Source organism: Amblyomma americanum, chromosome 9 (genome assembly GCF_052857255.1).
Source record: "Amblyomma americanum isolate KBUSLIRL-KWMA chromosome 9, ASM5285725v1, whole genome shotgun sequence".
Lineage (NCBI taxonomy): Eukaryota > Metazoa > Arthropoda > Arachnida > Ixodida > Ixodidae > Amblyomma > Amblyomma americanum.
Window position 1 is genome coordinate 99,879,863 of NC_135505.1, and position 143,121 is coordinate 100,022,983.

The following is a 143,121-nucleotide window of genomic DNA, read 5'->3' on the forward strand; positions in this document are numbered from 1 at the left end:
CGCTACTGTAGGCGGCAAAATAGATCAGCAGTTGTCTCTTGTGGCTTTCTATCGGAGAAATCAGGTTCTCGATACCGTCTGCAACTCCAGCTACGCAGAACATATTGCACTGTCAGGTAAGCGAAGTTCGTCGACGAATTCAGACTCATGTTCGCATCGGAGAAAGCAATTCAGGCACTTCTTGCTGCAAGTCCAGTCTGTGGCAACTTTCCATATACAGAGCGAAACTGATGGAAACATACGTTGCCAATTTTAAATGCACTGCACAAGCTGCCGCGGTCATTAGAAATATGCAACGTTCTTAACTACACGTGCAAGTATGTCCATCCGGTCAAATCTTTAACTGGCGTGACTTTTGTATCCCTAATTGCACCTTGTGAAAGGCTGCTCTCGGCTAAACCGCTGGCATATACATGCTGTAATTTGGCGCGCGTGGTGGCATTTGGCGGTCCATTTTTTTTCATAATATACTTCAGTGCAGTACTATGCTGATTAGATCAAAATTTTAGAAATTTGCATCGTCAGCAGCTACGAAGGAGCTAAACAGCACATGAAGCAATGATTCTGATTCATCTCTCTCCCTCCTCTGGGTAAATTACGTCACCTCCCATGCTAGACAAGTCGTTTACCTAGAGTAAGCGGATTCTGATTCATCTCTCTCCCTCTGGGTAAATTACGTCACCTCCCATGCTAGACAAGTCGTTTACCTAGAGTAAGCGCAATAACGCCATCAGAACGATTGCTAGGTATGCCTCTGTTGATTTAATCGTGCAATCACACCATTCAAGCATAATATAAGAAAAAAAACAGCTAAGTGCCACCACACGCGTCAAACTACAGCATGAATATGCCAGCGGTAGAGCCGAGAGAAGCCTTATACAACGTGCAATTAGGGACATAAATATCACTTCCTTAGAAGATTTTGGCCGGGTACAATTAGGTACGTACAAGCATGCGACACAACATTATCGCAACGTATCTAGTCCTTGAAATATGAATGGCGCTATCCATTCAGAATATAGTAATATAAAAATTTAGCCTTATATTCATCACAAATGATCACGATGGTAAACAAAGAGCAGACTGAAAAAATTAAACTGGTTGGATAACCAGGCAAGATTTATTTTGTTGCATGAAATGCCAGGACACAGGCGAGGAGAGACGGGAATCCGGCCGTCCGTTCCCGCTTACCGAGGGTTACAGTCCTGAAAGCGCGAGCAGAGGCCACGCCATGAAAGCCCAATTTGCCTTTACTCCCCCAGGGTACCGTGCCGCAGTCCCCCGTGCCCTTCAAAGACATACGACGTGGCAGGGCTGAAGCGAAGACGAAAGCCGCGCCTGTAAAAAATGACACTTTTACCTCCTAAATGACAACCTGACACAGGCTGCATGCACCGGAGGTGGTGATAAAGCTCCCTCACCGTGCCCGCAGCCAAGCCGGGAGGCGCTGGTGATGCGATGGTCCTATGGTAGAGCATCCGCCTCGCTTTCGGGAGGTGCTGGATTCGATGCCCAGTGCCACCGTGTACCGACTGGGTACACGTTTCTACTGGGCACAAGATTTCCCCCGGCCTCTTCTGGGGCTAGATGCTTAGGAAAAGGGTCTTGGACGAAACTTGCGTTGACGAGATAGTGATTAATTCCGCCCTCAGCCCTAAATCCGCGTCATGCAGTGAAAGCCCACTTGTATCCCATCTCGCCTTGAGAACTATCCTTTTTATCTTTTTTTGTAAAATAATGCGGCCGGCGCTGCTGCAGCATGCCTGCTTCCCCTCACCCTCACATCATAGCCGTGCTTTGTTCGGAGCGGCAAGAGATGGTGTTCGTGCATGTTCGCATTTGAAACAAAAAATTCCGGGCACAAATGAAATTCACATAGAGAAGAATGCGTTAGCATGTGGGCACAGACTTCGTGAGTGCACCTACTCGTTGCGCAGGTAGAAAAACTACCCGTTGTGGAACCAATTTGTGGCGCCATCTGTGCGCAGCTGCGAAAACAGTGCACAAAGCCGTAGGCTGGCAGCTAAACTAGCTGGAAGAAAGGTTGTACGGCGTGTTTTACTATTCTTTGAAATCATTTGGGATACGATCGAATTTGTCCAAATAAGGTTATCGGTATGACCTAGCGTAGGCTTCAAGCCGGGCGCGCGTTGTAACTTTCGCACGCGCGTTATGCTGTCCGCGTTCTTTTGCGTTTCAGTGCACAGCACAAGCAGTTTGCAGTTTTTTTATGAAGACGAAGGCTTCCAAAGAACAGCCTAATAGGTTTGCATTTTTCGATAAAGATGAAGACATCCAAAGGACAGCAAAATAAGTTCGCAGTTTTTAATGAAGGCTTCTAAAGGACAGCGCCAGAGGTTTACAGTTTTCGATAAAGACGAAGTGTTCCAAAGGACAGCACAAGAAGTTTGCGGTTTTCGATGAAGAGAAAGGGGACAGAACAAGAGGTTTGCGGTGTTCGATAAAGAAGACTTCCAAAAGACAGCACAAGAGGTTTACAGTTTTAGATGAAGAAGAAGGCTTCTAAAAGACAGCGTTGTTGTGCTGTCCTTCTAAAGAACAGCACAACAACGCCTGTAGTTCTGCTCTTCTATCCATTCGAGCCTGCGGGCCACACAAGTAGTAAAAATGCGACGTTAACCGCAATCACAAACGTCACGTTGCTCAGGACTTCCGCTTTACGGCAGTGAGGCTCCCGTTGTAAAGTTTTTGTATTGAACACACTGGCAGAGTGGATGACAATGTCTGCAAATAAAAACAAAGACGCTTTTAACACTGTTCTGACACTGCAAAAACTACGGGTGGACGTCACGTTTGTCCTTGTCTCTCATGCAAGGATTACAGCGAGCGATAGGCACTATCGCTCCAAACCTATGGCCAAATCATGGCAGTTCAGGGGAGCTTCGAAGAGGGCACGAGCCTTGCTCAAGGAATCTGTAAAGGACGTGCTGCGCTTGGCTCCCTCAATCCTGTTTGGACCACATGAGGTCTGCAGTATTAGGTGAATAAAATGAATTCCTACTTGGGTGATTTCCGAGTGTGGGTATGTGGCATGTTTTGTTAGGCCAATAACAGCGATGAAATTCCTCGCTGCCTCTTTTTAGAAGAAGAGGAAGGTATGTGGTGTGGAACCTCAGCCCGCTTCCAATGTATCCTGCAACTGCATTCACTGACGGCCGCCGCGGTGGCTCAGTGGTTATGGCGCTCGGCTGCTGACCCGAAAGACGCGGGTTCGATCCCGGCCGCAGCGGTCGAATTTCGATGGAGGCGAAATTCTAGAGGCCCGTGGACTGTGCGATGTCAGTTCGCGTTAGAAAACCCCTGGTGGTCGAAATTTCCGTAGCCCTTTTGAATGGATCATTATCGTTCTGTTCATATTCTTCATAATCAAGCACAGCAGTAGCAGCCTACATACGACAGCGGCAAGACAAATATTCCTCCCCCTGACCTCCGACTTCCTGTCTTATCCCAGCTGCGGCTCATTATCCCCTCACACTTTCAAATCTTCTCCGTCCCTCTAACATTTTGCTGCCCCTTTGAAAAGCTCGCGATAAAAAGTGCAACTAAGCTTTTTTTCACCTCCTCGTGTGCTTTGTGAAGTTGTAGAAATTGAAAGGTTCCACATTTGTTTGTTTGTCGTGTTGGTGTGAGTAAAATTTTTGGTGTCACCAAAATTCAAGAAAAGTTGCCTTCAGCTACATGATAAATATCAACCCGTTTCATAAAAACAACACAGAACATTTCACCAGCCGAAGTACGGCTGAAAATGTTAATTTTCGTAATGTGCACGCCGTTTGCACAACACTGGTTTATACGGAACTGTGTAGTATGAAGATTTAAGCAAATACCTTGGCCTGACTTAGCCCGTTTTAAAATAGAGATAGTCGCGTCATTACGTCAAAGCCATAAAAGATTTGCCAACTAAAGAATGCAGTCACCGATGCTTCCCATGAAAAGAATCTTATCGTTGCCTAGCGAGGTGTAAAACGTTTTCGGCCGCTTTGTTCTTAACAGCGTCTTTTTTCCGGGCGACGGAGCAGGCGCCCAACAAAGCGCAGGATTAAAGAACCGAAAACCTAAGATAGCTAACGAGAGGGGAACCGAGCCATCATAAATATTGATCTACACACCGAAAAACCTTATTTTCAGTGGGTGGACTAAAATGGTTCTGTCAGGCAATTCTCTTATCTTCAACCGCGCTTCCCGTGCCCATGCTTCTCAATGGCTAGTGATACATTTTAAAGGCATAGAATAGCAACTCGCCGTACGAAGGTGCCTCGTCTAGTGAAATGGCGCTAGGTGTTGCGGTTGATGATCGAAGATTCATCCCTAGATACTTAGTAGAGTGTACCGCAGAGAGAGATACTTTATAGCACGTCCAAGGAGACCTCCCTATCACGCTTCATCTGATGGTAATATATAAACCGTTTCTCACGCCAGTCACCTTCCTTCTTGATGTTCTCGTTCGTATTTTAACATCACAAGGTATGTTGTCCGCGTATTTCTTTATCACAGCTTTTTTTCAGGTCACTCGGTCTAATCCTCTTTAGCAGCCACCTGGCTTGCCAATAAACTTTAAAGTTCGCGCTCCACATCCCGCCAGACTTCCCACATCACACCCTGCTTCTCAACAATAGGACTGATTTTTCGAAGGAAAGGCCTTATTTTACCCCCCCCCCCCCTCTCTCTCTCTCTCCATAGTGAACGCTGTGCCCAGACAAAGACAAGTCCTCTTCTCCAAACGTTGGCTAAGCAGACTGAGGCTGCTCCTTTCGACACTTGTTCAGTTTGTTTTGTGTACTCAAGAGTTTTGTCTTCCTGCCCTCTCTCTACCATGAACGCATATTAGTTGCACATATGCGTCCGCTACTGCGACCATCAAGTCCAAGTCAGGCATCCGATGAGTCAACGCTAGTCACGTCTTCCTGCATGAAAAGGATGGATTACGAGCATGCAAATTGGATAGAATGCCGCCGGATGCTGTCAGTGCGGGGAAAAGCAGTTAGAACGGGAGGGATCAGAGGGCGATAGAGAGAGGTAAAGACCGGCCTAGGTAATAAGCATATTTATCTGGATATTACTAAGGATGCAACGTTTTTTCTCAGAGCAACGCGAAAAAAAGGGTAATTAACTGAGCCAACAAGAATCGTTAGCTTAAGCACCCGAGCTCTGCCATCTTTTTTGAAGCAGGCCATGCTAGTCACTTGCGGATGCAGCCCTTCCAGCCACACAACTGCTTCTTTGTAGAAGAATTGATTTTCAGAGGGTTTTTCATACAATAAAGCTCATCAGTTCTCTCCTTTCGAAGCCACTTGGGCTCAATTTTCTTCTCTGAAGTTGCTGCGCATATATACATAATGCAGTTGTTCTTTAAACAGGCAAAGAATAAAGGACAAGATATTTGGTCACTCTCTAAAAACAATGCATTTGTACTAGAAATGGCCTGTGAAATGAAACAGTTAACAACTTCCGTGAAAGCATTCAACTATTCCAACTAATCGGCAAAAGGTGCTGCAAAGTATGCACACTTTGTTTTGTGCTCGGAAGTCACGTGACTGGAGTCTGCGAAAGAAATTTTTCACAGTGTATTTGTCAGTATATACTAATACGGGCTGCCCTGTGAACACACGTAGGATAGCGCTTTTACTTTCTTTTGCAATGTATGTTTTCTTAACAATGCATAAAAACCGCAATTCCCACTTTTTTTTATCTGCATACAGTTGAACTGTGTTTAAAATAAGTTTCTAAATTTCAAATGCAAAAATAACTATCTGTTTTAAGGATCATCAACCTTCAGCTTCCCAACAAATTGTAAAATTTTCTCTTAAATATGAATAAAGTCGACGAACATTCACGAATGCTCTGGATTCTATGTTTGGTATCTGTAACACTGAAATTCATTCAGTTGCTTGTGCGCGGTCTAATATTCAGGTAATGGCAAACTACTCGGTCAACGTCCTGTTGAAGGGCATATGCTTTGTTTTGAGAAAAACTGCAAAAAACAGGCGTGCCTCCCAGGTTCGCCACTTCCTCTCTTTTTGCTGCTTCATCGCGTTCGGAGAACAGCTGTTCTACGCTTCTTTCAGTGTACCTTGGCACGTGTCGCAGGTAGTTCCCACACATGTTGCAAGTGGAGGGAATAGCAAAAAGCAGTCGCGTGTTTCTGTTTCATCCTGTTTTCTTCGTACCCACTTTTCCCGGATACCAGGCAATGCCCTCCGCATGCGTTCAGCTTAACCTTCTTATATACGGGCGCAGTCTTGGGTTCTATAAAAAGCGCCATCGCTACTCACTGCGCTTGACTACAGTGCGCCGTGTCGACAGGAACCATGGCAACGATAGCCTGCGTCCTGGTAATGTTCGTTGCAATCCTGCGCGCTACAAACGCCGGGAGTGGTAAGCGTTCAGAAATCTGATTTTGCTTTTGTTTTACGGTGATAGCATTAAGGGCTCTGTTCAGTGGGAAACCCGGCGTCGCAGTTAGCGTTAACGTGTCCAGAAAATTTTGTATTAGTCGAGAGCGTCGTGACGTCACAAGCACAGCTGAGGAATTGAGAAGTAAATGAAATATTACATAAATTGTGAATATAAGGTCCCAAAATAATTCAACAGAGATTGCTACGTAAGAATGCAAATTAAATTAATTCTGACGAAAATAGAATTGTGATAATCAAGTTATAATTGAACACTTGAGCCTTTGGTCGCGGGTCAGAGGCTACCGCAGGCCATTGAGGAAAGTTCGTTCGATTCGGGTAAAGGTGTGCAATAGTGTCCGTGCCTGCAAAGTGATATGCAAGAACGACTACAGGTTACTGAAGGAACCCATTAACGCCTATGTGGCGGAGCGTAAGTGACTCCCGAACTCTGTTCACCTGTTATGCAAAAGCACTGCTTCTATTGAACGACTACATTTGACCGCAAACAGGTCAAAATTGCATTTACTCAGAACGTTTCTTCGCATGATTGATGAAAGGCAAGTTAGGCATGGCTTTGGGTTCACCACAGAAATATTCAGTGTTTTATTAGCAGGCATTGCGAATTCCAAGTAGGTTTTAACATTTACCTTTCTGAAGCAGGCAAAACGGTGGTTTAATAATGGTTGATAGCGCGTACGACAGCAGATTTTATTTACTATTGACTCAGTTTGTCGCACGCAATTTTTACAGGAAGTTATTTGGCTATTTACGTATCACACAAAAACTGCCTCACAAGTAAAAGCAGGTGGGATACTGCACTACCACGCATCATTACTTGAGGAAGCACTCATGAGACTTGTGCGCGAGTCAGAAGCGATGCAGACAAAAGTGACACGATGATTCGACAACTTTCTAAACCAGAAAAAGTGCGCACGACGGTCATGTGTGGAAACAAAATGACATCGGATGAAATTTACATAATTTTCATGCAACACCTACGCACAATCTTCGCATAAAAAGCAGAAGAGTGACTATTTGCCACAGGTATACCTCCAGCTTCGCTAATTGTTCTCAAAAACAGGTGAAACACTTGTTCTCGCCATGCCTATTGAGCATGAATCACCGAAGACGATGTGATGTCTCATATTTCAAAGATACCACTAGACTTTACGATTTGCTCGGCCGTGATTTATGTATTCTTCGAGTAATTACTTTTGATCAACTTTTCGAGTTATTGTTCTAATAATTACCACCTTTGCAATGAGGCATTTATTTTAGAGAAGCACGAGAAACCACGGCGCGCAACTTTTCTATGCAAGCATGCCAAACTCACTGATAGCATAATATTCTTAAAGACAAGCTATTTAAATGTTAGTAGAAGCAGTCACACTCGGACTGATGTCATACAGCATAATCTCAGTTGGAAAGCAGACAGCCTCAAAACACCGGCCGAGAACATAAGCTGTTGCTCAGAGAGAATCCTTGTTTAATTAATGTCTGCGTTTCGTTTACTAGTTTTTTCAGCTCCCTAAGATTTACTTGGGTTGTTTGTACAACCGTGGCCACTATTTGCCGCTCTCCAATCTAAGTGGCGAATATTTCGTCTCGTCGTCTCTAAGCTAATAATCATTTCGAACAAAAAAATCTGCCCCCTTTACCCCCAAACTCCGGCTTGGTTCTGTACAGTGAAACCAAGTAAACGTGCAGTGAAGCAGGGCCGTAGTACCGCACGTTCTTTTTGTTTTTCTCAGCCGAGACAATACGATTTCATCGTAGAGGAGTAAACGTGTCTGGATGCTCATCATGAAGAAGCAACCTTGAGCTATTTTCGATGACAAATTAGGTTCAAATCCTCAGTAGCAGGTTATTCAATACCTTGCTCATTTACGAGAGCATCGTCAATCTCTTGCAACTTCATCTCTGCTGCAGTGATGCCATCTTGTTTGGTGATCTGTTTACGCTAATCACCGCAAGCCATTTTCCTGTTCTTCGCTGCATGTTGGATGCCCGCATCTGTCTTTAATGACAATGATTTATTGCGCCGGGTATTGCGTGAGCCTTGTCTAGCCAAAATTTTACGTGACAGCGTGAATAGCTCGTTCTGCTAACAATCCGGCATTGCCCATAATCCAGCGTCAGTCGAAAAAAAATCCCGTTAATTTCAAATAAGGCTATCGAATTGAGGGCTAAAATTGGCGAGCAGGTTTCTCTAATGGGACATTTCAGAATATAGAAGGAGGCCCGGTTGGACGGCTACTCTCGCTGAATTTGAATCAGGGCATAAGCTTAGCTCAGCAGGTCTTTTCCGGTGCTTTCTGCCAAAATCAGAGAATCACGGCCCTTTTCTCTTCGCAGTGGAGACGATTAGGAAGTCCGAATTTTCAGGACAAGCTTTTTTCTTCTTGCAAGTTTCTCACTAGGTCCTCAAATTATTACAAACAGTTTTACAAGGAAATTCAGTGAATGAACACAGCCTGCAGAAGTGAACAAACTCAGTACAATCTCAGATACCGGTGGTTGGTGAACAAATGCTTAACATTAATTTTGGTTCACCTACATTGAGATTTTTTTTCTGGTCCCGAGGATCCCTGAAACACTGGGCTAAACGAGGAGAAAACACAACTTTTAACTCTACAATGCCGATTTCTCCTGAAATCGTTGTAAAAAAATAGTTAGAAGGAAATAAAAACAAGTTAAAAGCAGCCATTTTTTTCTTCAAATTTCATTCACGTATTGCTGCAGTAAATATTTCCTACTGAACTTGTTATTAATGAAGATACTTCTCTAAAATAACCTCAGATGTTTTCAGACAAATATTATACAGTCTGAAAACTTTGAACATCATTCAAGTACAGCCGTCTATACAAGCTTCTATACCGTCTAAGCAAGTTATAGAGTGAAATTGTTTTGCTCCAAAGCAGTTTTGGTCTAACAGTAAAGACGTTTATTCTTAATGATAACAAATCCTGCTGAAATGTCACCGAGCACGGCGGCGTAATGTGTGAATGAAAAACCTCAGTGGACTCTGAAAATGACAGCGGTCACAAAAACCTAAATGAGTTCATTTGCATGTTAATGTTCTCTAATATAAGTCTCTCGAAAACCGTTGGACGAAGTCATTCGAGCCCTTTAGGCTTTCTGACTTCTGGCAAGCATTTTATACGAAATAAACCCCGTGCATTTAAACATACCAATAATAATTGTGTACAACAGAGCTTCTGTAATCAAAATCCTATCGTATCCGGTGCTTGTACGCGGTTACTTGACAGCTTTATTTTGCAATCAGGTTGACCTGAACGTGACAAGCATCAATATGCAATCTTTTTAGCACAATTTGAACTGCATCTTGTATAACAAAAGAAAGATTACTGTTGGAGTTTCATTGGCTCAACATTATTTCGTACGCTGGTGCCCATATTATGATCATTTGTGCTTTCTTTATGTAGCTTCATGCATAACCATCAATCTGCCTGACTTTCTTACGACCAACAAGGTATGATCTTTGATGTACCTCACATATCTTCAAAAGCTTTCCCTTTTCCTATGTTTTTTTTTCCTTTTAGGCCACGCGTCAAAACAGCAGCTTACATCGCCTTTATGTGCAACTGATTTATGTGTACAAGCCAAACTACTTCATAATTCTTCGAAAGCATTATAAAAATGTAATTCTAAGCAAATTATTACTTATATCAAAATATGTAATTGGTGAAGTAAGAAGCCCTACCGAAGTGTACTGTTTAAAGAGAAATGGCATCACAAAGGAAACGCGAATATTGTTGGGCGAAGCAGGTAGATTTGTAAATGTATTCAAGATTTTAAAATTTTGAAATGTACGCTACGTGTTACTGAATCCTAAAGTTCAGACAAGCTATTCTAGACATTGAAGGTTGACGGCGGTTGTTTGCAATTTTGACGGCAACAACAGCGGTGTCGACACCAACAACAGGTATCGCTCTGATGCGAGTGGTATCTTTTAATACCAGTGTTTGCCATTGGTTTTTTTGTTCAAGAGATGCTGTAATCACGAAATATGTGTGCGAAGTGGTTTTTTCGGAAAAAAATTTTCACAGGTGCCTTCCTGCACAGGTTTTTCTGCAAGATGCTAAAACAATAATATCAAATTTGCTGCGGCATAGACAGAATTGTAATAATGAATTCGTACATGCGAAATTCCAAACAGTGAACGATGAGAGAAATCTTAGCGTTGACTGTGAGACTGTAGCAGCCATCTGAACGTGCACTTTATCTCCCCCTTCTTTTGATAACATAGTGCATGACAGTGTTAAGCCCTGTGCCTGATGCACCATTCTTTTCTACCAGACAAAGTGCTCGGATGTGACACCCACCGACATCTGTACCCCTTTCAACGTGAGTGGCCACCTTCTGCTGGCCAAATCTTCCCGTGAATCCTTCGAGTAGTTCTGCACAACTTTTCAGATCTCAGAGATGTTGCGAAAATCCGAACTTAGTGTTTTCCTTCGCTACACCAGAGATTCTTTGTAATAAAAAACTCACTCTGCAAAGAGGGTAGCCCAAAATAGGCACGTTTTCTCTGCAGAACTTTAAAGCTGTCTTTGATTCCTAAATATATTATCAGTTTAAAAGCACCATGCTTCACTGTGCATGTTACACACTGTACACCCTCTTTGACGCACAGAGAAAGTACTCTCAGCGATAATAAGTCTTTAAAACATGCTTTTTTTCTTCGTCAGATGTTTAGAGTCTCTTCTGCTCAATCGCCGAACAGCAACGCAGAAACAAAAAATTATCAACATTGCCTGTATTTCTTCTTTTCTAGAAAAACAACACCGAGAAAGTACGTGACGTGATAAACGTAAGTGCTGAGGAAGAATACATGGCTTCTGTGGCGCCATGTGGGCCTTGATTTGAAATGCAATTAGAAGCTCTCCTGATGTGCTTGTGTATATCTGCATCTCTTTTTTGTCCACATCTTCACCCGCCATTAGTGTTTTTTTTTTACTCTCTTCCTAGTTAGAAGAGACGCAAGGAAAGAAAATGCATACACCTGCGCTTTCCGACAACAAGTTTATGTATAGCTAAGGCCACAAAAAGTATTGCATGCGAAACATTACAAACCAAACCCTGCGTAAAAAAATAAGCGAAAAAAGGTCGCAACAAGAAAACAAACTACAACGCTTCCAGAATAGGTTATTTGACAAAGGCTGCGATATACGCGAGCTCTATTTTATCAGAGGGATAGAAGGATTACTCACGCAGCTATCACCACCTTTTTCTACGAACCAACGTTCCTTATAAAAAGGTGCTTATAGCTATGTGAGTGATCCTTCTATCTTTTTGGCAGAAAACGAGCTTGCGCACCTCAATACAATAGTCAAACAACCTATTCTTTGAGAATTTTTGCGTGTTTTTTGTTCTAACCTTTTGGTACAATTCTCTTTTGTACCCTAATGTTTTGTTGTACTCTACTTTTTTGAAGCGTAACGTTTATTTATGCTCTTGTATGCTATACATTTGTTGCATTCGTAATAAAAAAAAACAAGTTGTGAGAGTGCACGTGGATGTATTTTCCTTCTTTTTATCCCTGTGTGTACGAATTCTAAGAAGCCACTCCGGCTCATTTAGTTCAGCCTCCGCTATCTTCCTTGCCCCTTCTCTTGAGCAGAGTAGGAGGCAAAAAAGCATGCATCAAGTCCACCTACTTTAAACTGCTTTTTCTTCATTGAGTGCATTCTGAAGATTTAAGTAGTTACATCTTTACAACGTAGAAACGCGTGTGAAACTATGTAGGATTGTGAGTCAATATTACTTGTTATTTTCAGTGCACTACATACGACGCTGAGTACAAAGTGATCTACCTGACAGCTGTGATGGTGGACGCTGTGGCAGCCACGCTTCCTGAAGAGTTACGCAACATGAGTTGGAGTAGGTACACTACACAAAAGTTTTCACCGCTATTCCTTGGTCCGTATTGTAGTACTCCACGAAGCCTGCACTAAACTCGAGAATAAAGCACAAGTACATTTGGAACAAAGCCCAACACAATACTAAGCCTTTCATGAATGACACGCTGACAGGGTTTCTATTTAAAGGACCCTTTTTAAAGTTTTTTTAACTTTTTAACTGTTGCCTCGGAGTGAACTAGTGGTTTCAGCATCTGCTTAAAGAGTGGGAGGTTTTCAGTCTGTACCCCAGTGCCGCTCGTACCCACCGGTTTTCAGTAGAAACGAATTTTAAATCGCGCTGGTGTGGAGCATATGAATAGTAAAATTATTAGGAAAAGTGTCTTTGGCCTCCTCCTCCCTCCTTGCCGTCTCCAGCAACGGACCCGTAAGCCTCAAAAGGCGTAAATCCGCCTCGTGTGGCCAAACCCGTTACAGCCCTTTTCTTTCTGACGCAGTAATTATTGACCAGTCACATGAATTTCGAAAGATCGTGACCATGCTGCCACCTGCTGATTTTCGCATTTTTTTAGACCGCCAATATTTATATCTGAGCTCAATTGGACGCCGTTTAGTTACTATACTAGCAGATCTAGCCTTTCTAGACTGCACTCGCTTTGCTGTGAAATTTTACCGGGCTCGTTTTGACGCGAAAGCAATGAGGCGTTGAGAAGGAAACATGCACCACGCTCTACTCTCGTAAACTTTTAGATTTCAGCAAAACTGGCGGGTTATATGGGACTGTACTCACAAAAATTTAGACAACTTTTAGTCAGTGGATGCGTGGAGTACGCGTTCTTCGTGAGGCCTTCGTGCGGTGTGGAACTGCACCACAGGCGTGCACCACAGGCTAACAGTGCTTCGGCTAATTTTTTCATTCGTCATGAAAAGCAGCAAGCCTTTGGCATCAACGAAAAGAACTAGTGCTTTGCTGAAAGCTTTTTACACACAGGTATTTGTAACGACAAAAAATAACAAATATAACAAGAAAGAAGTCGTTAATGGTATTCGAAATTGAATACAGTTTGGCTTCATCTGAATAAAACAGGAAAATGAAGGGCTAAGGATACCCTTGCGGCATATTTACCTCCTGTCACGCAGTCATGGCGCTATCAGAGTGAAAACTGGAGCAGTGCCTGTTAAGACTTCAGGGTTGACGACCTATGTGACCACAGTCTAATTATTTTGTACTCCGTCTGCAGGCGAAGATTCACGCTTCCACTACCAAGCACAGGCATTATAAAATAGATTTTTTGTAAGCTAAATATTTAGCGCTTTTATTAAGGGCATCAGAAGAGACAAAAATACGAACGTCGGACAAAAGAAAAATTCAACTCTAAATGCAGGCAGTGTACACTTCTACCGGCATATCACCAGCGGACTCCGTCATCAGTATTATTGCATATTATTGCGCAAAGGAAGTGGTATTAAAACTTTTTATTGTATTTTTCTTCCTGCAACTTGTGACAAAAATATTTCGAGCATTTTATGCGTGAAAAGAACAAATTTCTTGGAAGGGATGTGTGACCAGTGTTTGATCATATGGTAAAAGCTGCAAAAATGGAACTAGCGTCTTTACATTGTTGATGTCTTTTCCCTTCTTCAGCTGAGACAGAGTTCATTGTGCGATGGTGTTCCAATGGATACTCTCTTCCGAAATATCAGTACGGTCGCACATGTGAAGAGTACCTGTCCTTGGTTAATGTCACTTGCGAAGAACCAACATCTCTCATCGTTCCCGACGTTAACGGGCTCGGAGAGGTGAGGAAAACCCCTCCTTTCTCAGTACCTTTCATTATTCACTTGCTTCAAAAGTAACGCATTGATACGCTTTCTCGTTATGCACACAACCTTAGAGGCCACCATTTGAGCATGCTCAAAATCCATGCACGCCATTAATCAGCATGTTATTGGTGCATGATTCCCTGTGAATGAAATATTCCTCTCGCCTAGGCAGACGAATATTGCGTTGTTAAGCCTGCATTTTATGTCACTTGTGGATTTCAATATTATTATTATTTACAAGAGTTAATTTTTAAGATTTCGTTAATGGAGCTGGTATAGCACGCGTTTAGACCGGTCTGTTTGAAAACGCTGACTCATACATAAGCGATTTCGACATTGTATTATTTCTGACAAAGGTGTTTATGCTTGGTACTATTGCAGCCTTTCAGGTGCATGATAACAGAAAGCTACAACCCAATACGTGATGGCCCTGAATATGCGGATTATTAATTTCTGCGGCTGCCTATAAAAATTAAAATTACAGTTTAAACACAAACATTTATGCGAATGGCTTTAAATATTGTATTAAAAGTACAATTTAAAATAAACGTACTTTGCATTCTACATTAAATACAATATTTAAATAATAATATTTGTTTTTTGGGGGGAAAGGAAATGGCGCAGTATCTGTCTCATATATCGTTGGACACCTGAACCGCGCCGTAAGGGAAGGGTAAAGGAGGGAGTGAAAGAAAGGAAGAATAGGTGCCGTAGTGGAGGGCTCTGGAATAATTTCGACCACCTGGGGATCTTTAACGTGCACTGACATCGCACAGCACACGGGCGCCTTAGCGTTTTTCCTCCATAAAAACGCAGCCGCCGCGGTCGGGTTCGAACCCGGGAACTCCGGATCAGTAGTCGAGCGCCCGAACCACTGAGCCACCGCGGCGGGTCCAATATTTAAAAGCAGTTGCAGAAAAAATCCGCATCTTCGGGCCCACTATGTATTGGGTTGTAGCTTTCTTTTATCATGCACCTGAAAGTATTCAGTAGTTCCAAGCATAGGCACCTTCGTGAGAAATCATACATTGCCGAAAGCGCTATGTATCAGCCATTTTTTTGAAGCAGGCCACTGAAAACGCGTGCCATACCCGATGCATTAACCTTTCTTACATTATATTCTTTCAAACCGTGCTATGCTTCTTCAAATAAGAATCGTGTGCGTTGACATAAATTACAAAGCGAAGAAACGCATTCAGCAAGCAGTACACATCAGCAGGCGTTCAACACTTATTAGCATATACATTGTTTGTACAATACAATTTGTAAAATATTGACTGATGCCGGGGTGTGCGTACAAGAATATTATAAGAGTGCGTTTGTCCACGTACTTTTTGCGTTAATAGCTCCGCGATGTTTTTTTTTTTGCTATTGCTTCCAAGTGTGCTGAAAAGAACACAATCCCAGACTTGTGCACCCGAGGAGACACGCTCACTGTAAGTGCTACTTACTTCGCTTTGGTTTGAGTTCCCTTTTAGTTGAAAAGGGCATTGTTTTCTGCGCAGCTTTGTAATTGTAATGAAACTTTCATATAACAAATCAGGAAAGTCATTTATCTCGGATGCCCCCATAGAAGTCGGCTTATCTAATTTCAGGGCTTTACGAGCTAAATTTTTTCCTGGAATTGGATATAACCAACCTCTCATGAATACCACTGATCAGTTTGAAAATTTTTGCGAATTGGTAGTGAGGTGCTGGAAGTGATAACAGAAGATGTCTACTCAGGGCAGGCAGTAACCAAAGATCCAGCTCACGAGAGTGAAATAACTAGAAGATTAAGAATGTGGTGAAGTGCATTTGGCAGGTTCTTTCAGATCATGAATAGCAGGTTACCAACATCCCTCAGGAGGAAAGTGTACAACACCTGTATCCTACCGGTACTCACCTACGGGGCCGAAACATGGAGGCTAACGAACAGGGTTCAGCTTAAGTTAAGGGCAATACAGCTAGCCGTGGAAAGCAAAATGATAGGTGTAACGTTAAGAGACCGGAAGCGCGCAGAGTGGGTAAAGGAACAAACGCGAGTTATTGACACCCTATTAGAAATCAAGAGGAATAAATGGGCTTGGGCAAAACACGTAATGCGAAGGCAAGATAACCGCTTGTCCTCAAGGGTAACGGAGTGAGTTCCAAGAGAAGGCAAGCGTAGCAGGGAGCGGCAGAAGGTTAGGTGGCCGGATGATATTAAGAAGTTTGCGGGGATAAGGTGGCCGCAGCTGGCACAGGACAGGGTTAATTAGAGAAATATGAGACAGGCCTTTGTCCTGCAGTGGGCGTAGTCAGGCAGGTTATGATGATGATGATGATGATAATTAAAATCTCACAGTATATTAAAAATTGGTTTCATAAAAAATTTCCCGCTGAAAATGCTTTCGTTCAGAATTTCTGGGTAAGGGTATATTCTCTGCTCATGCGCTCTAATCAGTCACTTCTCGCGTCTTATTTTTCAGTGGCAAGCATTCACTGAGCTAATAGCCCTAATAAGGGTAAGTAAACTTGGTAGGCCTGCGTCCAAAAACACGGAAGAAGACCCGTGCAGAAAACAAGTTCAGCGAAATTTATATACATTGCTTTATTGCTCTGATTTATTCTATGGACGAACCTATTCATACGACATACGGAAAACTTATTTCTTCTCTCACTTGCCGCGTTGTGGGCAGAGAAAGTGTCGTTACATTAAAAATATTCAGTTCAATGAAATGAGCAATTGTATTCAGATTTTTAATAATAGAATTGCAAAAGAAGTGATTCCGTGCTGCAAACAACATTGCATCCGCCACTGATGCAAGCAGCATTGTGATTCATGAGCTTTATGCATAGCTTAAAAGTATTCGACCGGACCTTCTGAAGTCAAGCGTTACCAACAAAAATGAACAGCTGACGTTATAGCTTCTTAATGCCCTTTTCTAAACCTTTCTTCTTCTACTTAACTTAAATTTCCTTGCCGTTTTGCCATAAAGCTTAATTCTTGTTTAAGATAGTATATTTTATATGCATCATCTTTTATTTGGGTGTCAGTAATAACGATGTTGGCTTTTTTTTGCTTCTAAAGTTTTCATGTTCATAATGGTGGCCCAAGTAACCAGACATACAGAATTGGTAGGAGGTATTCAGGTCAAAAGGTTTGATTTTTGTGCTGTTTTCGAGTACTCAAGGCGCCTCTGAAGCTCAAGCAGTAGAGAGGAAAGAGTAAAACTGTCAACTTTACCTTCCGGAGATTTCTAAATTACGGTGGGTGTTCTGTACTCGACTAAACGCACCCAAAGCAAACCCTGTTACCTGAGCGCATCAATGTAATTCTGCCTACTCATTCATATAGAAATTGTTGGAAGACATAATAACTTCAATTTCCAGTCAGGTTATTTTAACTAGAATAGACAACAGCGCCACCTTTACCGATACCGACAGGCTATAGTAAACTGCACTCTTAAGAGAAAGACCAAAAGCCTTGCCGGGCATGCGGTGCTTACTATGCCAGAAATGAGCTGAGCTTCGTAGATTGGCTTTATTACTTGGGTACACAAAACGTGAGCAAGGTTTAGAATAAATGTAGCTAAGTAGGAAGTGTTGTTGGGCTAGTTAGTTCATATCGAATAAAGCAAAATTCTTTGTTCAAATGAAAAGGTCACGAGAGATCTAAGATGGGATGTGTGCGCGTCCCATCTTCTCTCCTGTGAAATTCTCATTTCCGCAAGCAATTTCCCGGTATTCGATACAAAGGTACCGTTTGCTGCGAAATTTCTTATTTTGGTTCGCCGTATTTATAGTATTACAACAAAAGACAAAACGTGAACTGCAGACCGTTCGTATAATCTGCCTTAAACCTCTATTGCCAAACAATATTCCGCTAACCGAGTAGTCCAAAACTTTTGTTACTTAATTGTCTCTCTTCTTTTTTTTTCAGTGCGTGTATTTCGCCATTATACCACTTCTCCCGTCGGAGCAGTACTGAAGGTCATTTGCCCGATGCCCTACGACCAGAAGAATGTCGTGTCATGTGCTCTTACTGCTGTCAAATAGAACGTAATTCGAAATGACAAGAAACACATTGACTCCAGCCAGCAAACAATCTTAAAAAGTAGGAGGCAGCAAACTCACAGCAGTGTATTTAATAAAAGAGGCGAAAGCAAACCTACTTCGTTAATTTTTGTATCCGATTGTTGTTTACTAAAGATTATTTTCTCTTAGCTCTGACCGAGCTGGGGAAGTTTTCATATCTTGCTTTCACGGCTTGGTATTCAATAAGCGAAAAAATTATCAAAGGAACCGGAATCACATCCTGAAGTACCTTTACTAAGCTCCCTAACACACCAACGTGATTTTTACATCTTACAAGAGCAAGAGAAAAAAGTCAAAATTTTATTCGAATTCGATTCTAATTTTGGTCCAATTTTATAACAATCTTATTCAAATTTTGTTCAAATTTTATTCTATTATTTTGTAGGCGATGCAGTAGTAAGTTACTAGCACTAACCATTACTGTCCCCCCTCCAAGCAAGACCGGCAGGAAGTAATTCTATGCCTCCGCTGAAGAGCTTCCTTAGGAATTGCAGAGCAGAATCACTTTTAAAAATGGCAGACTGCCAACAGGCCGGAAGTAAACGCGGCAATCTATCATTCTGTATAGTTACATTGTGGTAACATGGCGCCGTAGTGCAGACTTCCGTGGCTTCGTTTCCTAAGATAGTCCTAAGATAGCCAACGCCTTCAAATGTATGTCTGAAGGTCCGTGTGAAATGCTTACCCTAAAATGCACGTAAATGCAAATTAAGAAAATACCGCGGCCTTGTAACAAGCCTACATTCACTGCGAAAATCCGTCTTTGTCACGGCTACTTTCAAGCAAATGATCAATCATTGCTACTGGACGTTACTAGCGATTTTTATCATTGAGTAGCGTCGCATTAGCAAAGACGCAAGTTAATGCAGCTACGCGTCTGGGCAAGCGCTGTGCTTGATTTTCGGCGCATGCGCCGTTCGCACGCTGCTCCCGAGCTTGTGCACGCATCCACTCTGTGGAGGACATGACCGCACTACGCAAGTGAATTTGATGGAAGTTTAACGCCATCACTTCAGCACCAAGACTTCCGGGAAATAAATGAATCAGATTGAAGCACGAGCTCAATCTTTAGAACCACTTCAAAACCCCACAAGTACAGCCTTCGTCAGAAGTTAGGAGCCAAAGTATTTTTGTCTAACCTGGTAGACTGATGTTCGTGTAGCATCAGTCGAAATCCTCCATTTAATACGTGGGACCACGGCACTTCCTTCACCGTGCGGAGATTTTGGGCTCTGGAAAAGCATAACGAGTTACAAAGCACGCTTCGGAAGTAGGCGCCTTGTGGCTCCAGCCATTTCAGTTCAAAGTGCGTGGATTTGATAGCTTCGGTACCGCCCTTCAGAGCTCTAGCTGTTAAGGTGGTTTCCCAACAAACATGTTGCAGTGTTTGTCGTCTTCGCATCTTAAAGCAACCGAGACCACGTGATCCCCTCGTGCACGTAGTGCCGAGCATGTCACACTGTCCCCAGCGCAGTGGCTCATTGGTTAGAGCGCTCGGCTACTTAGCCGCAGCACCTAAATTTGTCCTCGGGCCCGGCGACCGCGCAACGATGGAGTCGAAACCCGTGTCCTGTGCGATATCAGTCCACTTCAGAAACCCCCAGGCGGGTTTAACTATTTCACGGCCCTTTCCCCAGAGCACCCGATCTCTTCCTTTTTCTTTCACTTCCATCCTAAAGCCACCCCGGTTCAGTGCTTATGGAGCTCCGCTACTGGCCCGAAAGGCGCGGGTTCGATCCCGACCGCGGCAGTCGAATTTCGAAGGATGTAAAATTCTAGGGTCCCGTGTACTGTGCGACGTCAGTGTACGTTAAGGAACCCCGGGTGGTCGAAATTTCCGGGGCCCTTGACTACGGCGGCCCTCATAGCCTCAGTCACTTTGCGACATTAAGCTTCAATAAACCATTAAACCAAACTTCCAATTGAATCCCTTTTCTCATGGCGCAGTTGAGGTGTCCCTCGACAAATAAGAACGTTACACCGCTTTTTATTTCCTGCTAACGACTCATTTTTATCGCGCTGTCTCCGTCGTTATCAGGCGGGCCACGCGACCGTAACAACAGCCACCAAATGTCTCCAAGCGCCGCTCAGGCATACATGGTTCACGAGAGATGGGCTGGTGTCCTTCCATGACGTCAGAAATCACTACATGCTGAGCGGAAGGGTTTCCTCTCCGCCGGATAAAACATTGGTTAAGGAGCAGGAGTGTGTTTGGAGAAAACTCCAGACGGGATCTTTCCTAATTCCTTATATACTTTGCAAAATATATCCGCCGGAGGTGAAGCCGGAGTGTAAATGGTATAGACACCCCACGACATATAATCATATCCTGTGGGAATGCAAGAAAGAGCCGCCCTCTGTGGGTTTGCTGCCATAGCCTTCTCTTGAGCACTGGGAGCCTGTGTTGCCAAGCTCAGACCCGGCTGTCCAGGTCAGGTCCGTGGGAGTGTGCCGCCCAGATCACCGTCAGTCGAGGACTGATGGCCATCTAGCACCGAATCATCTACACGCGCTTTGGACGAAATAAAGTTTTCCCAGCGCCACCACCTCACTGCATGAAGCGGCATTCTGCACATCTGTGTAGTATCCGTGGTAGAAGTTATGTTAAACACACCAAAGGCTACTCCGTGCTTCGCTCGCGTTACAGGAGTGCCGGGTATGTAGTCGAGGCAGGGCGTTGCACTCTGGACGCGGTGCGCATGCGAGACCCCGCCAACAGGCAGTAGGTCGACTATTGTATGTAGGATCTCGGGATACTGACCTTGTAAACGTGCTGCGTGATTAGATTCTCAACCCTGTGCCAATGGCTTCTCACATTATTAAAGAGACTCCAAGGATCAATTAAAGTGGGCCTGCAGTAACACATTGCCGCGTCCTAACGACAAAGACACTTTTTTCAGTGAAAACGCAGCTTTTACACGCTAAAAAATAGGCAAAAAAAAAGAACAGTTGTCGCCACCATCCGCCTATTCCGCAAGTTAACTGTGGTACGCCGAAGCGCTTTTTTTATGCATTTCCCAGAAGGCGGAAACATTGCCATTCACATCAAAACAGTGATCAAGGGTCTTTTAGAGCGAAAGGCTCTACTTCTCACATGCTGAGCTTGAAGGTCGTGTGGCTCTTGGATTTGACCTCTAACGGGAGGCGCACCGCACGTGCAAAATCGCGCGTGGCAGGTGCCTCGATCTGCATCTTCACCTTCGTCGCCACAGCTGCGCACTTGGAAATCACGTACGCCGCTGCTCTAGCTGCTAATCTTCCGCTCCTACTCGCCAGTTGTAGCATGTGATGCGTCATGCGATTCGCTCTCGCTGAAACAATTTCCTCTCTCTGAAGTCTTGAAAAGGTAAAAATGAACCAAAGCTAAACCGTGTCTAACCATGCTAAAAGAGATTTCGCACTCTATATCCTGGCTCATCTGACTTGAGCCACTTCCACTTTTTTTTTCGATCTAGTCCTCAAGAGCTTGAAGCGAATGGCGGCCAGTTTTCGATGCGCTAGCACAGAAACCTTCCTCACCGATTTCGCCACCGTCTGTCTGGCTAAGCTTCGCCTAGGTGGCCCCCTTAGGTGGCAGTTGGACCACAAAAGTCACGCACTCGACGTCATCACAGCCTGCCCACCGGATTGTGAGCAAACTGCCCACCGCGGCATGGTGCAGTTTAATTATTGATTGGTCGCCAGAGATTGCTCGAGAAGAGCAACCTGGGTCTCACGATTCCCACCTCTGGCAGCATCTGCTATTGCACAGCAGTGGCGCATCTTTTAACCGCTGTACCACTGCTCCACGAGTAGCATGAAGTACTCCCAGCGATCTTTGAATGATAAGTACCGAACGAGAAATACCGCATATATGAACATTAACCTATCAACGCTGTCGCCTCAGACCTTTAAGGCGGGTCCTAAATGTACCCTCCAGTTTTAGCGCGTCAGCGCTAAGGAAAAAATTGAAAATTCATTCTGACGAACCTAAATACCGCAGTAACTATCTCCAATGTCTCGGTGGACAATCGAACCGCGCCGTAGGGATGGGATAAAGGAAGGAATGAAGGAAGAAAGGAAGAAAAAAAGTGCCGTAGTGGAGTGTATTGGAGATTGGCGCTTGGACTGAAGCTCTTGTTAATTCAAGGACAATCACATTAATTTTCTCCAGTCCTAATGGACCAGGGGTGTTAGGTCCATATTTCTTGCTATGCCAAAAAGCAATGATGCACCGAAACAAACAAATTTTCTAAATCTGTGGGTTCACAGGAAGCGGTGGCACCTTGAGTACCTTCTTGCTCCTCGTAGTTTTCATGCTCGCAAGGTGCACAACGCCCACAACCTCAAGACTGCCGATTTTGTGATTGTTCATGACGGCAATTCACCAAAACATTTTGCGGAGCGATGTTATCGCGGAGTGCATCAAGAGTAAGGGTATCATAGTGCGCACATGCCGAATTTGCCTACCGCAAGGATCGGAGCTAGTTAGGCCTGTGCAAAGCCTACGTCAACCAGAGGTTTTCACCTCGAGGCCCGGAGTGTATTGAAGATTGGCGCCTGACGCCTAGAAAAGGAAGAAGAGGAAGAAGAGGGTGAGGAGCGGTGCAGGAGTGGCTTCATGGACTCCATGTTGGCATGAGTGATTAAATCAGTTAGACGTGGCTGGCATGCTTTTCTTCTTCAATAGAGCGCTCCGGAATGATTTCGACCACCTGGTGATCTTCATCGTGCACTGACCGCACAGCACACGGGTGCCTTTTGCGTTTCGCCTCCATGGAAACGCGGCCGTGGCAGCTGGGTTCGCACCCCGGTGCTAAGGCCTCCATTCACCGATTTCACCGATCTTTGTCTGAAGCCTGCTTGAGAATGAAAATTGAGCCCCACACCGAAACGGGAGTGAAAACCGAAGGGCTAGTGCACCTAATACTCATTTGCCTTAACCTCGCTAAATCGTCTATTTTTTATTGCAAATTTGTCAGTAATAAATGCGTCTTTTGAAACCTAAAAATACCACCACACCCAGAAAGAGCATTAGGCTCGGCTTTCATGAACAGCAAAAAGAAGGAAGTTGTCATGAATGTCCCTTTAGGCACTCCATGTAACCCTACCGAAACCAACATTTAGAACTGAACCACTTATACTTGACTGCTGTAAGCACAGCAAAAGCAAACTATCGCAAAAACACAGTGTGAACAAGCTAGAGCTGGTCATAGGTATTACCACGTTTGTGACCGCCATAGAATTTTTTCATTCTCTCGAGGTGTTTGGTTATCATGCTTTTCGCAGGCGCCTCTGTATTTTCCCTCCAACGCAATGGAGCTTGAATGCATTCGCCTCTACCACACTTCTCTGTTATCAGTTGTGTTTTGTAGATATGTACACATTCCAAGTCTAATCAAAATAAGTTTGCTCATTCAAAAAACTACGACAAGTTCCGGCAGCTGGATACAAATCCAATTTTTTGCTGCGCTCAGACACGGTAGTTTTGTCAAACGCTGAGGGGTAAGAGAAATGTTCGTAACAATTCGCATCGATTACATCACCCTGCTTTTTTTCGCATTCTTCAGAGAAACCCGGGGTGGTTTTTACGCACCGCGTCATACGTCACGCTATATGTGCAGTGCCATTGTCTCTCAGGTGTACCGATAAGGTGTCGTAAAAACAAACCAGCTATAAAGAAAGTTGGATAGATAATGCCGGTTTCCTCCAGTTAAATCGACAATGATTGCATGCAGCATACTCGGATATTATTTTTTTTTACCTTCCACAGGCTGTTCATGAAAGCTTAAAACACTTCAGTGGAATAAGCCCTTGGGTTCCTGTAGTAGGCAAGAAATTTCTTTTCCATTAGATCATATGAATGTAAGCTAGACACATTACGGTCTATTATGCGAGTATATACTTTTGAAGAGAGGAATCCTTAATGGCACAGCTTACCGAGTTCAATCCCAGCCTTTGTCTTCCGCTAAGCTCCTGCTTTCATTTACCTCTATAGTTATAAATGATGCCCTTGCTTCATCCCTCACGCATTTACTCCAAAGTGCCAGAGAACTTGAACCAGCCATTCACCTCTGAACCTCTAGTGTGAACTTTTCTTTCAAAAACAAACGAATAATAGATTAACACAGCACCGGAATTCATTAGAAGTCTCTGAAAAGTCCAATATCAGGCGCTAAAGTTAATTCCTAGGAGTATGGAGATCATAAAAAATTGAAAATTTATGACAATCTCAGCATATTTTTTACATTTACGGGACGATTTCCAGAACCCTCTTGAAGATCATGCACATAGTTTCTTCAAACTTTGCGATGTGTACTACACAATCTATATTTTGGTTGATGGAGGTTTAATGCCCCAAAGCGACTCGGGCTATGAGGGACGCCATAGTGAAGGGCTCCAGAAATTTTCATCACCTGGGATTTTTTAACGTGTAGTGATATCGCACAGTACGCGGGCCTCTAGATTTTCATGTCCATCGAAAAAAGACCGCCGCGGTCAGGATCGAACACGCGTCTTTCCAGTCAGCAGCCGAGCGCCATAACCACAGAGCCACCGCGGCGACTGTACACGATCTATATATAATTGTTCTAATTCTGTTATTTAAAATATTTTTGCAACCTTTTCTTATCGGCTTTGTCTCATCGAACCCCTCTCCATTATACAGTTGTATGTCAGCGGTACTTCAACGCCAGATATGTTATGTATTTTTCTTTTATGAGCCTGTCTCTATCTTCTGCCTTTTTCGTCAGCATTCCTCTACTAGACCCTTTATGTTCTAAGTGATCGTCTTGAGCCTCAGGAAAAACATACTGAATTTAAATATTTTTCAACCAAATATTCGATCATGAATCGCTTACCGACCCCCCAAAGTTCCTACCACTGCATGCTTAGATCTTGCTGCCGAAAATTTACTAAAAGCTCTATGCGTCAGCTGTATAAGGATGGTTATTGACTGTTAACTGTCGCATGTTGGCTTCTGATATAGATGTTACGTAGCTAAAACGTCCCTCTTCCACCTGTTGACCACTCACTGTGTGATCCTGGTCCACCGGATCTTGATGCAAGATGTGGGCTCTCTAGAGATGATGCCAATATGTGGTCGTTCGAGCCAGTTGCGCGGGAAGATCGCGCGCACTTTCTTTTTCGTGCTGAAAAGTTAACGTTACCTGCTTGCAAAGTAGTACTAGTAGTCATCGTTACCATGCTGGGGACACTGGATTGTCTCGACAATGAAGACCATTCATGAGCACATAATCCAGCGAGCTCAAAGGAGCTCTCTCTGAGTACAAAATCCCGTCGTCTCTTCAGCGCTCTTTCCAATGGTGCTCTTTCCAATGGTTCTTTTTGCAGATGGCTTAAGGTATGTGCCAGAAATTGCTAACCCTTTTTTTGGCAAAACGGTGTGTTGGGTAACAGGACACAGACAAGAAGACACAAACACAGCTATTTTTTGCCAGTAATCATGCACAAACTGCTAAAGCTTCTTTCCGCATTGCTTACCCGTTAGCAGGCTTTCTTTTTAAGGCGGTAAAAGAATCTACGTAAATGGTAACGTGTTTAAAAGATTTCAGTCTCTTGTTTCTGAACTTGATCTGCAACTGCTGAATCAACACTATTTTTCGGAAGGTGATGCTTGAAGAGTTCACTTATTTGTTTTTATGAATTAACTTCGCAGACCGAAGAAATTACTGCAGACTAGGCCACGTGACTCACACCAATCCTCAATTGCTTAACTCGCCTATAGATCACTGAATCGTTTCTCGCTACATAGTAAAATTTGCCTTGGACACATGGTATATACGGGAAGCCAGAGGAAACAACGCGCGGGCTTTTCGGCTGAAGGGACCCAGGGCAGAGGTTGGTGTCTGGCTTCTGCAGGAGCCACCGACGTCGCCTCAGTGCGCGTCACTTCTCGCTTTCTGTTAACTCTTGCTTCTCTGAAGTCTCCCCCATGCGCTCGAGACAGCGAGAGTGCATCATTGAGTGTCCGTCAACAGCCGTGTGCACTTTTCATCACATGTAGGCCACTCACACAAAAACCACAAACGTTCGGTTTATCGAACACAGGACTGCTTACTCTCGGGATACTGCCCGCACACGCGCTACTCGAAAAGACTCCGAAGTCCGTGGCAACAGATATTTCACATCTTGGAGCATACGTTGTAATGTTGACAAAAAGGAAACTCAGTAATCACACTCTCATGCCAAGCAGCACAATTCAGGGCAAATATACAAAAGGCAGCATGTCGAAGCGTATGGGCCCACTTGTGCTGATCGTTCACATTACCAAGGGAATAACTGCAGCATAGTCTTGGATAGTGCGGTAAGTCTATACACAATAGTTACTTTTTGGCTGTGGAATACCTCTAGCTGTAAGTCTGCCCTACTATTTCGCCTTTGCGGACATATATGTTTGCTGGGACTGCTGCTGCGACACAGCTTAACGTATCTTTCCTGTGCTCACAAGGCGCTTCATCTTTTCCACGAAACCACTTTCTGGCTCTTTTCAGCTGAATTTTGCCCTAGAGTTGTGATGACAAAGCCCGTGGCTAATCTCGTGTTCTTCTCGTCGTAGCCTGCCCGCTCCGCTTCGGTATGATGTATGACGCAGTCGGGTACCTTTCAATCATTTCCTATCTCTGCATGCAGACTGCGGCGAAAACGAGTCAACATGGCTGATTGGCAACTGCCACGTGGTAACAAAGACGCCATTAACAATGAATGTGAGACATTTATCTTGAAAGGGTGTTGGAATTCAAGATAAGCCATTGACGCGTCAGCTCGCGGCTAAGTATATATGCGTATACAAAGCCGTGGTCATCCAACGGCTAGTCCTGAATTCGTTTCGTGCCTAACGGGGAACTGCAGTAATCTTTTGGGCTTTTTGGCCATCCACTATACCTATTGGGGAAGACAGCCACGACCGCATCATGGCGTCGAACTCGGGGCCAAAGAGAAGAAGTTTCGTTTTTTTATTCGCTGTCCTCTGCTTTTCAGTTGCAAGCGCACAAGCACAGGTAAATGAATTGTTTGTGTTTTACAGTAGCACATGTTAAACCGCCATTCTCTTGGGTTCTCGCCGCCGTCGTCGTCTTGCTAGTGCTAGTAGTCGACGTGACCGGAGGAAGGTTGCCGTGGGGAAAGTGAGAGCTGAGGAGGACGCAGCCAGAAATTGGTTTGCACAGGAACTAGCTCCATTGGTGTTTTTAAGAGGGAGAAAAGCACGGGATTAGCAAATGATTAGCCCGAAGGGTGCCTGCCACTGTTCTTAGTTTTGTTTTGGGGGAAACGAAAGGGCTCAATGACTGTCTTCCTTCTCCGAGGAGACCTCAACAGCGCAGTGAGGGAAGAGATGAGGAGGAGCTGAAAGCAGGAAGAGGTATAGAGGTGCTGTAGTCGAGGGCTCCAAAATAATTTCGGTGACCTGAGGGTCATTAACGTAGACTAACATGGCACAGAACAAAAGCGCCTTTTGCTTTTATCCTTCATCGAAACGCGGCCACCACGGCCGAGTTTGAACATGGGTCCTCCGGTTGTGCCCCGGAAATCCCCCGGAGGGTGCTTACCTTGTAAGAATACGTAATCGAAAGATGGTTACCGTGAAACGAGGTAACTACTTCGCGAGCGGGCGAGTGCTCAACACGAGGGTATTTGCCAGGGTAACCACCTGGAGGATGGCTATCGTGGAAGAAGGTGGAAGACAGGGCAACGCTTAACCGGAAGATAGCTGCAATTTGAGCCACATGGATGGGGCTTATCGTGGAAGGAGGAAGGTGTAGCGGGAGCGAACAAACGGTAACCGGAAGTGACCTAGTTGTCGTCGAAGGACGTGAAGGTGGCATACAGTGGAAGGAAAAGGGTATGGCAGGAGTGAGCGAACGCGCGACCGGGGGGTGGTTCCCTCTCGAACCATTTGGTGGTAGTTTACTGTCGATTGGGAACCAGGAACATTTCATTTCACTGGCCGCAAGAGGCTGACATGATAGATCGACTTAAGGGAGACTGCCTGAGAAGGTGAGATGCAATTCGTGGATAGCACTTCTACTCGACCCTTGCTCTGTGTTGTGGAATGGTTGCTGTGATATAAGCTGCGGCAAAAGTGGCTCTGACAACTTGCACACTGGCGCGCATATCGGGGCAGTAGGTGGGAGTACGGAGAGCGGAGGTAGTACATAAAAGTGAAGGGCAAAACGCCAGCTCCGCCTCTCTAGCGGCAAGCAGGGCGCCAGCTCATATGCTATTGATTTCTTTCCCGAAAGCCGTAATTTTATCAGTAGCGCCACTTCGTCAGAGTTCGTAAAGACGCCGATGTCATCGATAAAAACACATCGTCTTCGCATTGCCGCAGCTCTTGTGTTTTTGTCTTTTTTACTGTACCTCCACTCGTACGTGTTTGCAAACGTGTTTATTGCTCCCGATTGACTATGCCCTGAACTCAGCACAATCGCAGAGTTTTCTACGTCATAGACATCACGTAAAAGGATTGCTTCGTGCGGGTGACAAAGAGACGAAGAGAGAAAATTAAAGTTTTCAATTGAATTTTCTCACCTATGGCAGTAGAGCATCCCGGGGGAGTTCGCGAAGGGCACCATATCGACATGCCTAAGCGTACTGTTTATTCCCCAATATTATCCCATATACTATCCGATAGTATCCTATAGTATCCTATTTTTTTTTAAATTTACGCTACCTTTTTCTCATTTTCAGGTTCACTCCTGTCCGCCACCTTTAGGTCTTGAGACGCTTACTATCACGCATGACTCGGCGACGCTAGCGTGGAACAAGACAGCGTGAGTATTCTTGTCCTACAGATCAGTTAAAATGCTCACAAAAAAGAGACAAGCATCTAGTTAGGAACTGAGAAAATACTACCGCTTCTCAAACCGAAAAATTTCATGTTTTGGCCTGAAATGAAAATCTCACAAAAACAGTGATGATGTTTCCTAGCTTTGACGCCGAATGGCAATGCCGCAGTATGGACCGCCAACTGCTTATGCTGAGGCATGAAACAGCTATGCTCAACGACAGCCGCATGCAAGCACCCGAGTAAGGTGCATAGTCAGACATAAACGGCTGACGTGCATAGGGACCAGGGCTGTTCATATCTTTTGGGTTGAATTGTACTGAAGTAGGATCTTAACTCTAAGACCTGTTTAAAGAGGGGGTTACAGGAGAAGCATTGTGGTGCCGTCGTAACTGTGAGATTCGGTCGTGGACTAAAATCTTGAAATGGCCGAACTGCTAATTAGAAACAAATTGCAATAAAGCTTCGCCGAAGCGTGATACATTGCAGAGCACGAAACAATCGCCAACAGTTGAGGAACTCGTTCTTAGGGACGCGCACTTTCGGAAAAAAAATAAAAAACAAACAAGCACTAAGGAGTACTTAGCGAAAAAGTTTACCGTCCATATTTCGTTTTCATTTAGCGTGTCTTGTATCTAAAGTCTAAAAAGAGATTTTTTTACGCTCGAGAGCAACTGCCAAAAGGCAGTGTTATATGGAATTATTGTTAGGACAGCTTAATATCCGGCGGCGGCAGCACAAGGTCAGTGCATTTCTCACAATCCGAATGCGCATTACAATCACACTCATGCCGCTGCTCATCTGACCTACCAGGTGCAATCCATACGCGTGGTAAGACATTATTTGTCGATATCAGATAATATACCTCCTGGTGCGTCATGTGGTTCTGCATGCAACGGCACAATTCCAACTAATACACAAGGACGTATTGTTGGCACAAAAAAAAAATGAATCAAAGTGACGTATACCATTCTCTCGGGAAGGCAGAGCCGCTGAATATTTTTTCTCGTATACTTCGTGCAGTACGTGGTTTCAAAAAAATCTATGTTTTGGGATTCATAACAGCAATGGCCGCTTGCGATAAGACTGTGTCAGGAATTTCTAGTGCGTACTTCACGTCAAATATTTTCGAAAACGCTAACAATTAACCACTGCGGACTCAAAACGTCTGAGTTTCAGACAAGCCATGCTCAATCGCACAGTCACAAGACTATCGCGTGGCAAACTAAACACCTCAGCCTGCTGCTAACCCATCTTCAGGGTATCAGACCACTCGGCTGTCTTTTTGAATAGGCGCGCACAAGCGCCTACCTGCTAGCAACCACACTGTTTGCTCTAGCGAATCTCAGCGGCCCTGTCCGAAATGCGGGGCAAAGGGCGGAAGGCAAATTAGCGCGCCATGTTCAATATTCTAGGACAAAAATTTGGAATATTGAAAATGTGTCAATTATTCGTATAAAAATATTAAAGGTAATGGTCCATGCTTCCCATATGTAGCAAAATATTTTATTTCTTGCGCTTCCATCGCTCACATCGAGCAGTTATGACTACCATAGAAAACAAAAATACATTTCACTAACAGCGTCCCTACTTCGCCTTGTTCAATAATTAAGTCTCGTCCTGCCATCTTCTAACCTTGCTTATTATCTGGTAGGAATGTAGATTGACTGGTCCTGAATGAAGATAGGCCTGAGTCACCCCAGTACCGAAAAAAAATTGTCAACTACAATGTTTTTGTGAAAACATTCCACTTAGCCATGTAGCGGGCTTGTGAACAAGTTTGTGGTCATTTAGTTATCTTATATTTACTTTAACTTTCAGATTCTATTAAGAAATAAAATAGAACTTTTTCTTTAATATGAATATCATAGTTCTCGCAAATGTGCATGGTCGTTTCGACGCAGGTTCGAGCGCAATCCACTCCACTGCGTGTGCCTGTCCCCGGGTAGCAATGGCAAGGTGTGCTCATACGGAGACATGATTCCAGATTGCCAAGCAAATGTGAGAGGACGCGTCACAGTGCAGCCGAACCTGGATACCGACACCAGCTACACTGTGTGCGTGCAGACGCAGTGCTCAGGTGTCTCCTTCTCCAGCCCTGTCTGCCGGACATTCAGGACGTCACTGAAAGGTATGATCTGCAGCGCTCTGAAAACAATATGCAAAAATATATTTGCACACAAATTACTAGCTTCGTGAGTGTCCGCATTTATTCGGTCATTGCATTTCCGCAATGGATATGGACAAAACTGCGTTGCGTCAACGGTGCTGCCATCATCGTCATCAGCCTGACTACACCCACTGCAGGGCAAAGGCCTCTCCCATGTCTCTCCAATTAACCCTGTCTATTACCAGCTGCGCCCACCATATCCCCGCAAACATCTTAATCTCATCCGCCCACCTAACTTTCCGCCGCCCCCTGCTACACTTGCCTTCTCGTGATATTCCCTCCGTTACCCTTAAGGACCAGCGGTTATCTTGCCTTCGCATTACGTGTCCTGCCCGAACCCATTTCTTCCTCCTGATTTCAAATACGATGTCATTAACACGCGTTTGTTCCCTCGCCCACTCTGCCCGCTTCCAGTCTCTTAACGTTACACCTATCATTTCTCTTTCCATTGCTCGCTGCGTTATCTTTAACTTAAGTTGAACCCTTTTCTTTAGCCTCCACTTTTCTGCCCCGTAGGTGAGCACCGGTAAGATGCAGCCGTTGTACACTTTTCTTCTGGGGGATACTGGTAACCTGCTGTTCATGATCTGAGAGAACCTGCCCATATGCGCTCCACTCCATTCTTATCCTTCTAATTATTTCCCTGTCATGACCCGGATCAGCTGTGACTACCATCTCTAAGTATTCCTTTGATGCTTCAGCACCTCGCTGCCAATCGTGAACTGCAGTCCTCTTGCTAGATACCGCTGTGGTGCTGAAATAAGAACCATACGCTGGACCAAAAAGGTTCGTAATCTCTTAAATCGCTTCCACGTATGTTCCAGCTTGTAGCTGACAGTTTTATCAAACCATGTATATGAGACGCGCATATAAAGCAGTGTTTCATATGCAACAAATGCGACAGCGCTGTTCGAGGCGGGAACCGTTAGACCAGCGACAATACTCTTTTCCTGATTGTCCACGCTTCTCACTAATTACAACCCAAAACTCATCAAAAATTTGGATCCTAACGCATCGATCATGACCAAGTGCACTTTGTATGCGATTTGTTGGAAAATTTACTGAAATTTTATCCAAAACGAATCCTAATTTTGGCGGCTTATCAAGCGCTCGTGTTGTGTCTCTTCCTCGCTGTGCGCTGCGGAAACTCATGGCTAATCAAGCCAACATGAAGAAAATTAGGAGGACGCTTAAGCTTCGTCTCAAGAGTAGACGCGATAACACCTTCATCTCTTTTTTGCTTTTTTAATTCATTTTCTGACTCATTTTTCACCGAATACCAACCCAGAATCGCATTACCGATCACGGTAATCATTCACAGTCACAATTACCTATCACATTACCGATCACCAATAACCAGGTCATCTCAATTATTTATTATCGATCCCCAATCTCTATTTTTTTATGCTGCACGACATACTACGCCACAACATACTCATACATATACACACCATGTGTTTCACTACCATGAAGAATCATAACACTGCCATTTCGTTCCTTGCAATTTGTAACATCTAATTTGCATATTTATATTTTTTCAATTTCTTGAACATCAGTACACATCCAAAACACATGTAACTACCCCTATGCGTTCACTATGTGCCCCTCTAACACGCTTTTTTTTTAAATCAAATCAAGTTTATTTCGTATTTACAGTACATGGTTTATGGGGTATATACATCAGGAGCCAATAGCCCTTCTTGGGCTATTCGTTGTGTGCCCGCCTGGCAAGCAATTAAAGGGCCTGGTTTGGAACCCCTATGCCGGTCTTTTTATTTTTCTATATTTTTGTTTCAGACATTTTGGCACAATTCTCCACTGACGCAAGGCCATCGCCGAAGTCGGGTTTTCAACTGAACGAGCTCCTTACGCTATCACGTAGAACTCGTGTACGAAGTTGCTGATATCTGAAAGCACTTATCGGCTAAAACCACGAAAATATAAATTAGGCTCACGTTGAAAATTTTCCTCGCTGTTAAATAAAGACTAAACCATAGCCTGAACTGAAATGATAAAAATAGTGAGGTCAATTTACAACTTCCTCATTTTAGAGCAAGGAAGGCATTTTTAATGGAGAATGCCGTCCAGCAAGAATGCAAACTGTATCTAAACCAACGTAAGCTTACACTCGTAAGCGCGGTGCGAAAAGCTGCCGAATTTTCTGCGTCGTCTGTTCTGAAGCTTTCTAATATCATGCTAAAGCTATCAGGATTACAATGCAAAGAGCCAAAGTTCTCTACACGAGCGACACCCAAATGGTATGTGCCTAGGATGCGAACAAATTATGGTTCTAAAATGTTGTGGTACACTCTCCCACATCAATTAAATAAGAAGTCCGAATTAATGTACAGCTAATGCCAAATTTGTTATTTTTGTTCATCTTTGTTCATCTTTTTCTGGCAGTCCTATCATGTTGTGCACCACTTCAATTCCTTTCTGCGATGCGTCGGCCTCGTCAAGCCTTCCCAATGGCTTTTTGTCGGCGCACCCACCATCGTCATGATGTTAAATAAACATGATTCTGATTCTGATTTCTTCCAATATCTCTTCTTGTCTACCAGATCGCACTGCGCAATACAGCGTGGTTGACGCCAAGCGCCGCTCATCATCGCTTGATATCAGCTGGCGGGTGCCCAGACCGCAAAAGGGGCGACTGGCCGGGTACCGGCTTCGTTGGTGCCAGTCGTCCAAATGCGTCACAACCGAAAAGTTGCTTCAAGGACCCAGTGATCAGATCCTCAGCCCCAAGGATCTGCAGCCCTATCGCCAGTACACGTTGTACGCGAGTGCGTTCAGCGTGCATCCTTCCAGCGGGCAGAAGTTGTACGGAGACGAGACTTCGCTCATCGTGTACACTTTGGAGACCTGTGAGTTTTTCTTTCTTTCTTACTTTTAATACGAGGTGTAAGCGCGTAGTAAGGTGAGCAGAAACAGGAAGTTTAATGCACAAGACGTAGCTAACGGTGTGTCGGCCATACAGAACGCATTTTGCGTCACACTCTTTTCTTTTTCGGCAGTAGCTACGGTGAGGGCACGAGCAAACACTACGTATGTTTATGCAACGTTTTCACTTTCGGAAATATGTACTGAGCACTTAAATTCAGTAAGCCTGGCCGCAGCGGTCGAATTTCGATGGAGGCGAAATTCTAGAGGCCCGTGTACTGTGTGATGTCAGTGCACGTTAAAGAACCCAGGTGGTCGAAATTTCCGGAGCCCTTCACTACGGCGTCTCTCATAGCCTGAGTTGCTTTGGGAAGTTAAACCACCTTCAACCGCACCAAACCAAATTTATTCATGTTAAGCGTGATCACCGTCAGATTTCTTCAAGATGAATAAAAGCATACGTGGTTCCGCTTAGTAGCGCAGTCCTTGCCGTTATTAAATAATAACTGGATGATAACTCTGAAAATGCGTATCTTTGGGCGAGTGAACCAAAAAGAAGAAAGCGACCGCGGACGTATTCGTGTATAAAATGATTTATACATAAATCTTTTTCAACTACAACAGCTGAACTCAGTGGCTTACTAGAAACATATTGTCACTGTCTGTAAAATGCAAAAAAAATGTTTTATTGACCGATTTCAGTTACAAGTGCAACGGGATAACCTACGTATCGAAAATTGAGTCGAGAGCTATGTAATCCTTTTTGAACTCGGGGCATTTCTTCAGTGTTTTCATTTTTATGTTTCAAACTTTTTCAGTGCTGATAACTGAATCCCTCTTCTTGCTTCTTTTGTTTTAGATGGCGAGGAAGAATCCATTCACCTTCAAATCAAGGCCGTGAACAGTTCTACACTACTGGTCAGCTGGCCTGAACCCAGCGAGGATCCAACACATTTGGGGAACCACATTGTAACCTGGTGGAAAGCTAACAAAATCGGCAGCCGTCCCGACACCACACACAACCGGACCATACCAGCAACTTCAACAAGATTTTTTATTCACGACTTGGAACCCGACGCCACCTACCATGTCGTGCTATCGAGGGCCCGGAACGGCACGGAATCATCTCTCGTTAACATAGATGCAGACGTGTACCGCAAACCGGATGCCGTTAACGCCGAGATAAAAAGGTTCTTAAATGACTCAATGGTTTTGGTGACGTGGGACGATTCTCGCTTCGCCAACAAGGACACAGCGGCACAACTCTACGCCGTCAAAATGTGTCCCACCTGCAAGGTGAAAGGCGATACACAGACCGCCGAGTGCAAGAGTATCGCTGTCGTGGCAAGAGCGGGCAAGGCTATCTTCAAGAGCCTCAGGGACGGCTGCCAATACAAAGTTGAAGTCCGTGCCCTCGTAGAGAAGCCGGATGGTAGAACCGAGTTAGGTGAACCAGCAGTTGTTTTCTTCGCCACTTTGGCAGCTTTGCAGCAAGACGAGCCAGATCTCTACCAGAAGCCAGAAGGCCTTCGTACTGCAGTCAAGATGTTCATGAACGCTTCTATGGTAACCGTGACGTGGAATGTGCCACAGCAGTTGAATGCAAACGATTCGCCAGTGCACCAGTACGCAGTAAGGCTTTGTCCTACATGTGATGAAAAACTGGAAGAAACGGAGTCTGGGTGCTGTAGCATAGCTGCATCGGCGAGCGTGGCCAAGGCGGTTTTTCATGGTCTGAAGAACTTCTGCGAATACAGGGTGGAAGTAAGAGCCCTGGTGGAACGTGTAGGCGGGGGAATTGACGAGGGAGAACCGGCAGTAACCCTGTTCACGACTCTACCACCGAATTTACCTCAGCTCAAAGGCTCATTACACGCGGAGTTGCACGGCAGTCGCGTGACACTTTATTGGAAGACCCCTCAAGTGAGACTGGCTGAATTGGAAGTGTTCTACTCAGTGAGGCTTTTCGGGCCGCCTCCGAGTTCAGTCATTGAGGCGACCGTCAACGGATCTGGGCACACATTCATGGGTCTCGAACCACGAGCGAATTATTCCTTGGACGTCACCGTGTGCGTTTCTCGGTCAAAGAGACAGCATTGCGGGGCCAATACGACGCTAGAATTTCAAGCTCTGCCAAGCGGTAAGTTTCGTATATTGTAATTAAATCCTTAAAAGGCTTGCGAGCTTTCAGGGCCTCTCAGTGAGTTTGTAGCAGCCACAAAAACAAGTGTAATATCTGTCTGAATTCAGCTCCTTGTGTGTACATGTCCAACGTTTTCGGACAAAAACTGAAAATGCGTAAATTGTGAGATATTGTTACAGAAATATTCAAGGTAATGGTCCCTTCTTCTGATATGTAGCAAAATCTTTCTTTTAAAGAGTTTCCATCGATCACATCAAACAGTTATCTCTGCCATGGGAAACCAATAGTGAACGCTTTTTGACGACAGCAAAAACGTTAATAGAAAAATATTCAAGAATGCCGTCGCAGGATTTGCGGATATACTGATCATTATAGTAAAGTCTTACATTAAACGAAAAAACTGGGTTCATAAAAGGTTTCTTGCACAAAATACGCTTTTGTTGAAAAATGTTGGGTATGAAATTTTCGGAATCTGATTTCGGCTGAAATGGAACACAAAAATCAATGTAGATCGTGATCTCAGCTGCATCAACCGTACATTTATAAAGGCACACTATAAAACTGACCTTTAATTCAGAATTTAGTGCGCATTAAGAAATCCCAAAGAGTGCAACAAACTGCAGCCCTACGCCATGACATGCCATTTCCAAGCTCCTCGACATCCGTAAGGAAAAATATGTGACTATAATGCTTCCCCGCAAAGCCCTACGCCCCTTCTAATCGTGTTGTACGAATTCATGAATATGGGGGACCTGATTCTTAATAACTAATGTTTAAGTGGCGCAAAATTTCCGGAACTAAGTACCTTACTATAAAATAATACGTGCGGTTGAGCCAACCTGCCGCAGTTGTTCAGTAGTTACAGCGCTCGACTACTGAGCCGGAATATCTTGGTTCGAACCCGCCCGTGGCGACCGTGTTTCGATGGACGCCTAACACAAAAGGCACCAATGCGCTGTTTGATGTCACTGCACGTTAAAAATCCCAGGGGGGGGGGGGGGGGTAGTGGGGGGGGGGTTGAAATTATTCTGCAGTCCTCCACTACGAAACCTCTTTCTTCATTTCTTCGTTTACACCGACCTTCCTCCCTTTCCTTACGGTTGATGTTGAGGTATGACTGAAAAGTTACGATGCGTTTCATTTCCTGATAACCAATCTATAGCGGTTTAGCTACAGCATTCTGGTGTAACACTTCTAACAAACAGCAGTGAGTTTAGGAATCGCTAACGCCCTCTGAGAGGTGACATACTTTAGTAAAAGAAGGTCACTTCGAGTCGTGACATATATATTTTTCGGTTACCTGACACTATTTTTCATTTGCTTAACGATAATAAACCCGGAATATTCCCCCCTGCAGAAGCAAAGCGTGAATTAAGGTACGTGGTGTGGGTGAAGAGGAAACCACGGTCAAATAATCTTACGGAAATGTTCAATACTAAGGCGGAAACCTCTCCTTGCCAGCGGGGCCAACTTTGATTAGTGTACATGAAAACTGAAAATATCAATGATAAACACTGTGGAGATTGGATGATGTCTTTATAAATAACGTTCCTATATAAGAAAATAAAGTTTAATTTCGTTGACCGCAGCTGTAGTGGAGTGGTTTGAGTATCCACCGAATATACCAGATATCCGTTGTTCGACCCCAGTGCGCCTGTGCATCCACCGCTCTGGTAATGACTGCAGTCTTGCTGATCAGCTTTCTCAGAGGCGAAATGCTTCAAAACATGGGTACTGAGCCGCAGCTTAGGTGGACTAAAACACGGAATATATGGAACTGCATTTCAGCGATTACAATTCAGGCCATTAAGAAATGACCTTAGGTATATTTTACATCGCGTTGTAATATATCGTAATTTATCGTATTTTATTGTAATTTACATATTTCAACTGTGGTAGTTTATTAGCAATGCAATAGCTACTTCACTTTATGTTCCTGCTGTTATCCTGTGCTCACCGCCTCGTGCAAATTGTTATAGAGCTCTTAATGAGAAAATAAATCATAATATTGATGATTACATAAAAGTCAGTCATTTGTTCAAAAGCGCGCTGATGATGTGCTTTTGTTTTGTCAAAATTCAAAGGGGAATGCGCACGCCGCCACTTGGTGGCTCCACTGTACATATCATTTTGAATGTGGAAGTTAAGAGTTCACACCGAAACCCTTGAACTTCAACTTCTTCCTCTATATAGTCGAACTCTTAACAAAACCTGAAAAGCAAACTCTTCTTTTTCATTTTTAGGCTTATCAGGAAATGTTGGCGATCTCAATGTCAAAGCTGCTGGTCCTACAGAGCTAAAAGTTTCTTGGAGCAGCCCTATTCAAGACAACGACGTAACATGCTACCAAGTGTCCTTGTGGCGAGACGAAACAGAAGGGGCTGGTGAATCTGAATTAAGAAACTTCACTGCTCCTCGTAACGAAACCACCATGATCATAGATGGGCTGGAGGCTTACACTTCTTACACGGTGCAAGTGGTTGCTGTCTACGAAAGAAGAAACGTCAAGTGGCTCGGCTCACCGCAGAACGCATCAGCTACAACGCATCCAGAGAGACCTCCACATGTAACGAACATCTCTATCACAACGACTAACAGAACGCAGTTTTCATCAGACGTACTCATTTCCTGGACGACAATAAACGCTACTGCCAAGTCGCTTGTTCATACTAAATACTACATAATGATGTGCCTCGGTGCGGATGATGTCACTGAGAACTGCCGTAATCAAACAGTTTCAGGAGAAGATACAACTCTTCTAGTTTCTGGAGTTAAACACTACGCTGCTGTATTTGTTGCTGTACAACCTTTCTTAAAGGTTTCAGGTAGCCTGATCGAAGGTCAGATAAGTGCAGCAAGGGGAACAACCTGGACACCTCCGATACCGAGTGTGCGTGGCCTTACTGTCCAGGACATAACAGGAAACTCAGCCCGTGTTTCGTGGTCCGAGGTGAAGGAGCTGAGTGGAATTGACGGTGTCTATTATGGCGTAGTTCTCAGCATGCATTCCGAAGGAATCGATGAAGACATTGCACCTGGTGAGCGTGTCGTGCTGCCAAACGTCACTTCTCCGGAGAAGTCTCTCAATGGAACCCCTACTGCACCAGAAAAACTGATCGTGTTACATGCGACTACAAGAGTCGCTGAAACTGAGCTGCATGGGTTAAAGCCATGGAACAATTACACCGTGGTCGTGTACCCAGCTGTTGCCGGGAGTGGCTTGGTCGTCGCGGGAAATGCCAGCAGTGAAGTGTTCGAAACGCCAGCCGAGGGTAAGTTTCACATATCGGTTTCATCATGGAAATTGGACATGGCTGTTATGTGCGTTTATGAAAGCTGTTTTGTAAAGCGGTATCTCGCTTTTATTATTTTGCCTCCGGGCCATTGATCAGTCTTGCCTGTTATACTAGAGGCGGCGAATCGAACTGCTACCTTGATATCAACTCGGACATCGTTGTCAACCGGGGCATATACATATGAATACTATTCGACCGAAAATATCATCCCAGAGTTGTTTTTTTGCATTCATTTTTTTTCTCCAGCACTAATTTTCATTATATGTGGTTTATGGTATGATTGTAATATACTCCGTTGTCAGTTTACATGTCCGCGATATAAATCATAAAGGTTTAAAATAAGCAATTTACGTTCAATGGTCACCCACAGTACCACTTCTAGAATCTGCTTGCGCAGATGACAAAGACTAAACTGCTTATAAATCATCCTTCGGAATTAAAGAAAAGCTTAAACGCAAAGACAGTATGAATACAATATAACCAAAAACACTCTCGTACAAGGACTTTGAGAGTCTGCCCGCGCAGGTGACAAGGACTAAGTTTCTTATAAATCATCCTTCGGAATAAAGAAACGCTTATACGCAAAAAAAGTATGAATACAATATAACCAAACACACTCTCGTACAAGGAAGGTATCGATGAATAACGTTGGAAAGTGAGGAATGTATTAATGGTAATTGCTTAATTCAGGTCCACGATTCTTGAGCATCACTCTTATTGTGAAACAACAACGGAATATTCTAAAGCACTGTTGCGGAAACATCCAAGGTAATGGTCTATTTCTCCGATGCATAGTAAAATCTTTCCTTTATAGTTTATATCCATTGGAACCCTCGAATCGAGCAGTTAAGGCTGCCGTACAAAAACCAATGGGGAGACTTTTTAGCGGAGGCGTTAATAACAAAACTATGAGATTCTACCGACGGGAGATCTGCGGATATATTCATTGTTGTACTGATGTTCTACGATATATGAAAAAATTGGGTTCATAAACAACTTGCCATTGAAAAATGTGCTTGTCAACAATTTACAGGAATGTGATCCTGCTGAGGTAGATGATAGTTCTAGCTTACAGATGTACGAGGTATGAGTGAGTCAGAAAATACTTGAGTGTTATACGCAATAATGTAAACCATATGCATTTCATCGAGGCGTGAGGATATATATGTGGGTTTTATCTGTCTTACGGTCTTCTCGAGACATTTTAAACCGCAGAATGTGTCCCTCATGGGCCGGTCATGCAAAAAGTCGGTTCCTCGTAAAAGTGCTCGCTCCCGCTGATATCATAAATGTGGAATTGTGTTTCCTGCAAAGAAGTCGCTATCGGCACTAACTCAGATTGAATAGAAATGGGTGCAACAACGTCAAACAAAGCCAAAACAAATGCAATGTTAAGTGTCGCTCCCTGTGCACCCACTCTTACAGCGCCCGGCAAGCCCAGGAACGTGTCTGTGGTGGAGCGGCAAGGCAACCACTATCTCACCTGGCTTCCCCCGGAATCGTGGAATGGGCCCCGCTCGGGTTACGAAGTGACCATCACCTGCATGAGCGGAAACGTGAGGGCAAACAGCACCAGCGTCGCAATCAAGGCCGACAAAGTGGAGCTGAAGATTCCGCGCCTCAGCCCTGGAGTTCCTTGCTCCATGGGCATACACGCATACAACGTGTACCAAGGGGAGCCTATGGACGGAGCCAAAGTCCGAGTCAAGTTCACACCACCGAAAATGGAAGGGGCCATAGCCACCGAACGGACTCCTACTTTCTGAGTTCAGTGGTTATTGTTCCATAAATAAACAGTGTTGTATAAACAGAAGAAACGAAGGCATAGTTCAAATCTTTTTTTGCCCTTAATTATCCTATTATCCTCTGAACCGGCCACCGCGCACCACTGCACATCAAGGCGGTTCGATGACCTACCGTCGCTAAAGAAGGGGCACTCCACGGGATCGCTTCATAGGCAGCGGTCACTGCATTCCTCGTCAGGTGTTGGTCATCCTGAGGCGCCTGACGTCAATGCATCTGAACGAGCAGTGTCATAAAAGAACTGCTCCGGAAATTGAGATTGCACCGCAACTGCGTGTATTTCAAAGGCTGATGATATGATCACTAACAACCCTGTATTTGTAAAAAAAGACGTTCTCTCTCCTAATGGAGATTAGGTGCATTATTACTGGAGTAGTGCGATTGCCTGCTTTTCTGCGACATTATAGAGACGCTCGCCTTCACTGGCTATGTTGTCGCCTTCCTGACCGGCTCCACTACTGGAATTCTTCGCACAGTCGAGTGGTCTTCCTGTCTTGCGTATAACTCGAAATGTGAGCTCTTTATGTAAGAAACTTTCTAGCACTCCTGTCGTCTGGCTCTGGCTCTATTTGCTTGGCTCAAGCAGCTCTGGCTAAGACCATACTGAAGTGAAGAACTATGCAGAATCGTACACTCCAAAGTCGAATACGCCTACATAAGCTGTCTTCTAGCGCACTCACTTTTAGAGGAAGGGTATGCAGCCTAAGTTACGAAATAGATTTCGGTCACGAAAAATACGGAATGCTTACTCTTGACAGTGGAGGTATATTCGCACTACTAAGCATAGCAACTTTATGCAGTTAGCGATGAGAGGAGGTTTCTCAAGGCGGTGCCGGAGGTCTTGAGATTAGGAAATCAAGGACATTGAAACCTCGGTTGAAATCTTAGTAACCGCTAGAACCTCACGTGCTTTGAAGAGCGAATTTACATTCCGTATTTCTAGTAATGGACACGGGTAGCTAACCCTGCTCCTTAAATGTAGTGCGCTGGAGGGCAGCTTACTACCGTTAGGCTCATTTCGTGTTTAGAGTGCAGACGCCCACGGCTCCCCGCAGGCCCGGAACCTTACTGAGTGAGACTAAACTGGGTTCAATCAGCGCGCACAGCTAGAGACCTGCGTCGCAGTCCAGCACCCAAATTAGAACTGGCCGTGCTGATGAATGGTACCACAGGACCTTTGCTCTAGGAAACTATAGGGATCTCAATTAGTTGCTCTTCAGCGCGCGCATTAACCACTCGGCGCGGTGGCCTCATCAAGTGCCACTAAGCCTTCGCCCACCACGTGGCTACGAAGACGGCTTTGCTGACGCATCCACTGCTTCGGTGCCAAACCAGCACGTACGCACCAGGTGGTGAAGCAAAGTTTCGCCAATGTTCGTTTCGGTTTCGGTTCCGTGTTCACCCTTCATTCAGGCGCCAAGGTCGCCCTCAGCGCTCTGAGAACGAAAGGTAAAAGAAATTTATGCTTAAAAGATATAGGAAGCTGCGTCAAATTTACCTTTCGTAAGCAGTAATGAAATGCGACCTGACTACTGGCTCAACTAGAAACTAGAAACTAAGCCGATGGTATTTTGGGAAAAAAAAGTCCTCGTCAAAACAATTATGTCGGCTTGGATTCCAACACGCGGTCCTTTCAACCCTACCGCTGAGCCACCTTTCAGTACGGTGCTTGCTCAACGTGTAGCGTTATTAGAGTTACAGTGCGTTTGCTACAACTACGATGTGCGACTTCAGTGCTGGCTTCGAGCTTCAGGTCTTATAAGCAGAAAACTAGCAGTGCTAAGGCACGACGAGGCCATAATTTTTGCGGGGTCTTTCCCAAACGTAACCAGGGTGCACTTATTGTTTCTTGTGTCCTTTGCAGACCAAACCTCAACCACAGGAAGATAACAGAAACGCTAGCTCACGTCGCACAAGCTATCCTCAAAGCCGGCGAGGGTTGAAACAGCGTCACCAGTCAGCACTCACCCCGCCTTTTCTACGTTCAAGACAGCCAGGTTGTTTTCAGAGCGATAGCTTTAAGCCTACCGTTGTGGTTGCCGTGAGCGAAAAATCCAGATTGGTCAAAAGGGTGGCTGCGTCATACTTGAAGCGGCCGATTTGATAAGTGACAATATCATTAAAAGAACTTGTGATTAGAATGTCGCAGCATCACTGAAGTGTCCTTACATTTAAGTATATGAAATAAATTAATGGCGCTGGAGAGAAAATTGGGCTAATTAGTATGGAGTCGAACGTCTGATCCTTAGGTTGTGAACCTGACACGCTATATATAGGCTAATAATAATAATAATAATTGGTTTTTGGGGAAAGGAAATGGCGCAGTATCTGTCTCATATATCGTTGGACACCTGAACCGCGCCGTAAGGGAAGGGATAAAGGAATAGGCTACGTAGGCACGTTTTACAGAGCTTGGTTAAAAATCGAAGCTTTTTTATGTATGTTATGTGGTCTTTCACATATATGGAAACAGCAACCGCGTTTGTGTAGACAAGAGAAGCCGCTACTGGGATCCATTAAGGCTATCGCGTCATACACTAAAGGCAGAGTTTGTGTCTTCCAAGTTTTAATACGAAAGCATTTTGGTTGTCGTCATCCAAAAAAACAATTCCGGTTTCTCCGTAACGAAATGCTTTGATTGGTCGAGAGGTTCGTGGCGACCTCAGCAGCATAAAATTTGAAAATCTGAAGACTAGAATGCTCGAGTACCTTACATTGGATTATCATATGGGAGTATACTAATTCGACTCACATATCCACCTCAATCCACCTACTAGTCCTAGCTGATCCACCATAGTTCCTCCTAATTTCTGAAAAATTAACCTTAATTCATGAACTAATTCACCTTAATCCGTCTTCTGGGGTGGGCCTACATGCGAAATTCTGGAGGTGCTTTTGAAATACTGATCCGGAGTTCCCGGGTTCGAACCCGACCGCGGCGGCTGCGTTTTTATGGAGGAAAAACGCTAAGGCGCCCGTGTGCTGTACGATGTCAGTGCACGTTAAAGATCCCCAGGTGGTCGAAATTATTCCGGAGCCCTCCACTACAGCACCTCTCTCTTCCTTTCTTCTTTCACTCCCTCCTTTACCCTTCCCTTACGGCGCGGTTCAGGTGTCCAACGATATATGAGACAGATACTGCGCCATTTCCTTTCCCCCCAAAACCAATTATTATTATTATTATTTTGAAATTTTGATGGAAAGACTAAGTGCAAATGCTGTCGCATTTTCTTTAAGAATGTGGTTAAGAAGGCCCGCTGGTTTTGTCAAATAAAGTGCGCACATAAATACTCTGGACCGTGCGGCTTGGTGCTGTTCTTCGAGAGAGCGCGATCGGTGCATTTCACGCGTCTAGAAATGCTTGTTTAGAACTTTGTTTCGTAAAATTCGGCAGAATAATGCACCGTGACAATCAGTTGCAAAGCTGTCGTGCCTGCCGGCCTAGGAGCTATCCTGATAAGGTATCGTCAGAAGTGTCCCATTAGATATGTCACCTTTTCTTTGGGTTTTTCTAGCAGCAAGTGCATGACGGATTTCGAAAGTTGTTCCTAGAATTCGGCAGTATAAAGCACCCTGACAATCAGTTGCATAGCTGTTGTGCCTCCCGGCATTAGAGCTATCCTGATAAGTAGTCGCCAAAAGTGTCCAATTAGATAAGCCACCTTTGGATTTCTCAAGCATCAAGTGGATGCTGGGTTTCGAAAGTTGTTCCTAGAATTCGGCAAGATAAAGCACCCTGACAATCAGTTGCAAAGCTGTACGGCATCCCACCCCAGTATGCCCTGATAAGGTGTGGCCAAGAGTGTCCCATTATATAAGCCACTTCTTTCTTTTGGTTTATCTAGCAGAAAGTTGATGCCGGCTTTCCAAACGTTGTGTCACGAATCAATCGAAAAGATCAGAATGGTGTTTCGATCCTCTCGGAACAGCGACCATCCCACTAAGCACCAATGGAAATGACGTGTCATGCGCGGGGGGGGGGGGGGGGGGAGTCAAGTGACGAAGCAATACATGTTTGCACTCGCTTGTGTATCGTGGATATTTTTGTTCGCGAAACTACGCCCTTAAAGACGAAAGAAGCTTTTCAACTGCGCTACAACCAGAACACCATTTTCAAGACACCATGCGACTGTCATTATGCTGCAGAAAACGAAGTAGTGGACGCGTGTGGCAACAAGAAAGGCGCTTTGTTTGCCGAGAAAATCGGCCGAGCAAAATTCTGTGACGATGGCGAATGAATATTCAACTGAACGCATGATAAGTATTCATATTACCGCTGCAGTTTTTATCGCAGTTTTTTGTCCGCCTGGGTTCAGAATATTTTTGTTTTGTGTGTGTTAGCGCTGAAATTTTGTGCTGTTTCCGTGCAAGCGATGAGAGATTATATTTCAACAATTAGAGCCTGAAACTTGTGCGTTGTCGATTCTCTCTTCAGCGACAATCGCCGGAGTTAGGTGGCTGCGGTAGAAACCTCTTCATAGATGATCACAATTACTTTTGGCTCTGCCCCAGCTCCAGCCAAACACTTAGCTGTTTTCTTTAATTCATTGCTTCGCCTAATTGGACTGTTTTCTTTCCTTGTAGGCGAAAACTTGCCAATCATTTTTATTCCTAACACAGCAATTATTGTGAATTCCTGCATCCAATTTTCTTCATGCTTGAAGCTTGGCGAAAATTTCAGCTCTAAAGGCACATTCACACATGGCAGTCACGGACGTCATGTGATCGATTAGGTCGCGGGATTCACTTGCCCTGTACGAAAGAGGTTTGTCAGAGTATCAGGACGCGCTTGACTTATTTCTTCTGTTTGGTTGCTGTGTTTTGCGCTTTTTTTCCGGAGCATCTCCAACTTTCCTCGGCAGAATTTTTGAATACTAGAAGATGTACTGGTACCAAATTATTAAAGGCAATAGTTCATTTTTTCGATATGTAGCAAAATTTGTCTTTTATAGTGTTTCCATTGGTCGCATCGAGCAGTTAAGACTGCCATTGAAACCCTATGATGAACACTTTTGCCCATAGCAATAACGTTAATATAATAAAATTCAAGCCTGCCAACGGGAGATCTGCAGGTATATTTATTATTATAGTGAAATCTTGCAATACATAAAAAAATTACACTCATAACCTCTTTCCCGTTAAAAAATCCTTTTGACCAGAATGGTTGGGTATGATATGGACAATAGGTGGAAAAAGTCTCTGGACCACGTGTTCCGCGAACGAAGCCTACAGCCCTACTAAGTCATGAGCTCTACTAAGCGTGCTGCTGGAGACAACACTTGTGGAGGTGGAAGTGAAAGTTTTGTCCTTTTACCGCCACAAGTATGGCCGCCAGCCGGCAGTTAATAATTTGTTCAGAACGTTAAAGAGACAGACAGTAGATCAGAGCAATGCGTCATCCCGTCAGTGACGAAAGAGGAAGTAAAGAACGCCTTAGGATCAATGCAAATGGAAAAATCAGCTGGGGAGGATCAGGTAACAGCTGATCTGTTGAAGGATGGAGGAAAGATTGTGCTAGAAAAACTGGCCACCCTGCATACACAATGTCTTATGACCTCTAGCGTACCAGAAGCTAGTAAGTAGGCTAGCATTGTCTTAATTCATAACAATAGAGACGCTGAGGAGGTGAAAATTACAGACCGATCACCTAAATGTACGTTGCCTACAAGGTATTTACTAAGGTAACCGCTAATAGACTCAGGGCGACCTTAGATTTCAATCAACCAAATCGTCAGACAGGCTTTTGTAAAGCATTTTCCACAATAGATCAGATTCACACAATCATTTTGGTGATAGAGAAATTCGCAGAATATAGCCATCCCCTATATATAGCCTTAATTGATTACGCGAAAGCGTCTTATTCAATGGAAACCACAGCAGTCATGCAGGCATTGCGCAATCAAGATATAGAGGAGCCTTATGTGAAAATACTGCAAGATATCTATAGCAACTGCACAGCTACCATAATTCTCTATAAATGGTTCATGATTTACGGGGGTTTAACGTCCCAAAGCGACTCAGGCTATGAGGAACGCCGTAGTGAAGGGCTTCGGAAATTTTGACCACCTGGGGTTCTTTAACGTGCACTGACATCGCACAGTACACAGGCCTCTAGAATTTCGCCTCCATCGAAATTCGACCGCCGCGGCCGGGATCGAACCCGCGTCTTTCGGGCCAGCAGCCGAGCGCCGTAACCACTCAGCCACCGCGGCGGCCAATTCTCTATAAAGTCAGCAATAAAATTCTAAAAGGAGAGCGTGAGGCAGGGAGACAGGATCTAGCCAATGCTATTCACTGCCTGTTTAGAGGGGGCATTCCGAGAGTTGGATTTGGATCAGTTGGTGATAAGAGTTAAGAGAGAATACCTGAATAATCTGTGATTTGCTGATGACATTGCCTTGTTGAGTAACTAAGGAGAAAGATTCCAAAGCTTGATCAATGAGTTTGACTGACTGAGCTGAACGGTAGGTGTAAAAATTAACATGCAGAAAACCAAAGTAATGTTCAAGAGTCTAGCAAGGAAACCGCAGTTCACAATTGGTAGCGAGGCGCTGGAAGTGGGAAAGGAATATGTCTACTTCGGGCACGTAATGAAAGCTGATCCGGATGATGAAATGGATATAACTTGCAGAATAAGAATGGGGTGGAGCGCATATGGCAGGTTCTCTCAAATCATAAATGGCAACTTACCGATATTCCTCAAGAGAAAAGTATAGAACACTTTTATCTTACCGGTACTTACCTATGGGGCAGAAACGTGGAGTCTAACGAAAAGGGTTCAGCTTAAGTTAAGGACAACGCCGGAATCTATGGAAAGAAAAATGATAGGTGCAACGTTCAGATACCGGAAGCGGGCGGAGGAGGTGAGGGAACAAACGCGGGTTAATGACACTCTAGGCGAAATCAAGAGGAAGAAATGGGCTTGGGCAGGGCATGTAACGCGGAAGCAAGATAACTGATGGTCCTTAAGGGTGTCGGAGTGGATTCCAAGAGGAGGCAAGCGTTGCAGGGGGCGGCAGAAAGTTAGGTGGGCGGATGAGATTAAGAAGTTTGCAAGCAAATGATGGATGCAGCTGGAAAAGGACAGGGTTAGTTGGAGATACATGGAAGAGGCCTTTGCCCTGCAGTAGGCGTAGTCAGGCTGCTGGTTATGATGATGATGATGTTAATTATTTTAATTTCCTTGATTATTTGAACTGAAAATCGACTAACAAAAAGCAGACAACTTGCGTGTAGCAAGAAACTAAGGAATCTATGCCAGGAATGACAAATATTTAGAAGACCGTTGTTTCATTATTGATATTATAAGCCAATGTTTACTTTGCAGCAGTCGCCGAGCAATTGAGAAGTTCTTGAGCTGTACTTTGTAAGCAACAATCCACCCATGAGCTCTCTCATATTATCGGAGCACCTCTTCCTAGATAATGCAGCTACTTCAACCAACAGGCCAGGTGAGCGCTAGTATGCGACCTCCGAACCATGAGCCGGGGTTCGATTTCATTTTTTTTATCTTTCCGCACTGCCGCTGCAGTGGCTCCCAGATTATTTTGCTCGGCTGCTGACCGGAAAGACAAGGGTTCGATCTAGGCTGTGGCGGTCGCCTTTCGATAGAGGCGGCATGCTAGAGACCGCGTAATCTGCGATGTCAGAGAACGGTAAAGAACCTCAAGAGGTTGAAATGTTGTGAAGTCCTCCACTACGGCGAACCTCATAGCTTCAGTCGCTTTCTGAAGTTAAATGCTTTAATCCTTCTCTAGGCACTGCTCAAGTGCTCTATATCATTTTCAAGCCGAGAGTGGTCATTTATTTCCAATTCACTCTGCGGCTGGATCACCGATATCTCAAGCTTGCGACGTAACAGAAGTAGTTAAGGAGTTACAGACAAGTAATTTAGTTAAGCGCGTACAACCAACATTCTTAAGATATTACTCGTAAAACCGATAGGGTTCAGTATTGATATAGTAATTATATGCCTGATTTTTATATCTTTTATTTTACAGCATCACTGTCGGGTTTTAGGATAAAATTCTTTATCCGCAGCCTAATTAAATGGTCTCACATTTTGGCGTTGCACGCATGCGAAAGAAAAATATTGGTCTGGAGTAAGCCTGAAAAAAAAAAGAACTAAAAACACATTTCATATGCAATAAATCCTTTAAAAAAATAATGCTGCGTACCTTCAAGTATCAGTGACGCTAACGTTTCTAATATCAGAAATAAACTGTAACAATTACTGTGCCTCTGTCATCTTAAGTCGAAATATACAGGCTGCGAAGTGCAGGTAACTCGGAATCTTGCAAATAAAATTATATGAGATGTAAACCGATAATAATCTATGAGAGATTAGCGCAACCCCCTAAGCCAGCCTGCGAACCCTGTTGCCAACCAACCAGCGCTAACCCCATCCCAAGGCGTTCTCCTCGAGGCCGTGTTTTACCAGCCTGAACTTCACTGAGTTCCAACACCGACGCGTGATAATTTAGCAGCACACCTTGAAGTAGGGGAATACAATCCTGAAGCCCGGTTCTCTTTCCAAGCCAAGGGCGGTAAGGAAAACAAAAGATGGGCCATGCGAGGAGTGCGCTCTCGAAGCCAGTGTGGCACGCTCCATTTTGCCGTCTGTGGTTCATGAGCATTCAGTGTGCGATTCATTTTGTCCCCATCGTCACCTTTCTCTCCCGGACATCACGAAGAATCAGCAGCAAACATCATTCGGATCTTTTGGCTAGAAATTAAATGCGCATAGTTAGAAACACCTTCATATAACGGAAAATGAATGGTAATTTTTTAATGCCGGATTATAGCAAACGATAGTGGCGACGAGCGGAAAGCTGGTACGACGCAGTTTATTTAACACGTCTTAGTGTTCACCCACGCACAGCCTAGGAAAACGCCGGCAGGTACTCCATATCCTTATCTTTTCTGCTTCATTTCAATGATCGCAATTTCCACCGCGGTACACTTGCTCACGCTGAAAGAGACAGTCACGGCGCCTTGTGTTTAAACAAAAACCCCACCCACGCTTCCACAGGTCAAAACACATGCACAGCTACCATATGCAAGAAGAACGTCAGGCTTACTCATGACAGATGAAGCTTCGCTAAGGGAGTTAGTGGTGTATTTGTGAGAGCCAAGAAGGCGGCGCCTCGCAAGCCGGCACAAAGAAGAGCAGCATATTTGTTAACATCAGCCTAATATTCGTAGCAAAACGGTCACACTTCGCTACTTGCACGTTCTGCGGGTCCACATATATTTGCTGGCAGTAGATAGATAAAGAGGAGGTGGGAAAGGCAGGGATGTTAACCAGAAAGGGGTTCCGGTTGGCTACCCTGCACTGGGGAAGAGGAATTGGGGGACTAAAAGGAGGAAGAGAGGAGGGAAAAAAGGCATAACACACACACACGCACAACGCTGCGTAGTGTTGCAGAAAATGAATGGGAGTTCGTAACTCTACAAAATGCTACTGCAGTAAAGATAAAAGAATAAAACTGACAGAAAATTGGGGTAGTCGGTAATGCGAGATTTGAGCGCAGCTCTTACATGCGCCATCTGCCACCGCTGGAAGGCGACGTGTTACGGTGCTAGACACCCTCCGGGACATTTCTGTAGCAGGCACCTTCCAGGTGGCGTTTCGCTTTGCTACTTGGACAACCCGGCGGGGTCAGTGACTACGCCGACGGCTACGAAGGCGGAAGCCAGGAACGGCAGCCTGAGAGCTGCGCTCTAAAACTAATTAGCAGCTGTACATCACTCGTAGCAGAATTAGTGGGAATCCCCGCGCCTGCGCCAGATGCTGATCTGGTGTTGCGATCCGATGCCTGCACCCAACATTATGTTGTATGGCTTTATCTGTTACGTGCACGTTTTTCCGAAAACAATATTTTATCTCTCTGAACATATCTTATTTTTATTTCTTGTTTTGCACCAATCGATAATAACAAAAGGCAAAAGGTCGAAAACTTACTTTTTCTAATGCTCTTTATTAGTGCCTATGGTTGGAAAAACCGTTAAATTTTCCGCTGGACAAATTACGACACGGACGTTATACCTATGTATTATGTAGCAGCGGGAAACTACCGGACAGGACAGGAGACTGTCGTGCTTATGCCTACGACAGCGGTGAGAGATAAAATTATCGCCATTAGAGATTTTTTCGCCTGTAAAAGATGACAGCAAGAAACAGTTGCCAAGAACAGCTTAGCTGAATCTAGGACGTTTCTGCGCTTTTATTTATTTGACGACGCATTTCGGTCTTTTCTCACACGTTAGAAAGTCATACACACCAACGCCCGTTCTCTAGGTGACCCTCTAACACGCTTGAACCAACGATCCTTCTTGGCATATGAGTTGCGTGGCCTCCTGGCACGCAGAGCACCTGGGTTTGAAAACCCATGCCGGCTATTTCATTATTCTATACTCTGATTTCAGGAACTCTGGAATTTTACCCGAATGACGCAAGACGACGGATTTTCAGAACGAGCTTCTTTGCGCTATCGCGTTAAAGTTGAAACATTCCCCTATACTTCATGGTTTCAGTGGCTCTTGATTTCCTTTGTATGTAACCCCTTTAAGTGTGATGAGCTGAAGTCTGGCACATACGGCTCCCTTGTGCGAACTGTGAGAAATAGCGATTTATTTGGAGGATTTGAAATGCCAGGTGTATGTGACAACTGGCGTTAGGGTTTGGGCGGCCCACGCTGGCGCCGACTGGCCCGTGTTAAGACGCCGGCCGCCCAAAGAACACACGACGAAGTTCATCGCTTCGCCGTAGGAATGTTTTCAACATTAATCTTCTTAGCTTCAGCCGTAGACCTCATCGCCATGTTAACAAATATAATGTTCTGACTTCAATAGATTGCAATGCTCTCCAGATATCCTTCATGCCACCGGCCCTGCCATCAGGCGCATCATAACAATCAGACGCAATTCCTGCATCTAGCCACATGGTGATGCAAGCTTGAAGGCACCCTTTCTTTGTCGAGAGTGTTTTATTGCACCTGCATTTCACGGTTGCTAATTGAGGTTTCTCGGCACCAGTTCCAAAGAAAATACTTCAAAAAATGAGTGCATTGTCGATCTCATATTAAATTTCAAAAAGCGACGCAAATGTCTTTGTTTGATATCTTGAAGATCAGCGAATTCCAATCCAGCGATAAACTTTATTAATCAATAATTTTTCTCGACCACCTTCAACGATCATTTAACTCAAAATTCTATTACACACCTTTATGGTAGTGGGGGGGCACATTTATTACGCTGGACGACGGGAACCAATGCAGCGAGGCCTATCCAGCTAAGGAACGAAGCGTTCGAGCGGCTTGCCGACCTGGAGAGCTCTCTGGCGTTCGATACTCGCGCTCGACAGAGCTAAGCGTTCCAAGCACGCGCTCGCCAGGGCGGTAGGCGCGGTGATTATCTCTACAGGGGCCTCTCCCTAGAGAGGACGGTGACGTCAAAACATAAAAGAGCACTAGAACGCGAGGGGAAAGGGCGCACAAGAGAGTTATGTACATACAACGTGGTGTTCCTGGTGAATTCTGGAGAGCAAAAGCGTCCGGGAAGTAGTCAGTGTCGAAGATCCGGATGGGGCAGCCGGTAGCACAGTCAGGTCTCGGCGGGCGGCCAAGGCAGAAGTGTGGTGGTCGTGCAATTGCCATGGAGTAGTAGGGCTCGATCAGAGAAGCCTGGTGTGAGAAAATGCAAAGGCGAACGATAAACCGGACGCACACAAAGCGTCAAGCTCAGCGGTGGCACTGGAAAAACCACTACTTGATGGCGAAGGGTGTGGGTGGCAGACGAGGTTTGCAAAATCGCTGTAGATGTGTAGTCCGGCATGAGAGGCCACGGCGAAATGGGCGAGACTCAGCGGGACAGAGGGGTCTGGGAGGACGGGAGACGCAGTCCAAGTGTCTGTACTTGCAACAGACTGGAGGGCGGGAAACAGCGTTACTGCGGTCTCTGGAGGCGCGTTGGGTTCTTAGAGCCGCGGATGAATTGGCTCATATAAAGACGCAGGAGTAGGAGATAAGCGAGACAGCTCTGATGTCGTGGCAGAGGTGTCTATGAGGAAGGAGGGTGAGGGTAGACCCGGCCGCAAAGACACTTTGAGGGTAGTGTCCACAGGGGACCCTGCAGGTGCATGAACACAGGAAGCCACAACGAGGGTGATCGTGACAGGGAGTGGCAGTGCGGAACCAGCGCCTGCAGGGGGGCACAGGATCTCAGCTGGCAAGGTGCCTCAAGAGATCATGGCAGCAGGTGGGGAAAGGTCGATGGTTGCCGGAGGTCCGTCGGCGGATGGTGTGCTTGTGGCAATTGGGCCACTCGGGGCAGTTGAAGAAAGTTCAGCGTTGTGAGTGCTGGAGGCAGAAGCCGCATAAGGGTCGACGGGGGCTTTGGAGGGCGGTACATAGTACTAACGAAGGACCGCCTCTCGCAACTGGTCGCACGGGTGATCGCCTAATGTTGCCTTGCAAAGCCGGTCCAGGCATTCTTGTGGCAGGGTCGCCTTTAAGAGAGCGTAGCTTTGGCCTTGGTAGGACACGTTGTAGATGAAGCAACGAGCCTCGACTTGCGCAAGCCAAGAGATGCAGTGCTCCGGACGGAACGATGGAAGAACAACGTCCGCGTCCGCTGTAGTTGTCGATGCGTCGGCATCGTGATGTGGAGGTGTCCGGATACAGTCATTACCGGAAAAGCCTTGAGATGGCGAGCACAGATGCTGTTCCGGGCAAGGCGGCCCTGAAGGCACGACGTAAAATAACAGAGGCGAGCGGAACGCCTGCGTGTCGCCGTAAAAGCGAAGAACGGCACCTTTGAGAGCGTGGTTTGAGAGCTAAGCGTTCCAAGCTTGTGCTCGCCAGCGTGGGGGGCACGGTGCAACGATGATGATCGCTACAGCAGAAATCATTTCTGGTCTCCAATTTGAGACCTCATGCTCAGCAAACTAAAATACGTAGGCGTACGCATTTAGTACATGCTAAACCAATTGCATGTGACTATTGAGATTTTCCTTTAAACTAATAATCAAAGATAACTTGCTTAGCTAATGAGGTTTCGCACCATTTTTAAGCAGAATATCTTGACAATGGGAAAATTTTGACGTGTTTCAAAAACAGTAGAACTACTCCAAAGAGTTCGTATTTGGTACCTCCGTCGGGTCAGATATTATCATTACCTAAATTCGTATTATTTATTAGCAAGTCACATTACTTCACCAGTTTATATCCGACGGCGTAGTAAGAATGACAGTGCAACATTCGAGGTCCTCACGTAGTGTACCGCCAGTAACCTTCCAAACTGCACCGTACTATGCGAGTCAGAGGCTTGGTGACAGCATGTTTATTGTCGTTGTTCTTGTTTTCCTGTGTTCGAGTCTGACATACCCACGGCAGAGGAGTTAATGCAGACCCAAAGAATTAGCGGAACACTGGCGGTCAGTTAGGTCTAATGGCAACGTGGTTAGAAGGCTGCGGAGAGCTTGCTTGCTCCTGCTTGCTTCTTCTCTCCTTCTTCTGTCAGGCTTCTTCTGAAGGCTGGACAGCTTGCTTCTGTCGCCCTCTTCCTACTCCTCCTTTGCATTCCTCTGCCTCTTCCTCGCTGGGTAGCTAGAGGCACGTTTCTGGCTTACACTGATTATCAATTTGTATGCCTTCGTTTCTCTATGACAGATTGGAACTAATTTTGTTCGCCAGCGGGCAGATTCAGCGGCCGCGTAGCTAGAGTAAATTCGACTGCAAAGTTTTAGAGCGAAGCCATTTCACTTGGTCTGACCGACTCACTGTGTGTGCTTGTGCGTGTGTGTGCGTGTGCGTGTGCGTGTGCGTGTGCGTGTGCGTGTGCGTGTGCGTGTGCGCGCGCGCGTGCGCGTGCGTGTGCGTGGGCGTGCGCGTGCGCGTGTGCGTGCGTGCGCGTGTGCGTGCGTGCGTGTGCGTGTGCGTGCGTGCGTGTGTGTGTGTGTGTGTGTGTGTGTGTGTGTGTGTGTGTGTGTGTGTGTGTGTGTGTGTGTGTGTGTGTGTGTGTGTGTGTGTGTGTGTGTGTGTGTGTGTGTGTGTGTGTGTGTGTGTGTGTGTGTGTGTGTGTGTGTGTGTGTGTGTGTGTGTGTGTGTGTGTGTGTGTGTGTGTGTGTGTGTGTGTGTGTGTGTGTGTGTGTGTGTGTGTGTGTGTGTGTGTGTGTGTGTGTGTGTGTGTGTGTGTGTGTGTGTGTGTGTGTGTGTGTGTGTGTGTGTGTGTGTGTGTGTGTGTGTGTGTGTGTGTGTGTGTGTGTGTGTGTGTGTGCAACACATCCTCGCGCTGTACATTGCACATCCGCGTCTAGTATCGTCGCCAGACGTGTCGACGACCCAGCAAACCAAAGTCATCAGCCAGCCATGGGCTAAGCATATGGTTCACGTCTTCTCGGTTTAACAACGTGAAAACCCCATCCTTTTTCGTTTGTTCTTTTATTTGGGACGCTTTTCGCTGCTTATCATGCGTAGCGGGTTCCGTGTTTAAGACCCTTACTCATGTGGGCGCATGATCGTGGGACACCCAGTCGCCCCGACAACTGTGTGTGTATATGTGCCACCTGAAACAGAGTACGGCCGGTGGACATGTTTGCATATGGAGGGGTCTGCTGATACCAATTCCCGCGAGCGTGTTGTTGTTCACTGATAACCTAGAGTAAAAGCATCTGTCCGCCTTCGAGAGCGTTTCCCCATCCACGGTTTTCAACGTCTGTGGCAATGCCTTTGTGAGGACATCGTACGAGTAGCCCAACTGGATGGCAAAGTCTTTGAGGTATAGAAATACTCTAGAAAGGAATCTGAGCGCACAGCGTTTGATCATGAAGACTGAGGAGAGCTACAAGATGTCATGAATGTCGGCTTTTGCTTTTACTGTGCGGTACTTTGTCAGGAACGAACTGCTCTTCATATGTGAAGAAACAAGTACGAGGGAAGGGGGGGTCGCAAGGTGATGCGTTATAGATATAGTGGCCCATGCTTCTCAGTAGAGGAGAGGACAACTTCTCAGTCCTCTTTCCCGCGTCAGTCTTAAGGTCAGTTACAAAAGATTAGGAAATGTTAGGAAAAGATTAGGAAATGGTTACAACGTATGTTGTAACCAAAAACTACCCTAATCTTACGACCAGTCGGAGTGCCAAGGCCGAAGATCAGGGGCGTTCTTTGCGTGCCAGAGGTGGCCGGCGTTGGTTAAACAAACCTGTAACTGTAATATATCTTCGTTCTTGATATCTATGCTATCATTTTCGCCTCTTCCCACAGTAATACCGCCAGAAAATGATCGCTTTCAACCCAGCGCGCGGTTCCCGTGGCAACCACCCTCCGCTTGCATATTAAGCTTTCACCTACCCTTCCACGGTAGCCACCTTGCGGATAATTCCCGTGGTAACACTCCTCCAGTTACGCCGTCCTATTCTGTGGCCATACGCTCCTCCAATGGTAACCGTCCTGCTTCTTCCAGGGTAACTTCCCTCCGGGTGGTTCCAGTGGGAACGTACCAACCGGTTATGTCGGCGATGACAACGGCACACAACTACTACTACTACTACTACTACTACTACTACTACTACTACTACTACTACTACTACTACTACTAAAGGTCCTACAATCACCACTACAACCATTACTACTATTGCTACTATGATGACGACAGAAAACCAAACACCAACCGGTTAACAGCTGCCACTGTAAAACTCACCGGACAATAGTGTGATCGGTAGTTCATGCATTATTACAGTGCAGCTTTTGCCGGTGGTTTCTTCGATTGTATGCACAAGTCTCGGTATTTTCACGCTAATAGAACTAATAAAGAAATATTATACATACATTGCACTTAACTTGTAGTTCATTTTTTTCTCATCCTTTTAATATGGCTTCAACAATATCTTCTTATTCAGTAACGTTTTTGAGAATGACGAACACGGCCTTCTCGTCTTCGGAATCCACGCTTATTATTCTAACGGTAGCACCATTTTTGTTTTTTGGCTGCAGCTGGAGAGAAACTCACAACTACGTGCCTCCTTGGCACTGACTGCTAAATGCATTGCTAATGCTGTTTAATGATTGCGCAGCAAATGAGAAAGTGCTAAAAATTCATGCAACCAAAGCCTCTGGACGAAAATCCATAACTTTACGCCTTATGTGACTTCTATATGCAGGAAGACCTGTATCTGAGACTTGAGCTGCAGTATGAACCACACAAGTGGTCGCTATACATCATGACTTTAGTGAAAATACATGCATTAACTTGAGTGTAAACATCCTGAAAAACGCGCAGATGTAAAGTAAAAAAAATGCACTTACGTCACATGCGATCGCTGTTTCAGCTTTAGATATCTTCAGATACCTTAGATATCATTAGATAAAGGCGCCTAAGTTATATATTTCAATTTACGAATAGAAAGCCTTTTTGAAAGCACTGCTTTCGTTATCACCAACCTTGGTTTGTGCTATCGTGACGAAGTAATTAGTTAAGCGATGACTCAACATAACTACCAACAATACTAAATCGCTATCATGCACAACAAAGTAAAGTTTAACTGCTAACCCACAAACGTGTTTCCGAACTACTCATATAAAGATTGTTTTCCACGTCCACTACAAGAAGTATTAGTGTATTTCCTCCATTTTATTACCTTGTTCCCACATTTCTGAAGATGCATATGTCTTCTTGCCAGTTTAACTTTCTTATCACAAGTAATCAAACTACTTTTTGTATTCGTGTATAAATGTATCGTACGTATCTGCGGATGGGTGCCTGGAGTGCAGTAAAGCCTCAATGAAGCTGCCTTTTCTTCAGACGCACTCCATGCTCTATTTTATATGCGAAAATAAAATCTGAGTGATTGATTGATTGATTTGTCCTTGTTTTGCGGGCAGCTTGAAAGCAGTACCTAAATTAATTAAGTGACTTCAGCCTTATTGTACATATTCTCTTAGTTCTGGAATACAGCCTGAACCAATATTAATAGCTGCTAATTATTAATACCCACCAATGTTATTACACCGCTGCAGTCCTACTGAGCTTCTACCTACAGAGCACATTGCTAGGCCAGCCGCTAGGATCCCGTATACTGGCAGTCACACGGTACCCCTGCGCGGAGAGGTGCACAAGATGCTGCCTTCCGGCCGAAATCCCTCACCCTGGCCGCATTCACACTGGCAGCCGGGAGTCGAAAGGAACCTCATGGTTTTGATACAAACTACAGGCCAAAAAAGGGGGACACAGCTAAAGTGTCGCCGCGGACACCCTTCAAAACCCGAGCTGCGAACTTAAGGCGCGAAAAAAAACGGTGCTCAGGCCGCGCTTAAAAAACAACAAAAAAAAAACATTGCGGAGAGAGGGCAATTTGTCGCAGCCGAGCAAACGGTTTCCGTCGACACCGCTGGACCACAAGCGGAAGCTGCGTCACCAGGATGCCTCTGGAATGCGTGACGTGTGCTCAGTCCCCTAGCTTAGTGAGGGCTTCCATCACTCGTGTAAATACCGCTTAAATGAGCGGCTGGAATGGCCCGACCGTGCAGGGTCATGAATGACGCATGGGCGGATCCTTTATATTATCTTGAAGTTTTGTATTTTACACCACTTTATCATCTGATCATATCGCTAGTTATCAGGCAATAACTTCTCTATTTTATGCTGCTGCAGTGAAGATAACGCCTGTGTAGATGTGGCACACAGTCATTTGTCAAAGTCGCGTTGAAGGCGTACACATGCATAAAACTGGCCTACGTGCAGTGAATGAAACATTAGTGCAGCCTTGCATAGAACTGCGCCCGCTTCAAGCTAAAGCGTCTGCCGACACCAGCTGCCACGTACTCCTCATTTCAAGCGAAAATCATATTTGAAAGTTTCCGTGTTTTGTCAACGTCCTGCCACCGCCTCAAGCGTTCACGTTCAGCTTAGCCAAGAGGACTTATAACGTGAGGCGCTGAATGCAGTGTGTGTTCTCTTCGTAGCCACTCTGTGCAAGAAGGTGAAGCCCAACAGCAAACAGAAGCGCTCTGGGGTGATTTCTGTGCACACATGGATAAGTTATAAATACTCAGGTAAGTTCCATGGGCCAGCATGAATTAGTTGTTTTTTTTTCAAGACTCTCGCTGCAGGTACGTTCTTGGCTAAACATTGGCAGGTGTGCATTTGATGAAAGGTAAATGTATCGAAGGATAATTTCAATCGGAAATTGCCTGGCTCAATCAAATTTCCCGTGGTCGTCCACCCTTGCTAATGTTTTGAATATCATTCTTTACAAAAAAATGCAAGAACTTGTGTACCTCCATCGCTTTTATACTGAACCTCCGTCACTAGGTAACAAACTCAACGTGCTGTATTCAAATTTTAACAGCATCCTTGATGGTGGTGTGCATGCAGCATTTTCATAACCAAATTTCTCTGCAATAGTGAGAGCGCGATGAAAATCAAGAAAGAAATATCTTTGTCATTTCTCACTGCAAATTTCACTGCCGGCGCTCGAAGCGCTTAATATTTCACTTTCTCTTTTCTACGATCTACAGAACCATTACAATTTCTCCCTCCATTATCTGTCGGTATTCCAAGCATTCTTGTCACAAATGCAACGACATCACAATTATTCGCTTCTGTGTGGGTTCCCGTTCGTAAAGACCGCATTCCAACGATACCATTACTGCAGATATTGTTGTTGTTTAACCCTCAATAAGAGATTTGTTCTCGCTCTTGGGCTATGGCTGGCCACGTTAGTGTATATTTCGGCAGAACTGACTGCAAGAGGAAATTCTTTCACTTCAACAACTTCAACCACAGACGAGTAAGGTAGTGTTTAAAATAATCACTGGTGCTCTATAGGCGCGCTAAGAGGTCTTTATTCCAGTCTGTAGAGTGTACAAGTTATAACAGGTTTTCGGTTTCCCGCCAATACCTTCTTCCCGTTTTCAATTCCAGAACTTTGTGGGCAGGTAATCTCTGAGCATAATGTGTGAGAATACTGGAGTCTTCATGCTCTGTCTGGTGATAATATTTACTGAAATTCTTCAAATCATTCTGTTCACACCACAGTTGCTAATCTTCTGCATAGTACTACCAGCACAACAGACGATAGCGAAGAAAGCTTAGAAAACACACATCCTCAGCAGCAGCCGCCTGACTATGCCCGCTGCAGGACAAATTCCTCCCCCATATATCTCCAATTATTCCTGCGCGACCAGTATATCCACGCGAACTTAATCTCATCCGCGTACCTAACTTTCTGCCGACCCTGTTATGCTTGCACACTTAGTGTGCAATCGACACTCGCCAAGCTGCCGGATTTTTTTTTTTAGTGCAGATTTTTTGAGCATTAATCGGTCGTCAGCATTCCTACTGTTGTCGGCAAAAATCTGGTTAAACCACCGAACGCAACTACGAGCCGGGCATTGTGTTAACGTGTTCTTAGTCTCTTATTATTTTACCGATTCAGCGACGTCATTGTCCAACAAATATTTTCCCACGTTTGACAGCGTCTTCTCATACAGTGAGCCGAAAACACATTTTGGGTATCGGCTTCCTTACTTTACACAGCAGTGATCTGAGAGGAAGTCTGGCTTCTATAGATCATTTCTGTAATCCCAGGGATGCTGGTGTGCGATGTTGTTTGTTACTGTTGAGGCTTGTTTGGTGCAGAAGTGTTTTTCTTTAGCTCTGATTTATTTTTATGGCTCTTCTTCGTTTTCTACGGCGCTTTTAAGCTTGTTTTGTTATTTTTACCGGACTTTGCATTTGTATGGAATTTGAAAGTTGACATTTCTATTTCTGTGACTTATGAGCCTGCCCTGTTAAGACATTTTTAAGATATTTGTTCTCATCTCTCCTTGTACCTAATTACTAATCGCAAAATTTCTCTTTACCTTTTATCACCTTCTTTTGGATGGTTGCTTCATGCTTGCTTTCTTTTGTTCCTATTATCGAGTAAACTGATGGACATAGGAGTGTGTTCAAAACAATGCGGGACTTCATACGATCTACCTGGTGGTTTGTCAACCGATCTTTATACCAGCTGCATGGCGAGGTCAATTATTTTTTCGCGCGGGGTCGTGGCTTGCTAATAAGTAGTCTGTTCCTGTTTGAAATGTGATGATAGCAGCGACTCTCAGTGTCCACCGCGGGGTTTTCAAAAAATATAACCGACACCTGGTTAATTTTAGCGGCGTGAGATGTGTTGCCACTTCAAGCGCGTAAGTCTGCTATTCCTGTACACGACTTAAAACTCGTTGCTTTTCACATAACTGACGCGCAATGTCGCAGTGAATCCATGCCTGGAGAAAAGTGCACTCAATGACATACATTATAAACGCCACTGAATCAAAGAATTCACTACTGTGACATCAAGTAATGTTTGAAATTATGAAGTGCTATTTAGTTATCTAATAAGACTAACAGTGGGATGGACGAGAGTCAATGCAGGGAACGTGCGCGAGCCGGGCAGCTTGTATTCAGCATATATAACGTATAAGACACCTCTGTACACTGGCTTACGCTGATGAATTGACGTCTTCTTGTTACAGATCACATACAGCTACCAAAGAAACGGCAGCAGGATGATAACCAACATTTAAGCCTATTCAACCGCTCCCGCATAAAAAGTGTCTCCTAGTCGGCCAACTATTGAAAGTGTGTTGAAGACTTCGTTGCCGGTCATACCTCCGCACATCTAACCAGACTACAGTGCAGCCGCTGTTCCGGCAGAGATGACAGCGTCATCAGACGAAAGCTTCATAGTGGACGCGAAAGCCGATGAGTGTGAGTCTTGCGAAGTCGACACAACTATGGCGACTTGTTCAGCACAGATGACTTCTTTGGAATCAAACGTCGGACTACAGTTACAGCCCAGAGACAGTCACCGGTTAATCCTCTACGCTGAGAAGCAGCTGAAAGAAAAGTGGAATGAACTAGAAAATGCATCGACTGATTTAGGGAAGACCGTAAAAAAGTACAAGGAGCATGAAACGATTTCAGGATCTATTAAAACAAACTGGAAAGATCAATTGGAGAAAACAGCACTTAGATTCAACGGACATTTCAACAATGGGAACGTGGAAAATACGTGGACATTACAGAGTCCTAGCTCTCCCAGTGAATCCGTCACTGATGTGCGGACAGAAACGGTACAAGTGGTTGAAGAATGTGAAGACGGAGCTCAATCGAATAAGCAGCTACGGCTGCAAGTCGAGAAGAACAAGTTACTTACCAGAGAGCTTCTCCGCCTACAGCGCAATTTTTCAGATGAGCCACTCATAGATGAAGAGTGCGGAAACGCCCGGCAGGAACCACTAAGTCCCAAGGAAAAGAATTCAGTGCAAGCTGCCACCGCGGTCGTGGATGACACCGACGACAGACACCAAAAGAGCGAGCGTGCAAACATGCCGACGGAAAGCGTTGCAAAGAAACGACCAGAAATTCAACCCTCGGACGGCTGGTTCTTGAAAAAATACAGCATGCTGAAAGAAACGGCCTTATCCAATGGCTGGGCTACCTACGTGATGGGAAATCTAAGACTTCGAGGACATTCTCTCACTGTAGGAGTCTACCTGAAGAAAAGAGGCTTCTTACTGAGCATGCATATGCACATTGAAATGCAAATCGATCATGAGTCCACCTCGTGGCCACTGAAGGAAGGTATTAGACTTCTCCTGCTTCATCCCAAAAAAGGAGATTATTGCACGATTGAAGCAAAAGGAGAAGGAAGCCTGATGCTGTGCCAGTCAACGCCGGAAGCCCCAAACGACACATCTAAATATATATCGAAGAAATATTTTTCTCTGAGGGATATAGAAGACGGCGGGTACGTCAGGAACGACACAATCAAGTTCGTTGTTGAGGTCATCTGAAGAGGCGAACAGGCATCTGAAGACGTTGTTTGCAGTGAGCGTCGTGTGCGCGTTTCAGACAGGCCCACGAGTGCATCGTGGTCATCTTAAGGCTAATGAACCTCGCTTTTTCTCGTCATCACTGTGACGCACAATTCATTTCGAACCATGACTGACAATCTGCAATCTTTCTTTGCAACGCCTGGATGTCAGGCAAGCTAAATTTCTGTTCGCGAAGAAGCGTGAAAGCAGCGAAATATAAATATTTCACACTGCTTTGCCTGTCACTATTGTTCAAGCTCTAAAAGGTTTGCAGAATAAGATTGTGCGCACTCAAAAAAAGCTTCAGTTTAAGAAGGGCGCAGCAATTATTGCCTCTATTACGGTCCGAAAAGAATTATCCCAATATGTGCTTCGAACTGTCTGACTTCCGAAGGCTTTATTAATGAATATTTCTTATCCAGTAAACAGCCCTTTGTGTGCACTAACTTTATTTTGGGCCTGGCAATGCTCTTAGATTACAGGGCCTGCTCTTCCAAGGCGTAGATGACGCGTGCTGTTGACGGCGTCCACTCACGGCTTACCCTTGGACTGCGCTGTTATCTTCAAAGCGAAAGATATGATCAGTGAGTTCTGCAGAGGGTGGCACAAAGTTAGGTGGCCGGATGAGATAATGAAGTTTACAGCGATCAGGTGGTGCAGCTCTAAAAGGACATAAATTGAGTAGAGAGATATGAGAGAGGCCTTTGTCCTGCAGTGAGATTGGTCAGGATAGGGATAATGATGATCCGGAATTAATTCGGAATTCTCCACTATGGGGTCTCTCATAACCTGGGTCGCTCCGGGACGTTAAAACCCATGTACGAAACCATACCATCCCATTCGACTTAATGGCCATATCGTATCACTTATTTTGACATGGTTGTGACGATGCTTGGACAAAAGAAGCAGGTTGGCGTAGCAAATAAACATAACCGTTATTAAAGAGGCGACCTTGTGCCAACATTTAATACAACTATGCTGCTACGATAATGTCAAGTGCATAGAGTGATTGGCGATAATGACAATGCCAGCCAATCTCGACCGCAATTAGTTTAATGACAACCTTGCAATTTCCGTATAAGACGCATGAAAGATTGTCATTGATTTCAAAGGTGGTAGAAGCACCAGCGGCTCGTCACGGCTTTTCCACAGCGGTCCGCTCAATTCTCGCATAGAAAAAGCAATAAAGCTGCGTGATGCAGGGTATCTACAGAAGCATTGTGTGTAATAGAAAAAAAAACTACTGAACAGCTCTTCACGGCAGTATTTATCACCGCGCATGACATTGCACGTGTTGTTTTCCGCAATTAAAGTGCGCACGACAGGAAATTCGTTTTTTCAAAGTTTCTTACAGTTTAGGTAAATTCAGCGGCTTGCAAGATGATGCTGCGCAATTGAGCAATGTGTGCAATTGGGGAATTGGACAGCTTTACATTTTGAAGCGAACAGCTTCACAACGCTAGTCAACACCGCGCTTCGCGCGAGCCGGTGTATGTCGGAGCACGAGTGACGTCACGCACGGCGCAGGTGGCCGCCGCCGACTCCATCGCCTGACCTTTCGCCGCTGCCGCGCGTGACGTGTCGCGCAGCACAGGTGGCCACTGCCGCGCGCTATGCGTCATCTTTCTCTCTCTCTCGCTCCCTAGTCACTACTGCGCATGCGCCACTAGTAGCACCGAGCCACAGGTGTTCCGCCGCTGCGCAGCGCCTTTCCTCAAAATCCAACTTTCAATTTTCTCTTTCCTCTTTCCCTCCCTCCTTTATCCCTTCCTTTACGGCGCGGTTCGGGATTCCACCGAGATATGTGAGACGGTTACTGTGCCATTTCCTTTCCTCAAAAACCAAACAAAACAAGTTAGCCGACAGCGTTCAAAGAGTTCATTGGCGTTGACAACTTTGCAAAGACCGTTCATTTTCACGAAAGGAAAGGCGCACAACCGGCTCCGTGGGTCCATGGAGACCTCAATCTCGCTTTCGCTTTGTATATTCTGGATTAGCTGGGCTAATCCACATTAATTTTTTCGAAAGATTATAAAGAAATTATTTGTCTTGGTTTGTATCATTGGCAGGTTGCACGTTGAGCCAACGGTGTGATTGTAGATAGCGACTAAGGATGTGTACGTGCCGCCAGTGATGGCCCAAGGAAGGTCACGAGCGGAGTACTTTACTTCATTTAGAGTGGAGTCCTCGATTTCCTGTATTCGACGACGGTAAAAGGTAGCGATCGGAAGCTCGGGGAGAATAACGGTAAGCGATTATAAAATGGCATTTTCGCAAAGTTGGAGCCAGGATCTAAAAAGAGGTGCTCAGATATGTTGTAGTTCAGTTCGGAAAACACAATGTCAGTCCAATACTTTGTGGCAGCCGTTTCGGTTGAGAACGTAGCATCATATTGATTTCAAGTTCGAATTGAAATTCCCACGTTATAGGAGCACTGATGAGAGGTAGACGCCTCGACAAAAGGGTCATTTACATAGTGGTTAACTATTATGTCGACTAATACTGACCCCGTACCCAGCAATCTTGGTCAAAAGCATTTTTCAGCCGGAAAGACTTAATGAACACAATTTTTTATACATAATATAAGATTTCCCTATAACAATTATTAAATCCGCATATCTCGATCCCGTCCACCGGCTTGCAATTTATTGTCATTAACGTTTTTGCTACAGTCCAAAACGTTCCGCATTGGTTCTTTATGGAACTATGCGCTGCTGGATGCGAGCATTGAAAAAAACTGTAAGAAAAAGATTTCGCTACGCTTTCGAAAAAAAGACCATTATCTTAAATAATTTCTTAACAGTGACTTACATAATCTAATATTCAAATTTGTGTGCAAGAACGCTGTTCATATATCAGAAAAAAACCCACGGCAGATTTAGTCAATCTTAAACCTCGGCTTTTTTTTTAAACAAATACCAACAGAAGCATAAGAGAGTTTTCTAAGAGATTTTTAAATATCAAAGATAAGGCTTCAAACAAAAAATGTCCTTAACGAAACATGAACCGGAATATCAGAATATCAGCGGGCTCCACGGGAATTAGATGATAAGCCTTCATTAATTCAATTTTATAGAATATCGTGCACCCAGCTAGATTTGATGTGAAGCCCTGTATGTGAGGAAATGAATAGCGGTCTGGTAAAGTGTGAGCATTAAAAGCGCGGTAATCTCCACATGGTCTCCAGTCGCCCGGATCTTTCTTTGGCACCAAGTAATGTGGCGATGCCCAGTTGCTGGAGGAAGGGCGTACTATGACGAGTTCCAGCATGTGTTGAAACTCACGGCGAGTGATAGCGAGACGCTCTCCCGACAGGCGGCGAGGGCGAGCAAACACCGGAGGCCCCGAAGTCACGATGTGGTGGGTGATCGAGTGCTTCACCGGTGACGATCTGGTATGTGGCTTTGTGAGGTTGGGAAAAGCAGCCAGAACTTCTGCATACGGCGAAACAGGGACGAGAGCGCGAAGCCCCGTCGCCGCAGTGGTGGAGAGTACGCCGTTGACGAAGAGGTGCGTGCTGAAGTCTATGAGGCGATTAGCTTGCGTGTCGACGGCTAGGTTCAAGAAACTGAGGAAGTCCGCGCCGAGAACAGCTTGCGAGACGTTAGCGATAAGGAAGATCCAGCAAAACGTGCGTTGCAAAGCGAGGTTAAACGTCAGATACCGTTGGCCGTACTTGCGAATCGGGGAGTTGTTGATCGCTTGAAGCGGGGACGTCTGGTTGTTGCGACCGCTATCTACCCAAGAGGCAGCTATGACGCTGGCCTGTGCTCCCGCGTCGACCAGGAATCGAGCGCCAGTGATCTTCTCCGAAGCATAAAACAGGCGGCATGCCCGTCCACCCGCACCAGCAGACAGCCGAGGGCAAGGTGTCTGGCGGCGTGTCAGATGATTGGGGTTCTGAGGAACGCGAAGTTGCCAGGTAGCTGCAGGGTGACCGGAAATTCGGTGAAGAATGGCGTGAGAAGGGCGCGAGGACATTGAGCCGCCTTTCAAGAACATCAAGTCGACCTTCGATGCTGACAAGCTAGGAGTCTGCGGTAGTAGTTGGAGGCTGAGTGGTCACAGAACTGATGTTGGGTTGCCGAGAGTAGTCCGAAATGCGGTCAGCGAGTTCAGCGAGCTTGTCTAATGAAACTTCACCCGCAGCTGCGAGGATGGGGACCATGTGTCTGGGAAGAAGCTGAAGAAACAATTCACGCAGTAGGGTGTCGGTGTCATACTGAGCAGTGGAGTCTCCAAGGAGCTTGCGCATGCGACGGAGGAGCTGCGAAGGGCAGCTGTCACCAAGCTCTGCAGCGCTGAGGAGCTGCTGGAGTTTTCTGGGCTCGGACGCTGACTTGCGGTCAATGATAGCCGCCTTCAACGTGTCGAAGGGTCGAGCCGAGTACGGCGAGCTGATGACGTCCACTAAGTCCTCAGCGACGTCAGGAGGCAGGGACGACACGAGGTGGAGGAACTTGGTCTCCTGGCTGGTGACGTCGCAGCTGGAAATGGGCCTCAACCTGCAGGAGCCAGGCGCGGGGGCTGTTGTGCCAAAATGGTGGCAGGCTGACTGGCTGGAACGCGGCCAGCAAAGCACCGAGAGGCTGAGCGTTCTGGGGCGGGTCGCCACCGAGAAGAAGGGCGGAAGAGCCAGCGGAATCCATGTAGGAGGACGGGGTTTCGTGGTCGAAACCGGGTCAACAAATCTGTCGAAGCTAAGGCGAGGAAAAACCAGCTCCGACAGCGTGGAGGTTCAACTGTTTTTTTTTATTCCACTGCTCGCTCTGCGGCGGCATAGCCCAACTTCCTCTTTCTTGTCGGGCGCCGCGTGCACTGGCCAGCGAGCCGAGCGCGGCGCGAGGGGCACTACAAGTATAAGCACAGCTGAAAACATTCTTTCAAAAAGAAAGACCACAAAAGTCTGCATCATCATCATTATCATCAGCCTGACTACGTCCACTGAAGGGCAAAAGCCTTTCCCATGTCTCTTCAATTAACACTGTACTTTGCCAACTGTGGCTTTCGTATCCTCGCAAACTTCCTAATCTCATCCGCCCACTTCCTGCCGCCCCCTGCTATGCTTGCCTTCTCTTGGTATCTATTTTGTTAGCCTTAATGACCATCGCTTATCTTGCCTTCGCATTGCATGCCTCGCCCAAGCCCAGTTCTTCGTCTTGAATTTAACTAGGAAGTTTGTTATTAAATCGTGTTCGTTTTCAGACCCACTCTGCCCTCATCCTGTTTCTTAGCACTACAGCTAATATTCTTCTTTCCATAGCTCGCTATGTTGCCCTCAAGTTATGCTAAACGCTTTCGTTAGCCTTCACGTTTCTGCCCTATAGGTTAGTACCAGAAAGATTCAGCCTGCCTACAAAAGAATGCGGAATTCAGCGCTTTGCTAAATATTTTTTAAGGAATTTGCCTTTCCTTGACGAAAAGAAAAGTCACTTGGCGAAAACATGCTTTATGAAATGCGTGCTTTGTATGTACATGGCAGTTTTCCTATCAGCACTCGTCTTAAATACGACGTTACTGGGGCAGGGCGCACTAGGTTGAGATCCACAATGACTTAAAATTTACTACCATTGCGCGAAACATTCTTTCGGCAATTCGTACACATATAGAAAACAACAGCGCCGTTTCGAGTTCCCGAACTGTCGCTGAAATCAGAGCCACCGATTTTCCTCGTATGCTTGCGATCAACATTAAAGATATCGAGCGACGTTTCGTAAGAATTGTTCAGGACCCTACCTGAGTAGTCGAGTATATCATCCTTGCCAACATTCGTCACTTTAGAGCCCATGGCTCACCTATAGTTTGTACGCATTTCTTAAACACGATTTGTGCTTATTTTAGCAAAATGGCGCGAACAAATATCGCACGAATTCTGCACTCACCAAAAGAAACACAAAACATGTTTGCAGTAGCAAACCTCTCGTTTGTTTATATCTACCCTACGTCAACCGCCTCGTTTGCATTTCTTTTTCCTGGTCATCTAGCCCATGCTTTATACTAACTGGCATTATCTGAATCTGCCGCATTATAAAGGCAGCGATGCAAAACTCTTTAGTTCATACCAGGGAGATTACCTATCCGCTCCAGGATAAACTCAGCACTTAAAGAATCCGAGCGCGATTCGGGCTGTCAATTACTCCGACAAAAAGATCGCTGCAATTCAGGGACGTTCGACAGATTGTCTCCTTGGCGACGCTCGATATCGGCAGTGTAAATATATCGAAACCGTGCAAGCCAGAGCAGCAGTCTAGCGGAACTCGTCGGCCAAGCGCCGGCGCCCGTAAATTCAATGGCTCAGGGCACGGGTCGCTACACCCTAATTGGCTTCGGCGAGGACTTAGACTTGAGACCGCTGTTCTTCGTGGAGGACATTCAGGAAGCAAGAATCTGCAGTGTCTGCGGTGTTGTGCCAAAGAAGAATGCATTCTTGCCCTGTCGCCACGTGCTATGCGAGGCGTGCTACGAGCAGTGCGTGCAGATCAGTGACCACTGTGTGCTGGACGGAGAAGCATGCCCTACGCCAGAATTGCACTGGAGGGAGTTCTCTTTGGAGAGTCTTATGAAGAGACGGGTAAGTTTTAGGACATAACATGCGGCACTTTTACACACCTACATACCCGCTGACAGTGAATTCCAATTGTGTCATTGCTATGCGAAAGTTCTCGTAAATTTTGTAAACACTACCTGGTAACGATACTCCCAGATATTCTGCCGCCTTCTGGAAGAAGGATGCGACAACAGCAGGGTATCGCAACGACAATGACAATGACAGATACTCATAGAACCTAGTTGAAGTGGTCGCACTTGATACGCTCATTGTGCCACAACTCTTAAGCCCACATAGGACTTTTAGCTAAGGCATAGGTGAGCTCTCTATATGGTTAATAATAACACTTCCTCATGCAAGCCTAAACTACGATCACAAGTCCGTCAAAGTAAGGCTGGTCTTGATAGCGTTATTTTCGCCACCGAATGAACCGTACAGTCTTCACGCATGAAACACCACGGCGGTGATAGTGAGATCTACTTCCAGAAAATCCTCATCGACGATTATTGCGCAAACCAAAACAGAAAGCGTTTGTCCTTAAAAGAACGCTTGATGCACGCGTGGGGACAAGAACGTGTAATGTTTTAAATTTTTATAACGAGACGTTTTTCAGCACGTTATCCCGTTTACATAGCAGAACACTATCTTCTGCGCGGATGAAAATTTTATGATCACGGAAGCGCCTGTTGCCTCGATCTGTAAGCAATGAAGAGCGCTGTTTCTTTGCAGTTCTTTTGTAGTGAACACTTCTAAACTTACTTCCAGCACCTCTGGTGCTACGGCGCTTTAGGACGGCAGAACTTTTCGGCTTGTTTCAGGTCGGTCTCTGCAGCTGATTTTCAGCTCAGTGCTCAATTTAACGCGACGATAACACCTTATTTTCCCTCCCGCAGGAGTACAGAAATGCGAGCTTTTGCAAAGAATTAAGGGCATGAATTAGTTATTTAGTGTCTACCGCGTGTAATTTGTAATGCAACTTGCGCAATGAAGGCAGTACAAACTAGTGCAAAGTTTAAGCCCTCAACTGTCAAAACATTGTTGAGTGTCTTTTATAGCTGTCCGTCTAGTGTAGAAGAAATTTTAAATGACGAACTTAAAGATATTTTACGCACTTGCTATGTAGAATAATCTGATGCCGTCGGTACACGATAGAGGGCCATGGAGGCTGTTCTCATCCCGACACTGAGCTAGCTCCGGCTCATAGCGCTAGAGCACGGACCTCGCGGCACACTACTGAATGGTCGCGTGGGTATTTTCATATTTCTCTGGCTACATTTTTGAAGCTATAAAATCGAAGGAAATCGCAAACACCAAAATGAAAAAAACAAGGATTTACAAGATTTCTGGAGCCCGTCTCAATTTGGCGCAGTGATTTTGCCATAACTGCCATACATAAGAACGTAATCATTTCAACTAAACTAAACAATCACCTAAAAGGCATCAAAAAATGCACTAACTTCCTTAAAATGGTAGGGAAAATGTGATTCAGCTTGCCAACTCGTATTTGTCCAATTTGTTCGCCAACAATCTAACATGCAAGCGATATGTGACATGCGCTCGAAATAATCTAACCGGTTCAAGGAATGCTGCTCAAGAAATAAAATAACGATTCACTTAAACGGCGTGAAGAATACCCTAAAAGCTTGAGCGGCCTTCAATGTGGAAACAATCGCGCGCAACCGCGATCAATCGAGATAAGCCTGATGGCATAGCAAAAAAAAATGATAAAGTCGAGTGGCTGATGAGCGTGTGGCGTCACTGAGTGGCACCACCATCGCTCCAAAGAAGCGCTCTCCAGGCAATCTCGCCAGACGCCTCCTGAACGCCGATCTGGAATGATGCCGCCTAAAAGCTATTTGTTGTCCTTAATCAAAACCTTCAGCACACATCAGCGACACAAGCAGCAGCATGTTGTAAACTAGGAAGCGCAAAATACCGGACGAGCGCTGGTGAACCTGTTTTTTGTGTCCCTTACTCTGTCCGTCGTCCGGTATTTTGCGCTTCCTAGTTTACAACATGCATCACCAACTAGCCCGGCAGCTTGCTCTCCTGAAGCAGCAGCGCCACGCTAAAGGCTTTCGCCTCACCGCACTTTAGGTCAACAAAGTGCTCCCCTGAATTTTTTTGGTCTCTTGTGAGTACTTTTCAGCTATGAAACTTAAAGTGCCATTGACTATCGGCTCAGTGAAATTCAGTTTATAGCACTCACACCATGTTTAAATAGCTTTTTTTATGAAACCTGCACTTTCACGGGACGGAACTGAAGTAGGGACAACACGACGCTAAAGACGAATGTATATTGTGCTACATTTGGATGGGATAGAGTGCCCAAGGGGAAAAATACGAAGGATGTAGTGTCTGCGGCAGAGCAACCACAGGGAGATGCAAGCGTTGCATGGCTTCAAGAAAGCCACACTTGCGATGGGCTGTGTAACGCCGATGAAGGAAGTGCTTGTCGGCTTGGCTGTACTTATCGGAGATGAACACACACCGTGTCTTCTGAGAGGCGATAACGTCCCGTGGCAGAAGTGAGACTTTGCACAACGGTTCCCGAGGAAGCCGATTCCTCTGTGAGGAGATAACGGTCACGGACGAAAGTTTCCAGAGGCGCAGAACATGAGGCCTAGCAACCCGAGCTAGTATTAAAGGATTGCTCACACTCGATATGGTGCTTCAAATTAGGACATCAATATAATATCCTCCAGACTTTCAATGTGCACGTTTTGTAATGTGCACATGTTTGTGAGATTGAGCTAGATGAGAAAGCGAACGGATCTCTTTGTACATTACAATAATGTAAATAACTCCTGTTGCTCGCTGCTCGAATAGCGACGCATACGCGGGCAAATGTGCTGCGTGGGATATCAAGAGGGGCAAAAGGTATATAAAAATGCAGAACATTAAGCCATTAATACACTATTTTCTTTGCAGGTGCGCTGCTGGAACCATCAGAACGGCTGTGACGTTGTCACGGATGCTTCAAGCATTTTGAAGCACTTCCACACAAACTGCGCTTACCACGCAGCACGCTGTCAAAGGTGCAGAGCGAGAGTCCTTCACAGGGATATCATTGCACATATCGAGTCAAACTGTGGCGCATTTGCTCTACCGACACCATCAGGCGTGTCCCCTAAGGAATTGATCAAGCTGGATATCGAGGCCGTTAAAAGCGAACTTTTTGCCGTCAAGACAGCCTTGAACAATATTACCGCAGAAACAGCGTCCTTAAGAGAAAATGTGATACACACCTCTGCGCTGCATGGGGACAGTCAACGGTCTGTGTGCTCAGTAAGCGCACAGTGCAAAGCGATAGGGAATATGCTTGAAAAAATAGAGGCGTTGACAGCATGCCTTAAGAAGAACAGTGAAAATCAAGAAGATAATCCGCAGCCACTAAAAACGAACTGGGAAGATAATCTGCGGAAAACCACACTTGTTATCCGAGAGCATTTAATCGAGATAAAAGAGGATGATGAGCGGAGAGCACGTTTCACAGCTACTGTCGCCAAAGGGTTTGAGGACTTGCGTATACAGCTGCATGACCTTAGAAGAGAGCGGCAGGCTATCAAGACAAGGCCTAATGAACAACCAAAGCAAGAAGACATTGAGGAGAGGCAGCATAAAAAGGTATTTCCTTGTCCGCGAGACGACTACGAAGATGTGAAAACTGCTGAAATTAAGCACGAGGAGAATGTTAAGCTGAACTCTTCAAATGAGGGCAACCAGATCTCAACACAGTGCGCCGCCGAAGTTGAAAGTTTGAGCAGGGTAACGCAAGAACAGGCTGAAAAAGAACAAGCTCAAACCTCAACACTTCAAAACTGTGTGCCAACGGGTTATTGCGCGCACACGTGGTATTTGAAAAAGTACTCGGCGTTGAAGTCCGTCGCGATGGCTCGTGGATGGGCTCTGCACAAAGCAGAGTATGTAAGCATCGCAGGACATTCGTTTACTCCCGGAGCATTCATCAGGAAAAGGGGCTACTTAGTAAGTCTACACTTGTTCATTGATTTGGAAGGCAGCTCCGACTTCAAACCTCCCCTCATGGCCATTCGAGCGAGGGATCAGTCTTCGCATAATTCACCCTAAACGTGATGAAGATTTCATGATTGTGGCAAGAGGTGGACACGAAAGTAAAACGATGCTTCCATCGTAGTCAGAAACATTTAACGGCGCATGCAGTTATATCTCCTATGCGTCTTTTACGCTGAGAGACGTTGAGGTTGGCGGATTCATTCAGCGCGACCAGCTAAAGCTTGTTGTAGAGGTTGTTTAGCAACGTATGAATGAACTTCCCAAAAACGTTCTTTCCTCCTGAATGTCTTCGTGCTATAGATGGGAGAAGTCTCCAAGCTGTCGCAGCTCTAACGCGTCATACACTCTTCTGTAGCGGAGAAAGCAGCGTCATTCTTTCAGGACAAGACATCTCATCGTTGAATGTGTCGTCTCTGCAGACTGTCTTTTTTTTGCATGCAAAGAGAATGCTATAAAGAGGACACGAAAGAAGGACACAACACACAAAGCTATCACCTCATTGCCTTATTTCTCCAGCTGCGAAGACACATAGAAAATGAAGACAATTAGAACAGTATATACGGCACAAGAACACAATAATCACTGGCCGCATCGCACAGCAGGCCACAAAGCAAAATAGGCTATTTGTTTTGCATGATGGCTGAAAGATGATGTGCTTCGTTACTCTTTATTTACTGTTCTTTCATCAGCGCTTCGAAAAGTTTCTCGAGAGTGCTCACAAGAGCAGGTGTATGAAGAACGTAAGGCCAAGCCTTGAATTTTGCGGTTGGATTTCAGCAGATTGTCTTTGGAGTCTTCATATGTTTCTCTTAAAGAAAGGGGCGGTCAAAATGCTCACTGTTTGAAGCGCTGGTGTCTGGTGAGGTTTTCATGGTGCAAAGTTCACTGACACTAAAGAGAACACGTATGATGTCAGTGTTGCGCCTGTCCTTGTGTTTCTCTCGTGTGCGTGGTATGCCTAACCTTTTGCGCACATCGATCATCTGCAGTATTATCACATACCAACTAGGCCCAACAGACGTGTTACTGAAATCTGTTCTCAGTTCGCTGTAATACCTTCTGAGAGCGAATAATTTAATTTTATCTTTTTTTAGTCAATTAGCTTTTGTTGTTTCATCAAAGATCTCTTTAGAGCATTTTCAGTTAAATTGCCTATTTTGCCCTGCAATTTTCGTCGTAATTGTTCTCACATTTTCACTTTGTAATAATAGTTCAGATATGTCTCGTTCACTGCCCAGTTTTCTTTGCATACAATGAGAACTCTGTTCCGTCTATGTTGCGGAATTTTTGTACTTTTCTTACATGTTGTACTCACAAAATGTCCATGCATAAATGCCATTCATGTCATGTGAGTTAAGAGGTGTTCTACGGTGAAAGAGCTCAGTGCAGTTTTCGCCACGTAACCTTCCTGGCAATTTATGCTTAAATAAAATGCTGCAAAAATGAAATGACATCCGAGATCTTTCATGAGCGATTTGAATAACGGCGGTTGAAACTGCGCTTTTTTGAGATTTGAAACTTTGAAATTCTACGTTATGACCTTGTGGCTGTCACCTCCGCTTTTCCGGAGGCAACTTCATTTCGACGCATATATGATTTATCTTTTTCATACCCTAGAATTTGCTGCCACCTGCAAGCAATACCTGTGACGTAGATTTCAGCTTCAGGGCCGCTACGCTGTTCGTCGAAGAATTTTGTATTAGAAGCGGCCTCTCCGGCTGATTCTGAAAGACACGCCATTACCTGAGTCCTTGAAGTTTAAATAATTTAAACAAGTGTGGCCTGAAAACACCGCACTATATGGTTTTAATTCTCACGTTTGTGTTCTTTTGGTTAGCACTCCGCCTGCACGCAGCTCCAAGACATTGGTAGGAACGCGGAAAAGTATGGCCAGTAATAAAGAACCCATTTCGGAGTTTTAATGCAGATTATGGCTCGCTGACACAGCCTAGCACACCGAGAAAGAGTACCTGCCATCCTCCAGAGCATGGGATGACAAAACAATGTGATGAAAAATGTGCGCCAGCAGTACTAGTTCTATAACACTCCAGCTTTTTTAATAGTAGACAGTTTTAGCTGTGCTTACGCAACGGCTTAGCGTACGCAAGGAGTTTGCGGGGACGCTAGTGCGCATGCGCAGAACGCAAGCGCAAGCCCTGCGTCTTACGTACGTACGCTAGCCAGCGGACTTAGCGTTGCGGCGCTAGCGTGGCTTGCGTACGCTAACTTTGACAAGATGGCGGCGCCCTGCTTGCCCGCTTCGGAATAAATATGTCGCCGCTGGATTCTCCAACGCAATAGCTCGCTGAAATGGTAGCGGTTCGCTTTTATCGCTTTTATTTTGCCTACTTTTGCCCACACAAAGCGGTATAAGCGATAACTAGCCCCTGTTTTTCAGATAATTTGGTGATCTTCAAGCTCCTAGGCCTAACTATATGCAGTGTGTTCTCCTCGTAGCAACGACACCTGGCGAAGCAGTTTTCTAGCTTTTAGCCAGTTCATACATTTTCTTCGGTTTGCATAGTTTTTCTTCTTGGAACAAAAAAACGCTCACAATTCACTCACACTAGTTATCAGTAATCACGGATGAAATTTTCTTCAACCGAGCGTTGATGTGCTTTGACGTCTTATCACTAGATGGCGCTACGTGCGCCTGAAGGACGCTACGGCTAGGTCAGCTAAAACTATACTTCGGAGCGGACAGTGTACCACACGCAGCGCCGTAGCGCTTTGCGTACGCACAGCTAAAACTGTCTAATATCTAGGAAGCGCCGACTGCCCCGCGAAGCGACGCAGGAGCGAACCAGACCGGAAAGAAGGCAAGAGTTAGCGCATGGTCCGATACACTGCACAGCAGTAAGGGCACGCGTGGTCTACAAGGCGGTTTCGCTTGGTGCGAACAACCCCCGTCGTCCATCGCCACTGCTCAGCGAACTCCAAGCCCCACGACCCCTTGATTTAATTTCACCCGGCTGTCCCATACAGCGAGAAGCCTTACCTTAAAATAAACACGTAGTTGCGATTAATAACTCTGTTAATAACTAGAGTTTCAGTTGTTACCAATAAAAATTAACGCTCGCGCAAATGTTCATGCGCGCTATCACATGACGACCCGAGGTGCTCCGATAACCCGTAGTCTTCCACCACGGCATGCCATGTAGCTCATGCGTCGCTTCAAGACGTTTACTGTTATAAATTTTATATTTTTTTAATTTTATATGCTCACGCTATGCTCCGTAACTCATGAAACCTAGCGAGAGCACGCGCGAACTTTTTTTTCTTAAACTGTCTTCTTTCACCCATTCCTTATTCCTCCTTTTTCGGTATACAATAAAGGTGGACACCCACGGTGAGACTGCTCCCGTGCTTTTCGTTTCAACAAGCGCACAGAGCGTCCGAGTGGCGTTTAGAAATATTTCGCAGCGCCTTACAGCCATGCGTCCTACCCATCGGGAATGATGGTCCGTGGGTGTCCATTGGGAGGTGGGTGGATACCTTATCTGCCTTTTGAATCCCCGCTGCCCCCGCGTGTCCCGGTACCCATACGATTCTGTGTTGGGCCTTTATTGCGTTTTCTCACATGTTCTTTATGTCTCTATAGACCGCTTCGAGGAGTGCCTTAAAACGAACCCAGGATGACATCTGATATGCTGGCGCATTAACAACGTAAAGACCCTCGGGACAGTGCACGAAAACGCAGCCGAGGTGGAGCTCTGTACAAGAGACGGGGCACATATGCAAGCAGCCAGATAAAGAAACGCGGGGTGGAAACGGAGCAAGAACGCCTAAACACGCTGCTTGTAAATGTAAATGAGCTGTGGAGGAATTGGTGTTTCCCCGTTGTGGTGGCTCAGTGATTAGGGCGCTCGGCTACTGAGCCGGAGTACCAGGGCTCGAACCGGGCCACGGCGGCCACGTTTCCACGGGGGCGAAACGGAAAAGGCGCCCGCGTGCTGTGCTATGTCTGTGCACGTTAATGATCCCCAGGTGGTCGAAGTTTTTGTTGTTGTTGCCCTCAAACAACGCTGGCACATACCCACTGCGGGGGAGTGGCCAAGACACAGGCGGTTAATTGCTGGATACAGGAACTTTTTGACGGCAAAAAAGTGTAGTAGTATGTAGGCTGATAGATTGGAAGACGCAAGGACAAGGGCCCTGTTAACTAGGAGATCGAAGACGGGACAATGGCTTAATGTGCATAAGAGTATACAATAGTATACATAATGGTATGTCTCTGTTTCGTACTGATGGAGAGCCAGAAAAATAAATTAGAATGGGAGTCGTTGCGTTTCTTGAATAAATTTTTGCACAGCAGAACGCACACTTCTGTCTCATCGTCGGAGCATAGAAGCGCCAATTGAAACAACCGCATAGGACACACGCAAACCCAGTTGATGAAATGGAATTTGCAAAAGACGCTTCCTCAAATGAGAGAAGCGGCAACAGAACAGCAGGAAGTGATCTAATGCTTCCGGTTCGGCACAAATAGGGCACAGAGGGGAAATCGCCAGGCCAGATCTGTGAAGGTAGAAATTTAGAAGGGGAACCCGGCAACGCAAACGCGTGAAGGAGACCTCTAGAAGTTATACCGCAGCCTTCTATTATGGCACTTCTTTTCTTTAGAGCTTCTCCTATTGCTCACAAACCCAGGAGTGGAAAGTGGCCTTACGCGTGACAGACTATGCAGTCCTTATTCTTACACCAGCCTTCCTAAGTTCCATATATCATCTTCGGCGTTTGTTTATATATCATCTTCGGCGTTTGTTTAAATGAAACCCTACTATCTCTGGCCCCTGTATAGTGATTTTTACGGCTCACTGGAAACGCTTGTTTATTATTTAGGCCACTGTGGTAGCTTTGGAAGTTGAATTCTTTGTTTGGAAATGACAAACAATTTGTAATTCGCTTCCTCTGGCAAATGCAATCTTGTTTTCTGGTGACCAGCCATTGTTGCTTGGGACTGGGAGATGTTTAAGCTAGATATACAAGCTTTAGCTTTCGATATTAGCTCTTTTAGGCCCTTTAACTGGAATCACCTGAAAAGGACACTTCATAAGAACTTCAAATACCATGAATTGAAACCTAAAACACCTGTATCATATTTGGATGAAGATGCTAACATGAAGTGTGAATTACTACATAATGGTACAGAGCAATAGCGGAGTGCCAGAGTTCGATCTCGTTCCAAGCGCATTTTGTAAGGTGAGCGTCCGACATGGCAGCTCTTATTCTACAAACACCACCACGCCGCTGCTAACTTATACTGGAGATGTTGTCGAATGCGCCTTAGTGACCATCACGAGCAAGGCAATCTACGTGTTTAAGAACGCTTACATGACTCATTCATTTGTGCTCCTCGTATGTATATAATTCTCACTGTATAATGTTTTTCGTGGATATACATGTAATGATCTCTTCATGACAAGACTGTTCTTGTATCAGGTGCCGAAACATAAATCAAGATACAGGACTAGCAATTGATCAACTATCTCTCTCGAAAATGCCTGGTCATGTTGGCATTTCATGCGAAATTTACAAAACTTTTAAATATATTCTCGTTCCTGTCCTGCTGGAGATCTTCGGCAGGAGTTTGGATGCAGGGGACCTTCCGCAGGCATTTGTTAAAAACCACATTCTTAATCGCAATGTGCGGTCACGAAGAAAAGAGTGCGCTCTGTGGAATGCTACAGGCCCATCATTTTGGCGAATGTGGGCACCGAAATTTTTGCTAAAGATTTATTAAATATTCGACAACACGAGATATCAGTTCTCATTTGCCCTCGCTAAACGTGTGGTCTCAGAGGCCGCCCTATTCGGAGTAATATACACATGACCGGCGAAATTTTTCAATCTTGCTTTTGACATCATCAGCAGCTTGCTTTCTCGCAAATTGTTTCGAAACCATTTATCGTGTACGCCCTTCATTTCGTGTTATTCATTTGAAGTGCTATAATTTTGTAAATCAGGTTCCTAACGGAATGCAACTTAGTTGCAAATTTTTCACTCACTGAGCTTATTAACGGCCGTCTCTCCAAGCCCATGCCTAAGTGGTCGCCCGTGAAGCCTGTCCTATGTCACCCTTACGATTTGCAATTATCTACAGCCTCTTCGTTTGCATGTTCTCCCTAAAAGTAATATCCAAGCTTTCTGCCTTGGGCGTTCAACTCGAGTGCTGATGATCGAGTTTTTTGCATTGATGAGTACAACTTTAACACACCTACAGGCAAGATAGAGGAGTTTGGTTTGGTTTAAGTTTAACGTCTTCAAGCGACTCAGGCTATGAGGGATGCTATAGTGGAGGGCTCCGGATAATTTCGACCACCTGTGGTTGTTTAAGTGCACTGTCATCACGCAGTAAATAGAGGAGTTTGGCACCGTGAAACGCTCACACAAATTCCTATGAAGATTGGGTAAAAAAGATAAAACATGACACAATAAGGTAAATATTTGTAACTGAAGGCTTCTTTTTACGACAATTAACTGCCAACTTTAAACGGTAGAAAGCAAAGAAGAATATTTTCATGATTACAATGAATTTGCTTTGTGTTTTCACAAGTACCTTCGAAACACCCAGCTACACCAAAGACAGAGAAGCTGCTACAACGCAGAGTAACGCGCCAGTCGTCCAGGTGCACCGTCGTGCGTCCCAGACATTTGGCGGAATAGCAGAGTTACGGCCACTACGCCCCAGCAGCCTCCAATTCGTAGAAATGGTAAAGCTGTCACCGAGTAAAGTAGGGATCATTGTTAAGTCTTTTGACAGCAATACCTAAACGTCTATAAAATACAGAACGTTGAACAACGCCGCCAATATACCTTTTTTTCGTTCGCAAGATATTGTACGAATATGGCACAAGTAGCGAATACCTTGGAAAAAATTTGAATCGTATACGATTGATTTACTACAACTTGATTCGTTCTCGACTTCTTGCTGCACTTCTTTTATTCGATATGGCAGAAAAACGACACTATTAGACTTCTGAAAATACTATTCGCGTACCTTTAAATGAGATATGTCACATATACTCCACAGAATGTTTACAGCAGAAAAAATATATGACGCATCAAAGCTGAGCTTTGTTGCACTTTGTTTTTTTACAGCATTAGCAGAACTTTTCATCTTCTAGGCCAATAGTGGCAGGGTTTAAGAACCGCGTACTTCTCAGAGTTCCTTGCGGAGATAAGATTTCAGTTTACACATAAATGTTCATACCAGATAAGGTTCAGAAAGAGCCATACATAATTTAAGAACAATGCTTAAGTGATCGGCTTGTCTGAAGTATTTAAGGCAATATCGCATAGCTACGAAGCCAGGTGGTCGAAAGGTATCGCGAAAAGAAACAGATGAACAAAACAGCAAAAATAATGGAAAAACATATCGGGCGCACACACATGCGTTTCGCTCCGCAAACTCATGACACATCGCTATATCATTCATAAGGTAGCGTAACGTTCTCGCATTGATTCTGTTCGCCCGCTATCGTGTCAGGCGGGCAGTGGTACGCGGCGGCAAAGTCAGCGTTGCCCCTGAGTGGCTCGTTCACCAAAAGCGTAGCGTCGTATGTGCCGCTGCAGCTGTAATATGCGAAGCGCGCGTAGAAGAACTGTGCCTCGGACATCCAGTGGAGACTCCAGGCGGGCCGCATTTTGTACCAGCTTGGTTTTGCAGCCGCAGGTACGACGCCTTCTGTGGGCTCAGTATGAGATGACACGACCACGGCGGCGACGCGTAGACCAATCTTCAACGCCTCCACTTGAAGCGCGCGTTCGGGGTCCATTGTGGGTGTTGAGCGCGCCTCGCATTTCCTGCACCCAATTAACCGCAGCCAAACATTTTGATATGAAAGTCTACCTACCCTATTTCCGCGAAGAAGAATGGGTATGACATGGTTTACGACAAAGCGTACTGGCGCTAAAAGACAAAGACAGCACACACAAGACAGGGTTGGAGCCAGCTTCCAACTAAGTTGTGTGTGTTGACTCCGTCTTTTAGGGCCAGTACGCTTTTGTGTAAAGCATGTCATGCTACAACCAACTAGCTCAAATGAAAGTCTTGCAAGAATTGGTACATCGACATATAATACAACACTGAATTCTTTTTAGCAGTGCATTTTGTTTCGCCACGAACTCGCAGCTTCGCCGTGCTCGCATTCCCACCGTGGTCGCACCGCACCACGTGACCAACCACGTGACTGTTCACGTGACCAACCGCATGACGAACCACGTGACAATAACTAGGCAGACAGCCAGACTGACCAGAACTTGCAATCAAGATTAACCAAGTCTAACTAAGCAATGCCTTAGCTTTCGTTACGTATGTCCTGGCATAGCCGATCTAAGCCACTGCGAATTTTTTTGCACATTCTTTCTATTAACTGATCCCGTGTTTAGTTTATCATAGCCGAGCTTCCTGCTTACAACGCTACGTGTTTCACAGGTAAGTTCTCAGCAATAAAGAATGATTCCAAACAGGCTTTATTAAAGTCAAAACAATGTGTTTAAGTATTTCCTTGCTAGACGGATTACACCCTGGATTCTTTATTTCTTTACTTATTCATTGAACTCTGAAGGCAGAGGGCATTCAAGAGAGGAGTGGTTACATATAACAAAATAAACAAACTAATGCGATGACAGTGACAAAATAAAACAGCTTCATCATCCTGTTATAAAACGTTAGTGTGGTTCGAACATGCTGAGGTCGACAATTTACACAGGAAGGTTCCATTCACGTGACCCACGAGGCTAGAAAGACTGAAATGTAGATATGATGTTAAATGTTTCTATTCAAGCTTTGTGGTGATTAACGTGGGGAGACACGAATTATGGAGAAGTAATGAGGGCACCGCACCGCATGGCATGATTGCACAGCTTAAGAAAAAGGCTCAGACTACTTGTCTTCGGGAGGATGCTTAGAGTGGTGAAGAAAGGTTAGCTTTAAAAGAGTTAACTCCTAGGCTAGCTGGTTACCAGCCAGTTTAAAAAAATTTTTGCGCCTAGACTACACTAAAGAAGACAACATGGGCGCTTACTCACAACTGTCGTTTTTTCTGTTTAAACTGTGTCAGTGACAGCAGTTTTTCTTCATGAGGCTGATAATAAATTCTTTTCGCGCGTACCCTGATAACGCTTGTCTTTGTATTTTCTTGTTGCCATGTACGCGTGCGCATGAGCACAATTTTTGGGAGGGAGGGCTATATGTAGACCGCTTTCACCTCTTTAAACAGTTGTAAGCACCCCTGTTTTCCTCCTATAATAAAACTACACATAATAGTGTAGTTTTGTCACTAAAATCCTGGTATAAAGGTTAGCTTTCATGCATGTTTCATGGTACGGTGAAAGGTGGACAAGATAAAACGAACAGTGTTATTCTAGACCAGCTCCAGTGTTTAGATCTTCATGCTGAGGATGTCATAGCCATTGGCAGGAGCGTATTCAAGTTTAGAAGGTATTAGTTTTGTGTAAAGTGACAATTTCAAGGTACTTGGAGCTTTCGAAAAGTTAAGGCGCACTTAGCCCAATACGCAGTTACCACACTTAGTAATCTTACTCAGTATGGCGAGTCTAACTTACCCCGACAATGATGTAGAGACCCTTGTATTCAAATTTAGTGACTGCGTCTAAGGAAATGTTATGTCTGTACTACACAAGCGGAGTGTTACCGCGTCTTGATACTCGCATAATTTTACAGTTATTAGCACTGAGTTCCATAATCCATTCATTACACCAAGGAGAGATGCTAGAGATATCAAGTTGAACGTTAGCATCCTCGAGTGATTTCATTTCACGAAAAACAACGCATTCGTAAGCAAACTGATAAGTATGTTAGAGGACACAGTGAAAAGAAAGTCATATGTAAAAAAAGACATAAAAAAGTTAAAGCGGGGTGGTTCACCCAGCTCCGGGAAACCATTGGCGAATGCAGCTCGCCAGGCCTGACCTATCAGCTGGTGCTGAAAAGGACGCTCTGTGTGAGCCAGCTTCACCTCACACTGCTCACGGCTGAGTTCCTGTAAACTGGACGCTTTACGTTGTTCGGGGTAGTTCGAAACCATCTCTCTCCGCAGGCTGGGCATGCTTTGTTGGGTATTGCGCGCGCCAAATCTTGTGTCGCGCTAAGTTTGGTAGCGTACAGGCTTGCCTATTTTCTCTATATAGTAGCTTCCTGACGAGTGAGGTCTTTGTGGGGGCTGAGTATTTCCCGCGACTAAGTCGGTGGTAGCTTATGATTTCGCCATATGATAGCGCAGACCAAGGTTCCGAGGTGGACGGGGACGGGGCCCGGAATGAATGACCTCGAGTTATCCTGTCAGCCACCTCATTGCCCTCTATACCTTTGTGAGCTCGGATCCACAGAATACTGTCAGGGGTGTGTGTACCGGGAGTATGATTCCTCATGGTGTGGGCGGCCGCTTAACTGCTCAAGAACGCCGCCTGTGCCTCCGCTGTACAGACATCAGAATCATTCAGCGGCTGGGACGCCACCCTCACACAGGAAACGTTCACACAACACGGACCAGGCTACCCTTGGCACCCGCGGATTATCACATCCTCCCAATTCCAACCAATATGTACCCCCATACACCACGGTGCACGACGAAAGGCCCAAGCCAAGCAAATACAACATAAGGTCATACGCCGCAAAGCAAACATTCTTTACACTGACGCCAGCCCCTACCAAGGCCGGGCGGCTGCGGTAGCAATCGTCACAACCAACCTCGGGGAGGAGATAATCAGCGCCACGGTTCCAAGCCGAAACTGCATAACGGACGCTGAGGAAGACGGAATCGCGCTTGCCATCAAGCACGCTCACACCACCGAGCAAATAATGACTACAATCATGAGCGACTCGCAGCAAGCCTGCAAGGCGTACCGAAATGTGAACGCGAAAGCATCCTTTCACCTAATGCCTGTGCACTATAAGCTTTAGGTATAAAAGCCTTTGACCTAAAGCCGTTTGCCACAAGGCCTTTGATGGATTTTAGCTGGAAGGCATTTACCCTCAAGGGCTTCAGCCTAAAGGACTTTACCATAATGATTTCACCCTAAATGCCTTTGACCTAAAAGCTTCGACGTCGAAGACCGTAACTCTGAAGGCATTTACATTGAAGGCCTTAACCATAAAGACCAATGCCCTAAAGCCCTCCACAATAAAGGCGTTCAACCTAACGGCTTTTATATTTAGCGGAAGCAGTGGTTCAGTGGTTATGGTGCTCGGCTGCTGACTTGAAAGACGCGGGTTCAATCCAGGCTGCGGAGATAGTATTTCGATTAGATTCGCAGTTAGTTCGTCCAGAATATGCGCATAGCGTTGTATTTTTTGCGTGATTTATGGCCATTCCGGTGACTACCTGCTGTCGTGTGACGAGGAAAGCGATTAGGAAGACATGGCAGCTGAAGTTAACTCGTGAACTTGCCAGCAGGTCACACCAAGTTGCATGTCTGCTGTAGGTGCAGTAACTGCAACAAAGTAACTTCATTAACCCTGATATCAGCGCACGAAACGCACTTGCGCATCTTCTTCGGTAAGCCGTTGCGTTTTCGACTTCCTCCATGGTAGACTCCGCGAATAAGTAATTAAAGATTAGTGGACAACTGAAATCTTCTGGCTTATACCATTTTACTATGGAGGTTGCATATGTCTTCTTCCTGCCTGCTCACTTCAATGGAGCTAGTGAATTAGGTTATTGTGACATAATGGCGCCCGTGGCCTCCCTGAAAATATTGATGCACCAATAAGGCTTTTTACAGATGGCTGCATAATTAATAACCCTATCCAAACCCAAAGCGACCAGGTAAAACTAAACTGAAATTTGCAAAAACTAAATAAACGGTGAGATGAATGGCAAATGGTTCTAAACCCGAAGACACTCTTAATGACGACAACTAAAAATAAAGTACATTGAATTTTCCCTGTAGCATAGAAAATGAAGTAATCAAAAAGACAGTGCAGCATAAGTACTTAGGTCCCATATTTACCCCCGATCTTCGTTGGAACACTCACATAGATTGTGTGCTCGAAAGCTCGAAAGGAACTCTGGAGCATTATGCGAAACTTACACCATGCTACGCCTGAAATAAAATGTCTAGGATATAAAACATTGATCAGACCTATTAATTTTGTCAGGCTGAAATCATACTTACTGGCTAAGAAATTTCTCTCAGCGGGCAGCGCAATTACCCCGTTACCATTATGTAAAAATAATATTTCAAAGCAGGAGTGCAAGCAATAATAATAATTTTATTTACCAAGGAACCGAATTTATCGTGAAATTGGAGCAGGTTTTATTTCTCTGGCTTAAATGGTTCAATGATGCTCTCCAGGAGAAGTAAAAAATTATCAAAATTTTCAAAAAACGCCTGCATGATTTAAAGCTTTTTTTACGGAAACTTTGTAGGCATGTGGTATGTTTGAACTTCGTGTAAGCGGCATAAAAAAATTCAGTCTGTCTGCTTATTCGTACGGAGCTTTACTGACAAGAAAAAGAAATTGAGTCCTGTGTCTCCGTAATCTCCCCCTTAACTGGACCATGCACGCTTACTTTTAGTCCCGTGTATTTTTTTTTACTCCACGGTATATTTGGCATCAAAACACATTTTCGCAACGTTGCATCCCCCTACTACTGATAAATCATTTAAAATTAAATTTATTCATGATGCTCTTTCGGTTCCTGTTTCATCACCCGAACGATGAGTTTGATGACGGATGGGTGGGTCAATGACCGGTGTGACAGGATCAAGTGAGGCCTGAAGAAAAATAAAATTATGACCGAAAATGCGGCGTTTGTTGCCCTTCCAGCTGACAGGGTCAATTGAGGCCTGAAGAAAAACTGATGTACGACCGCAAACGCGGCGTTTTTCTCTTCCGGCCAGCTGACAGGGTCAAGTGAGATCCGAAGAAAAACAGAAGTACGACCGCAAATGCGGCGTTTCTTCCCTTCCAGCTGACAGGGTCAAGTGAGGCCTGAAGAAAAACAGAAGTACGACCGCAAATGAGGCGTTTTTTCCCTTCCAGCTTACAGCGTCAAGTGAACCTTGAAGAAAAACAAAAGGAAGGCCGCAACTGCGGCATTGGTTTCTCTTACAGCTTACAGGGTGAAGAGAGGCCTGAAGTATATCAGAAGTACGACCGCAAACGCGGCATTTGTTTCCCTTCCAGCTGACAGGGTCAAGTGAGGCCTGAAGAAAAACAGAAGTACGACCGCAAATGCGGCGTTTTTTTCCCTTCCAGCTTACAGCGTCAAGTGAACCTTGAAGAAAAACAAAAGGAAGGCCGCAACTGCGGCATTGGTTTCTCTTACAGCTTACAGGGTGAAGAGAGGCCTGAAGTATATCAGAAGTACGACCGCAAACGCGGCATTTGTTTCCCTTCCAGCTGACAGGGTCAAGTGAGGCCTGAAGAAAAACAGAAGTACGACCGCAAATGAGGCGTTTTTTCCCTTCCAGCTTACAGCGTCAAGTGAACCTTGAAGAAAAACAAAAGGAAGGCCGCAACTGCGGCATTGGTTTCTCTTACAGCTTACAGGGTGAAGAGAGGCCTGAAGTATATCAGAAGTACGACCGCAAACGCGGCATTTGTTTCCCTTCCAGCTGACAGGGTCAAGTGAGGCCTGAAGAAAAACAGAAGTACGACCGCAAATGCGGCGTTTTTTCCCTTCCAGCTTACAGCGTCAAGTGAACCTTGAAGAAAAACAAAAGGAAGGCCGCAACTGCGGCATTGGTTTCTCTTACAGCTTACAGGGTGAAGAGAGGCCTGAAGTATATCAGAAGTACGACCGCAAACGCGGCATTTGTTTCCCTTCCAGCTGACAGGGTCAAGTGAGGTCTGAAGAAAAACAGAAGTACGACCCCAAAGCGGCGTTTGTTTCACTTGCAGCTGACAGGGTCAAGTAAGGTCTGAAGAAACACAAAAGTACGACCGCAAAAGCGGCGTTTGTTGCCCTTCTAGATGACAGGGTCAAATGAGGCCTGAAGAAAAACAGAAGTACGACCGAAAACGCCGCGTTAGTTGTCCTTCCAGCTCTTGAAACAGGCTGGTTCTAGCGTTGTAGTGAATTAAAACTATGTACAGACCATTATATTGTTTTTTTTTACCTAATGTGACGTAAACATTGCTTACGCTCGAATCCATCTTTCGGTTTGATGAACCGAAAGAGCACCAAGAAAAATTAAATTATTACGTATTTAGCGGTTGTAGGCGAATACCACGTGATCGACCATGTGCCCAAATGTCTAGCGTAACATTTTAAACAAGACAGCCAACCTAAATTAGGTGACTATTGTGCTTTAGGTATCAATTTTTTAAAAGGTTGGAGGCGCAAGATGGTGACGGCAGTCCGGATACAACTGGGGCCTTTGTCTCTGCGTAGTGGCAGGTTTACAAAGCCACGTTAGCCGCGATTATTTCATTATTCTGCCTGCTCAACAAAATATGCAGACAAGAACACTACGCTAATGCAATACTAAAGAGCCGCCGTAATCACAGAGATGGAGAGCGATAATTAAAGCGCGACCATGATAGCAGAGAAACAACTTTAGCATTAACTTTCGGACGAAACTACTCAGCGGTACCATCAACTGCTTTAAGAAGGTTTAATTGCATAAACCGGCCACGTTGTTTATAAAAATTGGCTGTGGTTTAGCTCTGGTTAAACCTGGAGTGACGCGAGAGCTACCTCTGGCCGAGCGGAACTCGCTGAGTCGAATTTGCAGTCAGTCTTTCTCCGCTCCGTTTCGCTGGGCGTTCCTTCTTCATCTTCGTCCCTGGACGTGGATTCACTCTCTCCCCCTCTCCACTCCCCCCCCCCCCACTCGACACGGCACATGCGCACAGCTGTTGCAGCTCGGTTTCGCCGCAGCAGCTGCTCCGCACCACGTGACCAACCACGTGACCAAAGCCACGGCGCCTCCGCAGAGCGCACGGGGTGCCACGCTGAAGGCTTGAAGAGCTGGCGTAGTGTAGCTCTCGCTACAAAAAAGCGACGCGAACTGAAAGTATTTTATAAGGCTTCATTGTACAAACACAAAAATTTATGCATTACATGGCATGAGAACGTCGAAGGCAGTTGTGTGCAAGAATTTTCGTGCCTTAGGTACAAAAAATGAAGTCAACATTAGTCATTTTATGCTCCCAGCCTGCTACAGCCTACAAGTGGCCTAAAATGAGCCTGCCAAAATATTTCCCATTTGCGGCTGTCAAAAATTTACGAGACAGTTTGGAAACTAAAGCGTTGAGAGGCGAAAGCCGCTTCCAGAAAGTTAAACTGCTGACACAGCGCGGCGAGGGGGCATCTTCACACACCGTCTGCCCAAGGGCGACTGCTGACTTTTTTTTTCATAGCGCGACGCGTGGCCATAGACGGTTTTTGCCTTTTTTTTATCCGACACTCAATCACACACACCGCAGCACTTGTCAATCAATGCCAGATTTCCAGAAAGTTCCACTGCTTGTCAAACGTCACACCGTTACCGTGGCTATATCGATACCCAAATTATACGTTTAGGGTCTTTTAAGTGTTAATTAAGCTTAATTACACATTTTTCCATCGAATTTGATACAAATTCGACGTTTTTCCGACCATTCCGTGAAAATTTTCACAATGCAGTGACGACTTCTGGTGTATGTGACGTCACACCGTTTCCGTGGCTATATCGATACACAAATTATATATCTTTCGGTGATGTTAAGTGTCAATTACGCTAAATTGCACATTTTTCCATCTAATTTGACACAAATCCGACGTTTTTCAGACCAATCTGGGACAATTTTCACTATGCCGTGACGACTTCCGGTGGATGTGACGTCACGCCGTTCCCGTGGCTATATCGATATCCGCGCTATTTCGACGCAATTTCGACATTTTGGACTATAATCAATTACTCTACAGTCATAAAACTTGGCTTCAAAGTTCATTTTTTCCTCCTCTGTCTGAAACAACCATTCTTTTTCTGTTATCTTTTTTAGTTCCCGTGTTAAACGTGTGACACCCTCTGCGAATGGACGGACGACAGTATGAGCCATTAAAGGCTTTCACCTTAAAATCTCGAACGGCGCGCTGTAGCTACTGTGCGCTGGGCAGCGGGTACAGCTCACAGCAGACTAAGATCCAAACCAAAAATGCTTGCATCACGATAGGTAGCGTTACTTCGTGAGCGCTTGTTTTTTAACCTAATTCACATCAGAGTAATATACATTACCTGAACTGTCTCAGCGCCACCTTTGTTTCTCGAGACCAGCCCGCCCATTTCAGCATGTTGATCCACATCAAGGCTGCCATACGACTCGCAATCACTGCGGCGTCGGCGAGCAGTGGATCGAGGGTGCCCGAACTCAGCCAGCCGTAGCCCAATGAGGACACGTACAGGGCGGTCTTGCTGAAAAAGTACAGGCGGTTGCTGGCTCTGTTCTCATTGTCGTCTCGAATCCAGGGCACACCTCGTCGCGCTTTTTCCTTTTTAGCGTCGAACTCGAAGCTCAGCGCCAAGAACAGGTTTCGAGCGAAGCCCTGCATTGACATCTGAGGCACGACCTGCTCCTGGAATACCAAGTCTCCGGGGAGCATCAGAGTAAAGTTGCTGACCATCGTCTGGAAGCGCTCCGTGTCATTCGCCATCAGCCGCAGGAATGGGGCGTATTCCACGAATCTTCTTCGCGTCTCCTCGAAGATCTTGTGCAGCTGCTGGTCTCTCGCCGGACTCGCGAGGGCCGCCACATAAGTGACGCGCCATAGCTGGCCGCTCTGGAACACGTGGTCGTTGCAGACTTGCTTGCTGCGCATTGTTGGCGAATTCAACGTGTTGCCCTTTTGTATGTAGCTCATGGCTTCCAGAGCGACAATAAGCAGCATGTAGCACAAGGACAATGGCTGGTCGTTCATCAGGAGACGTATGTCCGCAGATAGAGAAGCCTTGGAGATCGTCCGAAATTCTTTAACGTTGTCAATGTCAATAAGAAACTCTATAAATATGTCCTTCAGCTGCGACGTTTCCAGACCGCCAAAGATGTCTCGTATTTCTTCTAAAGACAAGGAACCAGGTTTATTAACGTCAGGTGGAAATTTTCTTTGCCATGCGGACATGTCCTTCCCGGTGTAGTTAGTCCGAAAATGTGCATTCAGGGTGGAGAGAGCAGCGGTGTAGCAGGAATCGTCGCAAAATGCTCTGTAGTGGGTGGTCCGGAGTAGCCTTCTTTTTAACATGATCCCTCTTGTTTTCGCGGTCGGGTTGATTACCGCGAAGCTAAACCGGAGATGATATCGCCTGTCCACCGTGAGGGCAAAACGGAGCAAATCTGCGCCAGTCATTCGGCTGGAGGTGTTTGCGATTTCCAGCACGGTCGTCATGACATCTCTGGCTCGTCGATCTTGATGCCAAATCTCATTGAGGCATGATGTGTAGAGGGCGTGAAGTGCTGCCGCCGCCGGGCTGCCGTAGTTTTGTGTTCCTTTGATGATGTTGGCGACGACATCCTCCTACGAAATTGCACAACCGATAGAGGACCAAGTAAGTAAAGGCGCATAATGAAGTTCATTCATGTCGGTCTTTCCCCTCGCACAACAGAACATTGACACTCATGCCGTTGAATCTTGGGGTACAATGAAATTAAAAAGCCGAAGGGCTCATGATAACGAGAAAAGCACAGCCCGTCTTTTCGGACTGTTTTGTCCAGGTTCGATGTCCAAGCGGCGATAAGCTAAGGAAAAGCCGGCGCGGAGAGTGTTTTAAATAACAACATATATCCAGTGTAACACAGCATGCAGCGTCTACAATATTTCGCGGTACTAAACGCGCCACCCGAAGTTCTATTCGCGGATTTTGAATGGATTGCATAGTTTATCTTCACCGTGCACAAATTTTGTCCGGAAGCGCAAGGGCTGAAGTTCAAGCAGAATCCGGGGAAGTCCCATGAGGCAGCACAGGGAACAGAGGACAAGTGCTTCTAAGCTTCAAAGGTTCTGAAAGCTACCGATGCAGAGCAAGTCACACCACATGGCGAGACAGGAAACCCAGTGGGATTTCAATTTTGACAAGGGTCGCGCTTATTCCTCTGGCAATTATAAAGTTAGCGCCAATCAGACTTAGACTACACCAAAACTGCTCAAAAAAACAACTGTTCCGTCGCGCAATTGAATGGAGGCGCATTCACCTTCTTCTAAATTGAATAGGCATCCAGACAGCGTACGCAATGGCCGTTATGTGTTGATGTATGACAGTAATCCTGTGCCATATGCTCTGCAGAGGGCGCACAGAATGAAGTGATGTACAGTGCACAGGTTCAAACGCCTAAGCATGCCAAGACTACAGACGAACGTCGTCAAACGTGAGGCCATTGCAAATCTTCAACGTTTCTCGGCCTCCACCCCCCCCCCCCCCCCCGGATTAATATCAGCGGCCGATGGAGGCCCCCATCAGCCTAAACTTGTTGTTTGGATTCGGGTAAGCACAGAAAAATGTAATTCTAAGCATAGTTGCTGAAACCTGTAGACAATATGTTGCTTCCTGTTCACTGCTTAAAAAATCTCCTAGAGATCCCGCCCATACTTGGGCGACAAAGGTGAAATTAATCTCGTAAAAATGCACATACAAGAACTTTCGCTAGCCCGGTTTGTCGCAGCCAAAAAAAAAAGCTTGAACTCTCAGTTCTGCATCCAATATAATATAAGATGCGCTTTAGCAGACCTCTAAGCATGGCGCAGAGTTTTTCTTAGAACCACAGGTTTCTCCTGGTCCCGATGTAATTCATCAGGCTGTTTGACTTGTGTTCAAGAAAAGCAGCAATATTTACCCTTCAACTGAAAACGAAACAAAAGTTTTCGTGTTCTAGCACCGCCAAGAGCGATAACATAAGCTTTCGCGTTTTGAGCCTGATGAACAGGAGCACTCTGGTAGGATGGAGACGACTTCTTTGCCAATGTAGGTCAAAAAGAATAGCTTTTGTTTTCTTTTGAAAGTTTTCCTTCTAGATGTACGATCTCTTTATGGCTTTTCAAGCGTGACAATAGAGTAAATCTTTTCGTTCGTCAATTTAAGTGCGGTTGCTAAATTCATCATAGTTTCCCCTTGCCACTAACAAGGATTCCTAAGAGCCCTCTTGAAGTGGGCGGTAGCGCTTCCAAATTACACTAAAACCCTTAACAAGGTCGTAAGACCGGGACATCTCCTGCCAAGTATTGCGAACTGTATAAAAGTAAGGTATGTAACCTCCTAATGAGCATGCAAGAATAATTTTATTTGGTATTGCATACCTTAAGTGCCCAAAAGTTTACTTCCCTTTAGTCTCTAGGCTCTCTAATACACGGACGTCCACAGTGACGTTATCCCTGAAGCGATTCCAAAGGCATGAAAAAGGAGTCAAAACATACGCAGTAATATATTTAAATTGCCCAATACCACAGGCGCGTTCTTTACAATGCGGTTGTCGCGTTGCGTTGCGTTGCGTGCATGTTCCCAAAAAGATACGCCAGCAGAAAACTCTCAAGAAAAGAGATGGATACTGTCTTTCTCCGACCTGTTTCTCCCCTCCGAATGTTCTTGGCTGGCGTACGTTCGAGGGAAGCTATAGGAGTCTACCCGATGTTCACCGGGACGCAATCGTCTGTTCAACGCATGCGCGAATATATGAGAATATTTGCGAGAACAAGTAAGAACGCATTGTGCAGGCACCAGCACGTCGCTCCTATGGCGCAGTATATGAGCTTTGAGTTATTGACCGCATAAGACAATGGTGTGAATCAGCCTTTTACTTTACGTTTTATTATCCTCTTTTCTCACGAAGCACAAACTGCACGTATGTTATATATCATTTACTTGGGGGAAGGGGGGGGAGGGAGGTCAACTCTGCTAAATTGCTTTCTGTGATGCTTTTCAGTGAAATTCGGCTTTCTAAGTGTTTTCATTCGCATTTTTCAACTCTCCCCTTAACCCATTCAGACCCAATGATTCCGATCGGGACCGTCAAATTTAGACGCCACGAGTCTTCAGTTGACCAAGAAAGTCCTACTGTTTTTGCAGCAGTTCCGACGTTTAGAACTTAATCAACACATGTAGGTGGCCTTTCACCTCACCGACATACGCTAGTAAGTAGGAAGAGAATATAGAAACTGTACAATTTGATGTTGTCATCGGCTGGCGACAATTTTTTCTTTGTTCCATTTAGTATAAAGAAAACTTTTCGTTTTTCTATAATCATATGAATGGCTACAAGTAAGCCTTACGTTAAACTTTCTCCAAAACACATTTACAAGCCTCAAAATATTTCTCAAATAATAATGATACCAAATGTAGTCACTGAAACTTGGAGGCCCCATCAAAGAATAATCAGCGCAGTCGTATTTGAGTCGCCTGTGAAAGCTTCTGTCGCGCAAAGTTCGATTCTTGCGCAGTCTATATAAAACAATAAACATTCTCTCCTCTAAAAAAAGAATGTGTACATTCAGCGCAAGCACATTTCATGTGAAAAAGAAGAAGCTTCAAGAGCTGCCCATCACACGTGTGCAGTTGTCATTCATACAATTATGAAGAAAGAGAAATCATCGCACGAACCTAAACACTAAGCACAACAAGAAAGCACTGAAGCTCTATGTACTATTGCCGCTGACAGCAAATTGACAACTGCAGGACACAACAGAAGCGAGTGGTAGTGCAACTACGCCGTAGGTTGAAAGCCACTCGTGCTTTCAAAGAGAAATCATGGGAAAGTTCGTTTTTTGAACGCAGCATGACACTGCTGTTGCCCCGCCGCGGTGGCTCAGTGGTTAGAGCGCTCGACTACTGATCCGGAGTTCCCGGGTTCGAACCCGACCGCGGCGGCTGCGTTTTTATGGAGGAAAAACGCTAAGGCGCCCGTGTGCTGTGCGATGTCAGTGCACGTTAAAGATCCCCAGGTGGTCGAAATTATTCCAGAGCCCTCCACTACGGCACCTATCATTCCTTTCTTCTTTCACTCCCTCCTATATCCCTTCCCTTACAGCGCGGTTCAGGTGTCCAAAGATATATGAGACAGATACTGCGCCATTTCCTTTCCCCAAAAAAACAAATTATTATTATTATTATTATGACACTGCTGAACAATGCAGGATTCAAGAATACGAGCACCCTGCAAGCAGCACCTTCAGGTAATGAATATGTTCAAAAGTTTATGCAGCGACTCACTCTGCAAATTTGGTATTCAAAATTTTTACAAAATGCAAAAAGACGCCGTGAGCTCCATACTTTAAATCTGGATACGGAGATTGCAGCCGTCCTACTTCTTACCCGCCATCTCTCAAATAAACCAGTGCTTTTCTTAAAATCAAGAATTCCGCTTGCGTAGGACAGCACACTAAACTTACCACAATTGAAAAATAACATCACATGTACAAGCTGTGCGTCATATCATTATCGCATATGATTGATAAAAACTGTGGCACAAAAGCTACACTTCAGCAATGACAAACGCAGTTCTAAATCAGTTTATATTAAATTTTCAAATAAATCACCCAACTAAGCCAATTGTGCCCATTAAGTCCAACAGATTTCATTTGGAATCATGCAAGAAAACTGATAAAGACACGACGGAAGCTTAATTCTCTTGCCTTGTTGAATTATCCTCCTTCTACAGATGCTGGCCTCAGGATGTCAGCTGTTAACACACAATTACCTGCACTCAAATTGTTTAAAATTCTCCTCGGGACGTGTGTTACCTCCTTGAATCCACTCAGATGAATTGAGCGAAATTCCCTCATTAAAACACGTTCAGATAAGCCTGTAGACGAGGCCAACAAATGCTAGGTTAAAACAATGCCGACATTAAGACTACCGGGATGTCAGCGAGAAAACTCACCAGCATGTCGTTGGCCACGTCTTGCTGGACGAAGCCGTGGTTGATGGCGTTCTTGCAGATGTACGCGAAGAAGTCGCTGCAGGGCTGCTTGGTCTTGTCGATGACGGCGAACAGCCTGCCTGCCTCGTTGGAGCAGCAGAAGCGAGTACCAGTGCCGTTCTTCTCATCACGCTTGGCCGCCCCTTTAATGGCGAACAAGAACAGCGCGGCGGTGGTCGCTGCCAAAAAAGCTCCACAGAAGCAGCCAAGGCAGGTGCCGGCTGAGAGTTGCCCTTTGCTCCGCCAAGGTGAACTCTGGGACGCTGGGCGACCGTTGCCAAGGGGCGAAAGCAGGTATTCTTCCATCAGCTGAGGTTGTATCGTGTCTGTCTTTCACTTCTGGAAAATTCCCTCGAGGAGCGCGTGCGATTGCGTGTAGTTAGCGCCACCTTGTGCTAGGAATGGCCGGTACAAAGCTCGTGCTCCCACTGAAACTGCCCTATCTTGCCATGAGTTGCAGGAAGGCTTGTGAAGATGGCGCCTATTACCGTCATCTCTAGTATGAATAAAAGCACGTACATTCTTCTTCATAGTGTCCGAGGTGGTAGGGCTGTTTGAGGAGCGTCCTCACCTATAATTGGAGCCGTGTGCGTCGACGAAGGTGCACCATGTCAAAATCGAAAATTCCCGGCCTTAACCAACAGCCGAAAGGAACATAATGGCCAAGAAGCGACAGCTTTGGATCCTGTGTCATCTGTGGTCAAGGAAGACGTCGATAGTTTAGAGCCCGCTGCAACCCTCGTATACATGTTTGGCTGCAAATAACCAGTAAATGAGACATACATCTATGGGCGTATACATACTAAATGTAAAGATATTGTATACAGGTGCTTCTTTATTGTTAAATGGAGCGTGAAATCATCCACACCGGGCCAAGGCAGAAGTGGAGGGCAGAAGGCTCCTCCACAGCTTGGGCCCCTCAGGGGTACTACAAGAGTGATTTCAATAGAAGTTTGTTCCTCCTCTACCTCCAGAGGTAGGAGCCGAGGCAGTGACTATGTAGGAATCCTTCGTGGGGTCGCAGCATCAGCACGACTTTCGGAGCTCATGAAGCCACGCGTGATCCACTCGGTGCGAGCTGGCTGCGGGATGCGTGCTGGCTGACGACGGATGTTTTGGAAAATTTCTCGAATGTGACTACGTGATTCTGGTGTTATTTCTTAGTGGAACAAAAATGGTGCGTAATTAGAAAGCCTACTTTGCTGGTTTTGGTGCCCTTTAAGTTTGGAGACGGGCATTGTGACCGATAGGCTCGTTCCACAGTGCCCTTTCAGATGCCCCTTCATCCTGCTAGTTTGGCCTAGGCAATCAGCGTGCCGAATCTGTAGCGCGAGGTTTTACTAACCGGGTACTGAAAGAAGACCCACCAGCCCCGAAGCCGGTCCCACACGAGTACTGTGAGATCCTTTGCCACCACAAGCTAAATCGAATAATCTACCCCACCACTTAGGATGACGCAGGAAAAAGGCATAGCATGGAGGCAGCTACAGACAAGTACACACCCACATCTCAGCCTCTTACACCACATACACCCCCATAATACCCAAACACATGCCCGCTATACGGGCGACACCACTCACTGTGTCCCGCTAGTAGAGCCCGAAAATTCCAAAACCACAACCTGAGCAGTAGGAGGCCGTGCTGTCGAGATCAAACCTAGAGGACCAAAGACAGCTGATTCACGGACATAGTAAAAAGCTGAGGCCGTAGGAGCACTAGAATAAAGGAGCCTTCCCGTTCGGAAGCGTAAGCTTCTTTATTGAAAGATTCTCGTTATCACAATCATCCCCTCGAAACACATCTGTAAAGCGCTGCAAGATCGCTGAAAGACATGCCTCGAAATTCAGACCACAAAACATGAAGAACGTTAAGAAGACGCTGCAGTTTCGACATACATGACATGTTTTAAGAGGAAGAAGATATACGCGGGTCACCCAGGACGCATAGAACCGCCGGGAGGCCTTCTTCTTACGGGTTAAATATGAAGAAGACTACTTAAAATACGCTGTGCGTGAGGCTACCAACGAGGATTCGTAGCGCGAGTGCCTTTTTGCCAGTGCTCGAGTTGTCTACATGGGAAAAGCAGAATGGTCTGTTAACAACGGCCTGGTTTAATCCTTTTCAGGGCTGTGGTACGGTATACTTGTTTCTGCTCTATATTGCTTCTGTAAACGGTTCTCAGTGTTTCAGGTTCATGTGCGTCTTTATTTACTTACGAAATGAGCGTAAGTTTCCTTCCTGAGAATGGGAGCTGCGAGCATTTCATTTTGAACGTCGCGGAGAAGGCCACCTGGTTCCAGGTATCATGCAAGGGTGCTCCTTTCTAAGCTTAAGCCATGGGGTCTAACTGGAAATGCAAAGAACTGATTTTCTCTATTTTCCTTTATTTTCTCGGAAATGTGTGGACGCGCAGAATTGAAAAATCCTGTGCTTGTGTCTTTTCTGTATCCGGACTCCAATACGAAAGGATACTGTGAGTCTGATAATACGTGCATTTATTTAAGTGTGCCACAGCTGGCCGAGACTGCAGTCAGGCCTATCTGCTGAAAAAACTGGGCTGAATAAAAGTAAGCACGGAGAAAGGTAACCACATAAACATGAAAAATTGGTGCCTTAGTGAATTTTTAGCGGATATGACTACGTCCAGGTGATCTCAGGCACCTTTGTTCAAAATGACACCTTTGTCTTGTTGCCATAATAGAATCCAAGGTATATGCTCTTGTGGACAGAATAACCCGCGATAAACACGTTGTTTCGTTATTTTTGCATTATTGTCATCCACTCAAACGTCTTCTCTGGAGTGTATATGTGGTTCTTGAACACAACGCTGGGGGTTGCAACCACCATCGTGCTCTATTCATGTCCAAGGCAGGCTGCCACGTTACCATTGCACTATTCCGCTTGGAGAGAGGTGTGTTTTATCCTTTCACTCCTGCAGAAACTGAAAAGAAAGGGCTTATTTTTTCTTGAATTCACTAATTTCGTCTACGCACGGAAATTGTACCCCACTTCACAAGGCCACCTGGCAGCAACAGTACCCGGGAAAAGCCAACTTAGTTACTTAAACTGCACAGCCTTGAGCTTCTTCCACAATGGACACCATTCTTCCTTACCGCCCTGATGCTTCCGAATTTACAACTCGTTCTCAAGCCGCAACTTATGCCAAAGAATGGTGACAGCTTACCCGGTCCTTCACTTCTCACGCCCAGCAGCAGCAGCAGAAAAGCACCCGTGAACCCCCTGCACTTCCTCCCGCTTACCTTCCTGACTCTTTGGGCTGGCTCTGGGTACCCTCCTCAGGCCCAGGTCTTTCCTCCAAACTTGTTAGCAAGTACCAGGGACCCTACCGTACTCTTCAGCAGACACCCCCCGTCAATTACCTCATTGAACCCCTCACGCAATCCCCTGATCATCGTCGCCGAAGAACCGCCATTGTCCGCACGACCCCCCTCAAACCATACTAGGGCCCTGCCGTTGTCACATCGCCCTAGGCCGCCAGTATGGCGCCCTTTCGCCCGGGGGGAACTGTAAGACTGGACACGGGCTTTGGAATCTTCAGAGGATGGCGCTCAACGAAAAAGACGACGAGAAGCGCTGAACGCTCCGAAGCTCGAGCGCCGAACGCTCGGTCCCTCGTGCGTGCTCTGGACTGAACGCTGCCTCTAGTCTGTGCCTGGACTGTACGGCTGGTCGTTCGCGACGCTGTGCTTTTGAAGACGTTTCTTATTACAAGTGGTTGTACGCAAGGCATTATCGGCCGATTTGGCCAGCCGTATTCGGCTGAATAATCAAGGACGCCTCGAAGGTGTGCATCGAGAGATACCAGCTTGCTCAAAGAGCTGAGAGAAGCACGAATTATTGAAGTACTTTGTACAGCTGAGGAGAACGCTCGAAGTTTGTGTCCAAAGGATACAAGGCAACTAAATACTGTTGTGGGCTGAAAGAGAAACTGACGGCCTTAGATCGCATTATGAAAGCCTCAGATATCCTCAGCTATATGACTACCTCACTTCCTTCGCGCTTTCAAGGGTGTATAGAACCAATTACGTTCAGTGTATTTCTTAAATTTTTCTTTCTTTATACGGACTTCATTTTAGTCCCGTATTGTTAATTTAAAAAATTGCCGCCGGAAATACGCAGAGTCGTTTTGTGCATTGCCTGTATTTTCGTTTCCAATTTGTAGCGTTTTCTTCCCTTCCTGCGAACACGATAAAGACATTAATGAATCTAGAGAGCACAAAACCAACCAGCGGTTTTTTTTCAAGGTTTCTGTCTCCATCGCGATTCAATGACCTGAAACGTTTTGGATCATTTTTTTCTCGCCTGCTTTCCAGCGTTAAACATGTGTTTTGAAGCAAATACAAAAAAGCTGATGCTCCTCCTCCGAAGCAGAAGCAGCTCGCTAAAGCACCCAAAATTTTCTTTTGTTCGTGTCATTTAATTTTGGATTTTTTTTCTTGTAAAACAGCACGAACTACGACGGACAGGGACAAGGAGGACACGGGACGAGCGCAGTCGTGACAATGGACAGAGCTCGCCCCGTGTCCTTTTTGTTCTTGTCCGTCGCAGTACGGTTTCACAAGAATTCATCTGTATCACTCGCCCAAATGAACGTTCTACTTCAATTGTTTTTTTTATTCTTTTCAAAAACATTCTTTTCAGTGCATGACCTACTTAAAACCTACCGGTGCTGCACTTTCGGGTGCGTTTCGTCTGCCATTATTTAGCCACATCATTCCAAGAAGTTGGGATGTTTCACTTTACCAGATTCCCAGATTCCTCAGTTTTTGTTTATGAGCCGCTTCACATAAGCCTAGATTACTTCTTCGCCTGTCTGGATCTGCACCAAACCCTGGCCAATCCCCCACCGTGGGTATGTGCCATCGCTTCTGAGGCAACAACAACCATCGCCATGAAAAACCACTACGGCAAGTAGCCTTGCTTCATGGAGGAAAGCTTGCGCCGTGTGACTGCCTTGTGTTTGGCGGTGAAGGACGGACGCTGTGTTGTACTGGTGTCGCAGCGCTTCGCAGCCCGGAAAGTACGCAGGCCTCTGCTGCGGTGGCTTGATTTTCAGAGCTCGTATCTAAGCTTGGTTTGCTTGCTCCGGACCAGGTTTGTCTTCTCTCTCGGTCCCATTTAGGCCCCTCTTACCTTTCCCTCTCCAGGGTAGCCAACCGGAACATGTTTCTGTTCAACCACCCCGCCTTTCCTCTATTTTTTTCTGTCTCTCTCTCTCTCTCACTTGTTTACTTATATATTTAGGCCACCTAAGTATACTGCTCACAAGCAACGTATGCCGAACCCCTAGTGTGCGCATGCGCCATTTACTGTAAGCTCCATAACAACAACAATAAGCCATCCGGACCATCATGGTTAGCGATTATATTGCAGATGCAAATTTAAACTCTCCTGAAATTCAACACGGTGCCGTAGTGGAGGGCTGCGGAATAATTTTGACCCCCTGGGGATCTTTAACGTGCGATGTCAGTTCACATTAAACATCCCCAGGTGGTCGAAATAATTCCGGAGCCCTCCATTACAGCACCTCTTTCTTCCTTTCTTCTTTCACTCCCTCCTTTATCCCTTCCCTTACGGCGCGATTAAGGTGTCCGCCGAGATGTGAGACAGATACTGTGCATTTCCTTTCCCCAAACACCAATTTTCAATGCTGTCTCACGGCGACCAGAGCAAATACTCGACGCCTGAAAGGCCGAGGTCTTGCATCCACCCGAGGAGCTGGATTATAAGCGCTACTGTGCTCTGGCCGTCGTCCAGAACTGTATGCTGGTACTTCGCCATCACTTTGTGCATCATGGCCTTCCCTCCCTCCCCCCCTACCCCCCCCCCCCACACACACGCGCGCGCATTCCATCCCACTTACAGCAGACCACTTCGACCACTGGCTCAAGGACCACCTTTCAGAATATCTGCGTTCGAACGGAGAAATACGTAATCCCTCCGGAGACAGATCGACCCCTCTTCAGATGTCAGATACGTACACACACCGTTCATCCTACGACACAACGGCGGTACCATGCCTCGTCAGGCGAAAACAGTGAGGAAGGAGTCACCACTCCGATAGCTTCGGGTCATGGCTACCAGTAGGATCTGATGCAAGGCCGACGGTTCCTGCACGTTGCGCCTGCTTCAAGACTCATCACTGGATTGGCCACTCTTGATTGACCAGAGTCGCATAACAGACCCATTAGCCCTAATATCGACAGAATATTACTCGACAACACTCGCTGACAACAGCGCACGCCGCATAGTGACGTCAAATACGTGCTCAAAGCCAATAGCAGACTCATAATACAATGTCTTTCGACATGTGGTTTTGCATGTACCGAGGGCAACAGCAGGAGAATGCAAGTAGACAGGCCATGTGTGCTAACTACAGAATCACAACTGTAATCTTCCTTTACTCTCGTGCCTACAATGGCAACAATTGTTCTCAGCAGCCGCATCGCTTGTATGGTACGAAAGCTTATATTTAAATCAATAATTTGCTTTGTAGTCGCGGACATTGTTCCTTGTCTTAGCGTAATTCCGTTTTTATAGGTTCTGCACGGACATTTTTGCAGTCATCAGATTGATGAACCGAAACCAAGGCGAAATCCTGCGAGCTTTTTAAACCTCCTAACGCTAGCGACCCCAACATTATCGGCTTAATACATGCACTGGGGGCCACTATGCACATGTGAGGTCGCGCACAATGCATCCTTGAATCCATAAAAGCGGTTTCTCTCCGCACTTAACTGCATTGTTATGCATCTAGATTTTACCCAATCATTGTTTTTGGCCAGAGCCTTTCGCCGAGAAATGAACGATTTTTTTTTATTTCTGCCACCCGGGAAAAACACCTCAACGACTACGTACCTCCGTTGGAAACACTCACTCTCTGGCACATCTTCAAATATTACGGATTCAGACGAAGTACACTACCACCACCGCACCCCTCACTCCAGAGAGCTGACGCCACCGCCTGGGGCCAGCTCCATACAAACTTCTTCCGAAACATCTACCCCGAGCACATTTTCCCCTCGCGCGGCCCGCCATCCAACAGCGTGCCACCAACTATCTACCACTCGACGTGGTAGTGCACGAAATCCCACGGCATTCAACATTGCCCCACCCAGCTCCCTTCTCATAGCAACCTGCTCTACCGATCTCTAGCCTACAACATCAGCAGCGGCTTATCACGCTCGCCTGCGGGGTACTAGAATCCAATGGAGTCCTGGACTGAGGACTTGCCCACGATGACCGAGGTCCAGCTGCCCTTCTTTTGAAAGAAAATTTTTATCCCCAGCATATAGGGGGTGCCGGACTCGGGAAGATGATTGTAAGATGGTGCCCAGAATCAGGAAACGCGCTGTGTGTGAAATAAAAGGTTTGGTTTGTTTTAGGGGGTTTAACGTCCCAAAGCGACTCAGGCTATGAGGGACGCCGTAGTGAAGGGCTCCGGAATTTTCGACCACCTGGGGTTCTTTAGCGTGCACTGACATCGCACAGTACACGGGCCTTTAGAATTTCGCCTCCATCGAATGAAATAAAAGGTGAATGCGTTTTGAGCTCAGTCCACAAGCGCTTTGCTTTCCGAGATCCGCAGGTAGAGGTAAAAGTACGTAGGCGCGAAGTTTCAGCACTAGGTGTCACAACATCTGTCGCCGAAATGTGCGTTAGAGCTGGTCCCTCTTGAGTTCTTTGTTAGACTACTTTTATAGTCGTCAACGATTTGTTCTGCTTGCAGGGTGTGTTTGCAGGAAGCGAGCAAATTGTTTTATTCATGGAATTCACAGTCTCCTAAAACATCAACGTAACAATGCTCGTACAAATAACATACGATTGTCTAAACACATAAAAACCAAAATGAATATATGTGCTCTGGCGCCAGTCATGCGCCAGGAAAACAAAACAACAAAATGGCGCCATCATATTGAAAAAGAAAACGTGTTACATAACAATGTCAATAAAAAGTCTTGGCGTAGTCTACTATAAAAGTTTTCAAAAAAAAATGTGCTCGGTGAGCACAGAAATGGAGTTGCACTTTGTAAATCATTTTTACTAAATTACTAATGGACTGCTGAATTACACATTTTCATTGTGCGCCTCTGATACCATGCTCGAAACATCAAGGGGTCATTTTTCTTCCCCTCTCGTCAGCACTTAAGGGAAGTGAGAAAAATCAAGTCAAGCTGCACCACGCCTTTTTGCTGGGGCATGCTGCGATATGTTGAGACATGCTGGGACATGCTGGGCCAGAATTCTCTTTAGATGTAGGCACCGCGGCGGAACAGGTTCAGGGACTTGATGTTCAACTCTTGATGTGCGCTGATTGCTAACGGACAGCTTGGCAAGGCAGCCAAAGTGCATTCTGTTGGGAGGTCGTCGTCGTGGAGAGACTTGTGGAACCAGCGCTCTGGGGCGATCATTGCTGTCCCTCCTCCCTGCTTGGTATATCAACGGTTCTATAACGGCGCCGGCTTATTCAGGTGATGTGACGGCAGTGCAGCTGAAAAAGAAAAGATGCTCATGGAAATGCTCAATCCCAAAGAGAGAGACTGCCGAAAGAGGGCCGCTCAACCAGAATGAAAAAAACTAGCAGCGCAGGGAATACAGATTCAAAGAACGCTATGGACACAATGCCAGCCTTGTTCCCCCTATTTATGAAAGTGTTGCCAGTTGTACACTTTCATAACAAATGATTATCTATTCTGAACGAATGTTGTCCAACTTCGAGGACGTTTCAACAAACTTAAATTAAAATCGCCAGTCGTTTACCGCTGCGGTAGTATTAATCACAGGCACATGTGGGCCGATGCGGCACACTGATGCTTGTCGGAGGGTATAGAAAACCAGGGTTCGGTTAGGCGTGAGCCAGGCACGATCGTGGACCATGCACGTGTAGGATTGATTGGCGCGCATGGTGTATATCCATATAAAGGGAGGTAGAGTGTGATGAGCGGTGTGGGAGCGCGGTGTTGACGGCGCTTCAGTAGTCCGGTTCTGTAAGCCCTCATGGTGTGTGGTAGTGAGGCACACGCGTTTTAACGCGATAGCGTTAACGAGCTCGTGTCGCAGAAAATCCGGCGTCGGTGTCGACCACCTGGGGATCTTTAACGTGCACTGACATCGCACAGCACACGGGAGGATAAACGCTAAGGCGCCCGTGTGCTGTGCGATGTCAGTGCACGTTAAAGATCCCCAGGTGGTCGAAATTATTCCGGAGCCCTCCACTACAGACCTATTTGTTCCTCTCTTCTTTCACTCCCTCCTTTATCCCTTCCCTTACGGCGCGGTTCAGGTGTCCAACGATATATGAGACAGATACTGCGCCATTTCCTTTCCACCAAAAACCAATTATTATTGTCGGCGCCGTTGAAGGCGAGAGACAAATCCACAAAAAATCCTGACAAGCAACCTAGGCGGCAGGTTGGCCACCAAGGTCACGTCCCCTTGTGGCAGCATCACAACCTTCCCACCGGATTGTGAGCGAAATGACATCCATAGCAGGTGGCAGTTAAATAATGATTGTCGTGCGATGTTACTCGGGAATAGCAACCTGGGTAGCCCAAACCCCACAGGCGGCAGCACCTGCCATCACAGGGCAGTAGCGCATCGCTAACCCTCTGCACAACTGCGGCAGCAGTGGTATCAGGACTCCCAGGACCTACGAATGTCGAGCATAGAATGAGCAATTCTGCATACATGAGCATTAACTTACTAAACTTACGCGTCGTATCCTTAAAGGGAAGCTGAAGCACTTTTCGAAAAAAATGAGCTCTCTACGTCATTTTATAGTTTTTAGACCACTGAAACAGAATATCTCATTCAAAAAGAGCGGAAATAAACGCAAAAGGCTGTTTTTTAGAAGAAAACGCGCCCCCTCGCCTCAGGGCGCCGAGCGAAAGCCGCTCTTGCCCGCAATTGGTCGGGACCGTCGTGACGTCATCCACGGGGATTTCCGGCCGGCACCGACGGCGTTGCTGCGTAGCGCGTTGCTTCAGCTGGCTTTTAAGGACTACGTCTTGGAAATTACGGATAATTCAAGCGGTGTTGAACAGTTTGGACTTTCACCATGCATGTTCCAGCCATCAGCACCTTCAGAAAACGGCGGAACCAACGACGCCGCGGAGTGCGCCGGCAGCGAAAGTCAAGTCGCGACATCTTCACGTGTTGGAAATCTCGACTGGATGGATGGGTGGATGACAGCTTTTATTTCCACCGGAAATGGAGACACGTTACTACTCACCGACCCCGGCACGCAGGCCGGGAGGGCGGGGGCCGAAGCCTCCGTGGCTAAAGGCTAATACCCCTGTCACACGGGCACTTTCGATTCTCATTGAGCTCGATCTGCATCGAGATTTTCGAGCACGCTCGAAACATCCGGTGCTACACGGGCATTTTCAATGCTCATTGAGAAGTTTCCCTCATGTGTGTTAGGTGGCGCCAAATGTTCCGCCGACAGCCATAACATGGCGATGTCCGGCAACACTGGGCAGTCGGGGGCAGCGGCAGCCAAATCCGTAGCCAAATCGGTACATTGCGTATCTGCGCCAGGTTTTTGTGGCGCACCTCTGCTGCTGTGCGATGCAACCCGAGGGCCCGCAACGCCTCCGCGATTTCTGCATAGACTGCGGCGTTTCTCTTCTGGCGCCGCAAATTATTTAGGCGGTCCTGCCAGCAGTCGATGAGAGCGGCTGTCTCGCGCTCGCTCCAGTTTCCGCGCCGACGAGCAGGAGGACGCCATCTTTGTTTACACTGACGGCGAAGCTTGGAGCGTGGTGTAGAGATTATTTTCAAATGTTTGCATATAAGCAGGCATAGTACCTGAAAAATGTTCTGTATTACATTTTAATCAATTACAACGACAACAATTGTGGTTTGGTTTTGTTAACTTGTGTTTATTTTTATAGCTTCATGAGAGCGAGAGTGTTTTCGATTGTGCTTGGAACCTCAAGTACTCTTGAGGAATCGGCATCGAGTCAAGCAGGATCGAACTCGATTGCGCTTGAAAGTGGCCGTGTGACAACCGTCGATCTGCATTGAGTTCGATGAGCATTGACTCAATGAGGATCGAAAGTGCCCGTGTGACAGAGGTATATAACAAAGAGACTTTATCTCTTCGCGGCATCAGCCGCCAGGAGGATTGGCTTGTTTCTCCCGAGCGGTTTCTTCGCTGCGCAGCGAGGCTTCCCAGCTTTCTTTGCTATCAATATCTGCGTCTACTCTGGGGTAGTCGGCGCATTCCCATATTCTTTGCTTCCGGGTAACCGTGGAACCGCCGGACTGTCGGAATATGGACTAGCGCGCGCAAGCCTATTCCGAAGTCGTTGAGAACTACAGACTAAACAGGAAACTGGCGCCACCACCTAATAAGGAGCTAATAGAGAAGCGACCGCATGGCGGCGCCTGCAAGCCAGAAATTTCATTAACCCAGTATGGGCCTTTCACGTCCTACCAGGGTAACACGAAAACCAAATCTCGACTGATACGTACGTGATACGTGATACGTTTTTTTTTTATGGAGGAAAAACGCTAGAGCGCCCGTGTGCTGTGCGATGTCAGGGCACGTTAAAGATCCCCAGGTGGTCGAAATTATTCCGGAGCCCTCCACTACGGCACCTCTCTCTTCCTTTCTTCTTTCACACCCTCCTTTACCCTTCCCTTACGGCGCGTTTCAGGTGTCCAACGATATATGAGACAGATACTGCGCCATTTCCTTTCCCCCAAAAACCAATTAATATTAATATGATACGTATGTTTTGCGTAGGTGCACGCGCGTGCATATCTCTTGTGTAGGTACATGTGCAAGTGGCAATAAAAGAAGAAAAAATCGCGACGAAAGGTTGTTGTGTACCGCTGCTGCATAAAAGCCTGGCCACCAACTTCTTGTAACGCCTGTAAACATGATCTAAACCAGATCACCGGCACGCTTACACGAGTCGCGCGAGGTAAAGCATTTGTTTGTTCATTTATTTATAGTTACTTGCTTAATTACCCCCGAAGGCCTTTTAGAACTACAAAAGAATGCAAAACTGCATGATTTGGAGTGGGTGCACTGCTGTACTACAGCGCGAAGAGACAAGGCGGCCGGGAGGAAGCTCCCGTGTGCACTTTCCTTCTGTCGCATGTTCGGGCTACTGTTCAACCATGAAACTTTTGCACATACCCCCGTGGGTTGTTTTGTTTTTCATGCTGAACACGCTTTTGAAAATAATTATGGCTGCGTTTCGGAGCTCGCAGTGCTGCTCATCAAAACTAGTGTGCTGCGAGATATAGTTGCTGCTGTTGCGTATCGAGATAACGAGCAGAATTACTTGTGGCCGATAAATGCGTATTGCTGATCGACCACTTGCCGTTCTGAATCAAGGACAAACTTGTATGAATTCTGGCGCCATTGTCGATCTGCAGCCATGACCAAGCGCTCATGAATGCAAATGTTTGCTTTGTTCAAGTATACTAGGCTTATATAAACGCTTTTTTGTTCCGTTAGCTTGGTGCGGCTGCATGTGCTACGCGCTGATGGAAGATTAAGAGAATTGCTTGTGCTGCCATGAGGTGCAAGCAATCAGGACAAAGCAAAAAGGCACACAGTGCGTAACGAGCTAAAAAAAATAAGACTGTGTGCCTCAGTAAAGCATTGCTGGAAGTGGCTTTAGCTCAGCATGGATGTGAACCCGCTGGAAAAGGCAAACAGTTTACAAACAGGTAACGAAGTAATATAACGAAAAGAGAAATATTGCTGCACATATTTTGTGCAGGCAGTTTCGGCATGCTGCGTACCACAAGGTTGTCTGGTTAACGTATAAGAGGCTGTGGGAGAACACCGACGGATTCTACCACGCTGTGTGCTGAGCGCTGTTCCAAAGAAGTATCATGCCAAAACTGGTTAATACACAGGCTCCAAGCATTACACGGAACGCCGGAACTAGAGAAAGTAAACGGCGATGGCAGAAGATTACGTTGATCTGTCGTTCGCCAATGCGCGGGCCGCAGCGAAGCAAGCGCAGCCGGACGGCCGGCCGACTCTCCGTGAATGGCGTCACTTCCGCCAGTTCTCCCTCTCTGCCGTCCCCCCACCCGGCGCTTCCGGAAACGACGAGGGCGTGCCGGCGGCGGGCTTTTAAGAAGCGATTGCAGCTCTGTTTGCGGATAGAATTGGGAAAAAATTTACACACATGATTTTCAAGGTCCTTTCTTCCCAACCACAGCGTTTCATGCGATTTGAAAACTGTTTCAGCTTCCCTTTAAGGCAGAGCTGAAGTGTCCCCTCCATTTTTTTCTGGTGCACCTGCACATTCTCTTGACGTCACTTGTGACGTCGGCTATGCTGCGACCAGTCAGCACGCCACAACTACTGTCGCTCTCCCTCTCTCTCCTCAGACTACCTTTTCCAGCGAATACAAAGCGTAGCAGGACACGTAGCCTTAAGCAGCTATGGCTTTGAAGGCGAAAAATGGCCACGCTTTTCGCTCTTTCTCAATTCACAGCTTCTATGAGTGCAACAATTCTGAACGGCTGCGCGGGTGACATCACAGCAAGCAACAGACTCAACACTTGCACTCAACACGCTCAGAAACGCCATCTGAATTGTTCACGTGGGCCTTTTTCTACGTGCCCTCTGATGAAGTAACATGTTTTCAGCGTCACATGAACATAGGAGCCTTCTTTTACGATGCACTACAACACAGGCGCCGCTTTCCTGGAGATAGCAGCAAAAAGCCACTGTTCTGAAAAATCTAGCCACATGTCTTCCTAATTGCGATGAATTCCCTTCCCCTAGAACACATCAAGTGTCACTGCTTATCTACATAATGTCACTAACGTCGTGAGGGCTGGGTTCCTTGTAACCTAAAAGTTGGACCCGCGTACTCTCAGGGTAAGATGAATGACTACCCTGGTCTAATTGACGAAATTATTAACGCAATGATCAAGCAAAGCATAACTGCCACTGCACTGAACAAATAAAAATACACGCAGTATCCGATAAATAATTAGACGGGTGGGATGCAGAGGAGTAGTTTAACTTGCATCATGGTCTGGGTTAGGGCCACAGATTCAAAATCAGTAGCCGAAGTTTGCCTATCCGGTGCAGTTGCCGCGCTAGGGCAGGCACATTTAAATACATGTATTAAGCTCTTTGTCGTTTTGCTGTTAAGTTTGGTCGTTTAAAGGGGAGAATCTTTGACGCGAATGCAGAGAATATCGCTGCAAACTCTAGCCCTGTAAAAGCATGCGACTCCCCAGCGCCACCGCTGGACTTTTGCGGCTTAGCAATAACCAGCGCTGATTGCGATAACTTCGAATCTGAGCATAGCTATCAGCACCACAGGTAACGGCGAATACGCCCTCTGCGTCTGCTATCCAGATGCGCACTTTGCCATCCGGAGCTAGTAACATTACTTGTGCCATGCGTAATGGTGTCATGCGTAAAGGTGCTCATTTTGGACTGCCAGAATTATTGCTTATCAGGAAGACGGATGACCTTGCAAAGCACATCGGTAAATGACGTGGCGGTGGAGCCAAGATAACGGGATGCTCGGCGCTGACAAGGATTTAAGCCTGCGCTTGTCGCGGAAGCGTGTCGCGGGGTTCGTGTGCTTTGCGGGCAAAAAGCGTTTTGCGGCGGCTGGATAAATTGCGGTGACGTGAGCCCGAACCTGGCTGGCGCGGGACTTGCGTTTCGCTCTCGCGCGTGATACGTGGCAGTTTGCCTTGTTGCACTTGTAGACTTCATTCTTGATTGACCGTTTAATAATAATAATAATAATTGGTTTAAATGAAAAGCATTTCGCTTCATTTGCTACGCGCAGTCTCTCCATGTTTATAGGAGGTACTCAGGGAGCAAGCACCGTATACAAGATCCCTGTTCCTACATCCTAAATTCACATGCCACTGGAAACCGCCGCGGTGGCTCAGTGGTTGTAGTGCCGGGGCTGCTGCCCCGAAGTACGCCGGTTCGATCCAGGCCGCGGCCGTCGCACTTAGATTTAGGCGAAATCCTAGAGACCCGAGTACTGTGCGATCTCAGTACACATTAAAGAACTCCAGGTGGTCGAAATTATCCAGAGCCTTCCACTACGACGTCCCACATAGCCTGAGTCGCTTTGGGACGTTAAACCCCGTAAACCGTAAACCAAACATTCCATTGGGACCTTCATTTCGATTTTGTCTGAAGTAAACAAATTGTTGCGCGTCCAATATCTGCGATTTAAGGGTCGACAAAGATAGCGATCTCGCTGACAAAAAAGCTAAAGCGTGTAATAAACGTGTAACCCGCCTGTGACGAACAAGAGCCAACCGTACCAGCAAAGCAAGACTACGCGTCCTGGTACCCAAGACGCTTAGGTGAGGTAAAAGGTGCGCAATGTATGAAAAGGAGCTATGAAAGTGAAGACCTTGTGGAGATAGTGGTCACTATAAGAAAGTATGTATAGCCTACAGCAAGCAAATACAACCTATTCGATCCACGCGTTAAGTGTCATGGTTCGGTCTAACGCTAATGCTAAGTTGTATGATGATAAAAACAAGCAGCCAAAATACGGAAAAAACCATGTATACAACCAACAATTCGCACGCTGCACACCACACTCGGTCTGTAATCTGCCACGAATAAAAAGCCGCACTAATGCCTTGATTTTAATGAGGATTGAAAAGCTTTTCCGTGCGGTTAGGGTATGCCTAGAGCTGTGCATAACGAAAAAAAAAAGGGGGAATAAGAGATAGCATACTCTTCCTGGAAGGTTTATCTGGTATCTTTGGCGGTATAAAAATGCTGTAGTAATAAAGTTATTACCGGATGCTGCGCTGAAATATGTTAGATGCACTGCCCGCAATTAGTTGATTAATTGTTATTCCAGCATGACAGACCACTGCCCCTAGCCAGTCGCTGCATCTAGTATTTGGCAGTGGCGTCAGGATTTCCTCGAAGACAGTTGTGGCTAAGCCTCGTTGCAATATAGGACCGCAGCATTTCAATGCTACTATCCAGCCGCCTCAACTTTGCTCAAGACAGTTTTTGAAATTTCTATTTCTGTTTCTCCACGTTTCCAGTGCTCAATCTATTAGAATGACCGTGTTCAGTCACGTTAAACTGCAGGTATGAATGTGAATGCTAGGGTGTGAATGAATAGCTGAAATGTAAGAAACACCAGAACGAGAGCTACTTCGACACGCATTGCCTAAATAATCACGTGAAAAACGGCGATACTTGCGGCCCTTCAAGACCGGTGGTTGTGCCATTCGGTTGGCACGAAGACTTCATGTTAAGCTGTCATACCAATTAGAGAAGTAGCTTTTAGAGTCGAAAAATGCATGTATTTCGTAAGTTGCATCTCCGTTGAGTTCATTCTTATGTTACAGTTGCAGCGCGCTTCAGATCCGCGAAGTGTGAAAGATGAAAATGCAAGACGCACTCATAGTTCTAGAAGACAAGATGTCAGCGGCATTTCCGCAGCACTACAAGTGTGCTCGAGCATGGGCAGTAAAATGTCGCTGACAGGATTCGAACTATCGCCGTACTGATGGTGCAGTACTACGCGATAACATACTACTAGCTTCGCTGGAGCAAGACCTCAGTGTCCGGCGTCTGTGTCACATGCTGCCGGGGTGTGAATTAAACCAATAGAATTGGCCTCGAGCGCGATTCGAACCCGTGGCGGGGCGAACAGTTCAGCTTGGCTAGCCGCTGCATTACATCAGTATTCCTAAGCCGTAGCCTACAATGCTTTGAATGTCTATGCTAAGCTTTGACTACGCTTTGAATGTCGTCATCTTAATCAACTTTCATCCTTTTTCAAACGAAAAGGCAGCCGCCGCAGTGACTCAGTGGTTATGGCGCCCCGCTGCGGACCCTAAAGACGCGGGTTCGACCCCCACCGCTGCAGTCGTATTTCGATGGGGCCGAAATGCTAGCGGCCTGCCTGCTGTGCGATGTCAGTGCACGTTAAAGAACCCTAGGAGGTCGAAATTATCAGGAGCCCTCCTATACGGCGTCCCTCATAGCCTGAGTCGCTTCGCGACGTTAAACACCATAAACGAAACCAAACGCCAGTTGCAAAAAAAAGTCGCAGCGACGCTTTATCTGACGTGAAAGGAGCGGAAAAGCGGGAGATTTCGTCCAGCTCAGCAGGGTCGCATCCAACACAGAAAGTTCGAGCCACTGAGCGCGTGCTTGCACATTCTGATGCTTCAGCTACGTTTATCATTCCTATATATTTTTATGGCGCACATTGCCTCTTGGCATTGGAGCAGCACATTCGTCACTTGCGAAAATTTTGTGTCCTTTTAAGCAAGCAATGATTAGGCAAAAGAAATGCGCCAGCAAGGCTAAGCATTGTCCGAGGCATCGCAGTGCACCAGCGAAGACATATTCACGAAGGGCTTTCCTTAGGGCCACGCTTCAGAACCCTCTACATCTAAGTAAACATGCCTTGACAGCGGCTTAACTTGCATCGCTCAACTTCTAAACACAGTTTATTAAAGGAGCGATCCCCTTATCGGGCCTCCTTTAGAGCGTGTATCAAATTCTGTGAACGCAGGAGCGGCGATTCCTTCCAGCTACCACACCTCGCCCCTTAGCCTGAACGCGTGTATTAGCGCACAACCACCGACTGGGCGTGAATAATGCGGACAATAAAGACATCATCATTACTATCATTATTATCATTATTGTGACATTCTCCGTGAGGGGTTCTTAAGAGCGGCTCGGGTTCTCTCGGTCAATTTTCGAATACGCCTTACTGGGGAGCTTTTACCGAGGCCTCTCTCGGGGCGTCCTTTTCCTGAGGTAGGCACTACGTTACCTTCATGCTCCCTCACCACGCTCCTTAACCAGTACGCAAGCTTCACTGCACAACTTCCTCTGCACTTGCGCATAACGAGGTTCCGGTAGGAGCGTGACGCAGAGTTCACAATCGCAGAGAGAACATTCGCTGCTGCCGCTGCATTGTAAACGAGACGTTACCAGACGAACTACGTTTCACTGATAAACCATAAGGAAATAATTACTCATTTTCATCCACCGAAGCGCAGGCGTGCGGCGATAAAATAAAGTTATGCAGCTAACTCAGAAACTTCGCCATTAGAGAGAAATTCGTCCTGCTCCGGGGTTCGAACCCGGGACCACCACTACGCCGGTGCAGTCGCCTGCCAACTGAGCTAACCGAGACGGCAAGCTTATGGTAGCGCGAGAGTGAATTGATCAATACCTCTAAATGGGAACAGTATTGGTACGTGGGGCTGCGCTTGGGTGGATGTCAATGAGTAGTTACTCCCTTATTACAAACTTACTCCACCTTGGGGGCTTCCCCTAAACATTTGACCAACGCTGCCAAACCATCTAATGCATTCAAACAATACCCGGCCGTGTACAATACGTAAAACAAGAGCACATAGGCGCGTGCACCTCAAACAAAATGGAAGGTTATAGATCTTTAGTTATCTTCTTCAATTTAGAGAAATACATTTCCGTTATTAGGGGCACATTCTCGACACCAGAGCGTACAAGCGGCTCCTCGTCGCTCTAAACGTCTCCTCACCGAAGAACAACCAAGGACAATTCGACAATTAAGTGGCTCCCTTTAGCGCTTACTTGCAAGGAAGCATGAAAGGCACATCATTTGAGGTAAGGAGCCGTGTAAACTAAGGAGCGCTCTGAAATATTGCCCTTATGCCTCACGCCACTCGAGAGCCTCAGTAATTGCATTCAATCATCGACACCAAACGATAAGTGCGCAACATTCCCTCGAACTGAAACTAAACTGAAAGAAACCCACGAAACGAAATGTATTAACGGAGCGATGTATTTGGACCTGGGAAACGCTGACCACCCAGAGAAGCAATATTTATCACGAGAAAAAAAATGTAAGTCGATTTGGTTAATTGGGCCAAATGCGGATCTGTGCGCTAGCATGACCTCAATTGTCGGTTGGAGCTACGACCTACTACGTGGTACCAGGCTTCCACCTAATCATCCCAACGTCTTCCGCTTAGCTACCATGAAAGCATCATTCAAATCATGTTCTTCTAACCGCTACTGCTCATTCCGCTTAGTTCGGTGAGCTGGGGGGCGGTGCCACCTGATTAGCACCCCAGGTTCTCGCCTCGTTACCACCTGCTGCACCTTGGCAAATAAGCCATCCGTTGGGCAGGTGAGCAGTGGCGCAAGGCAGTTTCTATGGGAGGTGTTGCCATCGGTGGGACTTGGGTTGGGTTGCGACTCAGGTTGTTTTCCCGAGCAACCTGAGTCGCACGATTGAACGGGATGCCGCCTGACGGGGTGGGCAGGTTGAACACCACCCGGTGGGCAGGTGAGCAACCTCCCGCAAAACCGGCTTCAGACAAACAGACAGACAGACAAAGACACAACGCCTAAATGCGGGGAATAGACGCTATAAGTGCTAGCGCAATGAAAGTGCTTACCGCCGTTTAGGCCAGCTTCGCCAGCGGGTGACTGGTCTTTGTGGGGCGGCGCTGCACGTAAGACGGCGCCTTACTTCTGGGATAGGATTTCAAAGCCAGGAAGCTGGGATAAATATGTGCGGCCGGAGTTGAACGCGCCATTCAGGCTTTCCTGACTCTCGCTTAGGAGGGCGAAGCCACCGCTGTATAGCGCCGCTGTCAGTGCGACCGTAAAGCGACGCTCAATGCTGCCTCCGTCAACTCGCACCGCCAGCAACGGCAGTCCGGACCAAAGGGCGATGCACACCACCTTGTGTTCGAATGGCCCCGCCTCTTCGTCCTCGGTGAGTATGCACGCGTAGAACACGCCGTGCACACTGTTCCAAGCCATTGACATGCGACTGTTTGGAACGCGCAGTGCGGCTGCGACTTCCCGGAACACTGATGGACAGTCGAAGCACAGGTATGCCGCCTGATACATACGATACACCTTCCACGGGCCTAGTTTGTCGAGTGGCATCAGCCAAAGGTAAAGTTGGGCCATAGGAATCAGGCGCTCTTCTATCGAAAGGCCTGCCAGAAGGGAATCGCATACGTCTTTCCAAGCCGCAGGTGAGCCCACCATGCTTACGCTTAGCATTTGCTGCTCGCGTGGGTTCAAACGGCTGAGATGGCCACCTAGTGTCTCGATGTCGTAGGCTGTCATGACGGCAGAACGGATAATAACGTTCGATGGCAGTGGCTCTGCAGCTCTGTTCCTTCAGCGCAGCTGCATACAAAGGCACCAGAAAGTGGGCCTAAAAGTTCACTACACTGGTCGCAGAAAATGAAGCGCGCAAGCTAAATGTAAACTTCAAGCTGCACCGGCGAAAGACGTTTCCACGCTCGAGCATCTTTCTGGCTCTTTATCATGTTTTGGCGCGGGGGGGGGGGGGGGGGGGCACCTTGAAATGGGAGTCAATGACTGGCATTAAATGCTAAGTAGCATGCTGGCCATGACAAAAGAACCACCAAGAAGCTTTGCATATATCTCAGTAGAAACCATCCGCATTTGAAGCACTAAACAAAGATATGAAAGAAAAAATCATCTGTCAATTTTATTCTTTACCACGGAACATTAAAGTAGACGCAGGAAGCACGCGACGTACGGTGTGTGTGGATTTGGCTTATCAAGCAGGTAGCGTTTCCCTTCTACGCCACCGAACAGATACGATGAATTCTGAGCATAGCTTCGATGCAAAACGTTGAACTAATAGCCTTATCTCTCTCTTCCCTTTTTTTGCGTTTTTGCAGTACTGTGGGTGTGCGCACGACACCAAAATGTAATCTAGCCCAGTAGCCATCATTTACTAATATCGTCGCTATCCAATCGCCTGCGGTTGGAATGCCGAGCGCAACGACTCCACGCATACACAGGGGCGATCTTTTTTTCTTGGGGGGGGGGGGGGGGGGGGGGACATGCTCCGCTTTAAGGGCATGACGCGATAGCGTGATAGCGTTAGTGGGTTAATGCCCACACATGCGGAATTGGTCATTCTAGACTTTACATTCATAGATCCTTGGGACTCCCCATACAACTACTGGAGCAGTGACGCAGCGGTTAAGCGAGGCGCTACTGTTCTGCGATGGCAGGTGCTGCCACCGGCGGTGCTTTTGAGACCCAGACTGCTTTTTCCGATCAACCTCACGCGACTAATCAATAATTTAACTGCCAACTGTCACACCATGGCAGTTGGGATGACGCCACAAGGTCATGGGGCCTAGGTGGCCAACCTAGGTTGATCTTCGAATAATTTTTCCTGCACAATGCCGACGCTGCCGGATTTTCTGCAGAGCGTTAAAATGCGAACAGTGAGGCGCCTACATCCTCCGCTTTTAACGCGATAGCGTTAGGGAGCTGGTATCGCAGAAAATCCGCCGTCGTCGACCGTGAGCGGAAACTGCCCGAAAAATCCCCAGAGAACCAACCTAGCGTGTATGTAAGTGGGCCATCTAGGTCACGTGAGCCTGTGGCATCATCACAACCTGTTCATCGGATTGTGAACAAACAGCCGCCGTGGGTAGTGGCAGTTAATCATTGGTCGCGAGAGGCTGCTGAGAAGAGCAACCTGTATCGCACAAGTCCCACTGGTGGCAGCACCTGCCGTCGCAGGGCAGTGTCGCATCGCTTCACCGTTGCACCACTGCGCCAGGAGTGATAGGAGGACTCCCAGGGATCTATGAATGTTAGGCAGAGAATACCCACTTCTGCATACATTGGCATTAACACATTGGCTACTGCTTCACGACCTTAAGGCGGAGTTCAGGTGTCAGCTCCAATTTTTTTCAACTTATTTGCATGGTGCTCGCGCCTCAATGGTAACAAAAAGGCGATAGCGCGGCCAATGATACGATCATGGACGACCCTGGCGAGGTTTCATAAGTGAAGTAAGTAGGCGCTGCGCTGCTGTCATTTCCTTTTATCGTGATTGTACTGCAGTTTCTGTGAGATCAACATAGTTTTACCGCAGTATACGTTGGTGTTATCTATTACCCATGCTGCTGCTGCGGTTAGCATTCCGCATAATGTGACGAAGATTGTTTTTATGGTTATCTGAGGTTTGAGGTCCCAAAACGACTCAGGCTATCAGGGACGCCGTAATGAAGGGCTCCGAGCTACCTTAATTTCGACCACCTGTGGTTGTCGTAAGTGCACTGGCATCACACAGTTCACAGACTTCTAACATTTCGCCTCCATTGAAATGGTTTATGGTTTATGGGGGTTTAACGTCCCAAAGCGACTCAGGCTATGAGAGACGCCGTAGTGAAGGGCTCCGGAAATTTCGACCACCTGGGGTTCTTTAACGTGCACCGACATCGCACAGTACACGGGCCTCTAGAATTTCGCCTCCATCGAAATTCGACCATCCATAGAAATGCGACCGCCGCAGCTGAGATCAAGCCGGTGTTCTTCGGGCCAGCAGCCTAGCACCGCGATGAAAACTAATAATCGCGCAGATTTTTCTTTCGGTCATATTCTGGTTTGATGCCCGTCTTGTGACCCCGTTCGTCAAAAGATGTTAAATGAAAATTATAAAGAATTAATAAGAAATAGGACATAGTAACTAACGCGTAACAGCAAGTACTGGGAGAAAAAAAGACACCACAAACAGCATTTTTTTATTTTAATCATAGACATCAGCCGATTGTACTCTCGGAATAACACACATCGTTTCCAATATGCCGCCAAGTGCCCTGATCCAGACAGGGCCTCGACAGCCAACCTGTGCGTCATTATCCGAGCATTGATACAACAGCCGGTTTGGCCAATGTAGCATTTTTCGCACAGAAATGGGATTGCACAGACCTTGCACATAAATGGGATTGCACAAACTTCAAACTTCAATATTGGTAATGCAAGGTATGCCCGGCCAAATTTTAACAGTGTCGCGCGACCAACGGCCGGCTGGCTTGTCAGCGCCTTATGTGCAGAGCGGCGAAAGAAGCGAGAATAATCATATCTGAAACACATTCGTTTATTCTTGCTTGTTTCACTGCTCTGTGCTGTGATAAGATTTTTTGGCCATTCGCAGAATCTGAGAATTTTGGGTCTCAAAACAATGAACTTATGTGGACGCCGATGGTTGCATTCGAAAAGTTTAAGTTAGCAGTTGTCCAAAAATGCTGCAAAAACTGTGTATGAAAATGGTTGTTCTTTCTTTCGTACGAGAAATAAAAGGGGTAAGAGAAGCTGTTTTTTTTTTCAGCCAAAAATGAAAATTACGGAGGGGCAGCTCCCGCAGGCGCATGAGGTGTCTAGCAGACAACTCTTACACAAGAGGGCGCTGGCCCATTCGAAAGGTAAGAGTCACTAGAAAAAATTTCAAAGCTTTTACATCCACACATACGAAGATTGGACGATGTGCAGTGGTGAAGCCAAACACAAGCACAGTACCCTGCTGGACTTCGCTTCGGAGTCCGACATCCTAGCCCTCATCTAAACCCCTCACTTCCATCTTTAGACTTAGGTCACCTTTGTCCTCCAAGAACATTGATGAATTAATGAATGCTCAGTCTCGAGTGTCTCGCTGTGCCCATAAGGTGGCACAAAATTTAGGTTCATTTGCAGTGCATGGTCAGCTTAATTCGAAGAATAATTCAAAATAAAAACAAGCCGACGACACAAGTTTTCTATAATATACTACTTTTTTATACTCTTTTCACTTTCGTACTCTAACTAGCTACTTTTGCTTTTTCCGCTTCAAGCTCTTGAAAGCATTTAGGCGCGGTAGTATTCCAGGAACGGCAGAAGCGGCATGATGCTGAAGTAAATGCACTGAAAAAAAAAGGATTATTAGTACAAGGCTCATCTATTCGTATTCGTGAATCGGTGCATCCAGTGCATTTTGTTTTAGAACAGTGATTTCGCATAACTTGCACGTGAACCAACGCTTGCGCTACGTTTTCCTGGAAGTTGAGCTCGGGCAGAAAAATGCATTTATGTAACTTAACGGACAGTATGTCGAGCTTGCCAGGCAAGAACAAGCACATTCCATTTTTAGATGTTGCTCACATTGTAGGGTGCCAGGGATGCTGGATGTCGCATATAACGTCCGTTGTTATACTTTGTGTTTTATTGAAAAGCAGCGCAAGATTCTCTCAGTTGAGAACTTTTCTCTGCGGATACTAGAGCACACCACTGTCTCAGCGTATAAAAAATATATATTTCTCTCTTCCAATCTCCGACACACTGTGACGCCTACAAAGAATGGAATGATAGAGGAGTAGTAGTGCTACGCAACCCCTGGCAACGACAACAGCGTTTGTGATTTTTTTTCTGAAATGCAACTTCCATACCACCAAGAAAAAGGTAGTTAATATAAATAATTTCCTTCTATGCCACTTTGAACTGTTCGATGCGTTCGATAGAAACTCCTTGAAAGAAAGATATTGCTACATATCAGAAGAATGGACCATTGCCTTTAATATTTCCGTAACAGTATCTTACAATTTTCTAATATTTACAAATTATGATCGAGAATGCTGGACATGATTTACCTCACATTGCGTAAAATACCTTAATAGTTTATTGTGATAAGGTGGTGTCATCTTCATGTCGCGAGTGCAGAAGGCTAATTTCGCGTTAATAAATCTGTTCATAGCAGTGAAATAATCTGAAATTATCACAATATACTGAAAAGGACGTTTTCCATAAAAGAAGCAATTAAAACTTGAAGGTTCCCCCCTTTATAATAGCAACAAATGTATTTGCTTTGCAGCATAACATGAATAGTAACAGTGCTACTTACCCTCAGTAGATTAACCAAGTCAGAGAAGGCTTTCCACTGCAAAATAGTGCGTGCCGTTTATGAATAGCGGTCACGATTAGCATAGATTCAGTGGATGACTACGTGCAGTTCGTTTATTAGTGCAGTCATCGGCGTATCCTAACTCTTCATTGCGAGCAAAACGTTTTTGTACAATACTTACCTTGCTGACTAGAGCAGCTTTTTTCCTATTAATAAGTTAGCGTTAGAAGGGTCAACGAAAATCGTAATGACGAGCACCGTCTGTCCATATACCCAGTGGCCGGTGTCCCACCAGCCATAGCGGCAGATGCCAACGAATTTTCGTATGTTAAACTCGGATATAACAAACTTCATTTCTTACCTATTATATGAAGAACTTTTGTGTCTGGACCTCAGAGCTAATGTACTTCGTGCGTTGATCTCGGATCTAACAAACCTAAGTGTACCACCTCGGATATAACAAACGTTTGTCTTGTAAAGTGTTCAAATGATTCACCGAGGATCGCCAAAGGGTTTTTAGTAGCGATAGCTACATTACGGGTAGCATTTCGAGCCTTCAGCGTGGCGGCGCCGCCACCGCTAACGGCGCCGCCACGCTGTCACGTGGTTGGACACTTGGTGCGGAGCAGCTGCCGGTGGCGCGGCGCCGTGACTGGTCCATGCTTCCTCACGTGGTTGGTCACATGACCAGCCACGTGACTGGTCACGTGATGCGGAGCAGCTGCTGCTGCTGGCGGCGCGTTGGCGAAACCGAGCTGCAACAGCTGTGCGTATGCGCCGTGTCAAGTGGGATGAAGAAGGAACGCCCAGCGAAACGGAGCGGCAAAAGACTGACTTTGCAATTCAACTGAACAAGTTCCACTCGGCCAGCTGTGGCTATCGCATCGCTCCAGGTTTAACCAGAGCTAAACCACTGCCTTTTTTTTGAAATATTCACTCCAACCATCGCCTGCAGAAATGCTTTGCAACCTACTCGCCATGGGTCACTGATATCCATACTTTGTCCTTCGATATATCTGGAGATAACTTTTTTAACCTGTTCAGGTAGAGAAGATGAGATTGCTGCTTTTTACAGCGGCAGCTGTTAAGCATCCATTCCTGGGTTTCGCGTCGATGTATTTGCAGTGCTTGGTGTAACTGGAGGGTGAGTTTCCATGGGGGCCACTCGGAGGTCAATTACAGTGGACTGAGGAGGGTCTGACGTGAGCGGAGGAAGGCTTAACTGGTAAGTGGCTACCACCAGAATCAAACCGAGGGTGGCTACCATGGAAGGAGGAGGGTGTGGTGACAGCGGAATATTGTCGCACTGTCAACATGCGGCAGCTACTGCGAAACGCGCCGCCCGAGTAAAAGGTCATTGATGCTGCCGTGCGCCTAGATGGCATACTGGGGAGGAGAGGTAGTCAAAATGCATGTATTGGTGGAAGATTAAAAACACTCGGCAGTACTATACAGATATGAAGCCGCTTTCGTAATTACTAACTCGGTATACTGTGAAATATTATTACATTGACAGTTGTCGCTTAATCTCGAGTTACACAGTGGTAACCATCGTGTCACTTTTTTTCTTAATTTTTAGCTTACCTTTATGACGAAACAGTCCCAAGGGGACCCCTTGATATTTCGATGGGTGCTATTTAATTCTCACAAAATAACCACAAGTGAAGCATATTTAGTCAAAAAATAAAAAAATGGCGGTGGTTTAGCTCTGGTTAAACCTGGAGTGACGCGATAGCTACAGCTGCCTGAGTGGAACTTGGTCACGTGACCAACCACGTGATCAGCCACAGCGCCGCGCCGCCGGCAGCTGCTCCGCACCACGTGACCAACCACGCTGAATGGCTGCGCCGCCACGCTGAAGGCTCGAAATGCTACCGTAATGTAGCTATCGCTACAAAAACTCCTAGGTCATATTGTGGACCAGCGCAAAACGGACAACGGACCTAGGAAAGAGAAGACGACACGGGGGTCTTCTTTTTCTTAGGTCCGTTGTCCGTTTTGCGCTGGTCCACAATATGAATTACTTCCAACTTGCCCAACACGACGTACTGTCGTGTTGGGCACTCCTAGGTGACGGCACTTTATACCGCTGCGTCGCAATAGATTCTGTTCATTTCATATCAAAAGGATTTAATTCTTCTGACAGGCATCTTGCTCTAATATTGAAGCACAACTGATGGCGGCTTCCATGCAACGGGGTAAAGGCAAATATATGTTTTTCCCATAATCAAATTTTTTTAAGCAACGCTAAATATTGTGCGAAGACGAAGCTAGCAGTGGCACGGGACGGAGCGCTCGCGCTAGGCCAGCGGCCATTAAATCATGTCATTGCCATTAGTCAGCCCGTCTTATTCTTGGGCGGGTCGTCACTTAACAATATTTATCGAAGCCATATTAAACAACTAAATTCTACATTTAGATGGTTCAATGGAGGCACACTGTTCAAGTGATAGTGGCTTTGACTTTTGCAGAGATCAAGATTATTCATTTCGACGCATATGTTATGAGTATTTGCATTTTCCATATAGAAACCCACTCTTGACTGCTTTTTAGCAGCCGACTGCGACACGTATAAAAATGAAAACTTATTACAAGAGATAAAACAAATGTGTTGAATATTATGCTTCTAGAAGTGCGCAGACGACAATAAATGTCTGTACTCACTGTGAAAGGTTGTCCTTCCGTACACAGCTGCTCTATTTCATGGTTTTGGGCGCACTTGAAAACAAGAAAATCACACACGCATTCAGGTCATGCTCAGGTCAACGCTGGTTACACGATAAAATTTTGTACAATGCAATAAAAAGTGAAGCTTTCTGAAGCTTGTGTTCGTTAACAAGCTATTTAGTCAGATAAGAAATGTTGAGCCTGTGCTGGCACGTTCTAACCGCCACCTCGTCGGTGATATTGATAATGCGCATCCGCGCCGATGTTCACTAGTCAGGGTGAAAGCGCGTCAATCTTGCATGGTTTGCTAGTTGAGCACCAGAAAAACGCAAGTGTAACATTCATCATCCGAAGTATGCGAAAATAGGGAGACAATTAAGCTCCGCCTTAAGGGTATGACGCGATAGCTTTAAAGTCTCCTTTCACTTCAGCGGCCTCGGATTCTTTTCATATCACTTCGGACATATGAGCACGTTGCGGCGCAGTCCCTAGCTTTACTAGCACAGGCCATTACTAATAGGCCTGCGTATAGGGTGCCTCGATGTAGCGCTGGCATCGAGGCACCCTACGCAAGCCTATTCACTGGGACTTCCGGTGACTTTTCACAGGCCTATAGGGTGCCTCGACACTCTATTCCATTGAACCTGCTTACGCAGTTATATGCAAGTCAATAACTACAAAGAGAAAGCCAACTGAACAAAGTTTCGGATGCGATAACAACCACATGTCGTCATTTGCTAGTTTCTATGCCGGGTTGAAACAATGATTTTATTTTATTTTCACAGTGAGTCTGCAAAAAAAGTTCACAGGACAGCTAATTACCTATTGTGCTGGCAATGCAATAGCAAGAAACTGTTGGCGCCTTGACCGGAAGTGAGATCACTTCCAGTCCGGTGACGCTATTTCCCTCCAGCCAACAGGAAACACCTGTCCTGGGGACGGCCTTTCACTCCATTTATTGGGTGTATTTTATTACCGACGGAACATTTTTGTCCCTATGAGGTTTTTTCGCTGCCGAAGTTAAAAACAGGACTTGCTTTTCTACACTTACTTGCCCCAGGTCTTTGATGTCGGGAACGTTAAAGGTAACGGGTTTCCCGCAAGTGGCCTGGACCATGCCCAGGTAGTCCTCGCACGTCAGGTTGTAGAGGAATGTTGGCAGAGGGTTTCCCGTGGAGCACCATCGCACGATGAAATCGGTCCTAGCTGCAAGAAATCATCGTTTCTAGGAAAACTGCCGTGACACTCGTTTTTATCGCAGCTTTGATCTTTACTTCCTGCGCTCATCTTTAATGCGCTTTATGTTGGAGGTCTAACTTCCGTAGCCTTCATTCCACTCGTTATTTTTTTTTCTTTCAGCAGCTTGAGTAGCTTGATTCGCAAGTTTTTCGCATGGTGAGATTTGGAGTGCTTATCGAGTATTTTGTACTTTTAACAGCTCCCAAATTAAAACAACATTGTCGACGTTCCAAATGCTACTTTTGCCTGTTATCTGCGTTCTTTTCTGCCCTTGAAATTGAAGGTATGAAGAAATTACATAAGGGTGAAGCCCATTTTTATATAATGACGTTATTGTGACACTCTCTCGTGGAATACTTGACGAAGTACTTATAAGTAAAACAATTGACTCTGCCAGTCAGCTTTGCCCTTCGCTGAACCTCTCAACATGGTTTTTCGCCAAATGCCGCCGCGGTGGCTCAGTGGTTATGGTGCTCGGCTGCTGACCCGAAAGACGCGGGTTCGATCCCGGCCGCGGCGGTTGAATTTCTATGGAGGCGAAATTCTAGATGTCCATGTACTGTGCGATGTCAGTGCGCGTTAAAGAACACCAGGTGGTCAAAATTTCCGGAGTCCTCCTTTACGGCGTCTCTCATAGCCTGAGTCGCTTTGGGACGTTAAACCCCCATAAACCATAAACCGTTTTCCGCCAAATGAATTACACTCAAGAAGTAAAGATTCCTCCGTAAAAAATTCCTGCATGGTGTACATACACAAACTCTGGTTGCGCTCCTCTTCTGGAAGTGTAGATGCCACGGCATCGTTTAACAGATACGTCAGCGCTAGTACCTTGTACTCTGTGTCGAAGTTCGTGCACTGAAAAAGGGAATGATTGAGGAAAAATATTTAATTTACTCAGCTCGTGCATGTTCGAATTGAACGTTCTCAGCCTGAGATAAGGTTAGGTTATTGGCGTGCAAAGATGCAATTTTCGTTATATAAGCATAGAAAATTCTATGCCTTTTTTTCAAAGAACTCACATTTATCAGCTCACGCACACTCTCTATGTCATTCTCCTGGAAAGACAGGACGCGTATGCGACCAAAATTAAACAAATTTTCAATACATAGGTGCTCACTCCGGCCTCTTGCGGGGTTAGTTATGAAGAGAAATTGTCATAATTAGCGATAAAGAAACATGATCACTTACATTGAAAGGTGTGCAGATATCGATGGACTGGTTCTCGTAACATTGTGTCTGGCAGAAAAACGCAATTCGTCATGTGGGAGAGTATATTTGCACTCTGTATATCGGAAATGCCAATGTTCCAAAAAACAGAACAGGCAAAAGAAGACAATAGTAGCTATATTTTTCACGCTTATTTTAGCAAGCATATGTTAATTTTTTTTTGAAAACATTGATTCATAGCGCGGCGTTTAAAATGTTCAGTACTATATAGGTTATTATTCTATGCTCAATAATAAAAAACCAATGAAAGACGAAATGCCAGACCCCTAACTCAAGTATTGGTACATTTCTTGCCAAGTATTGAGGAGTTTCAAGCTTTTGCGTAGATTAAATGCGTAAATGGACATACCGCATTTGTCGTAAGAAAATCAGGCGTAGTGATGGTAAGGCAAGGAGCTGCAAGAAAAGGAACCGCATGCATATATTGTAATGCCGTAGGAGTGTCTAGGAAATACGTGCGGAATCTGTTCCAGGCAGTATCAACCCATTTATATCGACAACAACGCAAGCACAAGGAATACCCAGCATTCGACCTCCAAAAAGGCTCCAATGGGCAGTGAAGCTCCCTTAGACGTCCTGTGGATGTTTAGGACATCTATGGGACGTCCAAAGGAGCTTCACTGCCCATTGGGTCGGTTCAGAGAAGTGGGGAGCTGGGTCATTTGGTATGCATGGGCGCACACAATACAGCCAACCGGAAGGGACGCAAGCGCACAGGAAGAAAGACAGCACGACACTGGAAGATAAGAGTGGAAATCTGGAACCAGCGCTGTGCTGTACTTTCATTGTTTGCTTCCCTTGCTTGCTGAATTTGTTGTGTTATCAAGCTCTCGCTTTGCTTAAGGTCATGGGAGTTTCAGTAAAACTTGGTGCTGGGCTAGTTGGTTACTCATTCTTTGAAATGAAATTGAAGTTAGCGCTCGTAGGAAGACGACAGAAGGAGGATGACATAACAAAGAAGAACGCTTTGTTGTGTCGAAAGAAAAAATGGCACTACGAAGAAGAGCTCTTTCTTGTCCTCTGTCTCTCTGATGGTCTTCCTAATAGCGCTAACTTCAAATTCATGGAAGTTGCCACTGTGCGTGGAATGCCAAACGAGGTTATTGCTGAGAAGCCTGTAGACATGTCCTGATATGAGACGAAACTGAACTTCTATAAACAATCCTGTTAAAGAACTATATATGCATATTTAAATTGCTCGTTTTCTTCTTTGAAATGATGCGTTATATAGTCATTAAAATACATGGCTTACCACGCGGTATTCGGCTGCAACTACTAAATAATTTATCACTGAATTTCTTCAAGTGCTTTTTGTGTTTCGGTTTCATAAAAAAAAAAGACGGCTGAGACGTGCAGTTGATGTTTAGGTCACGTGAGCCACAAAAAAAAAAAATCTAAGATACAGTCGCTGATACCTAGTTTTAATTCACTACAACACTTAAGCTAGCCTGCATCAAGAGAGGGAATGACAAGAAACGACCTATAAGCAGTTATATTGCTGTTTTTTTTTTCATGCTTCACGTGCCCCAAACACTAACTTCACGTCACACCATCGTTCAGCTGATGAAAACGAAACCGAAACAACATTAAGAAGAAATGAATTATAATTTAGCGGTCGGTGTGTGAATACCACGGGGTGATCGTGTATATATACAAACGTCTAGCGCATCATTTGAATGAAGAAAGCACCCAAGCAAAAATTTGGTATCTCTGCTCCATTAAGAAGAGCAAGAAGCCTTTTGTTTATTAGGGGAATGGAGGGAGAGCTCAGTTGCCTCAGTACCATGGCGGTTATTCTTATACATGTACTTGCCTTATCGCATGACTTGCGGATATATAGGCAAGTGTGACTTCTATCTATATTGCAATCTCAAGAAGAAACAATAAAAATCATGTTGTTACAACGTGAAAAGTTGGCGCTTTTCTTGCACTATTCAAGTCTTATGTCCACTTAATAATATTAATTGGTTTTTCGGGGAAAGGAAATGGCGCAGTATCTGTCTCATATATCGTTGGACACCTGAACCGCGCCGTAAGGGAAGGGATAAGAGAGGGAGTGAAAGAAGAAAGGAAGAATTAGGTACCGTAGTGGAGGGCTCCGGAATAATTTCGACCACCTGGGGATCTTTTACGTGCACTGCACACGGGCGCCTTAGCGTTTTTCCTCCATAAAAACGCAGCCGCCGCGGTCGGGTTCGAACCCGGGAACTCCGGATCAGTAGTCGAGCGCCCTAACCACTGAGCCACCGCGGCGGATTTATGTCCACTTCGATAGTAGAGATTTTGGATAACTTACCACCGAAAGCAGTTGCCGCGCGCAGGAAAGCGGCAAACACTAACACAATGGACGTCTTGCTTCTCATGTTTCCTTGTCGACAAAGATTACTGCTCACAGGGTCTCTTAAATGCTAGCTACAATGCTTTTATACGACTCTGGCTTCCAGTGGTAGCACATGTACAGCTACAACGTCCGACAGAAATAGAAGCTTGTTAAGCACACACGTGGTCCTTGAGTTCACTGCGAAAGTAGCAGGTGCAATGTAACCGGATGAAAATTAGAGCCAATAAACTGTTTTGTCGGCGTCGGTTTATTGTTTTTTTAAAATATATTCACGATGCTGAGATGAGGCTGCGCCACGTGGCAGGATATCGCGTAAAAATATCCGCGGACTAACTGCAGCCGTCGGCTCACCCTCGTGCGTCAGTGAGCAAAAATCACGCACGTGCCCACTTCGCCGAATCGCTCTTTGAAGTGCGCTTGCCACTCCCAGTGGCAACTCCGCAATTCAAATCACTGCTGAAAACGCGTATGACTCTACCCGTGCCTTACATGAAAACGCATAACTCGAGAAAAACAAAAGAAAGATAAACAGTACGTCTGGCGCAGTATTTTGTAAATTGCATGGAGCGCTTTTAGGAAGACCATAGAGAGTGAATATATAGAGAGGACGACGCATAGGTTGGAATTCTTTGGCATTTATTGTCCCAAAGCAACTCATATGTTATGAAGGATCCCAGACGACGCAATACATTCTCAGCACGACTGCAGGATTAATTTCGCGGACAATGCGTTGTCCTGAGGAGGTCCTCTATTGATGCTGAGCAAGTCCTCACGTCCTGTTGTCCGGCCTCAGTATGTCCTCAGGACATCCTCAGATTTCCTCTGGAGGACCTTCTCGGTCTGTTTTCAGGATGTTAGATGACGATCATGCTCAGGGAATGTAGGTCTATATGCTTAATTATTGCAGGCAGTGCACTCAGGAGCTGTGAAACACCTTTGGTTTTGCTTCTTTTGTCTTTTCTAGCAAACAGATTTGGAAAAAATTTCGCCATGCTCAAAAATTGACCGGTTCGTTCACCGCATTTGTTGGTACCCACAGGTTGTTCATGCAATCCTTTCACGTACATCGGCGACTATAACTCCCAGGAGTTGAATTTTGCCGCCTCAGTGGAAAAGCTATTCATAAGAGTGGCCCAAAAATCTAAACAGTTCAACCCGATCAGAAGCATGGAGTACAGAAGACCAGATTTAAAAACCAAAGTATCATAAAATATCTCCTCAAGGCACACAATTTTTTCTGCCACAATGGTTTCCTACATTACATCGCTGTTGTACGCCAGTATCTTTTAATAAATCTGCACCTTTTAAATAACGAAAGTTGAGTGCGAGGCATAAAGCTGGTTTCATCTTAGTTCAATGCCACAATATTGTCCTGCGACAGGACGTCTGTAGGACATCTGAAGAACTTTCGTCCTTGAGTCGTCGTCCCCCAAAGTACAAACTGAGCATATATCCATGAAGACATTTCGCCGTGATGCACTCAAAAATACTCAGACTGTCCTGTTCAGGATGAGGATGTTTTGACCGTTTGAGGACTCAGGACATCTGCATGGAGTTGTCTGGGATGCCGTAGTGGAGGGTTCCGGATAATTTCGACTACCTGGGCTTTTTTACCGTGCACTGACATCGCACAGTACCGCAGGCATCTATACTCCATTTCATATATCAGGTGCAACGCTGTCAAAGCTAGCGCACTTGTTTGTGCTTCCTGCATCAGCGCCCAAAAAGTAGTGCATTCCTTGTGGTGAGCGAAACATAGTGAATCCTTTCTCTGCAGGCTTACCACATGACACATTTGTCATGAGCTTCATCAGATGGACTCTTACTGCTGACGTCACATTGTACCTTTCTCATGCTTTAGACCACTCGGCCACAGAACAAGCGCGGAGTAACACGCTTCCCTTTATTTTCCCGTCCAGACTACTACCGTACCTTTCACAGCGTTGCACCTGATGTATGTAACGGAGTATAGCATTTCGCCTCCAAAGAAATGCGACCCGCCGCGGCCTGAACAGAACTCGCGTTTTTCGGGTCATCATGTCCAGCACCATAACTACTGAACCACCGCGGCGGGCGGTACGATATGTTATCTGAAAAATAAACAGCGTAATGCGTGCGTATTCGAGGGCTCCTGCGAAATAAACGTTTGTTCAGAAATACTGCAGGCTCGTTTAAATTTGTTTTTCATAACAAATATCGGTCTGTTTCAATATTTAACTTGTAGATTGCATGAATGCCATGACGGCCTTTGTCAGACTTTCCAGGCTAACATTTTACTCTTCAGATAATGTACAGCCTTTGTCAAAAGAAGAGAGCTCAAGAGGTTTGGTTCTAAGGAGCGCAGTGGAGCTCTTGCAAACCCTCTAAGTCCTATAGCTCTCAGAGGGGTGAGAACAGGAGTTCCTTTCATCTTCAAGGGGTTTTTTAGGATAACGATCCCCATAGCATGGCTCAGAAGCCAACCTTTTTATTGGGCTCTAAACTTATGACGAAGGACTGTACTTACGAAGTGTACACATACAATAGTTGGTGCACACTCTGAACGCAGCAAGAAATTAAGTACTGGCGCCACCATCACCGGTCGGTTTTACAAGTAAAATATACTTCAGTCGACATCAATTTTTGGGCACGAATCCCAGAACCAGTTGCAGCATCATTTGGTTGAGCGAATGTCAGTGGAGGGCTCCGGAATAATTTCGACCCGGGGATCGTGCCCCGACATCGCACAGCACACGGGCACCGTGACGCATGGAAGCAGCAAAGTCATATGCATGGGAACATAGTGATTGGGACTCTGCACTGTGAGCACGAGGCCAGAGCCATAAACGTGCAGCGGGTGGAACCGAGGGAGAAAGCGCTCTGAATGCCGGCCTCAAATGCACTGCGTGACAAGATGTCCGGCAGATTATATCAGATGTCCATGCCGCCGACTGTATGGCAATGTGATGTAGGCGATAGCATTCAGCACCACACGTTATGCCGAAACTGCCGCTGAAATCCGCTTTACAGGTGGTGACTGTCCTGAAAGTTATACAGCACAGCTGCTAATGACGCCTTCGTCGAATGAGCAGCTAACGTTGAACATGGTTATGTAACCAGATCATGCTGCCACTCGCAGATCTTAAGAGTGGCGCTTGCTCCAGCACCTCTTGATGCAATCCAGCAATCACAGTGGCAAACAATGTACCCACTCTTCCCCACCTGCCACTTCCCCTTCTCTCATCTACCCTCCCCGTTTCATTTGAAAGTGGAGAGGGGGATGTATCTAATGCTAAAGCACACACACGAACAATACTTAACATCAACAGCAAAAATAGCTGTGTGATGTTTAAAGATCCCCAGCGACTTCCACTGCAGCACCTTTTGTTTCTTTCTTGTTTGGGTGTCAACCGAAATATGTGAGACAGTTACTTTCCACCAATTACTTTCCTCAAAAACCAATATTCATTTTTCCCACAACAGCTGGGATGCAACAAAGCTTACTGAGCAACAAAGCTTACTGAGTATCGTAATCCGCCTTTTTTACAAGGCTACTCTGCTCATGCGGGCCTCTTCTCCCCCAGCTCCACTGGTTGAAAAATGAAATTGCAAGCTCCTACTGCGCATGCGCAGTTCATGTTAGTGACAGGCGTATGCGACAGATGGTGACAGCCGTCAAGCACATACTTGCCACTTCGCAGGCACCGCTGGCTCCTTGTGGAACCAGATCGCGCCTGCGTCTCCCTCGCACGTTTGTTTTAAGCCAGTAGCAAACGAATTTTCGCCACTCGCCAGAGGGCGCCAAATTTTGTAAAAAAAAGGGATTATAAAGCGTTTCCCTTGGCGTTAAGCAAATACTCCCTTGCTATGCTGCGGCACAAGAACTGTACGCTCAGCATTTTACTCTTCACAGCCTCTCTATAGGCGAGACTAAAATATCGGGAGTTTAGGCACTAACTGCTCCCGCTATAATACTGGGCTCTAAATGGCGCGCATACATCAAACCACGGGTAGCAGCTACAGCACAACATTGGAGCGTCAGGTGGTAGGGGCAGGCCTGATTCGCATTGACGATAAATTTTATGCCAGACCGCCACTTCATCGACTTCTGCAGAAGTTTTTAAGAGCGTTAGTTTTTACTACTTATGTTTGTAAAGGATGCGTGTCTGCAATGGTCAAACTGACCAAAACAGTTACCACGTGACCATACTGTATCACATAGCAACAGCGGGTACATAGCACCCGCACTGATATCTTTACTTTTGATCTGTTATATATGCGTCAGTATAGCAGCTACTGAAGTGGGACCCCCCTGGAACTACCATTTGCCTAAAATTTGCGTGTCACCCATTTTTTGGAGAATCTTCGAAGTGGTGTTTAATCACTTTGCATGTTCCCGAGGATAAAATTAATCAGATGAAGCCCAAAATAAGTGTTGAATTTGCACAGACGACCTTTCTGTCCCCAAACCGTGCATTCTGAGGACCTTCAGAATTACGACTTAACAGGTTGTCGCAGGGGGTTCTGGATAGTGTCAAACGACTCGTTGAGTTGTGATGTGCACGTTTATAAAATTTATTAACTGATACAATGAGGAGATATACTGGATATGGCAAAGGTGGCTATCAATCGTAAAAGTAGTAGTGCAAAATCCATAAGGTAGATGGCGCTGCTTGTGTCTTAGAAGGGATGTTTCCAGAAACATTTGCGGATGTTTGGATTTGGTCTTCTCCACGTTTGCTGAGCACAACAATGTAAACACCTGAAGCTCCTGTAGTCAATGCTCTTAAGTCGAACACTGACAAGTGCTGGCGGAGAATTTTTTTGGCTCCGGGTCACATGTCAAGTGGGCAAATGCCCTGCTTGAGGCATCCACTGGATCATATTCATACATTCAAGAGACATCTCACACCTCATCTCTGAAGACAAGATAACCTATGGTCCTTAAGGGTAACAGACTAGATTCCAAGGGAAGGCAAGCGTCGCAGGAGGCAACGGAAACTTAGGTGGGTGGAGGAGATTAAGAAGTTTGCGGAGACAGGGTGGCTGCAGCTGGCACAGGACTGGGTTAATTTGAGAGATATGAGAGAGGCCTTTGTCCTGCAGTGGACACAGTCAGGCAGATGATTATGATGATGTAGTTTGGCCACTGAATAGACACCCCAAAAAAGACTAGAAGCCAGAAAAGAGAACTGAGGCGCTTGGAGAAAGTTTTATATAATTAGCTGTACATTCAAACAATGCTCGCATCAAAGAGCTTGACGTGTCACACAGTACAAGTGGAGACCACCGATATTGGTACTGCTCTTCAACAATCCTGGTTACAGCATCGGGAGATCAAACGTATACCACGCGGTACCAGTGTTACCACCGGTACGGCACACCCCATCAGCTACTGAAAGCATGCACATGATGAGAGGAACCAATCCTCATGGCACACAAAAGAGCCATGAGGCAATAAGCTGAACAAACAATGAGGTAACAAATAGTCTCAATGTTTGATTCCACAAAAACCAACAAAGTGGAGCTAACCTTCCAACATTACACACGGTGCTACAACATGCAAAATAATATTAAGTTTGAATCAAGGAATCTTCACACCAGTGGCTTTGACTACGAACGAAAATCAAGCAAAAAGGCCTAGTTTTCTTGTCACTCGATGGTCTACCTAAACCTCACAGGGCTGCTTGCTTCTCTCTTCGTATTGCTAGTTTTTATGTTGTTTCGGCAACAAGAGCCCAGTGTAGCTTGGGCAATTGTTGATATAGTTCTGCAATCGTTAACTCATGTTATGTGCCCCTTCCGTATCGTAGCTCTCAAAATGACCCTGCAAATGTGGCAGGTTCTCCTCTCGTAAAAGAAAGCTGCAGCTTACTTGCACTGGGTCACTATACGTCCTTGCTGCAAAATAAGCCAGTGGGATGGCACGTTTATAAGACATGCAGTAAGAGCTTCTTTTGGCCCCTTTAGCTTTGCTCACATGCATGTAAAAGCATTGTCAGACTAACCTCGATAACAACTAATTTAACACAGAACAACTTAACTAATTTAAAATAAGACTACCTTACATAAACAACTAAACGAAAACCACACATTTCACAGCATAGGCAACGCAAACACAATGAAAAAAGTGATTCTACTAGAAATGCTGCTACCTGAAAACCAGAACGCAAATGATCTTATGATACAGAGAGATTCGACGTATAACAATCCTAAGTGAACGGCCAATGGTGCTGCACGCTGCTACATCGGAAATACCAAACTGCACATCAATAACCAAATTCAAAGTGTCAGCACTCATACAGTGGCAACACTCTAAGCTGTTAAGTGTGACAGCACAATTTCATCTTAGTGTAGAATTGTGACCTCTCTGAGAAACCTTTGAAAAGAGTGACTGCGCATTTGCGTGCAGCAGAATGGCACAAAATAAATGCAATCTTAGTTCTTGAGTCGACTCCAACTTGATACAGCACTGCCTGCATGGTAGTATGTATTAGCGTCTATTCTATGTAGTGTGTATGCCATTATTTCTTTTCACTAATGGCTGCCAGAAACAGACGCTTACATACAGACAAAAGAACAACAGCCGACAGCCCTACAAGGCAACAATGGTCTGAACGCTGCCACGGGCAACCCAAATACAATGTGCTCCCCGAGAGGTTTGCTCTGAAGACTGCCACTAACAAGCATGCTCTTTGGCCTTTACTACCCAGGCCCACAGGGCCAAAACAGCAACTCCCTGCTCTGTGGTAACAGCAGCTCCAAAGAAACAAGGCTTGCTATAATCTGACCAGCTGCTTGAACCACTTCAGTTCGTGCCAGGGCACCCGCATGAACCTTCCCCGAGAACATGGCACTTGAAACAACATCCGAGCGGCGAGAGCAGCAACAACCGTTGAGTGCACAGTCCAGCCCAAAGTTCTCTCGCTTTTGTCACGCACACTCTCGCCCCAGGCATTGAGAAAAAGATGATCGTGGCACAGCCAACGCATTTGCTCGGTTCTTGCGCTCGAAGCGAGGAAGCTGATGCACACGGAAGCCACCCAATAAATTCTTCGCCTTGACACATGCCAATGCTGCTTCTACGTTGCTGCTGCTGCTGGCTGCTCTGGCACACTTGAGAAGAAACGGTTGAAGTCAATCCTGCGCACAACACATCGGAACTGAATTGGCAAAGGGCCTTTCGTGAGGGACTTACAAATAGACAAGCCAGGTTTCGTGTACATTTAGCCTTGTACATACAGCAAACACAAGATGCAACAAGGAAAAAGTTCAGCCCTCGAGAGCAACACATAAATTTTATGAACCGTTTCAGCCACTGAGGCATTCATAGCATATAGCAGTCAGAAAAGAAGCAAACACCTTTTGCACTAGTCCCATCTTTACGGTGCTAATTTCTATCACAAGGCAAATAGTCTATCTAAGACAAATTTTAAGGCACCATGAAAATTTGTTCATCCAAACAAAAGTGCCCCCCTCTCTTACCCCAAGAAAAAAAATGAACAGGCTAGGTGAGCCCATATATATGTTACATTAGAACAGTGACAAAATAAACTTTGAGAAAAAGGGTAATTGCAAATTGACTATCTACTGCACTACACGTGAAGTCGGCTGAAGAACGAGAGCATAAAACAAACTCGCGTTATCATACATGAAAACAGCATTGTTCTGGGTTTCTTTTTCAACTGCCTCTTTCTGTTCCACCGCAACCAATATCTGTTCGTTTTTCTTTATTTTTGCTTTCCCTCTGGCCACAAGTGCAATGAAGTACTCTACGAGCAAATGCACCAGGTGCCTATTCATCTGCCAGAGGCAACGTGCACACGGCGCTGACACCTGGCCATTTCTGAGCTGTGATACTACGCGTTGCGATGCCATGTCAGTTGAAAATTCGGCCAGACTTCCAGAGGCAGCGCATTGCTTCTGAAGCAGGTGCGGTGCCGAAATCTCGTATGGATAGACCTCAGTGCCGAGTGCAGGTAGGTGCGAAGGTGCCCTGCTTGTTCCACACCAGCGAGGAAGCAATGCTGCCTAAGAAAGCGCACTACCACAAGACAGCTTTCTAGCACTTCTGCGCAAAGGTGTCATCTTGTATAGGTGTTTTTTCACAGAGTTGCTGTGGTTTGCATGCGAAAGTTCATCTTAACCGAAGCAGATGCGAAACAGTCTTAAGTGAATTAGTAGTTATGTTGAGTCCAACAGGGGACCAGCCAACAGTCTTAAGTGGATTAGTAGTTGCTCTGAGTCCAATAGGAACCAGCCAAATGGCCTTAATTTATTCATCTTATCCGAGAAGTCACCTGAACGATAGTTTACCGTTTTAACATATTTTCTTTTTGATGCATACCGGGGAGCTACCATCTAAAACAATCGCTGCTGCGCCCTTCTGTGCGAGCTTGCAAGTGGCCATCAAAGTTTGAAGGAACCACCGACTTACTGGCGCAGCAGCTCAGCGAGGTTAGCCTCCCGGCCCTGGTGGATCGCCAGGCGCCCTTCCACCAGCTTCTTGCGCAGCATGCTCAGGAGGGTGTCGAACGACCGCTGGCAGTGGTTCACTCGCTCGTCGAATTTTCCGCTGTCAGCGTCATCCTAAGAAAAAGAAAAAAAAATGGCAATAGCTTAACTTAACTAACCCTGGAATTCAGCGAAAAGCAAGCACACTTCCTAAGCGTCTGAGGCTCGTCCATGGCAGCTCCGCTACATGCTCGCGACAGCCGTTCTATAGATACCCACACGACCACGAGGCTATGATGTGGTATCACACGGTCTTATGACACCCCCATCGGATGTCAGCGTGTGGCACCACATCACCGCATCGGACGTTCTTAAGGTCAAAGGTCAACCCAAAGGTCACCCAATGTCAAAGGTCAGAGGTCAACTAATGATCATGGGTCAAGGCCAGGTGTCTAGGGTTCGACACAATAACTGTACCACTTATGGTCAAACACGGCTAACGTGGTTGGGCTGAAAGTTATTCTCCGGCCTATATGAAGACTGCTTTACCTAGCGTAGTGAAGCTTTTCTCTTCAAAAACCACACACAAGCACAATGTCCACTTGCTCAGAATAAATTCAAGGCATGACAAGCTTCGCATCAGGGGTTATTTTTTTTAGCCTTGGAGGGATCACGAGCAACTTTCAAAAGGCACTGGGGATTCGATCCCAATACTTCGGTCTGAGTAGAGCAGACCAGCAGGTGAACACCATAGGCACAAAGCCACCACAGAAGGTGAAACAACTAGAGAAGAATTCGCAGGTTTTTCAGCTTTTTGGTGCTGGGTCCACTCGAATCACATGGCCATTACAAATGACCCAAATCTTGCCCAATCCAAAGATCATGTGGATACCAATATCAACATTCAGTCCACTGATGAAGGACTTTTCAGCTACGATGCAGTACAGTCTTTCACAGGAAGTAGCTCTCTGCTCCGTAATAAGAACGCACTACTAAATTACCGTAAAAACCGGAATATAGGTCGAACTTTTTTTCAAAAAACAATGGTGAAAAGTCGACCCCCGTGTTATATACCGGTCATTGGCGGAAAAACTATGAAAGTCTTGCAACAATGGGCAGCTGAAGTCAACAGCCTCCATCACCATCGCCATCAGCAGCAGTGCTGCCATTTTGCACTTCCGTAGGTGGAAAGCGGAAGCCGACGGCAATTTACCGTCGCCTTCAAGAAAACGCGATTGAGTACAGGGAAGCTCAGGGAAACCTGGCAGCACAGCGCGAATTTGGAGTATCCGAAAAGACCATTCAGTACTAGCGGAGGCACAAGCTGTGTATTACAACTTGCAGCAACCAGAAGAAAACATAGTTTCGTGGGTGGACCGCAGTGCATCCAGAATTGGAAGGAAAGGTTGCGCTGCATGCAAGATCGCTGCCTGTGAGTGCCGAATGCATCCATGTGAAAGCGGTAGAGATCGCGCGTGCCTCTAGACTCACGAGGGTGCAATTCAATGGCTCGCCATCCTGGGTGCGGTGATTCATGAAGAGGAAGGGCTTTGCTCTACGGCGCCGTACTTGCATGTGCCAGAAACAAACAACCGGGTCGATGGGTGCGCGATAATGTTAAAAAATTTGGCAGGTATACATATGAGCAGCATTTAAATGAAAATAAATACTGTCACCATTGTGCAACCTGTCGAGTCGCATTTGTTTCAAGATAACGGTGTCTTTCGGTACCTTTTCCATTGAAAAAGATTTTTTTCATTTTTAGAATTGCTTAGTTAGGGGGTCGACCTATATTCTGGTCCGACCTATAGTTTGGTTTTTACGGTACTATAGGCCAATTTCAATTTACAGCCAGAGTTCCTTTAAATGTGACAAACTTGTTAAAATATTGTCCCCAAGTGTGATCTGCAAATGGGTGCAGATGGCTGAATAAACTCTTCAGCAACTGGAATGGCAAATGGGCGTTGAGGACCATCTGTCCAGCAAAATGATGCTCAAGTAAGGCTGTTGACTGCACACAAATAACCTCCACCCCCCCCCCCCCCCCCCCCTCCCCCTTCTCGTGCTTAAATGTCACAGCAAAGAGCTCAAAGTGAAGGCTAACAAGACGCACTGACCAGAACTACGGAGGCGAACTGTAGGCACTGCTGGAGTGTCTCGTGAATGAGTCTGAACACCGGGTAGTTGGTCAGCAGGCACAGGTTGACGAAAGAGTCTGTGAGCTGTGTGTGGAGCTCCAGGACCTCATCGATGGTCTGCACCTGCAAAAGCAGAGGTGGAAACAGAGGCATTGTCAGACAGGCTTTTCAAACATACCATACACCAGTTTACAGCCTGAAAGCAGAACAAAACAGCAATGTTTGCAATACCAAGAGAGCATCCCTCAAAGTGAACAAGACACTGGAGCTGTGGCCCATTAGCACTGGTTAGAGCAAAAGGTAATCAAGCTTTCGAAACATTGAAACAGGTGTAAGTCTAGACCAGGCTGTGTAGCCTCTCTAACTAATGAACATACTAGAGGAGAGTCCCTCCATGGCGATCAGTAGCTGGAATTTGTACTGAACTGACACAGAACTGTGCCCAGAGAAACTACACATGAGGACAACCTTTAGGCACAGCATCAAAGCTGTGAACCGTGACTGGTGTGTGCTGCTACAATGATATTGAAGCTCACTTTTGCGTCCTCAATATGCATGCTACCAGCCACCTGCTAGTAGCCTGTCACAGACTGCCCCAAATGGCACGATGCACGAAATGCACGCACCTTCTGCATGCGCTCTTGGAAGGCGTGCCAGCTGGGGTCGATGACCTCGGCGGTGACAAAATACTGCAGGCTCTTGACAAAGTGCAACATGCACTGCCGCAGCCCAAACGCCGCAACCGGATAAGCGGCCGACCGCAACTTGGCTCCCTTGTCGTGCACCCAGACCCTTCGGTGAGAAAGGAAAAAACAGATGAAGATAGATTTTTAATGCCTAAGGGCACCTGTCGCTAAAGAGCTCCAAGGCACAAGGTATTTTAGTCTACTAAAGGTGGGTTTGAAGACCCGACTCCTAAGCATATTTAAGCCCCGATTAGCCGAGCCAAGAACCAGGCCAGAGGAAAGCTTGTACCCACTGTATTACCGCTGGGTACCCATCGGCACTGGGGATCAAAACTCGCAAGTCCCGCATGCAACAGACACTAGCACATTTGGCGACACACCTGGATTTGACCCATAATGAAATTCAGCACTCCAACCGCCCTTCTCTCAAAAGAAACTCGACAACAAATTCAGGAGAAGCACTGCCTCAAACGGGACATTCAAAGGCAGCAGAATCTTCGTAAGCTTGTACTAACGATCGATAAGCACTCGACACACATTCTCCTTAGCGACCAGGCAAGAACAAAGGCCACTCATAGTAGCCCAATACTCATTACAAACGGTCAAAAACAATTCTGTCTGTTTAATCTTTTCTAACTACGTACAATGCAATCCCTTGCATAACCACAACAAAATCTAGTCAACCTACCATCTTCTGCACCTCGACACAAAACGACTGGTCTCGGTGTGTTTGACAGTTTATTTTACTGTGGTTCCCTGTGTGAGGGACTAATTTTACGTCCCCGAAATAGCATATCATCATGAGCAGATATGCTTTCAAGGTTGGGATTCCCTGACGCAGAACAGATTCTTTTTTGCAGCCATTTTTACCATAAACTTCCAATGAGTAGAGCCACCTTTTCACAAACACAGATTTCAGGGATTTGCAAGGAATATCGCTTTAAAGAACACCATGCCTTGTTGAATGAGTAGGTACCTAGCTGTGTTTCATGTTACTGTTTAATGCCCTTGAAATAATGCTGATTTTGAACTGCGCTGTAATTACTCAGAAAGGTGAGGGTGAGGGCTAGTGGGTAGTCAACATGAGGATCCATAGCGCACACAATTGAGGGGACACAACACGAGCGCTAAACTTCCACTGAATGAACTTTATTTGGCACTGACAGCCTTATAAATATCACGTAAGGCACAGGTATAACTTACTAACAATGATTATCTTGTCCAAGTCATGATGTGTCAAGGGAAGAGATCAACAAAGAACAATAAAAACCACCAATCAGTGAGCAAGTTTCACGCTATCGCCCACTCCTTGAATCTAAGAAAGCTATGTCTTTCCTTGATAATAACAGCGAAGGATCACTGATACAATTTTCCAATCCCCCTTTTCCCATCGCTACAGCTTCAATTATTTCCCTTGTAATTGAAGTAATGCCTTATATTCACAGGATTTCCCACGGCCTCAAAAAGATTGCAGAGAAAATTGGTGTTAAAATTTGCAAGTCAGCCCCAGAAATATTATCCCGCATGTGTGAGAACACATGTCCAGACAAGCAGGATAGGAAGGCTTGCTCTGTACGTCATCAGAACCCCTTTGTAACTTGCACCGATAACGTTATATATAAGTTGCCGCTTTCATGTGGCAAGTTGTATATAGGGCAGACAGGCCGGTGCCTGAATAAGCGACTCAGCGAGCACCACAGAAATGTTAGAGATCAGAGGCCAGGTAATTTGGCTCGTCACTGCCGTTGTCACAAGTGCACACCTAACTTCGAGGTGTGTTCACTATTAGGAAAAAATAGCGATCAGAAAACAAGGGAAATAATTGAAGCTGCAGCAATGGAAAAAGAGGGATTGGAAAATTGTATCAGTGATCCTTCACTGTTATTATCAAGGAAAGACATTGCTTTCTTAGATTCAAGGAGTGGGCGATAGCGTGAGACTTGCTCACTGATTGGTGGTTTTTATTGTTCTTTGTTGATCTCTTCCCTTGACACATCATGACTTTGACAAGATAATCATTGTTAGTAAGTTATACCTGTACCTTACATGATCTTATAAGGCTATCAGCACCAAATAAAGTCCATTCAGTGGAAGTTTAGCGCTCGTGTTGTGTCCCCTCAGTTGTGTGCGCTATAGTTCCTCATGTAATTACTCCCCTCTCTTATGCCAATGGGCCGATGGCCACGACTGGATTTGATCAGTGACAAAATGCACCACTCCAAGTACCTTCTCTCAAGAGAGTGTCAACAAAAAGTTTAGCGAGATCAGTGTCCATAACAAATCACTCAAACACCCCAGACTCTTCGTGGATGTGTGTATGTAGTCAATAAGCGATCACAGAGTAAAAGCTACCATGCTCAACATGCACCTATCGAAAGTAAAAAAAAAAGGGGGAACACTTAAGCTCTGCCTTGAAGGGTACGACGCGATAGCGTTAATGGGTCCCATCAGCAACTCTTTTTGCCAACGCAGACATGGACACTGCTTCCGTGCTATGTGAAAGACCACGTGACATATATGCGTAATGTAGGTACAGTAATCCCTCGCTATAACGAAATCGCTTTACCTGAAATAATGCTTTATTCGAAATTTCTACAGGTCCTGACCCAAACGCATGCATTTTAAGCCGCATTACTCGAAGCGCATTACTCGAAGAGCTTGACCCGCTTAGAGTGAAATGACGACCCTTTTGCACATGTAGTGTCAAATTAATACTGCCGACAAATTAGTCGCATGCAGGCACAGGACAGGCCATGAAAATACCAATCCTACGACGGATGACCTGCCTAGTAACGGGTACCAAGCGAGTGCCGAGTGCCCCCAGCTGTTTGCAGTGGCGCGAACGGAAGCTGTCAAATTCCATGGCGCAGCATGACCGAACCGTTAATCTCGGTCGCAATCGCATCACTGGTGTCCCCCGTGATAGAATCTACACGAAAATATAGTTTTCCTGACACTTAACGATGCCACAAAATTGTGGTCTCTTGAATGCCAAAAAGTGGCCAAAAGACCGCAGGCAGAGTTGCGCCTTAGCATTCCATAGGGTGCGCTCGATGAGAAAAGTTTTACTGCTCTAAATAGCACTTCTGGCACTGAAATGTGCCAAAGAGCACAATAGAAGTGTTCCTCTGATTATAACCCATTCACACTTGTGAGTCTCAGAGTTTGCAGCACGACTGTTTTGGTTGAAAAGTGACAGTCGCAAACGGTTGCATTGGTTGAAAAGTGGCAGTTACACGCCAGTCACTCGCTGCTCGATTTTCCAGAATTGCGACTGCGAGTCGCAAACCGCTGAACCAATCAGCAAGTGAGCAGAGATTTCGGCAACGACGCCGACCGCGGACACGCCGGGCAACGAACTGAGCTGCTCCCTGGCTGCCGTAGTCGTTGCTAAGCGTAACCATTTCACGTCGGCCAAAGCAGACGAAACACTAGGTCGCGCTTGAAAAAGTGAACAACAATGTTGTCTAGCTGCTGCCTGGTCACGACTGCTGGTCGCATGCCCTCTGCCATGTGTGACGTGAGGAGCTACGTTAACATATCGGGAAAACGACTTTGGGGAAGGTGGTTTAGAAATTTGCTCGCCGCTTGCCATAGCTGGCCTGCATCGCAATAAAACGCCGCCCCTAGTTTCATTGCACTTCTGACGGTGGCAAATCAACCGATAACTTGCCGAAAACACGAAAAATCCGAGAGTCGCCAGCGGCGAGTCAGGCTTTCAACATGGCCGGTCAACACAACCATGGCGTTTCCCCGGCGATTTTCTCGAGCCGGTGATGCTCGATTTGCGCCATCAGACTAGACAAAAGGCCTGAATGCGTGGTAGGGTTATTGAATTTTGTTCCTAGACATTTGTCAACAGCGCGGACGCGACGCTGCGCTAACACCGATACTCGCACCGTAGAATTATCACAGTGTCGTCAATAATGGTGCGGCAAAAAACTCTCGTTTTGCAAACTTCACGGCTGCACACCTTGGGAAGAAATTTCCCAGTAATCATGCAAAGCCTCCAGTGCCTCAGTTTTCACGATCATGCTGCATACGAACAATGAGCGACTAATCGTTTTTTGAGCACAAAAACACAGCCTCAGACTCCAGCCACAGGATTTGCGGCTCGTTGCAGCCCGATACTTCT

The 143,121-nt window shown here is 45.8% G+C and overlaps 7 protein-coding genes and 1 long non-coding RNA gene across 8 annotated transcripts in view; 4 read left to right on the forward strand and 4 right to left on the reverse strand.

Annotated features, from left to right (window-relative positions):
• Positions 1-6,232: 6,232 nt before the first annotated feature.
• Positions 6,233-11,072, forward strand: LOC144105225 (uncharacterized). Its single transcript, XR_013308725.1, has 3 exons — positions 6,233-6,396; positions 9,863-9,909; positions 10,737-11,072. It is a non-coding gene; the product is annotated as an uncharacterized LOC144105225 (long non-coding RNA).
• A 133-nt stretch (positions 11,073-11,205) lies between these two features.
• Positions 11,206-18,248, forward strand: LOC144105224 (uncharacterized). Its single transcript, XM_077638371.1, has 6 exons — positions 11,206-11,250; positions 12,218-12,320; positions 13,944-14,098; positions 15,505-15,558; positions 16,573-16,608; positions 18,027-18,248. The coding sequence occupies exons 2-6, from the start codon at positions 12,266-12,268 to the stop codon at positions 18,072-18,074; spliced, it is 348 nt and encodes a 115-aa protein (XP_077494497.1). The 5' UTR covers positions 11,206-11,250; positions 12,218-12,265; the 3' UTR covers positions 18,075-18,248.
• An 8,720-nt stretch (positions 18,249-26,968) lies between these two features.
• LOC144103857 (tenascin-N-like) lies at positions 26,969-41,292 on the forward strand. Its single transcript, XM_077636560.1, has 7 exons — positions 26,969-27,180; positions 28,871-28,953; positions 30,872-31,098; positions 33,699-34,004; positions 34,880-36,160; positions 38,407-39,435; positions 40,885-41,292. Exons 1-7 carry the CDS (start codon positions 27,094-27,096, stop codon positions 41,223-41,225), a joined length of 3,354 nt encoding a protein of 1,117 aa, XP_077492686.1. The 5' UTR covers positions 26,969-27,093; the 3' UTR covers positions 41,226-41,292.
• An 11,255-nt stretch (positions 41,293-52,547) lies between these two features.
• LOC144103533 (uncharacterized) lies at positions 52,548-95,869 on the reverse strand. The gene is made up of 3 exons (XM_077636229.1): positions 95,525-95,869; positions 52,778-52,946; positions 52,548-52,696 (listed from the first exon to the last, which is right to left on the reverse strand). Exons 1-3 carry the CDS (start codon positions 95,867-95,869, stop codon positions 52,548-52,550), a joined length of 663 nt encoding a protein of 220 aa, XP_077492355.1.
• Positions 69,318-74,254, forward strand: LOC144103858 (uncharacterized). The gene is made up of 2 exons (XM_077636561.1): positions 69,318-69,696; positions 72,604-74,254. The coding sequence occupies exons 1-2, from the start codon at positions 69,415-69,417 to the stop codon at positions 73,759-73,761; spliced, it is 1,440 nt and encodes a 479-aa protein (XP_077492687.1). The 5' UTR covers positions 69,318-69,414; the 3' UTR covers positions 73,762-74,254.
• On the reverse strand, positions 80,845-91,153 carry LOC144105227 (uncharacterized). The gene is made up of 2 exons (XM_077638374.1): positions 89,902-91,153; positions 80,845-81,513 (listed from the first exon to the last, which is right to left on the reverse strand). Exons 1-2 carry the CDS (start codon positions 91,044-91,046, stop codon positions 81,138-81,140), a joined length of 1,521 nt encoding a protein of 506 aa, XP_077494500.1. The 5' UTR covers positions 91,047-91,153; the 3' UTR covers positions 80,845-81,137.
• A 23,289-nt stretch (positions 95,870-119,158) lies between the features above and the next one.
• Positions 119,159-134,560, reverse strand: LOC144103534 (uncharacterized). Its single transcript, XM_077636230.1, has 7 exons — positions 134,418-134,560; positions 125,181-125,286; positions 124,914-125,016; positions 123,974-124,128; positions 122,920-122,973; positions 120,256-120,291; positions 119,159-119,282 (listed from the first exon to the last, which is right to left on the reverse strand). The coding sequence occupies exons 1-7, from the start codon at positions 134,558-134,560 to the stop codon at positions 119,226-119,228; spliced, it is 654 nt and encodes a 217-aa protein (XP_077492356.1). The 3' UTR covers positions 119,159-119,225.
• Positions 132,902-143,121, reverse strand: part of LOC144103859 (gamma-tubulin complex component 2-like) — a 48,946-nt gene continuing 38,726 nt past the window's right edge. The window contains exons 20-23 of the mRNA XM_077636562.1: positions 138,927-139,092; positions 138,280-138,423; positions 136,146-136,297; positions 132,902-134,851 (exon numbers count right to left, since the gene is read on the reverse strand). Of these exons, the coding sequence (XP_077492688.1) occupies positions 134,791-134,851; positions 136,146-136,297; positions 138,280-138,423; positions 138,927-139,092 (523 nt within the window). The 3' untranslated portion in view covers positions 132,902-134,790. The remainder of the gene's footprint in view (positions 134,852-136,145; positions 136,298-138,279; positions 138,424-138,926; positions 139,093-143,121) is intronic.

Excerpts from the sequence above, each read along its gene's own strand:
- LOC144105224 (XM_077638371.1), top strand. The coding sequence starts at position 12,266 with ATGGTGGACGCTGTGGCAGCCACGCTTCCTGAAGAGTTACGCAACATG. Across the intron at positions 12,321-13,943 it reads GTTACGCAACATGAGTTGGA|CTGAGACAGAGTTCATTGTG; the intron begins GTAGGTACACTA and ends TCCCTTCTTCAG. Across the intron at positions 15,559-16,572 it reads CCCGAGGAGACACGCTCACT|TGGCAAGCATTCACTGAGCT; the intron begins GTAAGTGCTACT and ends CTTATTTTTCAG.
- LOC144103857 (XM_077636560.1), top strand. The coding sequence starts at position 27,094 with ATGGCGTCGAACTCGGGGCCAAAGAGAAGAAGTTTCGTTTTTTTATTC. Across the intron at positions 27,181-28,870 it reads TTGCAAGCGCACAAGCACAG|GTTCACTCCTGTCCGCCACC; the intron begins GTAAATGAATTG and ends TCTCATTTTCAG. Across the intron at positions 34,005-34,879 it reads CGTGTACACTTTGGAGACCT|ATGGCGAGGAAGAATCCATT; the intron begins GTGAGTTTTTCT and ends CTTTTGTTTTAG.
- LOC144103858 (XM_077636561.1), top strand. The coding sequence starts at position 69,415 with ATGGCTCAGGGCACGGGTCGCTACACCCTAATTGGCTTCGGCGAGGAC. Across the intron at positions 69,697-72,603 it reads AGAGTCTTATGAAGAGACGG|GTGCGCTGCTGGAACCATCA; the intron begins GTAAGTTTTAGG and ends TTTTCTTTGCAG.
- LOC144105227 (XM_077638374.1), bottom strand. The coding sequence starts at position 91,046 with ATGACGACCGTGCTGGAAATCGCAAACACCTCCAGCCGAATGACTGGC. Across the intron at positions 81,514-89,901 it reads GTGGCGCTGAGACAGTTCAG|GAAATGCGAGGCGCGCTCAA; the intron begins GTAATGTATATT and ends AATTGGGTGCAG.
- LOC144103533 (XM_077636229.1), bottom strand. The coding sequence starts at position 95,869 with ATGGAAGAATACCTGCTTTCGCCCCTTGGCAACGGTCGCCCAGCGTCC. Across the intron at positions 52,947-95,524 it reads ACGTGGCCAACGACATGCTG|GCTTCTCTGATCGAGCCCTA; the intron begins GTGAGTTTTCTC and ends TTCTCACACCAG. Across the intron at positions 52,697-52,777 it reads TTCACCAGGAACACCACGTT|GGAGAGGCCCCTGTAGAGAT; the intron begins GTATGTACATAA and ends CGTCCTCTCTAG.
- LOC144103534 (XM_077636230.1), bottom strand. The coding sequence starts at position 134,560 with ATGTTCTCGGGGAAGGTTCATGCGGGTGCCCTGGCACGAACTGAAGTG. Across the intron at positions 120,292-122,919 it reads CGGAAGGACAACCTTTCACA|TGGAAAGCCTTCTCTGACTT; the intron begins GTGAGTACAGAC and ends ACTATTTTGCAG. Across the intron at positions 119,283-120,255 it reads ACTTGGTTAATCTACTGAGG|TGCATTTACTTCAGCATCAT; the intron begins GTAAGTAGCACT and ends TTTTTTTTTCAG.